The 144179-nt window shown below is 40.8% G+C and overlaps 2 long non-coding RNA genes across 2 annotated transcripts; one reads left to right on the forward strand and one right to left on the reverse strand.

Moving 5' to 3' along the window:
- Positions 1–5796: 5796 nt before the first annotated feature.
- On the reverse strand, positions 5797–15452 carry LOC309349174. The gene is made up of 3 exons (XR_014159796.1): positions 14644–15452; positions 8132–8301; positions 5797–6654 (listed from the first exon to the last, which is right to left on the reverse strand). It is a non-coding gene; the product is annotated as an uncharacterized lncRNA (long non-coding RNA).
- Positions 15453–29757: 14305 nt separating this feature from the next.
- LOC309348231 lies at positions 29758–120791 on the forward strand. Its single transcript, XR_014159302.1, has 4 exons — positions 29758–29837; positions 43597–43748; positions 116399–116458; positions 119952–120791. It is a non-coding gene; the product is annotated as an uncharacterized lncRNA (long non-coding RNA).
- Positions 120792–144179: the final 23388 nt, after the last annotated feature.

Consider the following 144179-nt stretch of genomic DNA (forward strand, 5'->3'; position numbering starts at 1 on the left):
TGGCTTATTTGAACTTACAGGACGTTGCTTTTCAGTGTTGAATTCTGGCTTGGTGCGTTGGTCTATTTGCATTATGTTACATCTCTGTGGGACGCTGAAAAGTGTTAAGAATTAACGGCTGAAGTAATATCTCATCTATTATCCTTACGCCTAATTATTTTTAAAGATGTGTCCTGTAGTGGGCACTAATGAATGGAATTCTCCTCGAATCCTGGTGCACACAGAGCAAACAAACAATGCATATCCATTTCACTTGTCGGTGAAGGCAGTGGTGCTATTAAGCCAATGTAGCTGTCAGCAATCTCAGGAGCTTGCCATTCAGAATTTCTCTCTCCAAATAAGCTAATTCTTTTGAATATGACCAAAGTGGACCCGAGCTTCTGGAAGCTTTGTGCCACAGTGCATTTGGAAGCCTTTAAATCCTCCCTGTTGCTTTTGCTGGTCCTTTTGGTGGTTGGATGGTGGATCTGATAAGATAATTGTGTGTATCTTTTGGACCCTGATGATGCCCTTCTATATTAAGGTATACAAAGGTATACGCATCCGTACTACTAAAGAGGAAACAATCTCTTTCCTGACTTCATTATCTAGGAAGGCTAATGCCCACGCGGAGTCTCTTTTGGGGCATAAGAACATGAGAAGAGCCGGCTGGATCCAGCCAGTGGTCCATCTAATGCAGCCTTCTGTTCTCATAGTGACCTGCAAGTTAGCCATGAGCGCAACAGCACTCCGACTCCCTGTGATTCCCAGCAACTGCTCTTCAGAGGCATAATGTCTCTGGCCATGGTGGGAGAACATAGCCATTGTGACTAGTAAAGGTAAAGGGACCCCTGACCATTAGGTCCAGTCGTGACCGACTCTGGGGTTGGCCAAGGAAGCCAGTGTACAGCTTCCAGGTAATGTGGCCCGCATGACTAAGCCGCTTCTGGCAAACCAGAGCAGCGCACGGAAACCCCATTTACCTTCCCGCTGGAGCGGTACCTATTTATCTACTTGCATTTTGACGTGTTTTTGAACTGCTAGGTTGGCAGGAGCAGGGACCGAGCAACGGGAGCTCACCCCGTTACGGGGGTTCGAACCGCGACCTTCTGATCAGTAAGTCCTAGGCTCTGTGGTTTAACCCACAGCGCCACCCTCGTCCCATTGTGACTAGTAGCCATTGTCAAAGTGTCCTCATTGCACAAAGAAAGTTTGAGCTTTGCCTTTCAAGTGTGTATGACCTGATGAAAAATGTTGCAGACCTTACTCCCACTCCACATCCTCAGGGACTGTTTGAGCGGGTCTGCAAAAGTGCTCTCTTCTAGAACCATCTTCTAGAACTAGCATGAGAGCTGCATCCAGCATCCATGGTGCCTTCTACTCCCTGTGCCCTGTCCCTGGAAATAGCCCAGTGGAAGCAATGCTACATGGGGATGGATAGCCCAAAGACTCTCCTGTAGGATCTTCTGTGGGTTTAATAGTTTTAGGGAAGTCAATCTGTGCATTAGATTATGACATTTGCCAAATCTGAAACTGATTTCCATGGTAAAATTATGTTCACTTGCTCTTTGCGAGGTAGAGGATCTGCATTGCTGCACTTAGTAAATAAGATCTCTAACAATTGATCTCAGAGCTAAAAAAACAAACAAACCCTGGGATTGGGTGCTCTGCCATGCTCAGCAATGTGTTATGGCATAGAACTGCAACAGTTCTCTATATTACTCACTGTATATGGCAATTTCTTCCAGTGCTCATATAGAGAGGCAATGGGAATCCACTGCTGCCATTCCATTGTAAGTGCAAGATTAATAAAAATATGTGTTTCACTAAAATCAGGTTTACAACAAAACAGCCTCTCTCTCTCCCCGTGTGTGTGTGTGTGTGTGTGTGAGAGAGAGAGAGAGAGAGAGAGAGAACTCTTGGCATGTTGCTGCAATGTATATAATAAAGACCTTGTTGCTCCACCATTACTCAGTTTAAACCTCAATGTAATATGTAGCAAGGTAGATATGTAAAAGTAACTTACAAGTTTCTGTGAATATATGCTAAACTTAGGCACGCTTAGATATCCAACATACTAAAATGCAATTAAAGTAGCCTTGGAAATGAACTAAACAATCTAGGGATAGCGTCTGTGCTGTTAAAAAGCTGTAGGCCATATGGCTGGTAAAAAATAATCGGCCATATGGCTCAGGACATACTTTGACTTTTTTGTGTAAAAATACGCTTGAAACTTATTCCGTCTGTTGGTTGTTTTGTTAAGATTTATTCTCTGGCTATATGAAAGTTCTGATCCTGTAACAAAACCTTGTGGTGCTAGTTCTCTGAATAAAGGATCCTGAACGCTTCCTTGCCATCATTAGTTATTAGTCCTTATTAAATAGTGGACATTTCATATTAGAGACTTAGAGCAGATCCACACCATACAATTAAAGCACATGTCTTTCCCCCAAAGAATCCTGGGAATGGTAGTTTGTTAACGGTGCTGGGAATTGTAGTTCTGTGATGGGAAAGTACAGTTCCCTGGGTTCTTTGGGGAAAGTCATGTGCTTTGAATATACTTTAATTGTATGGTGTGTTCTGCTTTTAGGTTTCGCTCTTAGCACAACTTCAGGGATGCCCTTTCTTTCCACTGAACAATGTGGAATGTTGGTTGAGAGGAGATTACATCAATTCTTTCCTTCCCAAGAAGACTCACATACTCCTTACCACTTTGTGTCCACATAGACTCTTTTAGTGCAAATGCATTCTTCTTTTGCGTGGCCTAAATTTCTACTTTATGTCCCACCCATCCCTTTCCTCTCCTTGCTTTTAAATTAAGCTCAGGTCAGTGTCGTGCACTTCGCACAAGACTTCCTGTTTTATTTTTAATCACAGAGAATACCAAGGCTTGGATTTTATTTTTTTTCCAATTCTGTCATGTACAATCAAGAAGAAAAAATGCACAAAATGAAGAATTGTTAAGTCTTCTTATGCATTTTTCAAATTTTGCATCTTAGCAAATATAAAGACTGAATTCATGCCAGATATGATCAAGACATTGCCAGCAATTCCTGTTTACATGGATTTGCAAAATTTCCATCCAAGAAAGACAGGAAGCAGAGCAATTGACTGTTCTTCAGAATACTGCAGTTGCCTACATGATAAAATAGCACCTAAATGAAGAGGGCCTATTTTGGTTGCTTCTGCATTAGTACCCTTTATCACAGCCATAGCAATGCTTTTCCACCATCAGGAAAGTTTCACCCAATGGTATAGCATTATATTGTTCATCATTGTCTACTCAGAGGTAAATTTGTTCAGCAAAGGTAGTTTCTAATGTTCTCGTGGGAGTCTGTACCACTGTTGAACAGCTCTTACTGTCATAAAGTTCTTCCTGATGTTTAGTCAGAATCTCTTTTCCTGTATACTGAAGCCATTGGTTCGGGTCCTAGCTGCTGCAGCAGGAGAAAACAGGCTTGCTCCATTCTCTATGTGACAGACTTTTAGATATTTGAAGATGCTTATCCTATCTCCTCTCAGTCTTCTCGTTACTGGCTAAACATACCCAGTTCCCTCAACCTTTCCTCATTAGGATTGGTTTACAGACCCTTGATAATCTTGCTCACCCTCCTCTGCACACGTTCCAGCTGGTCAATATCCTTAAATTGTCGTGCCCAAAACTGGACACAGTACTCCAAGTGCAGTCTGACCAAGACAGAATAAAATAGTGCTATTACTTCCCTTGATTGGGACACTATACTTCTGTTGATGGAGCCTACAATAGCCTTAGCTTTTGTTGCTGCTGCATCAGACTGCTGACTCATGTTCAGCTTGTGGTCTACTAAGACCCCTACATCCTTTTCCCATGTACTGCTTGCATGTGAGGTGTCTCCCATGTTCTATTGGTACAGCTGGTTCTTCCTGCCTAAGTGTAGAACCCTTACATTTGTCCCTATTGAAATTTAGTTTGTTGGTTTTGGCCCAGTTCGCTCCAATCTGTTGAAGTCAACTTGAATTCCGGTTGGTGTCATCTACAAATCTGATGTCAGGGACTGGCTGGACACTGAAGAACAGTGGCTGAATTCTGATGGGTGGGCACCGGGAGTAGCAGTGTTGGAGACTGGATTGGATGAAGGGATTATTGAACTGTGGGAACCTGTAATAGTCAGGAGACACGAGTAAGAGTCAAAAGAAGCTGCAGGACTGAAGAGTGAACAACAGGTGCAGGAGAAGGGAGAGATTGGTGAGGTTGATGTAGAGTCAAGGGCTTCCACACTTCCTCTTCCTCTTGACCCCACCTCTCCTGCTCCACTGTCTCCCAGGACCAGAAGAGGATTGAAGAGGGAGGAGCAGAAGGTTGCATGTAGGTGGAGTCTGCACCTGCTCACACGCAGCTCAGGTGGGGGAGATACGTAAGCTGAGCTCGGGAGAGGAGCCCCTCTGTTGCAGCAACTGCCTCATCAAGTGCACACATTGGAGTAGCTGAGATATGTAGGACTGATGGACATACCTTTCCCTAACTTGTAAGTGTATTTTTGACAAGTCAATTTCTCCCTCTGGACATTCCTTGCCTGATAGCGCCTTGATACTTGATGAGCATCCCCTCAATACCTTCATCCAAGTCGTTTATAAAGATGTTGAACAATGACGGGCCCAGGTCAAAACGCTGTAGTACCCCACTCTTCCCTTTTTTCCAGGATGATAAGGAACTGCTAGTGGGTTCAGTAAGTCAACCAGCTACAAGCCACCTAACAGTTATCTCACCCTGTCCACATTTTACCAGCTTCTCCACAAGAATATCATGGACGGCATTGTCAAAAGCCTTAGTGAAATCAAGGTACACTATGACCAGGCATTCCCCTGATCCACCAAGCTTTATCTATATAAAAAAGAGATTTGTCTGGCATGAAGGAAAGAAAGAGAGAGAGAGAGAGAAATAAAATAAAAATCACCCCACTGCCCCCTCTTGGCAACAAAAAGAAACTTTCATTTTGAAGGAACAATTACCCCCAAAAGCTTCCATTGCATTTGGCCTGTCCACATTGTAGAGACTAGTATTGCAAATATGTTTTAAGAAAAAAGCTACAGATCAGATCTGAATGAACATGAGGACAAAGCAAGGTAGCAGTGGAAAAGTATGATTTGACAGTAACAGCATGTAGACTCCTCATTTAAACAATTAACATATGATGTCAATTCCAGAGGAAAGGGTAGTGTTAGGAGTATGTGCAGGCGCCAAGATACGTATTGTATCTGTATGTTTGTGGTTTTAAAAAATTCAGTCAGTTTCTGATTCACTCTATGCTGTCACCACAACTGTCTGTACTTTTGGTTCAGAGCCATTCTGTATGAAACAAGGCTGCGCTCAACATTTACTACAATGGGGAGTCTAAAAATGGCTATAACAGGTTTTTTTTGCTAAAGTGTATGAAATTTACAGGCACAAGAGCCCCTCCAGAGAGGATTAAGTCTGCCAAATTGCAGACCAATAGGTCCAGGGGCTTTTTGTGGGGGAAAATAAAAGTGATTCACTTTTCCATAATCCCTTGCAAGAGTTTGGCTCTTGCTCTTTCATACTTTATAATAAGTAAGAAAGGGGGCCAAGTGGTGTGCATTTTTCCTTGTACTTTTTGCAAAAAAATAAATAAATTGCAGCTTCACACTATAATTTTCTTTCTGGTTCTATTTTTCCTTTATTTCAATAGTTCTAAAGTTCTGAAGAGCTCTGATGAGAGAGAGAGAGAGAGAGAGAGAGAGAGAGAGAGAGAGAGTGTTAAAGGAGAGCAACATAGGATTTAAAACAAATAAAGCCTTTAACTTTTTTTTTTTAAATCCTCTGCTGCACTTTAACAAAAACAACCCAGAATTCTTCAGTGTTCCACAGGCCACAAGTGGTCAGCATAACTTCTTGCAAAGCTGTTAGACCTAGGGAAACATAGATCTATAGAAAATCATAGACCTCTAAGTTTCAGAAAAGCACAGAAAAAACATTACGACATGAAGCTTTGTGGTGACCCTGATCTGACTGGGGTGGGGACTATGTATATTAAGCTTGGACTCGTAATTGAGGAAAGACCCCTGAATCACCTTGATTTGCCTCGTGATTCAGCCCCTAAGTAAAGCCGATGCACACTCTGATGATACATTGCTGAAATGTACAGGTAAATGCCTCAAAAGAAGAAACTCGTTGAAGTCATGAATGGAACACCTGAAGCAATATCATTGTTTTAGCAAACAAGGTGTAGACCTAGCCAGTCTCTGGTTTTGAAGCCATTGGGAGCTTCTGTAAGCTTAGCTACATTGAGCCTAGCAAAGTAAGATCAGGAAAAACTAATTAGTCAACAGTTTGTCAGCATCTCTGTAAGCTGAACAACCTTAAATTGTTGTCCACCTTGTTTTGTGTGTGTTTGTTGTTTGAAATGTATTGCTTAGTGTACATCTCCCGAAAGTTCTTTCTGCTTCTTCTTTCAGCATGTTGTAAATGTCAGTTCGCACATCACCTACCTACCGGCTTCCTCACTTCTTTTCCAGCAAGAGGAGAAACTGCTGTAAACATTTCCGTTGTTGTCTTAGTTGCATTTGCTGGGCAAAGGTCATCATGCTCTGATTTAGTGTTTTCAAATAAGTGTGCCCTTTGGTGCCGCATTCTATTGAGAGACAACACAGCCCAGGCAGGAGAGTTCAGCATGGCCACTAATAAAACACAAGTGCCGCTTTGTCAGGCCATGAGCGATTACTTGAACAAGTGCCAACCAAGAAACCAAACATTAGAGCACAGCTCTTCAGACCCTCAAGACAAAGGACCAATTGACTTTCCTCATTAGTCGGTGTGCCAAACATGCAGACACAGTTCCCCCTCTGTCTTTGATGCTCAAACCATGCCAGCTTGTTAACATCTTGGGTGGCACCGTGGTTTACGAGCCTGTAATGATTATTATGTGGGGCAATTATTTGGCCCTAATTGAAATGATAGACCAGTCCTTTAAATGCCTCCACGGAGCATCTTTCAGACAGTTTATAAATTCTGACTTTCCTCTTATAGACTTTGGCTGCACGGCATGCATGAAAACCCCTCCCCTCCCCGCTCCGCTTAACCTTTAAACTCCCAGCTTGTGAATGCAGCCCGGGACGAAGGTTGTGCTAATGTAGGTGGCCGCCGCCAAATGACTTTGGCAATGCAAACATAAATCCTGATGCTTAACAGAAAAGGTCGTTGTTTAAAGTTTCTCCATTTTTTCCAGTTTGGCTTGCCACCCTGTAATTGTGAATCATAACTAAAATATGCACTATAATGATTTCAATATGCAAAATATTTTCAGACAAGTCAAAAGGTATTCTAGCAGATTTCAGTTTCTTTTAGTTTTCTTTTGCACATTTATTTTGTATGAATCTCATTGATGAAGTAAAATCACAATTATACAAATCTACTACTTGCTCCAATGGAGTTGGGCAGGATAATTGACACAAAATTTGTTTTATAGTCTTTCTTCCCCCCTGCAAATCTACATAATTAGAAAATAAGGATTCTTTACCCATTGTTTCCAACCTCTATCATACATCATTATGGATCAAAGAGGTATAATCTCACCCAGCTACACTTTACACTTACAAAACACAAAGTCTACAGACATGTTCCCATTCACTTCAATGGACAAAACACTTCTCTAGACACATTCCTTTGCATGTGCAGAACTACACCTCCCAATGCCTGTGGAGAAGGTCTTTGGCTTTATGGAAGAATGAATGCCTTGAATATGGCAGAGATCTGATATCCCCAAGAGCTTTTGCCGGTTACTGAGTGAGATGGACTGACTGTCTGACTCATTATAAAGCAGCATTCAATGTTTCCTATGTGATGTGAACTTGGGCAAATCACTCTTTCTTAATTCTAAGCTTCCTATCTGTAAAACTGAACTTAAATTACCTTACCTCACAGGGATGCTGTCAAAATAAATTATAGTATTAAAGCCAATAACATAATTGAAAATGCTTTGTAAGTTGTATTAAAAAAATCAAGCGTAAAATATTTATTTTAGCAATAATTTATATAGCAGTTTCTGTAAGTCTTTTCAAAGAGAACACAGATTTACGTACATTTTCATTAGCTAATGTTAGGTATAGATGCAAATTCAGAAATTATTACTGTAATTTAAATGGAAATACATCTTACCAAACTAGGGAAGATGTGACCAGGTGGCATGTGTTTCTGCTCAGTTTGCTGTCCAGCTGCTAAGTGTTGGTGGTCATCCAAGACTGGATTTGGATCAGACAGCCCTCCAAACAGAGGACTCCCTCAGACAGAGGACTGACCTCTAACAACTCTTCAAACAGGACAGATCTCTGTAAAGTAGGATACACGGTCATCCTAATATTTATTTATTTATTTATTTATTTATTTATTTATTTATTTATTTATTTATTTATATACCCCGCCCTCCCCAGCCAAGGCCGGGCTCAGAGCGGCTTACAAACAATAATAAAAACAAGAAGAATGATTACAACTTAAAAACAAAAATAAAATACAACATTAAAATAATGGAACATTAAAATATTAAAATGTAGCCTCATCACAGGAGGAGAAGGAAAAGAAAAAAGAGAGAGAGAGAGAGAGAGAGAGGGAATCAAATTGGCTCCAAACCAAAGGCCAGGCAGAACAACTCTGTCTTACAGGCCCTGCAGAAAGAAATCAGATCCTGCAGGGCCCTGGTCTCATGAGGCAGAGCGTTCCACCAGGCCGGAGCCAGAGTTGAAAAGGCCCTGGCTCTGGTTGAAGCCAATCTAACTTCCTTAGGGCCTGGGACCACTAGGGTGTTGCTATTTATGGACCTTGAGGCTCTCCATGGGGCATACCGGGAGAGGCGGTCCCGTAGGTACGAGGGTCCTAGGCCGTGAAGGGCTTTAAAGGTCAAAAGCAGCACCTTAAATCTGACCCTGTACTCCACCGGGAGCCAGTGCAGCTTGAAAAGCACTGGGTGAATATGCTCCCATGGCAGAGACCCCATGAGGAGCCTCGCTGCAGCATTCTGTACCCGCTGGAGTTTCTGGGACAGCTTCAAGGGCAGCCCTGCATAGAGCGAATTACAGTAGTCAAGCCTGGAGATGACCGTCGCATGGATCACTGTGGCCAAGTCAGGGCGGGAAAGGTAAGGGACCAACTGCTTGATGCAGCGAAGGTGGAAAAATGTCGCCTTGGCTGTTGCTGTAACCTGCGCCTCCATGGAAAGGGAGGCGTCAAGGATTACACCCAAACTCTTAACGGAAGGCAATGGCACTAATTGAGCCCCCGCAAGAGAAGGGAGTTGGTCCCTCATCCCCATGCCATCCCGACCTAGCCATAGGACCTCTGTCTTTGAAGGATTTAGTTTCAATCGGCTCCCACGAAACCATCTAGCCACAGCTTCCAAGCATCTGGTCAGTGTGTTCAGGGTCGAGTCGGTGTGGCCATCCATCAGCAGATAGAGCTGAGTGTCATCAGCATATTGGTGACAGCCCAGCCCAAAGCTCCGGATAATCTGGGCAAGGGGGCGCATAAAGATGTTAAAAAGCATCGGGGAGAGAATTGCGCCCTGCGGCACTCCACATACCAAGGAGTGGCGCGATGACATTTCCCTCCCTAGTGCCACCCTCTGTCCCCGACCAGAGATAAAAGAGCACAACCAGTTACGGGCTATGCCCTGTATCCCCACGTCTGCGAGGCAGTGGTCCAGAAGATCATGATCGACCATGTCAAAGGCTGCTGACAAATCTAAAAGGATCAGCAGTCCTGACCCGCCTCGATCCAGTTGTCTACGGAGATCATCTGTTAGGGCAACCAGAGCCGTCTCTGTCCCAAAACCAGGACGGAAACCGGACTGAAATGGATCTAATGCCGATGTTTCCTCCAGAAACCTACCAAGCTGTTCAGCAACCATTCTCTCAATTACCTTACCCAGGTATGGAAGATTTGAAACTGGGCGGTAATTGGATAGGTCTAAGGGATCTAATGAAGTTTTTTTTAAGAGTGGACACACCACTGCTTCCTTCAGTTCCCCTGGGAATGTCCCCGTGTCAAGGGACAAATTGATAATTTCAACCAGGGGGGTCCACACAACATCTGGACACTCCCTAATCAGCCAAGACGGGCACGGATCGAGGAGGCAGGTGGTGGGCCTACCAACTTGGAGGAATCTATCCACATCAGTAGGGAGTATCCGATCAAAATGGTCCAACACTGGACCTGAAGTCAGTCGAGGGTCAGTCACTGTATCTAAATTGGCAGGGAGGTCACGGCGGAGCAACAGGACTTTCTCCGCAAAAAAACTCGTGAATGCCTCACAGCTGTGGGTCGAATTTGTGCTTAAATCTGGTTGTCCTCCTAAGGACGTTATTGACCTAATTATTCTAAAAAGTTGTGCCCGGCGAGAGCTAGCGGATGCAATGGAAGCATAACAATGGGCAACAATTTTTTACTTTTTGAATGTTGTCTAGATTTCTACAGCTGATTTAGGGTATTTTTGCACTGCTGAATCAGGAAATGGCATCCGTTTCTCTCCATCAGGTCAGGTTTTTGTGCTATGTTGATTTGAAAAAAAAAATCAGATTTTGTGACAAAATCGATTACATTTTTGTGGCATTATCAGCTGATTTTTGTCAACACATATCATCCTAAATATGTTTTTAAGAGAAAAAAATGTTTTTCCAACAACATATATTGATTACCTGATAGAAACATTGATTACTGTAAACTGAATGGTGGGCATTGATAAAGGTAAGTACACGTAAATTGCATGTTGCATGTTGCTTCACCATTTTTCAAACTTTTCAGGGCTTGAACTTCCATTTCTTGGAACTCCTGGAATGCTCAGCGGCAGGGAGGTCTCTCTTCAGAGTCCAACAGTAGTCAGCCATCATGACTGTGTCCCAGTGACCCTGATACCTGGTCTCCATCTCTTTCATGTCCTGATGGAATCTCTCCCCCTGCTCGTCACTCATTGAACCCAGGTTCTCAGGAAACCGGTCCAGATGTGAAAATAGGTAGTGCATCTTGACACTCATCTTGCAGCCCAGGTTTCTGAAAGCAATCAGCATGTTGTTGACAAGTTCTGCGTAGTTTCTGGCCTTATTGTTGCCAAGAAAGTTCTTCACTACCAGAACAAATGCCTTCCATGCTTCCAGTTCCACTTCATTCATTGAGTTTCCGAACTCTGGATCTCTGATGAGCTGACGGATCTGAGGACCGTCAAAGATGCCAGCTTTCAACTTCTCCATGGTCAATCCTGGAAAAGCCTGGCACAAGTAAGTGAAGCAGTCACCTTCCTTGTCCAGAGCCTTGGTGAACTGCTTGATTAAGCTGAGCATGATGTGCAGCGGTGGGAAGAGTATTCTGTCTCTGTCCACCAGAGGGTCGTTGATGACATTCCTTTTTCTGCAAGGCACCAATTCCTCCCGCACAGGCCAGTCCTTCTTCGTGTAATGCTGAGCACGGTCCCTACTATCCCACATGCACAGAAAACATGGGTACTTGGTGAAGCCAGACTATTGTCCCAACAAAAAGTTCACCATCTTCAGGTCAACACAAATAAACCACTTATGCTGATCATAACCAATTTTCTCCAGCACATATTTCACCGCTTCATAGTTCTCCTTCAGTGTACTCGAGTGAGCCAGGGGTATAGAGGCAAACTGGTTGCCATTGTGTAGCAGAACACATTTCAGTGATTGCTTGCTGCTGTCATTGAACAGTCTCCAATCTTTGGGTTCGTACTGTAGCACTCCAAGCTTGAGCAGAAGCTGCGCGATATCTGCACAGTACACCAAGTCCTTTCCTTCCGAGAAAAAACGGAGGTACTCTTGATGCCTGTTGCGGAAGAAGCTGATGCGAGCACTGTCAAAGAGGAGGTTTTTTTCCTTCAATCTGGATGCCAACAGTTCGGCAGAGTCCTTTGACAAGCTGAGGTCGCGAACTAGATCATTCAACTCCTTTTGGGAAAATGGATGTGGAGCATCATCTTCAAGAACCACTTCTTCTTCCTCATGTCCTTCAACACTGGAGGCATATTTGTCACTAATGTCAGGAAGTTCTCCAAAGATAGGCACTAGAATTTCATCACAATGAGCTATAGGACGACGTGCTGATTGAAGATCAGGATACTTGAGGCTGCTCCGGTTCTTTCTGTTGATCCCAGTCACATCAACAGCGCAGAAGTAGCAGTCAGTGACATGGTTTGTTGGCTCCCTCCAAACCATGGGAATTCCAAAGTTCAGACTCCTCTTGCCATTGGTCCACCCACGTAGAGTCTCGGTGCATGCCTTGCACACCATGTGTGGCGCCCAAGCTTTATCCTGGTCACCAAGTTTAATACCAAAATAACTTTATGCTTTGCCGCACCAATTTATGGAAGATTTTGAGGTTTCATGACTTCAAACTGATCCCTTTTCGACATAATAACCCAGAACTATCGGACCTGAATACTTCTTGTCATTAAAATAATCAATTCCAATCAAAACAATTATTCAACATGGCATTTTACCCCCACCAACTTCTTCTAAAATGCTCCACACAAGTGCACATGTGAACAAAAATGTAAGAAAATGACATGTGGCCATAACTCAAAAACTTGACCTGACTGAGCAAAACCAATCTGATTTTTGGATTCAGCGCATCAGATTCATCCTAAATCATCTGAAAAAATGCAGACAACAAATTTGTTGTTTACCAGTGTAATTAACAAAGGACAAAATTGATACCTAACAGCAACAACACAGCATCACTTCACCTGAAGGAAGTTATTTTATAGATGCATACTATCAAGTCTGTTAGTATAGCAGCTATACAACCAGCCTTATTCCAGACAAACTGAGCTCTTCCTAATAAGGTTTAGAAATGTGCCAAAATGACACAGCAGCAGTAGCAAAAAAATGATATAATCAAATTATACATTATCCTCCTTATTCCGCTTTCAACACATCACTATGGAAAACAAATTGTAAGTATAAAAATCACCTTTTGCCAGTTTTGGCATTATGGAAGAAAACAACTTTTTAAAAATCCCTTCTCAAATGTAGATGATTATGTCAGCATGCAGGCAAAATGAAGGTTGAAGTTATAATATTTTTGTCACTTGATCTCGCTTGAATTATTCATGAGCTTTTGGCAAATTAGCTACCAATTCAATACAAATCCACTCTCCTAGTTTGATCAAGTTGTACTCTTATTTTCTATTGCCAGGTAGAGCAAATGAGCATTTTGGCTGGGTTTTATTTTGTTGTTATTGTAGCAGAGAAAGCATACTGTGAAGTGTGAGACTTTCTTTTGAGAGATTCCACTTCAGTCAGCTGAAATTTTCTGCAGCAAAACAGTTGGTGGCAAGTTAAATTTAGAAGCCCTGTTAAAAAGAATAGAAATCTGTCCTTAGACTGTGGCTGAGAAGATACATAATGTTGTTATCACAGGCACAACAGCAGTCCAACGGCCTTGATCAGAGCACACTCTGCTCCCAAAGAGCTACATCAGATCAACGAGAGAGAAATCTCAAGGCTGGTTCTTTCCCCTCAGTAGTCCACCACTTCATTTTATTTACTTATTTTGGAATGAACTTCTGCTTCATCAATGCTGCCTGAAGGTGTTTCTCATTGCCTGTCAGATTTCTTCTTTATAGGGCTAAAATGTATAGAGGCTAGTCAACACATCAGTTAAATCAGGGTAGACGATATGGCATCCTCCAGATGATGGACTCCTAGTATCCATGACCATTTGCCATGCCAATTGGGGCAAATGGGAGCTGTATTTCACAACATCTGGAGGCACCACATTGCCTACCCTGGGTTAGATTGTTCCAAATTCCCTTTTAAGATGAGGAGGAGGAGGAGGAGGAGGAGGAGGAGGAGGAGGAGGAGGAGGAGGAGTTTGGACTTGATATCCTGCCTTTCACTCCCCTAAGGAGTCTCAAAGCGGCTAACAATCTCCTTTCCCTTCCTCTCCAACAACAAACCCTCTGTGAGGTGAGTGAGGCTGAGAGACTTCAGAGAAGTGTGACCAGCCCAAGGTCACCCAGCAGCTGCATGTGGAGGAGCGGGGAAGCGAACCCGGTTCACCAGATTACGAGTCCACCGCTCTTAACCACTACACCACGCTGGCGATCCTATACCTACTCACCTGTTAACCCCATTTGAACTTAGTGGGAAGTAAAGGTAAAAGTAAAGGGACCCCTGACCATTAGGTCCAGTCATGACCGACTCTGGGGTTGCGGCGCTCATCTCGCTTTACTGGCCGAGGGAGCCGGCGTACAGCTTCCGGGTCATGTGGCCAGCATGACTAAGCCACTTCTGGCGAACCAGAGCAGCGCACGGAAATGCTGTTTACCTTCCTGCTGGAGCGGTACCTATTTATCTGCTTTCGAACTGCTAGGTTGGCAGGAGCAGGGACCGAGCAACGGGAGCTCACCGCATCGCAGGGATTCAAACTGGCAAGCTTCTGATCAGCAAGTCCTGGCCTCTGTGAGTAAAGATGTATAGGATTGCACTATCAGTTGATTTAAAAGGTGTAGCTTGTGTGTGTGCGTGCACACACAGAGACTGTATCCCTACTTGCTTCATCCACAGCCCCCCATTCACAACCCCTCCCCTATCCCTCTGCCTCTGGTCAACCCTCTCCCCCACCCACAAAATACTGAAAGAAAGTGAAGTGATTTCTGTTTTACCCACCTCAAAATTGTAAAATCTGCCCTTGCAGGAGGATGGTTGCACCTGTTGTTCTGAAAGTTGGCCGACTTCATCCCCTCAGAAGGGGCAACCATGTCTGTGAATTGCATCCCACTCTGGCAGATTTTTTTTTTTTTAAGTTAGCATTTTTTTCTTTAAAGAGTCAAACGAAAATATTTCATGTTTCCCTGACTGAAATTGTGGTTCTACCTACAATTTAGCAGCCTAAATTAAGCTGGGTTATTTTTATTTCCTTTACATCGTGCTATTTCTCCAATTTCTGTAGGGTGTTTCCCCATTTTATACATATCCAAATTTAAAAATCCCACCTCATGCCCATGGCTGGTAGTAGAGAAGTATAAGATTTTAAACAAACAGATGTCCATTTGGGAAAACCTTGCCTCTCCCCTTCCATTCCAATGGTTTCATGGGCCCTCTTTTTACCAAGCTTTTCAGACAAAGCATTTTTAATATGTGATCCATCTGTACTTGCCTATATTTCGTAGATTTCCCAGACAGAAAAACAAAAGGCAGTAAAAGTTGTCCCCCACCCTGCAGTTCATTAAATTAAACGGAAGCTAGTATCAGTGGCCCTGAACCCGAAGATGGTATTTACGGACGATTCCTTCTAGCTGGATGCAATTTATTGTGGGATCTTGCCCACTGAGTTACTGGCCTTTACACTATGGCTCTGGTCCAAAGGAATAGATAAATTAATCTTGTAGCAAGTATACTCATGTACTATTGATTGGAAAGGAAACAGGTGACAGATTCATAGGAAAGCAGTGCTTGCACCAAATGGAAGAGATGGGAAACAACCCCCCCAAAAATAGGTCTTGAAAAGCAACTGTAAATTAAGTGTGAGGATGAAATGGACAAAAGGCCTGCTTGCCTCGACTGCCACCCTAAATTATTGTGACACCCTCAACATCATAAATTACCACTGGATCTTTATCTGGGCTTATTGAGAGACTTTTATATCAAGTACAGAGAAGCAATAATTTTGTTAGAATGTAGAAATCAGCACTTTCCTGTAATTATTGTTTCGATATATAGTTAATGTGTGTTTAATGTCAACAGGAAATAGTATTTATTTGTCCATCTGCCCCCACCCCCACCCCACCCTCGATCCTTAGTATGCCATTTATTTCTGGCCAAAACAAATATGTAGAATTGAGCACAAAACACTTAATATCATTAATATATACTATTGTAGGTTTTGCAGGTCTTCTACAATGTAACAAGATTCTTCATACCAGAAGACTGCCATGAGCAGAGTGAAGGAAGGGTTTAGTGGAAAATGTGTCCAAGACATGGATGATAATGACAGAATTTGCTTCAGGGAATTCTGGAAGCATCCACCTCCCCCTGTGAGAGCAAGATTCATGGTTTACGTGGACTTTTGTACTGATCCAACGGGACTCTTCTTATTTCCTTCTGTTTATAAAACACTCCTCAGTGGTCAAGTTCACAAAGTGAGCCACAGGCGTCAGTGAAGAAGCAAACCTTCAGCACAATGACTTGGTCAACTTTTGAGGAAATGGCTATATTCCCAGTATTGTTTATTTCTTTCCCTTTATGAATCGCTAGATGATCTGCCAACTCTACAATTCCGTGATTCTGTGATTCACCACTAAAAGCACCAATAACTTTTAAAACAACAGCATAGAAAACAATTTCATAGATGAAATTTCAAATCTAGTACAGATACAAACTAGAATAAAAATTCTACACTTAAAAGACTTGCTGAAAGAGGGAGGTCTTCCATAGGCACCAAAAAGCTAATAGAAATGATTCCTGTCTGATATGCTATGGAGGGGCGTTCCAAATGGCAAGTATCACTTAGATGAAGACCCAATTCCTATATTGTACAAAACAGATACCTTGGTGAGATGGTATTGGTGGAATGCCTTCTACTGAAAAGAGCAGTTATCAGTTGGGTATATAAGGAGTGAGATGATCTTTTAGCATTACTACTAGTGCTAGTAGTGTTAGCTTTGCTGCTAATGTTAGTGCTAGCATTACTTGCCATACATATTTATCACCAGCACTGTGCAAGATTGTAGTGTTTAGGAGGCAAGCACAAATAACATTTCTAGGTGCTAGGCACTAAAGGCACTTTTACGATTGATGCTTATTGTCTGTAACACTTCTAAAAAATCTTGTGAAGATACTTGATGTGGCGTATAATGTAGGAAACAGCCATTTTAAAAATTCAAATAAGAGTCCCTGGAAATGTGGTTGCTTAATTTAAATGATCTGTTGGAAGCATGTTTTTTCTGTTCCAGTGAACAGACGCAATCTTAGAGGCATGCATTCTCAGTCACTGATCACAATTTTTTTGCTAGGATACATCACTTTGGAGATTTCATCTCCCCCTAACTAGGAAGAATGCTTCCCTTCCTGCACTAGAAAATTATGGTGATAATATTTCTAACAGAAAAATGCTAATATTTGGATGCACATATGAGTAGCTGTCCAATATCATTGCACAGATGCAGGGCTTTAAAAAAAAAGCAGGTGTTTCCTGTGAAAGTTGAGTAGTTCTTTCTTGATCTTAGATGCAGTGATCATTACTCTCTGTGTCCACAGATTGCTATTTTTTTTGTTGATTTCAGACACCATGATCACTTCCCTGTGTTTACAATCCAAGCCAGTTTGCTAATTTATATTGTATTTTTTTATTCAATGACTCAAACTCAAACTTTTGGCACATGCCATTCAGTAATGTGATCCAAACCTAAACACAAAGGGATTTGCAATTGTTTTAGTTAGTGCTGTGCTGAAATCTGCTCTCCGGTTTCTCAAAATTACCTCCTGTCCCTGAAATCTCATTCTCGGGGCACTTTTTAAGGGAAAGGCAATGCTCAGGGAATTTCTTTAGAATTTTGGTGTGCACTAATTTACTTTTTTTCTGCTAAGGGGCCAAAGGTGGTGTGTATGTGCTTTTCTTCCCTGTGAACATTTCTCTAGCACCCTGCAGCCTCCCTGGCTGCCCAGGCTTCTTCATCTGAAAAAGCCTCATGAGAGGAGTTCTCTTATGGTGTCTTTTCTTGGGCTTTAACTAAAGCACAGCCACTTGGAGAGGCTGCAGAGTACACCCCACTAGTGAGATGAATTGTAGAATGAAAGAAATGACATTCACAAGCAGCCTTCATCCACCTCAAAAGTAAATGTAACAGAAACCCTCTGCTCCACCTATGAGGATTTTACTTAAATTTTCTCTCCCATTTGATCGTTTTAAATTTCAGTTTCTTTCATTGTTTGTTTCTTTTTTCATTAATTGCTAGGAAATGCAGGAGAAATGTTTAGCACAGCACTAGTTTGAATCTTTAGGTTGCTGTGCATAGCTGTCAACTTTTCCCTTTTCTTGCGAGGAATCCTATTTGGAATAAGGGAATTTCCCTTATAAGAAGAGAAACATTGACAGCTATGTTGCTGTGGCGTTGCAAACAATTAAGTTATTTTATTGCTTACCCAGGTAAGTTTATCAAAACATGTAATTTCCTCTTGCTCTAGAATCTTTCTTTTTTCATTTAGGAATTCCAAACACCAGTTTTGAAAGTTAGTCTAGATAGTTATTGCCTTTAGTTTAAAACTGTGTAAAACTGTATTCTGATGATCAGCGCATTTGCTTTTATGGAGGGTGAAAACAAGGGTGTAATATTTTGAACTTTTTGAAGCCATATGCAGAATTCCCATCGATCACAACTGAGCCAATATGCAAATGTTGGCTGCATAACAAAAATAAAGAAAGTGTAACCATAAAATTCCATGTGTACTCTTTTAAAGATGGTGTTGAGAAAGATTTCAAGTGGAATTATGATCAGCTCTGCCTTTTTTAGTGTAGTATGATTTAATTGTGTTGCATATTAATGCATTTGTTGCCTATTAATTTTATCTTTCCACATCTGTTTACATAGGGACTCTTTCATTTTTGCAGTGAAGCTAGGTTTCCTACCTTTAGTCTTCAAACACACACACACACACACACACAAAATATCCTCTAATTTGTATTATATGGGATCATTAATTTCTGCATTTTACACTTGAGCCAACAGCATTCTGATTATCTGCTACAATGAAAAATAAGCAGTACTGCTCTTGTAGACTTAATTACTTACAGCAGGGCCCGTCTCTTTCTTGTTATGGCATGCAGTCTGCCAATGGGGTGAAAAGCATTGTTGAAAATAAAATTACTGGATGGGTAAAGAAAATAGGCAGCACTGGTCCAGCAGGCATCACTGCCATTTGAGTGAAGCCATCCTTCACATTGAATCAGATCAGAAAGCTAAGAAAAGCCAGGCACCCTCAACCTGGGGCAGATTTTCAAAAATGGTCTGAGCCATTCTTGGTGTTTCAACTCCTTGCATATATTGATGATACCTTACATGCTCTGCTGTTGGGTAACAGGATACAAAATCAGGATTCACATGAAACTTCTTTGCTCTGATGCATTGCCTTTTCAGTCTTGCATACTCTGCATCGGGGGTTGAGAACCTGTAGCCCTCCAGATGTTGTTTGATTCCAACTTCCATCAGCCCCAGCCAATGGTCAAGGATGATGGGAGTTGTAGCCCATCAACATCAGAAACTGGGCATGACTAACTTACCTGCTTCGTTAATTCCAGTTGGTAATTCCAGTTGGATATCACCCACTCATACTAGAATTTATATTATAGTGACAAAGTGGCTCTTTGGTAATATCCACTTAAAACATGCCATACACACACACCTTTAACTTATTAAATGTTATCCCCATTTGTTCCATTTCTGCCCTTTTGTTCTCTTTGCTTGATATTATAGGAATATCACTAGATAATGGAGACTCTGGGACTGCTTTTCCTCTTGCTTCCTAGATAGTGCTTACTGGATGTAACTTTCACCTTTCCCTCAAGCATCACAGCAATCCATTATAGCAAGCCTTTTACTATAACGCTCCCAATTTACTCTAATAACTCCAGTTTATCATTGACCAGAAAATTAAAATTTGGCCTGTTCTGGATGGAATTACAATCTTCCTAAAGAATCAGATTTGGAGTTTGTGAGTGTTTTTCAGTTCAGCTTTGTAGATGGATGATCAGGTGTTTGTTCATTTGTTTTGTTGTTGTTGTTCATCACTTATAGCACATTTAACCAGTGTTGGTTGGTCAGCTGCAACTTTACTTGGAAAAAAACAAGATTTGGCCATATTCGTCCATGTGCTGATAGTGTTCACACTAGCTTGCCACAATGTGCTTTACTTGGTGCTGCCTGTTCAGAAATTTCAGTTAGGAACCCGCCACTGCCTATTCATTCATTGGCCTGGGAAAACCTGAGTACCTCAAGGACTTTCTTTTCCCTTGTGAACCTATCTAACTTTCAGATCTTCAAATGAGCACTCCCAAACTAGAGGTGAGAGTGCCATTCCATCTCTGAAAGCCACAAAAGAGCCTCCCTTCTGTGCCTTAAAATCTCTTGAGGTAAAAACTACATTCCATTTCATAAAGTTTCAAATCAGCGTACAGAGATAGATAGTTTTCGCTCATCCAAGCAAACTGTTCCATTTTGCCTGTCTCCCTAATTCCTCCCTGCATAGGAATAAGATGATTCACAGCTTTTCTTTTTCTATTTTTTTCTGCAGTTACCTTAATTAAGTGCCATTTAAAAAAATCCAAACCCATAACTTTCTAGAGAAGTTATACATTTATTGTGTCTAGACCTCCTCTTCTCCCAGCCTCTCCCCCCTCAGCCCAGTCCTTACAAGCCTAGAAAAATTCATCTCCCTTCATGTTTTGCTGGCTGCCTGCCAATTCCTGCCTAGGAATTCTTGTTATAGATTCATTCCTTTTGTGCAGATGAAATTAGTTTGACTGTTCACAGTTATTGAACACACTGGCCATGCGCCATAGACATTCGTTCCCTCAAGGTCCTGAGTCTCCTAGGCATGGGAGTCACGGGTCCTGCAAAAGTCTGTTAAGTGCCTCATAGTTTGTTTCTTGACTGACCTAAGTCAAAGTATACCAAGGAGACTAAAGCCAAATTAGTAGGGAGCAGGACAGGCAGGTCAACCTGCAAATGAATAAGGCTGAAGTCTTAGCAGCGCTTAGGACAATAAAGTCATTCCAACTTGATCTCGGTAGTTTGGCTCAACTGGACTGTGGACCCAGCATTCAACAGTCCCAATCTAAATTACTTTATTTGAAAAGACTCTCTGTGTTTTCTAAATTTATTAATCTGTTTCTTTATTGCCCACCTTTTTCTCCAAGGTTCCCCTTCTCCTGGTTTAATCCCCACAACAACCCTGTGAGGTAGCTTAGCCTGAGATACAGTGACTCGCCCAAGGTCAGCTAGCAAGCTTCATGGCTGAGTGAAGCTTTGAACCCTGGTCTCTCCCAAGTCTGGCAATCTACCCACCACATCACACTGCCCCTCAATGCATAGTTGTTCCACTGTTGACCTTGGCTCACCACACTGTATAAGAGTGTGTTTCCTGGTAACAACTGAACCACAAATTTTGGGTTCTTATGGAAGTTCAGCAATGGAAAAGCATTGGAGCATGCATGAAAACTGTGTGTGCCTCATTGCATAGATAGTTCAACTACTTGGACCGCATCCTGCACACCCAGACAGCACTGGGAGCTTTAGCAGAGTCTGCGAACCTCTTGGTGAGAGTTGGCGGTCTGAATCCAGACATCACTTTCTCCCTTAACATACGATGTATGCCAGTGATTGCCAAACTTGGTCCTCCAGCTGTTTTGGGACTACTAACACCCCAGAGGACAGGATCACACTTCAAAACGACCTTGACAGATTAGAGAACTGGGCCAAAACAAACAAGATGAATTTTAACAGGGAGAAGAAATGGTAAAATCAGCTATGATAAAATGGGCACAAGATATAGGATATAATATTATGTTTGCTGACTGGGAGAAGTTATGGACCACCGGGATTAAATTTACGGCATGTAATGCCTTAAGAGAGAATATTATGAAAATGATGTATAGGTGGTACATGACCCTGGTCAAGCTTGCAAAAATTTATCATTTGCCCGATAACAAATGTTGGAAATGTAAAGAAACTGAAGGTACATTCTTTCATCTTTGGTGGACGTGCCCAAGGATTAAGGCTTTCTGGGAGATGATATATAATGAACTAAAAAAGGTACTTAAGTACACTTTCCCTAAGAAACCGGAGGCTTTTCTCCTGGGCATAGTCGGCCAATTGGTGTTAAAAAAGGATAGAACCTTTTTTATGTACGCAACGGCAGCAGCAAGAATTCTCATCGCCAAACATTGGAAGACACAAGATATACCCACGCTGGAAGATTGGCAGATGCAACTGATGGAATATATGGAAATGGCGGAAATGACTGACAGAATCCGGGATCAGGGAGAAGAGTCGGTGGAGGAAGACTGGAAGAAATTTAAGATGTATTTACAGAAACATTGCAAAATTTTTGAATGCGTATGATGTTGGAATGAATCTAGCAATATGATTAGAAGTTAAAATTCGTGAGGATAATTAACTAAGGGTAAAATTAAGAAGATATAAATTTGCTGTCTAAACTTTTAAATGGGATACAAAAAAAGGGAGATGTGAGGAAGTCAGGAAAATAAGTTAATGAATGTTATGATATTTGAAAAAGGGATTTTTCTTTGTTTAAATTTTCTTTTTAAGTTTTGGTTTCGCTTTTTCTTTTTTATGTGTGTATATGTATTTTCATTTTTGTTTTGTTTTTTGTGAACCTTTTTTCTGTAAAACTCAATAAATATTATTATAAAAAAAAAAGAATTTTAACAGGGAGAAATGTAAAGTATTGCACTTGGGCAAAAAAATGAGAGGCACAAATACAAGATGGGTGACACCTGGCTTGAGAGCAGTACATGTGAAAAGGATCTAGGAGTCTTGGTTGACCACAAACTTGACATGAGCCAACAGTGTGACGCGGCAGCTAAAAAAGCCAATGCAATTCTGGGCTGCATCAATAGGAGTATAGCATCTAGATCAAGGGAAGTAATAGTGCCACTGTATTCTGCTCTGGTCAGACCTCACCTGGAGTACTGTGTCCAGTTCTGGGCACCACAGTTCAAGAAGGACACTGACAAACTGGAACGTGTCCAGAGGAGGGCAACCAAAATGGTCAAAGGCCTGGAAACGATGCCTTATGAGGAACGGCTAAGGGAGCTGGGCATGTTTAGCCTGGAGAAGAGGAGGTTAAGGGGTGATATGATAGCCATGTTCAAATATATAAAAGGATGTCACATAGAGGAGGGAGAAAGGTTGTTTTCTGCTGCTCCAGAGAAGCGGACATGGAGCAATGGATCCAAACTACAAGAAAGAACATTCCACCTAAACATTAGGAAGAACTTCCTGACAGTGAGAGCTGTTCGACAGTGGAATTTGCTGCCAAGGAGTGTGGTGGAGTCTCTTCTTTGGAGGTCTATAAGCAGAGGCTTGACAACCATATGTCAGGAGTGCTCTGATGGTGTTTCCTGCTTGGCAGGGGGTTGGACTCGATGGCCCTTGTGGTCTCTTCCAACTCTATGATTCTATGATTCTATGAATTCCCATCATCCCTGACCACTGGTTCTGTTAGCTAGGGATGATGGGAGTTGTAGTCCCAAAACAGCTGGAGGGCCAAGTTTGGCCATCACTGATGTATGCTGTCAAAGCTGATGGTGCCAATCTGTGGTTTGGAGAGAGGTGCACATGGGAACTTGCATGCAGCCTGTTGCTCTTAATGTGGCTCATTGTCATATGAATAGAAAATTTACTCATACTTTATTTGTAGACTATCGCCATAAATTATATAATGCAGGTTTTTTTGGGGGGGTACTGAGACTGTTTCTAAAAGAAGTTATTCCTAAAAGAGGTATTTCAGATTAAAAAGAAAGACAACCCTAGTTGTTTTAATGCAGCATAACATATATATTAATTAAATTGTATTTCTTAAAAGATTGTGGAAGTTGATTAAAATGTATTGTAGAAAACTCTTTGATGATTACAGTAATCTTTAGAATTGCTCTTAAAATATTTTGGTTTCCTTTTCTTTTTTTAAAAAAATCACATTATGTTTGCATGCCCAGTTATATAAAAACTATATATATATATATATATATATATATATACTTTCAAATTTGTTCTGTGATGTTTGAAATACAAATCTTTATACAATATTGTATTGACTATCTCCAGTGTGTATGCCCACTGTATCTGAAATGTTTGTCTGAAATGATAGATATTAAGTGAAGCTATATTGAGCATTATAAATGTATATATTGCCATTCCACTAAGGATATATGCTTGAGCTTCCTTAAATCAAACTGCTACCAAATCATCTTTTTCTGTTGCCTTTATAAATGCAAAACCTCATATTATATGTGCCTCCTCTTTAAAATGAACCACTAAATGAAATGTCCATAGACCACTAGAAAGCAAATGGAAGAAACTACTGATAAAGACAAAACCATGCATGTCAACAACAGCGTTAAAAACCAAATGTATTTAATTAAAAGAGTGAAGTCAATTAAAATCAAAATAGTGCAGCCTGTGCAAATGCTGAAGTAATCATTAGGCCTTGCTGAATAATGGAAGAGTATAGAATTTTTTAAAAGAGAAACAGCAGGGGTGATACATTACACAAAGCAACAATCTACACCAATATGACAATTGAATTACTTCAGCCCCATTAGGCAGGTGCAGAAGAATAATTATCATGAATTTCTACAATGGAAAGAGGAAAAGAACAAACTTTTTGTTTGAGACAAACTGCTGGGTGTCCCCCCTCCTCCTAAATGACGAGGAAATGAAATAGCACAGAGTGAATAACAACATTGTGGTTGTTTTTTTTGGGGGGGGATCTTTTTAAAAGCTTAGTTAATGGTAAGATAAAATATGCTGGCAATGAATTCTGAGACTAGGGTTAGTAAAAATAAGCAATGATAGTGTACATGTCCATTTTAATGCATCATGGAAGAGTCTTTGATCAGATTGAAAAGAAAATCAGAAAAGATGTTCTGTAGCTGAATTCAAACATTCTCTCATCTCCTTCTTGGACTTTATGTGGTATCTGGTTTCCTAGTTTAGATTCAGAGCAAACTGTGACCTCCAGTTTAGATCCAAGTGAGCAAGCATTCCCTGAAATAGTAGAAAGGGTAAAGGAGTATTGATTTGCAAAATGCAAGGAGGTTCAAATGCTGCCACTGATGCCAAATATAGTTTTCGTATTCTAAAGTTCTCCGATTAAGAAGTAATCTCTGTCCCCTAAGACTACAAAAGCAGGTTAGAAGAGGAAGTGAAGAAGCTTCAATGAACAGTTGTCTTGGACAGGAGCCAGTTCTGCTACTGCAATCCACCAACAAGTGGGTAGAAAAGCAAGAAGTCATAAAGAATTCAAAAGATTAGATGCTGGGTGCTGGAAGACAAGGTGTGCTTATACACTTTAAAGCAAGGGTGACTAACCTCAAGGCCAAGTCCCCAACTAAATTTTTCTTACCCCAAAACTACACCAGGTTTTACAGTGGCAGAAATAAAATTAAAAATAGACGCACCTCACTCATGGCCCTTTCCTCCAGGAAACACAAATTCCAGCTCCTGACACCCATGCTACATGCCAGCCCAGTCTCTGAGCTCTGTGCAAGATTACAGGGCTCCAGAGTTCATGTTTCCTTTGGAAATTAGGCATGGTGTAGACTGTGGTGTCTTTATGATATACGGTTTATTTACACATATATACAACCTGAGACTACAACAGAGGAGTTCAAAGCACTGACACTCCAAAAGGTTCTTGCTTCTCCCATAGCTGTAGCTTTGGATCCAAACAGACCACAGCCATGGCTCTGACTCTCCACAGCTTGCTGCATTTAACTGACTGCAACCTCTAGGTCCCTAGGTCATATCACCACCACTATAATCCTAATCGCTACTCTGCTAACTATCTCAGAGCTCATGGTGGGGCCTCACCCATATGCTTTTGGCACAGAGTCCCTGCTTTTTTAATGGCTTATTACCTTACCTTTGTTAAGTTAGCAATTATCAGGCTGGCCTGTCTTTTCTAGCACTTGAATCGCTGCTAGATTTAGGGATTCAGGGCACTTGATTAAATTCTAACCCTTTACTGCTTCTAGGAATTTAAGGGAGGCTGCCCTCCCCACAAACTACAACAGTATCCAAAACATATAACTAAGATTTTTTTACATAAAACCAAATAATCCTGACTGCTGTCAGACAGTGATAGAAATTCTGTCTTTCAGTCTGCTTGACTGTTCTAAATTTAGTGTGGTTTATACCTCTATGAAATTGTAAGTGTGCAGTTTGCATAGAATGGACACAGCGTGCTGATAAAATCTGACACAGGCAACAATCAACATCATTTTTCAGGAAAGGCAACCTGTTTGAAGGAGGACCTGCCAAAAGAAACATTACAGTAATTAACTCTGATTGACAGAATGCAGTGCACTCTTACATCCTTTAGCAGCTAAAACATCCAGATAAATAAATAAAAGAGAGCTTGATATGCTGCATCGCTTTGGGACCCTGAAGTTGTAGCCAACATCCACAGTCCATAAAGATAATGGGCTGTTCACAACTGAGGTGAAAGGAAGACAACTGGAGCAGAAATTCTTGAGAACATAGCAGGCCAAAAACAGAATTAGCTGCTTTCTTGTAAAGAACAACAATGCATCTTAAAAGAAAGCACATGGGCCTTCCATGCTGCACTGGAAAACAGGAGCTGATAGGGCTTTAACATAGTCAATCCCTGAACTTTAATACTCAGGTTACATTCTTCTGATTTAGCATAGTTACGGCTGGGGCAGGAGAGCAGCACAGTCCCACCAACTGCATCTGAAGATAAACATGTCTGGGCAGCCAAAGAATGGAGGGGTGGTGGGGTAAACAGATGGCTGGGTACACCAAGGCTATCATCCTGTGCACACATTTGTGGGAGTAAACACCATTGAACACAGTGGGCCCTACTTCCAAATAAATATGCATAGGCTTTTGCTGTAAGAATGCCAGCTATACCTGTGCAGCCTTTATATCATTGTCCTCCTCACTATATTTGCTATACTCCAAAACTATGCCTCTTGAATGGAGCAGCAAGAAGAGGTAGACCTTGCTTTGCCCAGGTGGTCCATTCCTCCAGTGACTACTTCAGCTGCCTGGCTGCAGGTCTCCTGGGCTTGTGGCCTTTCATAAATGGAATTTGTGCTGTCCATTTCTCATCAGCAGGGTCAGACAGAGCACGATGCTACAGTGCTGGCATTTAGGCACCTGCTTAAAACTGACCTTGTTCACCCAGGCTTCTCCCAATGGGGTGATCCAGTTTTGTCAATGTATTAAGCTGATCTACTGATCTATAACACATTTTGAACTTTTTTGTAATTTTATTGTTGGTTTTACGCCATTCATCACCATGTTCCCCGCCCCCTTAATGTTGGTGGTGCAGAAATGTTTGCAAATAAATAATTGAGCTCAATAAACGAATTCAGTTTGCCTCTCTTCTCCTTGGCACTGCTCTCCCTTTCCAACTTCTTTGTGCACCTGGATCTTTGGAACAATTGCATCTCCCTACTGACCCAGCAACTTCCAAGAATTCCTTATCCATGACTTCTCTTACCTGATGGCTCTTATGACTGCCTCCCTTTTGGACCCTGACAGTTCACCATTCCCCCACCACAGGGGAGGATGCTCAATCCCATGCATGTGTTATTATAGCCAATGCAATAAATAAATCCAACCGAATGCACACAGAGGCAGGTGACCAAAGGATCAATTGAGAAGTGACCTGAGGAAAGCATGGTGCCAGAAGTAATTGACAGAGTCATCAAATCAATATGAGGTAGTTCAGGCAGGCTAGCATTCAATCTCCTTTCCCATGCTACAAAACATTTGGTTTATCCACTTGTCATTTATCTGTATGCCAGGTGTGCATAATTTGCCAATATACGTAAGTAGACCAGCCGAGAGCTAAATTGTGTGTGTGTGTGTGTGTGTGTGAGAGAGAGAGAGAGAGAGAGAGAGAGAGAGAGAGATGTTTTTGTTTGCTAGCAGAGCACATAGAATTCCAAGTCAGAGCCTTTCATTAATATATGCTGCTTTTCCTGCCATTGGGTAGGCAGTTCTGGGATACGGCAGATCTGTGCATCGAGTAATTTTCTCCAAGTCTACACAAAATATGAACACAAATCTCTTCCTCACAAATGTGCCATCTAGTTTTAACAGGCTTTCTTAGCCATTGCAGCACTGTTGAATTCTTTTCCTACACTTCATAAAGATGTCTGTGCCTGGAATGGAAACCTTTTTTCAACTGGACTGGAATCCATGCATAATTTAAAATAATATTCAAATTGCCATAAATTTAAAAGCGAAATATAAAATGTGCTGTATGCTGATATGGGCACAGAAGAAAGATTGATGAATCTGTATTTTTTTCTTCTTTGGAAGTGACTCAGAGGTAGGCAACTTGGGGCACAATCCGTCACAAACATCTGCTGTGCATCCCCAGTAAAGTGATGGGTATTGCACAAGAAAAGAGTAGGGGGGAAATGTGCCTAGAATGATGAGTGTTTGCTTCTAGAGGAATAAGAAATATATTTTTAATTGGTTTCCTATAGGGTTGAGTCGTCAACTGGCTGGAGTCAGGGCTGGGCCATGGGCAGTCAATGGGGAGCCATTAGCAACTGATGAGCCTGAAGTCAGGACCAAAGAAAGGACCAGGAGACAGGAATGATTAGCAAGCCAGTAGTCAGGGCCAAAGGACAGTCAAAGAATACAGGACTGAAACAGAGCTCTGGATTACCTTGCTCAAGGAGGCATTGACTGGAACAGGAAGTTCTCATATACTGTTAAATTTCATGTGCTTTTTTGTGCAGATTTCAATATATGTATTTACAATTATAAGTACTTTGATTCATCATTATTATTAAGCCCTAAAATGTTATTTATAATTAAAAGTCACAATATTTCATAGAATCATAGAGTTGGAAGAGACCACAAGGGCCATCGAGTCCAACCCCCTGCCAAGCATTTCAATCCTTTTGAATATTCACATAAAATGATGAGTGGAGCCAGGTTTGAAGAAGGGTGTGGGCTTTTTATATTCAAAAGGTTGAGAAATCCTACCTCTTCTAACAGGTCTAAGGATACTGTCCCTAATGGAAAGTGCATTCAGTTCAGGACAAGACTTGAGTCTCCAGATGAAGCATTCTTACTTAGTGTCATGATTGCTAGTTACGTATGCCCAAAAGCAAGGGCAGTGGAAGGTTAAGATGTTTCCTTTTTTAAAAGGCTTGACAATAATTCAGTGCAAAAGAGAGAGAAATATTGAAAGCTAAATTCAGCACACAGGAATAAAGTAAATTTCTCATGCTGTCTTGGCACTGCTCTGTCATACTAGCCTAAGTCATGATGCCATAATAGCCTAAATCATGATGCTTAAGCTCAGTACTAGATTAAAGGATTAAACCCTCCAAGAGTTCCAATTTTGTCGTGGCAGTCCCTATTTTTGGCCAGGTGCCCCAGGGTTCTGTTTGGATTCAGGGTCCCCTACTTTTGGGCAGCGACAGCAGCATCGGAAGGAGGCATGAGGGCTCCTTCCCAAAACTTCATTATTGCTTAATAAGCTTTGTGACAGAGAAGGTTGGACTCTAGGACCCTGCAGAGACCTCAAGCTTTCTGCCCTAGAGGCTGGGAGGCCTCTCCTCTTCCCTCTCCCAAGGCCACAAATTAATAAGGTTAATTTCCTTTGATGACAAAGCCAACATAGCCACTTCACCTTGAGCCTTATTAGAAATGTGCTAGAATGAACTTTGGGGGAAGAGTGTGCTTCCTGGATTTTCTCATCCATAGCTTGAGATAGTTGATGGCATTTAATATATTTCCCATGAACCATAGATAAAATGGAAATCTGATCATTTTGTTTTGGATCACCAAAGGAAGCAAGGGAGGGGGGAAATCTGTAGATTGTATGACTCTCTGGTTTAGGACTCTCTGGTTGATTATAGGACTCTTTGAAGCCCCATGTGTTCCAGGCTGAGGATTGAAACTGGGTGGCAGTTAGTGTGGGAGTGAGAGGGCAAGATGGGGGAGGCAGTAACTGCTAGCTGGCTTGTTAAGCAGGAGAGAGAGCGATGTCCCCCATGGACAAGAGAAGGCAGTGAGGAGGAGGCACGAGTCAGCTGCCTCATGCTCGTCTCAAATTTGCTCAGTCTATCAGTATGATAGAGCACCATACTTACTTTAACCCATATGCTACACTGTGTTCCAGATATATATAGCCGTGCATAGGAACAACACCCATGCCATAATTTTGTTAATTCCAGAGCTCAAGGCCAGCCTATCTTAATTCATACTTTCATTTTATTATCTAGCTTTGTAGACTGCCCTTCATCACTCATAGTGATCCCAAGGCACTTTCCAAAATATAATAAAATAAACAGTAAATAAACAATCTTTTAAACTTTTTTTTAAAAAAAATGGAAGAGCGTAAAAATACTGAAAACAGGAATTTGGTACCATGTTGTTGCTCTATAAAATACTTAGCAGTGCATGGATTTCCCCCTGTCCCAGTGCAACTTTTGTTTTATCCTCTGCTGATCTTAATCATTCTAGTGGTCATCCCAACAAGGTACATGGACATTGAACTGCATAAATAAAGTATTTTTTAGTGTTGCAGGTGTATAAATATTTCAGGATGGATACTTTGTTATCAGGATTACTGAGAGATTTTAGTTTGCCACAGTTGGTACATATATTACAAATTCACACAGGGGAACTGTCCAACAGAAATATTGTCTGTGGTCTTATAGAGGCCTCAATTTGTCCTTATTTTGGCATGTACCAAAATACCTTGCAGATTTGGCACACATTTATATGCTAACATGGGAGCACTGTTGCATTTACGTATATTTTCTTACAGATACCAATATTTCTGGATAGTGGTCTTAATCTGTGATGTGCATCCATAAAAAGTGATGGGTTCAATCACCCTGTTGGTTTCATTATTCTGATGTTTAGATGTCAACAAAGTACCTCATCTAACTGATTAAGCTATATAAAATGCCTGTTTTTGTATCTTCATAAGGTATCCTCTTTCTTGTAGTGTAGTTGATGGCTACTGGAGCTGTAAAATGTGTATTTTAGAATCAGTACATCAATTTGCAAATGAAGGTTCAAATAAAAGCCCAAACTATAGTAGCCAATTCAATTAAATAAACATTCTTGTGTTTGAAGAAAGCCATTCTGAAAACAGAGTATGCTTCAAAACTCCAAGGGAAATTGAATGTGCTTGTTTACAGGGCTTCTACAATAACTTTGTCAATGGCAAGTCTAATGGGTTCAAGCCTGACAACCCCAACTCTAGACTATTAACTCTAATAGCCCCAACTCTAATAATACTAGTTCTGTCTATGTTTTCAATCTTAGTGTTTCAGTATATTGGCTACACTAAGCCTATTAATACTGGGCAAAAAAAGGGAATGGTTCAGAGTCAGGTACCCTAAAATAAACATATGTATGATATGAAATTTAAATGCTCACATTTTGCAAGGTCCTCATGTTGAAAATGGGGACCTTGCAAAATGAGTCCTCTATTGTTAGAGGGTAGCTATCACTGATTTTTGACCTTCCTATGAGAAGTATGCTGCACTTCCTCCATAGTTGCTAAGCTGATCCAATGAGTGAAACTGGGGAATAGTAAATTTTAAAAGACTTTTAATAAATCATTTAATTAGTTTTCATTTCTCTTACCTGTTCTCTATAAATGAACACATTAAACTGTGAAGGCTTGAGACGCTGAAAAGTCTTTGATGAATATTAGAATAATCTAACAAATTAACCTCAGGATTCACAAGCATGACACAGTTAGGGAAAATGAATTGGTGCTTATGATAAACGGAATTCCAGATCTTCTGGCCCCAAGGTATCAAGTGGTGAGTTGTGTTTCTTTATGCTGCTCTGCAGAGCAATGGACAGCTCCCCTTGATCTGTCTTTTGCTACAATTTATTCTTGGCGAGAGAGCAATTTGGTACACATATTTTTTTAATTAGTTTCCTACAGAATTTCTTTAAAAGGCAAAATTGTGGAAGGACCTTTGGTTTCCTTTCTTGCAATTCGCATAATATATTGTGTCGAGCGTGTGTCTGAAACTCTAACCCTTATGCCTGATTTTTAAAGAGCTTTGTTCAAAGTAGTTATTAAACACACATCACAGTGATGTGGCCACTGGGTCTAATTGTGAGGCCTCTCAAAATGTCCTATATAATGAGAGGAGAAATATCTTGCACTCTGCCAATATTATCTTTATTCTGCTCTAATGCTTTCTCTGACCTGAGCTCCGTGATAGTGTATAGCCCTTGCTTGCCAAAGTACACATATTCCCTATCATTGCCACTTAAAGGCTCTCATGTACCAAGGCTGGAAAAGTTATCCTGTTGAGACATGATGGTCAGAACCGACACTTTTAGACTAGAAAGACTAATGGCCTGACTCAGTATACATATAAAGGCAGCTTCATCTACATTTACACCTATGCCTTTTTATATATATATATATATATATATATATATATATATATATATATATATACAAACAGATGCACTTTATTCCACTCAAATATCTAATAATGATATACCAGTCCAAGCTACTCATGTCATTCGACAGAAAAAAATGGCATCTGTCTACTTTCTTCCCTCCCATAGGCACATTTGTTCTTAGTTGCATGTCATGCCAAACTCTATGCATGTCATGAGTACAATAACACTGTAAATTAATGGAGCGAATGTAAGGATTGTATAACACCATGAATAGTATTGCTATTTGAACTACATGGCTCTTATAGAGACATGACTGTGAAAATTCTGGCCTTTTCTTGAAAACACCCTTGCAAGGATATTCTGCTACTAGACCAAACAAGACTATCTTAAAACTACTTTCCAACCCATTGCTTCTTTCCTGATCTGATCCTGAATTGACCATGGTTGTCTCTTCTCTTTCTGGCATCTCTGTAATAATTAAATTTTGCCAACATGACTGTCCTAAATCTTCCTTTAGCATTTCTGCTACAGCAGATTTTCCTGGATCTTTCTACTTCCACTCTGAATTCCATTTCAGTTTATCAACACACTTCATATGAGTGTGATATACAACACTGAACATGGTACTCTCAAGTAAGGTCATGTTAGTAAGTGCTACTATTATTTCTTGAAGATTTGATATGATGTTTCCATTTATAGAGTTGAATAGGAATATCTGCTGATCTCATAACTGCTAAATCTGCCAGGGCTGCTGCTTTGCTAATTGTTTCTCATCCTTTAAGTGGGTTTGTGGGTTTTTTATTAAACAAAAATATTTGTAACACTTCTGTCCTTTTTAAATGTCATTTTTAATCAGCCCATTATTCCAATTTATTAAGGTAAATCTGTCTCTTTATCCTGTCTTCTATTAGCTAACCTTCCCAGTTTTGTCTTATTGTGAGTTTAGTAAGTGTGGTACATTTATCCAAGTTAGTAATGAAAACACTATTCCAGGATGACCTCAGTGGGATCATTTTTAATACCTCCTTACAAGCTGATGTTGAGTAATTCATTATTACACTATGTAAAAACACACACACACACACAAATTTTGTCGATTCACATTTTGATAGTTAATTCAGAACAGTTTTGTCTCTTGCTTTATCCATAATTGTCTACACTTCTTGCCCCAGGTTCCCCAGTACTGGTCACTGACCATAATAAAGAGACTGAATGGTTATACCAGGGAGAATGCAGCTCTTGACAGAAAAAAAAGGTTGTCCATCTTTGTTTTATGATCCCGAACATCATGTATCATACCGAACATTTTTTATGTATGCAACAATGGCAGCAAGGATACTCATCGCTAAGAACTGGAAAACTCAAGATCTACCCACACTGGAAGAGTGGCAGATGCAGCTGATGGACTATATGCAATTGGCCGAGATGACTGGCAGAATCCAAGACCTGGGAGAAGAGAGGGTTGAAGAAGACTGGAAGAAATTTAAGATTTATCTACAAAAATATTGTAATTTGGTTGAATGTTAAGAAGGATGCTAGATCATAAATAACTGTCCACCACTGAATTAGATTTGAATTTGACGATAAGTGAGATTAGAGGGTTGAAGAAGACTGGAAGAAATTTAAGATTTATCTACAAAAATATTGTAATTTGGTTGAATGTTAAGAAGGATGCTAGATCATAAATAACTGTCCACCACTGAATTAGATTTGAATTTGACGATAAGTGAGATTAAGGAAAATATAAATTTTTTGGAGAACTGCTAGATTTTATTTAAATGAGCGGATATAAGGTTCTAAACAAGATGATAATTTGCTTGAAAAAATTTTATAACGATGTAAGTGGGAGCGGGAGACGTGAGGGAGTCCAAAGAAGTGATGAAACTATGTTATGATATAAGTAATGTTGTTTATTATTTATGTATTGTATTCAAAAACTTTAATAAATATTTATTTTTTAAAAAAAAAATTGATCCCACCCCAGGGCCAGAAATCATATCAACTGGTTTGTTGTTTATGGGGCTATTTTTGTTCACTTTTTGAAGCTTGACCCTGTAGCAATAATAAAGGACACCCTTTGGTGAAGTTCCTTTGAAACTGAAGCATATGCGTTATGGGTCTGTTTGCTCTTCACTATCTTCTGAAGCTATTGTGTTGCACCATGAATCTTTTAAATCTAATAGTGTGTATTTCAAAAATTTATCCAGCTGATTCCTCCAGGTGGAATATCATTAGGCCACAATGACTTGAATTTTCAAGTACTTTTTAATATGCTTCTTTGTTATCTTGATCTTAGTTCTCTTGTCTTTGTTGTTCTGGTAAATTGCTAGCTGTCATCTTAGCTTACCTTGACTGCTTACACACTTTGTATGACAAAAGCAAAATCCCAATGTCAAATAAATATTCCAGATTCACAGATAACAAAACATAATAAAATACAGAGACATTTTTGGCATCTCCCTTGAACATCTTGCAATGTTTAGCTCTGTCCCTGTAAATGCTACCCAAGTAATTTTCACCAAAGATAACTCCAGCTAGAGGATTTCTGCGATTGGACTCCCATTCTTTCCTAAAGCACAGTAGATCTAGGATAGAAATCCAAAGCTACCGTATACAAGGTCAAATTGCATATCTACAGATATCTTCCCTATTACCTTATACCAGATCATTTCAACTGGAGAGGTCAGTGACAGAGGCCCCATCTGCACGATACATTTAGAGCAGTAGCATAACACTTTTAACAGCCATGGCTTCCCCCAAAGTATTCTGGGTACTGTAGGTGCATGGAGAGTTGTTAAGAGACCCCTGTTTCTCTCCCTCCTACAATTCCCAGAGTCCCCTTGAAACAGAGAGTGCTTGTTAAACCACTCTGAGACTTGTAGCTGTGTGAGGGAAATAAAGGGCTCATTACAAAACAACTAGCTAAAGTTCCTTGGATTCTTTGAGGGGAAACCACGACTATTTAAAGCTGTATAATACTGCTCTAAATGTATGATGCAGATGGGGGTCTAAATCTGGGATCTTCTGCATGCAAACCATGGGTTGTAACACTGAGTTCTGGTCACTCCTTTTTCAATATTAACTCCCAGCTCAATATTAATATTTAGTTAGTATGCAACTTTTATTTTTTTATTTTTAAATAGTCAGGAAATTCAAGCTGTTTTTCAGTAAACACAGATTAATAACCAGGAACATTTATGTAGGGTTATACTAGAAATTGGAGGGACGCAGGTGGAGCTGTGGGTTAAACCACAGAGCCTAGGACTTGCCATTCAGAAGGTCAGTGGTTCGAATCCCCGCGACGGGGTGAGCTCCCGTTGCTTGGTCCCAGCTCCTGCCAACCTAGCAGTTCGAAAGCACGTCAAAGTGCAAGTAGATAAATAGGTACTGCTCCGGCGGTAAGGTAAACGGTGTTTCCGTGCGCTGCTCTGGTTTGCCAGAAGTGGCTTAGTCATGCTGGCCACATGACCCAGAAGCTGTACGCCGGCTCCCTCGGCCAATAAAGTGAGATGAGTGCTGCAACCCCAGAGTCGGTCACGACTGGACCTAATGGTCAGGGGTCCCTTTACCTTTATACTAGAAATATCTGGTGCTGTTTGCACATTATGTGTATATGTGTACAGTTGTTTGTGCAAATGACTACACACTTGTTGAATTTAAATGTCAGCACCAAGAACTGACTCCTTAGAAATATGCAGTACAGCTTTTTGTAGATATTAATATTGTGCAGTGACTGGATGTGTAAAAACTGTCTCCTTTTTGAATGAAGCATTGTCTAGACCCATTAGATATGGTTCAAAACTTTACTTGCAGAACATTCTTCAAAACAGAACAAAAACATCAAAGATACATTCAAATAATTTCATACAAGATCTTGTGCGAGTCCAGCACAGGCTCAGCATCTTAGAAATAAAATAAACTTTGAGCTGACAAACATAGCTCTATCTCTCACAGGCTCTATTGCCTGCATTCCGGCCCCTAAGGCTTTGTAGCTCTTAGAGAAGCCTGAGAACAAAGACTTGAGGCAACTCCCTATCAAAATACCTTTGTCACTTGATCTAAGGTTAGACACTCACAGGTTAACTACTAGAGAACAACAACAGTTAATTATCAATCCATCAAGTTGTTCAGAGATCCCTTTTTGCTCTTCTTTAGCTTTCATGGAATCTTCCAGCAATACACAGGCATTCCCATTTCAGTGTCAATTAAACAATTATACTTAACACAACTTGGGTGTACCGCTATACTAATGCTGAATGTATTCATGTGTTATTGTGTTCAGTTTTCTTATTTTAAGGACACTTTCTGCATAGGGGGACATTATCAATGGCCTTCATCAATCTATTTACCCTATTGTTATATGTGATGACATGCCCTGTAATCAATATGAAGAATGCTCCACCATCCACTAAATAAAGTTTAATAATTTATTTGCAGCCCACCTAAAGCAGCATAACCTTGATTAATATTTGAAAGGGACCGAACTCTCTAAGGCAAGTGAGAAAGTTGCAAAGAGCTTTTGCTTGCTGTTTTCCACTTTTCATTCCATTGATATTTCATGAGTTTTGGGATGGTATAGTTTCAAAATAAAAATTGAGACATGGCTCGATATTGGAGAGTTTGGGGAAAATGTAATGGCTTGGGTTAGCCCTACAGATCCGCTATAGCAAGAAAGTTGCATATATTAAGATGTATGTGAAGAAAAGAAAATGCTTCCTGCTAGCATCTTAAGGCATTGAGTAAGCAGTCATATGTGTCATCATGTCCCATCAATCAGAGCCTGACACAGAAGAAAGATATTTAGAGGAGGAAACTGATTTACTAGGGATGCCAGTACCTTGCAGTCGCTGCTGTAGATGTAGATGCCGGAAGGAACTGACACTACTTGGTAGGTACTCGGCAGCAGGTGGGGGAGTTAGGAAATCAATCAGAAGTTCTCTTACTGTAATATATAGTTTGGCCCTGGCTGTCCAGCTGTTTTTTTGAAGCCCCACTTGAAAATGTGACAGTGAGTAGAGCTAAATATGGCACCATATCCTCCTTAGTAGAAGAGATAAGGTAGTTCCATACTTCCTTTTTTTCACTCCTTAATTGGATGAAAAGTGGAGAGCTAAAATTCAGTAGGGGATAATGACTTTTTTTAAAGCTCGGCTGATCCTCAGACTTCCAACTAGTGAATGTTTCCTTAATTCTTGTTGTTTCCAATGTAGTGGAACAAAAATGAGCAGCATAAAAAAACACGAATAACCAATTGATTATTCAAAAGTGACATTTCTTTGGCTAAATACTGGTTGGACTCCAACATACTGCTCAATCTTTCATTTCACCAGCTCAATGATTTCTACTTGTGCAATGGTACATTCTACCCCTCCCTCATGTGACCCCTAAATCTGCCCCAAACTTCTCCAGCAGATTTGGGGATGGCATGTAGGGGAGGGCAGTCCCACTGTACAAGCTGAAATCCTTGTGCTGATGGGGCACAGTAGTTGAATACTGCCCACAATTCTCCTCTTTATGAATGTTCTGGGTGTGTAATTGCAACATTCATTCGTTCAGCAATACAGTGGTACCTCAGGTTAAGAACTTAATTCGTTCTGGAGGTCCGTTCTTAACCTAAAACTGTTCTTAACCTGAAGCACCACTTTCGCTAATGGGGCCTTCCGCTGCCACCGCGCCACCGCTGCGCGATTTCTGTTCTCATCCTGAAGCAAAGTTCTTAACCCAAGGTACTATTTCTGGGTTAGCAGAGTCTGTAACCTGAAGCATTTGTAACCCGAGGTACCACTGTACATTGAAGGCAAAAGGTTTTAAGGGCTTCTGGAACTAATGGAAAATGTATGAGTAGGATGTCATCTGGAGAATCCCACTAGTGGCAGGAGTGGCCTAGAGGATCTCAGTCTGAAATGGAAGCCATGATTATGATTCAAGGGGGGGGGGGATAGACTGGAATAGAAGTGAAGTGGAAGAATGGAAGGCAGAAGAAGAACTTGGCAGAGAGAGATAAGGAGGAAAGATACAAAGAGGAAAAGGAAAGATGTCTAGAAAATAATAATGAAAAGATGCAAGAAGATCAGCAGTACCAGACAAAAAGTCTGAGAGGCTGGAAAAAGAGGAGTTGTCTTTTCTACTTTCCACCAACCCCCCTTTGATGATGTCAGTACCTCCTTGACGGAAAGCTGAATCAGTCGCTCTCTACCCCTGAGAGTACCCTCAAATGGGAAAGACCCTTTTCTGCTGGGCTGCTGCTAATCAGAGCATGCTGGGCTAGCTGGGCTAAATAATCCGACAGGGTATAAGCCCTGAGCACAAGCAGCACCTTGTGTTGGTTCAGGTACTAAACTAGGGAGCTGTTCACCTCACAAGAGTCTAGAAATGTCAGAGACTGGCTGGATGAGAAGAAGTGGTGGGAGGCTGCAGCCGGAGAACCCCCTAGGGAAGCCTCAGAAGAGGAAGGATCAGAGCCAGGGGAGTGGTGGTGAGACACTAAAGAAGATCAGAGGATGAAGGGGGACAGAATGGTGCGGTGCTGAACAAGCAACAGGCTTGAGTGAGAGAGAGGAAGAAGAAGAGGCACAGATTGTCAGTTCTGGCAACTTCTTTACCAGGGTCGGTCTTGCCCATAAGTTTCTCTGTTTGTATTCTTTTTTATTGAATAAAGAATCAACTTCACTACTCGTCTCTGAGTCTCCATGTCCAGTGCTGACAAGAAGAGACTGAGAGGCTTAAATCCTCGTTTGGGGGAGGGCCCGAATAAAGTGATAGAGTCCTAGGTTCTGTCCTTGGCATCTCCAAGCAGAAATGGGGAATATTATTTTCTAAATGCAGAGCCACTGACAGTCAGTTTAGACAATAGACGGATCAATTGTCTGAATCAGCATATAGCAGCTTCCTGTGCTGACTCTGTCTCCCCCAGGTCTCAAAGCGTTGCTTACATTTGGTTGCTGCAGCTGCTGGAGTGTAGAAAGGCCAGGGGGTGTTATTTGTGATCTTGATGTGTTATGCTGGCATTTGTATACCGCCTTTCAGAGAAAGCCCATGGACAGCATGTTAAAACCATACAGTTCAACCCAAAGCTACAGTCTATAAATATTGCATCAGCTGCCATTTGAAACAATGCAAAAATAAAATAAAATCATATATTAAATCAATGTAGCTAAAAATAAGACATCAACATAGAAGCAATTTAAATATACAGAGCATGGACATGTTAGCTGAAAGCTGCTTGAAAGCAGGTTTTCATACCCCATTGACAAACAACAGTTATTTCTATACACACACACCATTAAATTTTATATTGCTTGTGTATTTGATTATATCATTTCACTGTACTATTGAATTTGACTTGTTGAATTTGTTCTGTTTGAATTAGTTTAAGTTTGTATTAAAAATGTGTGTGTTTTTCTGTATTTTGATATTTGATATCTATTGTCATCCACTTTGGGCACAGTCTACTGTGAAAAGGGGGTGTTTCAATTAAACTAAGCAGTAAAAAGCCCCCACTGTTTTAAAGATATCTTTAATAGTAGTCATTAATAGTGGGTGTAGGCCCACATTAGTCACAATCAGCACTGACCCACAGAAATCAATACATCCATTTCAAAAAGTTTACTTTGAGTATGACGTTGTTGGCTATCATCCATTATTTTTATATCTTAAAGTACTATTAAAGCATATAACATCTTTTTTACAGAGCAAATGCAAAGCTCAGTTGGTTAAAGCATGGTGCTGATAATGGCAAGGTTGCAGGTTTGATCCCCATATGGAAAAGCTGCATATTCCTGCATTGCAGTGGTTTGGATTAGATCAGTGTTTCCCAAACTTAGTTCTCCAGCTGGTTATGGACTACAACTCCCATCATCCTTAGCTAGCAAGACCAGTGGTCTGGGATTATGAGAACTGTAGTCTGAGAGCCAGGTTTGGGAAACACTGGGATCCTCAGGGTCCCTTCCAACTCTACAGTTCTATGATTCTTTTCATTTTGCACAGGGAATTCTGTAAAATGGAGACTGCTACTGAAAAGGCCCTTTGTCCAGTGCCCACTAATCTACCTGGTCTTAAAGCTGGGCCAGAGCACAAGGTCTCTAATGCCAATCTCAAAGGACAGGCAAGTTCATACCAATAAACTGGGTCCAAACATTTTAGGGCTTTAAAGGTAAAAAACCAGTACTTTGAAATGGGCCTGGAAATGCATGGGGGTCAATACAACTGTTGCAGCACCTGTTGTGACAAACTAGTCCCTTGAAGACCCTCATGGCCTCTTCGAAGATAGTTCCATGAAGTGTGAATTACAGCAGGCTACAGCATGCATGACTAAGGCTGGGCCAAGGCATATCGAGTGTTAGCGACATAGCATGTGCCATTTTCTAAAACACCCAGTGCTGAGATGTCACTACAAATTTCATCTCCCTGGGTTATGCCTCCTTTAAAGTTGTATATCTCCCTTTCAAAGGTTACAGTGACCACACCATGGGAATGCCCCAAACACATCTGCTAAGCAGCTGATGAAGAGACCCTAGGTCTGAGCGATACCTACATTTCCCTATCCAGTTACTGAATAAAAATAGATAAACATTTCAGCACACTCTAAAGAAGTTTTTGGATAAAGATTCAGTCTCTGAGAGAAGAGTTGAAATGTCCTTTTTGCAAGGAGAAGCTGCTTATCTTCAATTCATTTGAGAATTGTCCCCTATGATATTATCTAAAGTGCTACAGTTCGCCTACCTTGGCTGGGGGGGGGTGTATTTTCCCTTTAATCAGTAATTTCAAAGGAATGGGAAGATGCCTAAGCAGGGGTGCTGCTGAATACAACCTGGGTTATCTAGATACATATAAATGGATCAACAATTCCCTTTCTTCTAAGCAATTTAAGAGAGGGGAATCAAACAAACCAAAAGCCTTTCTGAATGGGCGCATTTCTTGAAATATAGAACATTACCAGAGAAAGTCATACCTCTGGGAACTGTATTCCCCCACCCTGTGCACAGGAAAAAAATTCTTTCAGACTTCAGTGAGCCAGATTTTTTTAATGATAAAGCCGGAGATTCACCTGTTTTTGATTTGCTTATTTTTTCATAATATATTTTCCAATGATCCCAGGATAGTGTCTGTGAGGAATATCCCATTTTATCTTCACAGTAATCCTGTGAAGTTGGTAGGCTAAGTTAAGGATGAAGTTCATTCTGTCATCTTCAAGACAAGGGAGGAGTTTGCACCCAGTTTTTCCTCAATCAGAATTTAGCATTATTTTAACCACTCTCCTGTCACGTCTCCCACAGCCTTGGTTTATCCCAAAGTGGACTTTTCAGATTATATCAGCATCAATGTATTTAGAGAAACTCAAAGGGCTATTTCTAAAGTGCTCCTACATTTTCTCAAAGACTCACAGTGGCAGTATGGGGAGTGGGGATCACCAGAAGGACAAAGCATTTTTCTGGGGAGATGAGCTTTATGGATTTATAAAAGGTAGTGGGCAAGTTGAGGGGGGTGTCATGGACTGGTTGGATACAAAGGTACGGTGGAACCATCAAGAGAAGAAGGCTCAGAGCCTGGGGAGTGGTAGTGGAACAATGATAAGTGGTCAGAGGGAGAAGATGGGGAAGAGGAAGTGTGAGAAGCTAAAGACGTAACAGGGCATGGTGAGCTGGCAGAGAGAAGTCATTCAGCCATTCAGTCTGTGATGTGTTTTTGCTAATAAAGAGTTAACTCTGAATGGTGTGATTTATTGCTGGCTTACTCTGTGGCTATCATTCCACATTGATGCTGCCTATACTGTCCAAATCCTGATAATTCTCTTTTACTTTCAAGTTAGTCAATTTCAATTTCACAAAGCCAATTTCATCTGGTAAATATTTCATTTAGTGGGCATTTTTGGTTAGGTTTGGGGGGGTTGTGCTGATTATTCTTTTGGGGGAGGAAAGGATGTTCTGTTGAGTTTTAACATAGATGATCACTTTTAATCTATATTATTGATTTTAATACATCATATGGCTTTTATTTGTATCAATTTTATTGTGTAACTTGCTTTGAGGCTGTCATTGTGGAAAGCAACTCAAAAATGAAATCAATCAAAACATATGGCAGGAGATGACATTTTTCTGATTCTTCAAGCTATAATAAATGAAGTGATAGACTGTGTGTATACTGGACATTTAAGGCACATGCCTCCACAAAGTATGCTTGGAACTGTGGTTTGCTAAGAACGTTGGGAATTATAGCTCTGTTAGGGTTGAACTATAGTTGCCAGGATATTTTGGGGTGCAGAATGTGCTTTAAGTGTTCTTTCACTGTTTGGTGTATACACAGCCAGAGATTCTGTTGTGTGACAAATTATAAGGATTGACAGCAACAGTGACAAGGTTTTTGATATAAGTGGAGAAAGAAAGTGACAAGATGGACAATTAGGAACAACATCTTCATCATAGAGATGCAACCAAAATTTTACCTAAAGCCAGGATGGAGTAGTGCTCATACTCATGTAAAGCATACAATGAGTTTTAAGTGAAGCTGGAAGCATTTTGACAGAAGCACGAAATCCCCAGAGTGTTCCATACAGCTCTAATTTGTCAATGGATTCACTAGAAAGCAAAAATCAAAGCAAATCTGGAGCTCACCTCAGCTCCTTAGTGTAATGGACTGGTAGGACAATGGTAGGAGGAAGAAGATCCCAGAGAGGGGTGTGGCTAGGACTGTGACAAGCAGGGGGTGGAAAAGTAAGTACCCACAGAGTGACCAAGGATGGTGAGGGGATGAAGGTCAGTGCATAGAAACCAGAGCAGCAATACCCATCACCAGAGCCAGAAGGGACCCTGATCCCACGAACATAGCAGGCAATGTGGCATAGGGAGAGGCAGGTGTGGCTGAGGCCAGCAAGGCCCACAGCCCAGCTCACTAGCTCTGGGAGGAGGAGTGTGATGTCTCAGCTGGAATAGGCTTAGAACAGGTGAGGGTCACATGCTTCATCAAGCCCAGATGTTGCAATCAGCAAGCAAAGTACAAAAAAGGAAGCAGAGCTGAGGTGCTGTATCTGTTCAACTGCCCATATTGATGGACCTTGACTCGGATGCTCCTGGACCTCCATGGGACTGTGCTTTGGGTTTGACTCTGGACTGTATTCTGACTGCTAAACTTCAGACTTGGCTACTTGCATTGACCTTGGACTGCATTTCCTTAGGACTATGGATTTTGAACTTTGCTTCTTGCTTGTGTAGTTTGACCCCTGGACTTGGACCTTGGACTTGACATACTGACTTGCTGCCAGGTAGACCAGGGGGTCAGGATACATAGGAATTTTGGTGAAAGAAATCAAGAGTTTCAAGTGATTTTTCTCACTTATCTATAAATTACTTTGTGATCAGTTTGAGATACTGGTGGGACATCTAGGAGGAAGCACGGGCAATCGATTTGTCTACTTACATACTGTATTTTTTACCTTTCTTTTCAGACAGTTATGATCTCCCACAATGAATCACAATAATAAAGAAAACGAACAACAGACTCAGCCATCATGCTTACAAACTAAAAATACAAGATACACAGGGGAAGGGATGCGGAAGGGAAAGGCAGAGAAGGAAGATCAGTTTTCCAAGGTCGGAAGTAAGTGGTAAACATTTATATCTAATTCAAGCCAGACTCATCTTGCCTTTCTTGTGCTCTTGCCTGTATAACTGTTGTCGGCTCTTGTTCCTTTGGCCAATCGGTGGGATGAAATGTCCTTTCCCCCATTGCTTTTGCAGTCATTGGCAGTTTGAGAACTGTCTTATCTGACAGGGTTGGTTCCTTGATGGGACCAGGATGGCCTTTTGCTTGCTATGACTTGGGAAGTGGGCTCTTGTGGCAGGGGAGAGGGTGTCCTGCCCTTCAGCTCTGCAGTCCAAGAGCTGCAGGTGCAGAACAAAACAGAAGTTGAATTCTTTGGGATCGATCAGTAGTTTTAGTCCTGAAATGACAACCAAAGTCATACGGAGGAAAGGGGAAGGCATGGTTCTTCTTTGGTGATCACTTGTAGCCAAGTAAGATTGTCTTCCATAAACATGGTTTTAACAATGAGTCTGTAAGTGACTGTGGAGGCCATTTCTGGATCCCCATGTCCTTCCACAGTGGGGACATTGGTTTCCGGGCAGGTGTGGTGTGGATTTGCCAAGCATGCCTTCCTCTGACCACGTTTCTCCCTTGCATCCTGAGTTCGAGTGTCTTCAGAATTCAGTGAAAGAGGGTAAAAGAAGAAAACAAAAGCGCTGACTGATTCTGTTTGGGAGCAGAAGAGATGAAGAGGAAATCACCCAAGAAAAGGATGGAATACTTTGTTTACTTCTTGCCTTTCAAAGTGAAAACAGTGCCACTGAGACCCAAGGAGAATGGGATTCAAATTGATTGACACAGAAAAGTCAAGAGACCTTTAGAGTTGAGGGGAAGGGAGCACTGAAATAATATTTTCTACTGTGAACTGGGAGAACACCAGGTTAGAGACGGTCAAAAAAGGAGTAAAAAAGGAGTAAAAATGAGGAAATGAGGAAATTCTAGGTCACTCATTCAAGAATCATAGATGTATGAAGAACACTGGACATAGAGAGGCTTAAAACAAATAAAACTATACTGCATTTCTGATTTTCATGAAGAAAGGTTCCAGCAGAAACTGAAAAGGGAAAGTGTTCAGCCATACTTCTGAATAATATTATTACCCTATCAATAATAGTTAAACTATATATCTATAGCGATCTCTATATCTTTATCTATCTATCTATCTATCTATGACTGAATATGTAATTTAGGATAAAAGCAACTCCTTTTTTAAAAAAACTTCCAAATCTTATATTTGTATTCATTGAACTGCAGGGTTAAATTTCAGGTAACAGCAGGATTCCTGCTTTGATCCATAGATTAGAAAAAGAACTATTCTTTTTTTATCTCTTGGTTCACGCACACAAATATTCTGTACAAACTCATTCACTGTATTTCTACGCAAATGTTCTACATCATTTGTAGATGATTGCAGGACGGAGGTAGAAAAATATCTCTTTGTTTGAAGCACCAGAATTAATTTTATTCCTTGTCTTTTGAAGTCTTTGAAAGGTACCTGATAATCTGTATTATCTGTAGCATAAAAAAGCAAATGGCTCTTGATGGGGGGGGGTGAGTATAAACTTTCTAAAAAATTATTTGAAGTAAAAAATAAACAAACACAGGAAGAAAGTGTTACATGGGGCATATTTATAATAAATTATGACCTGGAGTGAGGTTGATGGGAAGGCGCAACCATAAATCTATCCTTTACACGAGTGGCCTGCCTCTTGTGAAAGTCAAGGGGGTTAACACTAAAGAAGCCTAGTTTCAGTGAATATCAACATACTGCAGAAATTCTCCCTATCTATAGGTAGTCCACAGATATTGTACGTTCTCTTTAGTATAAGAGTATGTGAAATTGGTTTATTCAGAGTTTCAAAGGCAATGAGTAAATAGTTCACAATCCTCATTATTAATGCCTTAGGAAGTCACAAGACACCAGATTTTCTGTCAATAATATGGTAGCTATGTCCATATTACAGTTGGCTGTCGGTAAAGGATGACCACCCAAGGCATCTCACAATATGATAAAATGTAATACATACAATGATGTAAAAAAATCGAAACTAACACTGGGCCTGTGCAGCAGGGCTACTGCTATAGCTCAAGATCTTGCAGTGCAATCCTAACCATGCAGAATTCAGTTGGATGCACTGCCAAGTAATTGGGGTTAGGATTGCACCCTTCAACTCTAATGAGGCTGTTTCCCCATATGCTGCATTTCTGAATGCATCTTAACATTTATATAATTGTCTCATAAGAGCTGCCATTTACTTTTGTACCAGGCTTTGAAATAAAATTTTATATCTCTGATCTGATCTGATGTTTCTAAGATCTCCAACATAATTAAACTCTAGAATTATTTATGAGCCGATTGCTTTTGCACTATATTAAGTGGTCATTAGAGCAGGGGGGAAACATAGCAACTCTAAGCGAAGATACTCAACACTGGATCTGGCCCGTCATAGTAACAACATCTGAAATACTATTATATGGCATATAAATATGCAGTGCTTAAGCTAGCCAGCACAGACCTCGCTAATGGACCATTCTTTCCCAGATGGATCAATATGCTTTTGATACTGAAATGTAATTCCTACTCCTTCCCACATTTGGTCTCACTCAACAGTAATAGCACTCCATTTCACTCAGAGCTAGTCCAAACATTGCCACCTCCATGTGTGCACACAACTGAAACTAATTTTCTGCACCACACATACCCTGAAGCCCATGTATTCAGATGAAACAATGCTTGAGGTGATGCATGTGGTAAAAAGTTTTTAGAGATTCCTGCTTTCATGGGCTGCACTGCTATGGGAAGAACTTTTGGACAATGCTCACATGGGGTAGTGATGTTTGAGCTGGCCCTGGGCCAGCCTAGTGACAGTGCAGCTATGCACCGATTCTACCCACTGCTGCATCTGACTGTCATTTTATCTGAAGGGTGAAGAGACAGAGAAAAAATGGGAGGCATGAACTTAATCTGGACTGAATCCCTAGTGCTGGGATCCATATGTGGCATTCAGCTATTGCTGGCTTTGCAAGTTAATCCTCTGTAACCTAGACTAGCTTAATTTAGTAGGAGTACTAGTAAAAGGTGCAGGAGGAGACTCTTGAGAGTCCCATGGACTGCAAGAAGATCAAACCTATCCATTCTGAAGGAAATCAGCCCTGAGTGCTCACTGGAAGGAAAGATCCTGAAGCTGAGGCTCCAGGACTTTGGCCACCTCATGAGAAGAGAAGACTCCCTGGAAAAGACCCTGATGTTGGGAAAGCACAAGGAGAAGGGGACGACAGAGGACGAGATGGTTGGACAGTGTTCTCAAAGCTACCAGCATGAGTTTGACCAAACTGCGGGAGGCAGTGGAAGACAGGAGTGCCTGGCATGCTCGGGTCCATGGGGTCACGAAGAGTTGGACATGACTAAATGACTAAACAAAAGAACTAATAAAAGGTGCAGTAGTAAAGTAACATTTGCAATTCAGGTAATAGACTATGATTTTCAACTGAGTTAAAAGCATTTAAACATTTATTGTCTAACCCAGGGAAATTGTGACAAAATGTTGATGACAAAACAAATACTGCCTATGTTGACAAATGCGAATATTATTGATTTGCGAAATATGTTCATCCTTAAAAGTACCAAGCACCTCATACCTGGAATCAGAATGCACGTGGCAGAAAAAAAATGGATTTTGGGTAATCAGATTTTCAGGTAGATAAGGCAGGGAGTAGCACAGTGTATCCATTTATTGTCTGAGTCCTGAACAAGACAGGGTGTCCTGACCAGGAAGTAGCAGGGTATACAGAAGGAGTTCCAAATCCCCAGGAGTGAGGCACAACTTAAATTCAGTTTTGCACAATGGAATCTTGCTATAGTTACTTAGCTACAATTGCATACAGAGAACAAAGCCTTGGTTAGAGTTACATCTTGATCTGATCATTATCATATTGTGCTGATTGGTTCAAGAGACTGTGTTATAGGTCATTTGTGAAAGCCTTACATTTCAAAGATATTGGTAGGAAGGTGCCTAATTTGGCATCTCAAGTTGAGTAGGTCTAGATATTTTCTCCTAGGACAGGGTGTGCTTTTTAGTAATTAGTGTCAATTGGAAATGATAGGCTACAGCTGTCGTTCTATGGAGACTGATGGAAAATGTCCTCCAAGATGAAGACTGGTGTTCAAAATGGAACCTGAGAGACTTGAAAGATTGTGCTAGTGAGCCAGTGAGACTACTTACTGGGGTCCAATGATAGGGAATATGTGACTCCATACCGTATCTCAGAACTGTAGCACTGTGCAAATGTGATCCCCTTTTTTAAAAATCTGGACATGTGTAAATAATGATGATAAACATGAGCAAAATCAGCTTGAAATGTTGAAATATTTGCTAAAGCAGGTTTTAGAGTCAGGTCTTATTCTTGGTTACACTTTGTAAATTGGAGCATCATTTCCAATGACAGAGCCTATGCAAATTTACATCGTATAGCTGAGCTCTGAATCTAGCCAGTAGAGTTTTATTAAGAAATCAAAAAGCCCTTTCTTGTCTCTAATTCTGTCATTATGAAACTACGACTCTCTAGTAATGCTAGCTGAATTACTTCAAGTTGCCAGCTTAGAGAAAATGCAGCAGGAACATGAAGAGCAGACACTTAGAAGAGTGTTTTTCTTTTCATGTTCCTCCCCCAATTTGTAACACAAGATATGCAGATGCGATACGAAATGGGGTTTCTGCACATTTAATAGTCATACAGTAGAGGGAATTTCAGCAATCACGTTCATCAAAGCCAGGTTACAGTAGATAAAGCAAAGGTAATATTTGACAAAGTGAAATCTCAGCCTGGTCCAGTCTTTACTGGTAGCAAAGAATCAGGCAACCACTAGGCATAGCTGATCAGGACCTTGGACAGGTAACTGTTACTTCAGCTAGATGCATAGCGCTTTGAAGACCTTACAAATAATTGGCTGAAGCTTTCTCAACTGTAGCAAAGGAAGCTGTTGCTTCAGCAGGCTGCAAAGTCACTCGAAGACCTTATTAATGTTGGCAAGCCTGGTAGGCTTTGGGGAAACTATCTAGGATCTTAGGGAAGTGCTGTTGGGAAGCTACCTAAGTTCTTATAGTGTTGCTGCCTTATTCAACCGTAATTGGCCTTTCCATTGAGTGGCGATGGGAATTGCAGAGTCCTCTTGATCTGATTGTTTTCCTGGTCTCAGTAATTTTTCTGGTCTCAAAGGCCCTAGATGGGGGGGGCGGGTGTATGGAGACTCCTTATCCAGGGTCTCCTCCAAGTCTGGGTAGGGGTGAGATTGAAGGTATCAAATATAACAGCATGAGAGTGAGCAAAGAGCAGAGAATGCCTTCCAGACTCTGCAACCTTTGTTCTCTTCAAGTTACTTGTTTTAAAAAGCTGTCTTCAATACTTTAGAACTATATGGCTAGAAGAGTGGCTTGGCCAACTGCTAATTCTAAGGCAGAATAAAGAAAGAGGACTTTATTGCTTTATTCAAGAAGCTACCACATTTTGCCACCATAGACCAGAACCTCATGGAGAGGATTCTTGCTTTACAGCTGTAAGAGTGATGCACACCTGCTTGCTTTAAAAAGTTAGGTAGTTTTCAAGAGCGTAATCATCTTTGCCGTTGTCTCTTCTTATGTGACAGCCAGTTCACCTGCGCTTCAGCTAAACTTAAAATGTTTTTTTGTTTACACATCTGAAAACACTGAAAGATAATAATATTTAGAAATGAAGGAATGTGAAGTCTGTGTTCAGATAAATTATTTATATAATTATCACATAATTAAAGTAATTACAGATTATGGGGATAAGACTTCTCTTTATTTCTATCTTGAGGGGATGTAACTATGCTCACCACACACACAAAAAATGTGTAAAAAAGAAGTTGGAGATGCTGTCATCTGGAAAGAATATAAGTTTTATAGAGGAAACAAACATGGTTTTTTTTAAATTTTCACAGGAAACAAAAAGGCACTGCAAACACAGCTTGTTTGGGCTGCATTAATCTTAACATTAAATTAAGGAAGGTTTTGTTTTTTAAAAAATAATGTCCTTTAAACAATCTGAAGCACTATTTGGTGGTCTAATGTAGGTTTGAATGTATGGCTCCCACTTGCTTGGTAATGCAAGGGCTGCTAACCCTTTTGGATCAGTGAGCATATTTGGAATTCTGAGAAGGTTCCATGGACTCTAGTCAAAAAATGGCTGTTGTGGCGTGTGACATAAGTGGCTACCACATCTATAAAGAGCAGAAAAAGAGACTGGACCGCAAATTAGTGGGTACATACCCACTATCAGACTGCCCCCCATTAATGAAAAAGGCATCAACATCACTTGCTCATCATTGTCCAAAAGTGGTGATCAGCCCTTCAAATCATCCTAAGCTCACCTTTTTTCACATCCTGATTGCTGCCAAATCCTGCCACATAGCTGGCTCAATATATTACACAACAAACATGAGTACAACATTTATTTAGAATACTTATATGCCACTTTATAGCTATAAGAGTCTCTCAAAGCAGTGTACAAATTTTTCTCACACTAAAAATGATATCCCAGTCTGGCATCAGGGACAAACACATCTTTCTGGAGCCAGGAGGCACTTCCTGCCCTCAGTCTTAGTGTTTCTTGGAGTTGTCCTTTGAGGGAAGGGAGCTGGATTTCACGCATCCCATGTTGAAGGTAAATCTTCTCTTTCTGGTAATTAGCAATTGTTGGCCACTGTTTCCAGTGAGGTCTTCTTGGTGCAAGTGAGTGGGCCTTGGCAGCTGGACCTCACTCAGTCCATGATGGAAACAAGTCTTCCTTTGCTGGTATTTGTTGATTCCAGGCAACAACTCCTGCTGAAGTCCTCTGAAACAAGGGAGAGGGTTTGAACAGTTGGATCTCACTCGGTCAGTGACGAGGGCTTAAAATACCTGAATACACATATCAGGGAACCCTATTTGGACCAAAATTGTCATATGTATGTTCATGGGAGCTTCAAGATGCACAAATACAAGTGCATTCACAGTTTATGTGGAAACACTAGTATGATACTGGGATACATATGACAATGAGTGGAGGTGGTTTATTCTACATCTCAAAAATCTACTCTTTTCTCTCAGTGGCTATTGCTAAAACCCTCATATTTTCTCATCCACAATCTGCAATATCTTCTTCCTGACCTTCTCTCCCATGCCAGCCCCTTGCTTCAGTATGTTACCAGTGCCTTTTTCTAAAATTATCTGCCATCACTCCCATCACTATGATCATGTTTGCCCTTTCTTAAAGACCGTGCATTTCTGACACTTGCAGTGACTACATTTCTGTCACTTGCAGTGTCATCTTGAAGCACCTAATCCCCCTACATTTATGTCTTTCCAACTTTTCTCCCCTAACTAGGTCTTATCTCTTACTCCCCCTTTCTCCTTTTCTCATCTGATGTATTGTGGAGAAAGCTCAGTTTATACTGCATTTGATGATGTTCAGTTTATCTGCCTTTAAATGTTCTACAACATTTAAAATCCTAGAACTTTTATACCATTATTGATGGTGAGTGGAGTGGACCAGGGGTGAAGTTACTTTTTCCCAGGCCAAATTATTCTGTACTGACAGGTCAAAAGAAAAATCTAATGCTTGCACTATAAAGGTGGTGAATAAAGTAGAGGAAGTTCTGTCTAGACAACCAAGTAACAAGGAAAGGTTTCATTCTGACGACCAGTTTAGACTTGGATCTCAGTCTCATAGTCTGCTGAACCAATACAGAATCTTCCATATGAACGGTTGATAGATTCCCAATACAAGGCAAATTGGCAGCCAGTCAAACCACTGCATCTGCCAATGTCCCTCTGCTGTACTGCAGTAGAACACTAGCACCACTCATTGTAGCATAAGAAAGGGTGTGCATCACTTGTATTAGTAGAATGGTACAGGACAGGCCCTACTCAATATTACACTCATGTGTGAAACTCTATTACAACCTCAAGGCAGGCAGTTAGACCATAGTTTCCTGGAACCTGATCTGTTGTGTGACCCTCTTTGCAATTTGCAAAACTATATAGTTCCATTCAATTTCCTTCCATTGAGATGTTTGCTTTGTTGGTTTTCTTTGTTGATTAAAACATTTATATCCTGCCATTCTAAGGATAATCGTGTTTGACTAAACCTTTGGCTCTAGTGGTTTTCTGAATTTTTTCTGTCTAAGATGGGATTACCCAAACTCTACATGGTACGTCAAGTGGGGAATGCAAAAGATGAAGGCATTACAATACTTATCCCATCCCCTAATAATACCTAGCATGGAGTTTAGTGTATAATGGCATTATGATATTGGCTGGGAGAGGAACTTTTTCTGATTGGTGGTCCCAGTTCTTATTCTCTGGTGGGCCAACTTTGGTAGGTGGGTGGGACTTTGAAGTGTTTACAGAGCAGGGCTGGGAGGGAGAAGCTGTTTCCATGGAATCTACTTCTACGGCGGAGAATTGTTCTCCATTTTAACATGAGAAGAAGAAGAGGAGGAGGAAGAGGAAGAGGAAGAGGAAGAGGAAGAAGAAGAAGAAGAAGAAGAAGAAGAAGAAGAAGAAGAAGAATGTGTACCATCCTTTCTCCAAAGATCCCAGGGTGCTTCACAACAGAATACAAAATGAGAATACAAAATACATAATAAAAACAAAACAATACCCACATTTCACAAATACATTTAAAAGCCATGGAATGTTAATCACTCTCCTGGTTGAAGAGAAACGATTTTGCCTGTCACCTTAAGATATGAATTGAAGGCACCAGCCAAGCCTTCCTTGGGAGAGCATCCCACAAATGGGGAGCCACTGCAGAAATGCCCATTTTCATCTTGTCATGCTCCAGACCTCTCATGGAGGAGGCACACAAAGTAGGGCTTCAGGCTCCAGGTCAGTTCATATGGGGAGCAGCAGTCCTTGAGGCATTGCGGTCCCATTTAAAGCTTTATTGGTCAAAACCAGCCAGTGCAGTTGAGCCAGGATTGGTATAATATGCCTTGCCCCAGTGAGCAACCTGGGAACCAAATTCTGTACCAGCTGAAGTTTCTGAACCATCTTCAGAAGCAGCCCTACATATAATGTATTGCAGTAATCTAACCTAGAGTTTACCAGAGCATAAATGACAGAAACCATTTCCCCCTCCTTGCTCCAGCAAAGGAAAAATTTGGAGCTCACTTTAACCTTCCAATTGTTCCTTTGAAGGAACCTGATAGCATGCATGACATGAGAATGGGTGTGACTTGCACAGAATAGCAATTTTATTTTCAACCACTTTCCTAATGTTTCCTAAATTGGAATTTTACATCTGCTGAATATTGAGCCAACATCTTCATCAAGCTATTTACTACAGTTTCACAATCTCATTTTTGGTCAGGTACTGCCTCAGAGTCAACGTCAATGTTCAGTCAGGTTCACATGAGCAACAGCAATTCTTGAGATAACTGTGGGATGACGAACAACTGCAAGAAAAAAATAAATGTAATGGATTGGTAGGCTAAGGCTAACCATCAGGTGAAGAAAATAGTTTTTTAAATGTATGAACTGACACCAATGAAGGGTTTTATCCTCCCCTACCCCAGCAATTTTGTTTACTTAGTAACAAATGTGAATGTCTGTAAATAATTTTTGGAACTATATTTTGAAATGTAAAAATGTGGCTTGCCAAAACTGCATGTGATGGCAGCAGCTCCCCAGAATGCACAAGATATGCATTTGACAGTGTTTGAAGTTTATAACAGGTCAAAATTCTGACTGTCCTGGGATCTGAGAACACATCTGTCTTCTTTCTGCAGGCTGGGATTCTTAGGCTAGAACTCATTGTTAAACAGAGCACCTCAAATCAGACAGCTGTGTCAGACTGGCAAATTACACCTTTACAAAAGGATTTAGTCCAACTATTTTGTTTTGACACATTGCTTTTGTTTTCCTTCTTCATTCAGATTTATGGCACCATCCTTTTGTTTTAATCATGACAAACTGAGTGAGGTTTAAAGTGCACTCTCTCCACTGGCTTATTTTGCTGTTGTCACCTTGAGCATTTTAGAGCAGTAGCTTTTTAGACTGCAGACGTTCATTTTAAGTGAAGGATAAATTGTCTAAGGGTACATTTTGAACAATTTAAGCTGATGAACCCTTTCCCATGTCTCTCAGTGAGAGTCACATGTGTTTATTTAGTTTTATAACCAGCTTTTCCTGCAAGAGTTCACAGTGGGGAACAAACTGTATAAGACAAGTTTGACTACATAGAAATGTCATTGTGTGTTGTTGTTTTTTTTTTGGGGGGGGGAGTTATGCTTCTAAAATAATTCTTTGCTAAACCTGAGATGAAAAAGGCTTGTTCAAACAGGAAATTCTTATATTAGTCCTGGGAGATGCTCAGGATTGGGCTTTGGTGAACCTCAAGAGGAAGATGAGCATTTCAGCACTAGGGAGCAAAATGCATCGTCTATCTATCTATCTATCATCTATATATCTACTTTATATACTGCCCTATACTCGGAGGTCTCAGGGCAGTTTATAGAATAAAATCAAGATATAAAACCACAATTCTTATAGAACCATAGAACTGTAAAGTTGGAAGGGACCCCATCTAGTCCAGCCCCCAGAAATGCAGGAATCTCAGCACTCAAGTTACTTGTATACCGAATATGTGATGAGAGTAGTGGAATCTCACATGCTAGTCCTGCCTCCTTCATGCTGACACCTGTGCCAAACACCATCCTAGCAACAGTGTGTTCAAAGTTAAGTGTGTCACACATAGAGATGTACACATGTAGGGTTCTTTCCATGAAAACATGAATCCTGATTGGCCAGGGTCATTTGTGTGGAAGGTGACATACTTGACTACATGCATTGGCACAAATGCCCTTCGTCCCGACATGTTCCAAGTAGCATGGATAGCTAGCTTGCACAATCAAGCTATATTTGGTATCTATGCATATGGTAGCATGAATAAAGTTAAGTTCAGCTGTTTGACTTCAGCAATCAAATCTGGTGTAGAGGAGGCATGCCTCTATATGAGATAGGGCTTGTGGAGATGACATATAAGACACAGCTTGATTTGTTTAGTGGTCCTTCACTCTGTCCCTATCACCTGCCTTCCCAACATTCCCAGTTTCCTCTACATACTAACACTTCAGGAACACAAGTGCCTGGGCCTAATAACCACGTCCCTCATAAAGCCAAAGGCTTCGTTCCTTTTCATGTTTTGCATTCTTGGCTGATCAACACTGAAAGAGGGGCCTGAAAGAGAGATTAGAAAGTCTTTGCGGATACGAAATGCGATGTCATAAGTGTCAAGTCAACAGAGACATTCCCAACAAGATTGGTCCCTTTGCTTTTAGAATTAGTACCTGCCAGTCTGACCCCAACACGTTAGTGCTGGGAAAGTTTCTGTGTATTTGTCCTTAGCCTTTATTTGCCCTCAAAGTGGTAGATAATTTCAAATTCTCATTAAGTAAATGTTCTTTTGACCCCTCTTCCAGTCTTGCCCACTAATGAGGTAGTAGATGTGACATAGGTGCCTATGAATAATAAATCTTTGGATTAACCTGTCCAATGGGTCCAACATTCTGATTAGAATATGAGAATTTGGATGCTTCAAGAGAAGGAAAGTCAACTGGCTCCTTCTTATGACTACAGTGGTACCTCGGGTTAGGTTACAGACTCCGCTAACCCGGAAATAGTACCTCGGGTTAAGAACTTTGCGTCAGGATGAGAACAGAAATCACACAGCAGCGGCATGGCAGCAGTGGGAGGCCCCATTAGCTAAAGTGGTACCTCAGGTTAAGAACAGTTTTAGGTTAAGAACGGACCTCCAGAACGAATTAAGTTCTTAACCCGAGGTACCACTGTACTTGCTACATACTGTTGTGAGTTTGCGGGGAAGGTAGGTTTTATGCCTGAGTCCCTTCAATTTCCTGGATCCAGGAAGGATTCAAATTACTGGAATAGCCAGACAAGTTTCTTGGTAAAGGGCCTCTAGGTATGGGCTGTTAACAAAGGAAGTGGCTCTATGCCAGATGACAAATAGCTGCCCCTCCCTCCTTCAACTCACTGGTAGTTAGACAAAGGCAGAGTTAGTGTGAGGTAGAAGCTGGCTACAGGTGGCAGGCTGAAGCCTGTGAGACAGCGCCATGCCTAATTTCTGCTGGAATCCAAAGCTGTGGCTATGTGAGAAGCAAGACCCTCTTGGCGGGTTAATGCTGTGAGCTCCTTCATTGTGGGCTCAGCTTGTATATGTGCGTAGATAAACCACACATCTTAAAGACACAACAGTCTCCACTGCCCCTCATTCCAAGGAAACCAAACCCAGGGTTAGCACCTGGAACTCCTGGAATCTCACACCGCTCAGAGGTTGGCGTGGCGTGCAACAATATTACCTTCGTTCATAAGAGCACTTTTTAAGCAGCAGATCTTATAGTTGTTTATGCACTGTACAGTAGGGCTGCTAGCTCATCAACTAGTTTATTAAGTTTCATAGAATTCAATTTAGAATTCAATTAACACATACACACACACTTAAAACTTTTTAGTAACCTCACCTGTACTTGAATCATGGTATCATGGATGGTATAGAACTAAGCAAAGGGTGCAATGAACTGAGAGGGAAAGGGGCCAGGGTGAACCTGCTACACATACTTAAGCCTGCTCTTTGTAGCTATAATACCCAACACTCATTTTCCCTTTGCTCTGTCTGCTTCAGCTTTAGTTGATGCACAGCATTTCATTCCGCTGCAATGAATAACAGGTATCCAGGAGTGGAGCAAGCATTTTTTATTATTTGTTTATTCATTGAAAAGCATTTCTAAACAACAGTGGTACCTTGGGTTACAGACGCTTCAGGTTACATACACTTCAAGTTACAGACTCCTCTAACCCAGAAATAGTACCTCGTGTTAAGAAGTTTACCTCAGGATGAGAACAGAAATCGCGTGGCGGCAGCAGGAGGCCCCATTAGCGAAAGTGGTGCTTCAGGTTAAGAACAGTTTCAGGTTAAGAACGAACCTCAGGAACGAATTAAGTACTTAACCCAAGGTACCACTGTACTTGATATTCCCCCCCCCCCAAAAAAAAACCCTTATACAAAAAATAACATGAAACCAGTAAAGGAATTTCATCAAAAAAAAGTAAGACAGCAGAATAAATGAAAATAAACATAGGAGCTGGTAAAAACAAGAATTCAGAAACAACAGTAGCATAAGTCTGGACAAGAAAAGATGTGTTCAAAAAATGTCTGCAGCAAGTAATAGGTGATGCTTCACACATGGCAGAGGGAAGGGCCATTCCACAGGGCAGGGACAATTGCTCTCATGTCCTTCCTGTGGGCTCCTGTAGGCATCTGGCTGACCCCTGCAGGAAGCAGCATGCTGGACCACGTGGACTCTTTGGTGTGATCTAGCAGCTAATGCTCTTAGCCACAATTAATATTTTGCACACTCAGCATATGTACTGATGGTTGTTTTTTTAAATAAACATTGTCTTATTTATATTGCATTGTTGTTGCCAGCTCTATGACCCATCATCACTTTCTGTCAATTTTTCATGTTGCTGTTCTTTAAAAAAAATAATTCTTATTGAGGTAAGCACTTCATGTATTACATTTTTATTTTTATTTTTTTCAAGCAAGATTCTGGACAGTATTCAACTACCATTTCCCATCAGTGCAAGTATTTCTCCTTGTGTAATGGGAGCTTTCCACCCTCCCTTCCCCGGGTTCTCCCATGTGTGTACCATACCTTCCTCGAATCTGCCCCAGAGGATTGGAGGAATCTCTAGAATAGATTTAGGGGTTCATGGGTGGGAAGAGTGGAGGAAATATCCTATCGCATAATCCTAGTGCCAACAGAGTGTCCACATACTTTTACATTGGATGCAATTATCCAAATTTCCTTAACCATACATTAGGACATCTGTGAAGGGAATTCCACCAATACTACTGTGCAATTTCACCCTCCTCCCTAAAATACTGCTTGTCTTTTGCTCGTCTTATTTCTGGTAATTCCTACTATATTGTAATTTACCTTTGTGAAACTGAAATTGTTGCCAAGCAATGATGCCAAGATGTGCAACAATATTCACTTCTTCTTCTTTTGAAAACAATATTCACTTCTTGAATTCCTCACCACTGAACAAAATGCCAAATTTGTTGATGCCCAAATTTGTTGATTGTTTCCTGCTGTGGCCCAGTTAAAGTCTCAAAAGGAAATGAAACTGAAAACTGCTTGGGGTGACTTGCCACCTGTTTTTCTTTACCTTATCACTTCCAGCTCATCTGAAAAACTGTACAGAACATGAAGCATCTCAGGTTTAAGCCTCCAGCAATTACTTGATTCCCATAAGGAAACTGTTGCGTGTGGATCAACAAAACAGCTTTTGCCAACAAATAAATGCCTGAATTTCCATACTCTCCATCTTGATCTGAAAAAGGTAGCTCCAATGTCCTTTTATATAAGTAAAGGAGGTGGTGATTTACAACCCATCCTATGTTAGTCACAACCACCTCCATTTCTGAAACATATGCTATCTGGCTTGCAAAAAAGAAGATGATAACAAATACCACTCAAATTCACTGGTGCGATTTCCTTTCCTGACCTCATGTGAACATGCAAATGGTGGCCATTTCCTTTCCCGTTTCCAACGAATTCTCCAACATTCCTAACTGTGGCCTATTTTAATGGAAATAAATATGCAAATGGAGCACAGGGGGCCACTGCCTTGCACTTGAGGGGTGACCTTGGGTTGGTTATTCTTTATAAATGATTTGGATGAAGGAGTTGAGGGGATGCTCATCAAATTTGCAGATGGCACCAAACTGGGAGATGTAGCTACAATCCAGAGAGCCCCTTAAGTCAATGATTGGACAAATAAGGCTATCAATAGCCACTGGCCATCACTGTCTAATGCTTCTGAATGCCAGTTGCTGGAAACCATGGGAGGGGTTTTGCACTCAGGTCCTACTTGAGGATTTCCTATAGGCATCTACTTGGCCATTGTTAGAACAGGATGCTGGACTAGATGGTGCATTGGCCTCATCCAGCAGGGTGATTCTTATGCAGATGGGTTTTTGTAGGCCAACTGGTTCTTTCATCTCTCTGCTCTCCTGCCCCAATTCTGGTGTTGCATTGCAAACTGGCTTTGAAGCCAGCTCCAAGTTTCTAAAACACCAGCTTGTAATGTGGTACAGGTCATGGGGAATGAGGCAATATAACCCCTGCAGGGTATGTAGAACAAGTTATGTGGCTTTCTCAGTTCTCGCCATAGACTTGTTTGCTACTTCCACAGTTCACTTTTCCCATGAGGTTCTGAAGTTACAGCAGTGTCTACCATAGGCTCATTAAGGATGTCACAGTGTTAATAAGTTCTCCACTCCTACGCAACTTGCCTAGATCCAAGCCAGAAGATTAAAGATACTTGAAGCCACTTTGGATAATCTTCCTAAAAGCACCATTCTCAATCTCATGGGAATGCCCTGAAGGAAAAGATAGCTGAACCTATGTTAAACACCAGTCTGCATGGGAAGCCATATCGGAACTTCAAAAGCACTTTGTGATCTTGTGCAAGGTGGCTTCTGCCCCAAGGGGAAATGCTTAGAAGTTCCACTGAGCACACAGAAGCCCTCTAGGCTTGACTGGAGTAACTCCCTCGATTGTGATCAAGATTTGAAGGAGTTGTGAACATTTTAAGAAATATGTATTAAGAACTTTTTATATAAGCTCCTAAGCTTTGCTCCAAATGCTCCAAACTGAACGTTCTAAAACTTTGTCCAACAATGATTTTTTTTCCCAATCTAAAAAGAAATGGGGGGGGGGGATTCAGTCCAAGGTTAATTAAGTAGTGAAAGGTCCGTCACCATGGGACATTTCACTAGTTTTCCGCATGACACATGCTTCTGTTGTTTTGTTCTTGGCAAAGCATTGGTCACCTAATAATAACACAGAACCTCTGACCTGAAGTGTGGAGCTTCTTTTGCATCCTAATGCTTTTATTTTTGTGCCTTTTTCCCTTTTCTTTTTGGTATAATCTTTATAAACCTGGACTGCTTGAATTGCATCTCCTGAGCATTTCAATTATAGATAGTGAAATGTTTAAGTGAAGATGAAATAGAATAACAGCAAGCAAGGCCTCTGCTCTGATTTGACGCAGAGTCCAAAGACCAGCTCACATAGAAACTTTATTTTTAAAAGCTGCATGCTGGGGGAAGGGTAACTGGTGGTACTGGTCATCCATTGCTACTCCTAAACATCCACTTGATGAGAGTCTAGGCTTTTGAAACAAGCTTCAAGCATACAGCCTCAGCTTTGGGACCAGAAATTGCACACACTACACCAGTCTTTGCATGCATTCTCCTAGCAAACTATGCCTGCTTCTGTGCACATATACCTTATAAATGGATAAAGGCATGGATAAAGGAAGAGATAGCCAGCATGGCTTCTCCAGATGTAGTCTCATCATCCCTGACCACTGGCCATGTGATTGGGGCAGATGGGAGTTGTAGTACAGGAATATCTGGAGGACAACACATTGGCTATCCCTGGATTAAGGCTAACTTCCCTAAAGTGATACCTTCCAGATGCTACTTAAAGGACTAATTAAAGCAAAAAAAATGTCATTTTTAAAAAAATGAAAATTTGGGGGAGGATCTGGTGGGGTGCACAAAAATACCTCTTGGTCCATTAGTTACACACCCCAACTGCAGATAAAGTATTTACTTCTCCATGTACATCTTTTATTCTTACAAACTGGCTGAAAGCATTTCTACTTCAAGCAATGAGGATCTGAGATGAGCTGGGTCTGTGTGTGTATTTCCAGCTGTCCCATATTTTATAGAGGTGGCACTCCTAATCAAATTGTTCTCACACACTGTGAAGTGTTTGGGATTCATAGAGGGCCTGGAATACTTCCCCAGGGAGTAAGACTTGAGCTGACAGAAGTCCAGAAAAGCAGCCAGATGAAAGGGTCTGATGCACAAGTACAAGCTAAATTGGACTAGTTGTAGTTGGCCTTGACTGAGGGGTGCCAAACGGCCATATTATTAAAAAATAAGCCTTGCATACACACCTAAAACTTGCCAAGTAAAGGTAAAGCAGACTAGTAGGCACATTGCTAAAAATATTAATTTCCAGCATTAATTTCTTCAAAACTGTGTTATTTCTGGTGCTTTTTGGAGCGTTCCAACCACAGTTCCACAAATCTATATAACTGGTAGGGCATTTTGTTCATCAGTACTGATTTTCCAGTTCAGTATGTGACATGCTAGATCGAAGGATGGACATCTTGAAGACATCATTATGCTGTACCTAAAACTGCAGAACTTCTAGAGAGTCTTATATAACAAGGGTGTTTTGTGTGTGCTTTTAAAATCCTCATTCTGGGTTCTGCAATATTTTCAAACGTATCCAAGTGCTAATAATGCTTCCATCCTTCACACAATTACCAAGAGTTGCAGGCATTGCTGTGGATATAAATGACTGGCAAGCTTAACATCTCCTGTTTTCAGTTATGGGAAACTGTGAAGGTGAAAAGGTCACTCTCATTAGTGATGGATCTGAGATTGCACCTTGTGACTGACCAACTTTATATCCATTTAACCAGATATTAGCAATTCATCTGGGGGACATATCAAAATAGGTAATAAATATATTTAGGGTAAAAGGCAACTCATTGGGAACTTCTCTACTGAACAGTGAAATGAAATGAAGTTCGTAAACATGTTCAGGACACTGTTCTGTATGTTATATTCAAAAAAGCTTAGTTTTTGCATCTATTTTCAAAAGACTGGAGAAAATGCAACATTGTAATATACGCCCCTTGAAATTTGATATACCAAAATAAAAAGTGAGTTATTTTTCAGATGTTCTAAATTCATGCACATTATTCACGTATGGCACGGTGACATCACAGTGACAAGCTCCACACCCAATGTATGCGTGATGTCTGAGAATTCACTGAGCTTGATCTTAACATTTTCTCTTGGGAAATGCTCATAAATGGCCATTTAGCCATACTTGGCTTCTAGACACTGAAATTCATTGTTCCATGAATTTTCTAGATTATTATCCCCCCTCTATGTTAGCTATGGTTAAAACTATGGCCTTGCCCACCTATTGTCACCCAGAATTGAATGGGGAAAGAAAGAAAAACCAATTTAAGCAACGTGCTGTTCATGTTAACTGCTCTGAGCCATGATTCCAAAGCTGTCACTCCATGACCACCACTAATCAACCGGAGACTTCTTTGCAGTCTGTTGGGAGCTGATGGGTCCTGTGTTTCAAGTGCTGCTCCTCGCGTCCAGCTGCTAAATCTCATTAAAAACAGCTAAAAGATACATTAAATACTCCACTAAAATGATTTTCCATGAATGCAGTTCTGAGTGTGAATATTATTTCTTCCTCTGAAGCTGTTCTCTTCCAGAAGCTAAATAAATAATAATTAATAACTTATTTATAAAGCCCCACCATCACCAGCAAGGGGCTTACAGCACTGTACAACATCATCAAAACATGATCAAAACCTAATGAACAGAAGTTCACCTTCATTAAAATTCAAGCAACAGTATGATTACAGATGCAATAACATGGTTTTTTCCAATCGCTGTGTCTGTTCACACAACTGGGCTTACACACAGCGTTTTCACGACTGGAGTTGCTTTTCAAGAATGATCAGCTGCAGCCAAAATTTAAGTTATGTATGTGTAAAAGATGTAACAACACTTTCCCTCCTATTTCTCCTCCTGTGTTGAGTTTCATTGAGATTAACTACAGTACTTTGACAGTCTTGGATCCTAAAGCACAGCTCACGCTGAGAAAAATGTTGTGGTGAGCTGCTATCATCAGGACTGGGCAATGCTGAAAAACATGTATTTGAAATTTGTATTCAGTCCCAATTGCGCTGTCACACTAGGATTCTGCTCTAGCTGCAGGGGCATAACTCTCTGCTTGCACTGAGGCAGCTAAAATGGATTCATAAACAGATTATGGGACCATATCCTAAGATACATGTTGGGGGGACGGGACACTCCCAAACATCTCATCTATCACTGTATCTAGAGCTCAGCAGTACACTCTTTTTATAAGTTTTACCAAGAAGGAGAGGATGCAGTCTTGCTTAACTGAGTGCAACAATTTAATGACTAAAGCTATAGAAGATTGCTGCTAATGCTGCCATTTAGAACATGACTAGAGTAGCGAACTTTATTTTTTGACAGAGAGTTAGGTTAGGTGCATTGAATTTATTAATTGATTCCCAGGAACAACAAAATGCCCTGAAGTGATTTAAAACAAAAATAAAATATAACATTAAAAATGCATGGCATATAAAAAGGTCAGACTAAAAACATCCAATAATTGGTACTCCCACAGGAAAACACAAACTTCTTTGCCTGTACCAAAATGATAACAGAGTTGGCTCCAGGTGAGTCTCCTTAAGGAGAGCATCCCATAGATGGGAAAGGCCCTTTCTCTCATCACCAGTTGATGGTGAGTTTGAAATTAGAAAATCTGCCTATGTGTCTGCTCTGAAGAAGATCATTAAGCTTAGGGTAGGTACAGGGCCGGCCCACCATTGAGGCTATAGGGCAGCAAATCTCAATGTTGATTTTTCCCCCCCTTTGTTCCTGATGTCGGTCTTCACTCTCCTCTTTTTCCCTAGTGGGGAGTGGGGACACCATATTGTGGTTCCTCTCTAGTCCCAAAATATTATTGGGCCAGCTCTGGGTGGGTAGCTATGGGATCAGATGACCTGAAATACCGTATTTTTTGCTCTATAAGACTCACTTTTTCTCTCCCAAAAAGTAAGGGAAAATGTGTGTGTGTCTTATGGAGAGAATGCAGGCTGCACAGCTATCCCAGAAGCCAGAACAGCAAGAGGGATTGCTGCTTTCACTGTGCAGCGATCCCTCTTGCTGTTCTGGCTTCAGAGATTCAGAATATTTTTTTTCTTGTTTTCCTCCTCCAAAAACTGGGTGCGTCTTGTGGTCTGGTGCATTTTATAGAGCGAAAAATACGGTACCTCCTGCTCCCATAGCTACCCACCCAGAGCTGGCCCAATAATATTTTGGGACCAGAGAGGAACCACAATATGGTGTCCCCACTCCCCAGAACATAGAGAACTGTGACCAAGAACTGTTACCAGAACATAGAGAACTGTGACCAAGCTGGAGGTGAACATCCAAATAAATTGGCATAGGATGAATGCCGCCATGGCGCACAGTCCTTTTCATGAATACTCAGGAGAAAGTGCCCTTTTGTTGCGTGGGGTTCCCAATTTAGTATTTTTAGTTTAGTGGCCTTAGAAAGTACCCTAATTAAATCCTGTAATATGTGAAGTGTGTGCATTTATTTCATACTCAATATATCTCACAGGTTATATGCTACATGCTGATATGTATTAAAAATATATGGCTTTAAATACCTATGCCTTTAACAGGGGATAAGGGAATCTTACATTTACTGCATGGTTTTACTGTAATGATGATTGAAATACTAGCTGGTCCACAGTACTGTAATACATGTATTTATCAACCAAAAGCTACCACTGAAACATAAGCTTTTAAATAGCAGTGTTGGGTGAGCAGAACAAAAGAGAATTGTAAGACCCATCCCTATCCCTCCTCCTCCAAGCAACATCAAAACCTTCACCTCTTACAAATAGGTTAGACAAATGGAAAGAAAAAAGTACAGGGAGGAATAATGGAAATAATATAGCAATGTTAGGTTGCTATTAACAGCCAGCGTTCCTGATAAGATTCAGCTCCTGAACTACTGAAATGTAGGGGGGAGGGGAACCAGATTAAGAGGGTTGCTTTGATGCCTTAATACACTATCTGTTTAATTTAAGATTACATAGATCACCAAAGACACAAATCCCCAAATGTTTCAAAAAACCTTTTAAACAGACCTTCCAAAACATTGCAGAATAATGTGGAAAGTTTCTTCTCATTGTCTTGGCATTTTGGACAAACGCAAATACAATAGGCATCAGCATGTATGAGTAAAAGCACGGGGTGCTGTATTGGATTTGTTCTTTTAAGGCTATTTTATCCCATATTCTCTGTCTCATAAAATCAAATGAGCAAACCATCACTTAGGGGCACAGATAGCAGATGCTACACATTGTCACAAAAGTTTTATAAACCAGCAAGTTAGTTTGTCTCATGGAGACTTTGGTATAACCAGAGGTTCTGGGTTGGGATTGGGGTGTCATGGGGTTTTGTCATGGGCCCATTGTTGTTCAACATCTTTATAAACAACTTGGATGAAGGTATTGAGGAGATGCTTGTCAGATTTGCAGATGACACCAAACTGGGAGGGTAGCTAATGCAGCAGAAGACAGAATCAGGAATCAAGGTAACCTTAACTGATTGGAGAACTGGGCCCAAACTAACAACATGCATTTCAATAGGGACAAATGTAAGGTTCTGCACTTAGGCAGGAAGAGTCAGCTGCACAAATATAAAATGGGGGGCACCTGTCTTGCCAGTAGTGCATGAGTAGTGCAAGCTTAACATGAGTCAACAGTGTGATGCAGCAGCAAAAATGCTAATGCTATTTTAGGCTGCATCCACAGAAGTATAGTGTCCAGATCAAGAAAAGTAACAGTACCCTTGGTCAGACCACACCTAGATGAATGTGTCCAATTCTGGTCAACACAATTTAAGAAGGATTGGAGCGTGTGCAGTGGAGGGAGACCAACATGGTAAAAGATATGAGGAATGGTTGAGGGAAATCCTGTAGGATTTGTTGGGGATTTGTTACATAGCAAAGTGACTCTTTCTGTGAGTGAAAAAATGTAACCCACATTAATATATGAACTGATCTTCAATGATATGCAATGGAATTCTATACATATTTCTTCATAAACAGGTTCTATTGTCTTTAGTGGAGCTTACTCCAAATTTGTATAGGTTTACAGACTTTGCATATGTGAGTTGCATCCAACTGGTGCTCCTCCCCTGACAGAAGGCTCTCTGAGCCAGAGCAATTTCTTTTTCCACCAGCAGAATTGGGGAAAAGTAACGGCTGGCAATTCCTGCTTTCCTTTGCTTACCCCCAGTACCCCCCCCAACCACACAATCTTCTCTAGAAGGTTGGGAGGAGCCTTTGGAATAGTGTGGAAAGTGGTGGTGGAGGGCTTCTGTGGCAAAGAAGAATCACCCCCCAAAAAACCAAAAATCCTGATACCTGTTGTATTGTTGGAAGGTTCTGGGGGGAGGGCTGTAGCTCAGTGGTAAAGGATCCTTTTTACATGCAGAAAGTTCCTTCTCTGGCAGGTTGGACTTCCACCATCAGAACTTCTGGAGATCTACTGCCAGAAGTGTAGGCAATACTGAGATAAATGGACAAATGGCCTGCTTTGGCATGAGGCAGCTTATTATGTTCAGCTAGGTCAAACAGTTTTCCATTACACAAATAGATACACCACATGAGTGGCGTTGCGTCTTTTGTTGGTGCCTGAGATGTGCACACAACAGGTGGGACCAGGAGCTGTGTGCTGAGGTTGAACAAAACCTGCTGTGCCAGCCCAACTCTCACCACTTCCGCTGCCAGGCAAGTATGGGATAAGGAGGTTTCATTGGTCTGTGCTGCACCTGCTGCCCATGCAGGGGGGAGCCCAGCTGGTTGACATGGCCCTTGGGGGGCACATGCCCCCAACAATGGTCGGGCAGTCATTCAGTGAGGGGGCCAAGGGTGCAGCAGCAAGGCAAGGCTAGGCCCTAGGACTGGCAGGCAGGGTGGGGATCCCTGTGGGGGGGCACCTAGTTCAAGCCCCCTCAAATTATACACCTCGAGCTACATTCCCCAGGTTCTCCCCATGCTACACCCCTGCAACCCATAGTATATTCTTCAATGTAGTTTGATCCCATTCATGTTTATTCAGAACTCAACCCCACTTGACTCTCCAGGACTTCCTCCCACAGAAGTATGCAGAAGACTGCAACCTTAGCAAGTGAAACAGTTCCGTTTGCCAAGTACCCACAAAAAAAATGAATGCACAGCTTATCTGCAGGATTTACTGAATACTTTTAGCATGATTTAGATCACTGCATTTATCGGTGCAGCGAAGGTCCTCCTTGGAATAAAGGTGAAATATATTCATAAGTGAGAACGCTCACAATGCATTAGGAATTTAGAGAAGAGTGTACAGGTTCCAAAGCAATCTGAAGTAAGTGGGGAAATAAGTATATGGTATGTTAAGTATGTGAGGCTTTCCACAATGAGAAAAGAGGCTGTTGCATTGTGTTATGATTTTGTGGGAAGCTGCCAAGGCACATGCAGTAAATTACTATGGTCCAGAATAACTCGAACAAGCATCTGTGAAAGGTGTGTTTGATAGATTGTCACAATAACCAGATGATGGTAATATAACAATCGAACGTGGAGTCAAGCCATAGGACCTATCTGCGGGGCTGGGAACTGTAGATCATGTTGGGTAAATTCTCTCTTGTTTTGTGAAAAGGCCCAAGGCGTTGCTTTTCAGCTGAGATGCACATTTCCAGATGGCTCAGAGAATACAGAATGTGATCTTGTCTTGCGTTGTCAGTGTGCATTGTTTGTCTAATATTCTGGGAACCCAGCCTTTAATTGAAAGTTTTATGATAAATGTGATTGGAATCAAAAGCAAGTCACTGAATGGTGGAGTCAACTAGTTCAGAAACTAGAAGGAGGGACATGGAACAGAATAGAATAGAATAGAATAGAATAGAATAGAATAGAATAGAATAGTTGGACAGGACCCTGATGTTCATCCAGTCCAATCCCCTGCAATGCAGGAACATGCAACTGTCGCATACAGGGATCGAACCTGCAACTCTGCTGTTGTTAGCATCATGCTCTAACCAACTGAGCTATCTAGGACTATCAAACTCTAAAGTGTGATGTGAATCCCATATGTTCCAATTGACTCTGTTTTCCAAAGGTTCACAAGGCTACTTTTGCCTTGCCAAAAGGAGGAACCAGCATCACCAAAAAGAAAGGATGCAGATTTGTATAGAAGAAGACACAAATTTAGCAATAAATGCTAAAATTAAGGTAGACCTAAATTAAATCTCACTGTAGTTGGGAAGATTGTGACTGACAGATCTGTTCCATTTGCTGTCCAAGTGCTACTTGGTGACTGAGGGACAACTTCAAGCCCCCTGCTCTCCCTGCTTAGGGGTCTTTTTATCTTTAAACCAAACAGAAATCCAGAAGGGGCTGTAGCTCAGTGGGAGAGCATCTGCTTTTGCATGAAAATGGTCCCAGGTTCAATTCCCAACATTTCCAGGTATAGCCGGGAGAGAATCCTGCCTGGAACCCAGGTGAGCCATGGCTAGTCAGTGCAGACAATACTAAGCAAGATGGGCCAATGTCCTGTTATGAAGCAGCTTCCTACATCCCTAAAGGAGTGTCTTCTGGGAAATAAGGCAACAGGGTCACCCTACCAAGGACAGTCTCTATGTCTTGTTTCTTATCTCAGACAAAACACTCCCCCTGTTTTGCCTTTTCAGTTAGAAATTGGATAGCCTTTCTTTCAAAAAGTATTGTTTTGGTTGTTGTTTTAATCATTTTTATTTGATTTTACAAATGTAAAATCCTAACGATCCAAATACAACATCCATATATTGAGATTACTCTGAATCTCGCGACTTCCCCCACCCAACCACCTCTATGGGGTACTATTCTCAACATTTACAACTGCGTATTATTCCATACTCTACATTTTTGATCAGTCCATGTTATCCATGGTATTTGTTACATTACAAGTGGATTTAAAATCCTGCTAATGATTCCTTCTGCTTACAGTGGCCTCCTAAATAACTGACAATCCCGCCCCCCACCCCCATTCTTTAAAAAAGTTTTTGACCTCTTGGTTTCTGAGTTTTCCAGACAGCTTTGCCATTTCAGCAAAGTCCATCAGCTTAGCTTGCCATTCCTCTCAGGTAGGGACTGAAAAAATACTGTTAATCTGCACATACATGTTTAGGGTTCAGCCAGTTTTCCAGATCCCTGGAAGTTGTATCTTAGAGAAGGGGCATGTGATGTGACACCATATCTGCCTCTGTCCGCCACTTCTGTTGTCTGTTATTCGCTCTGCTGATTGAGGAGTGCTCAAGCTTCTGAAGGCTTCTGAAGCTGTGTACTGCTGTTTTGCTGCTGTTCCAAGGACCGGAGTTTGCCCAGCTGCCGGCCGGTGGGCTGGAGCCAGCTGGGGGCCTGTGAATTGCCCCCCGTTCTCTTGGACACATCCCAACAGACATCACATTGGTCTGTGATGATGTCACGATGGTGCAGTGCAGCATGCCCGCTGGGTACCCACAGTCTGGGGCCTAAGTTGGCGGCACTGGCCTTAGCCTCCATTGACTGCCTTTACTGCCTGCCCCCTTCACTTTTCAATGGCTTGAGCTGTTCCTGTTACACAGACTTTTCTATGATAGTCTCTCTCCAGGACAGGCATTGTTAGGCTGGTTTTTACTTACTTATTTATTTTGCTTCTATACAATCGTGCACCCTCCAATGCAAACCTTGAAGCAGCGTGAATTGTGATTGATGGCATGGAATACCAACAAATTAAAAAAAAATGAATCATTATTCTGTGCATTGCTCTTGTTAGCAGAGAAGAAAATTATGCTGTGAATTATACTGCAGGCATCTTAGTTTGAGCTCAGGGGAGCTAAATTTCAGCTCAGTAGTCCTTATACTTTTTAATTATTTTTTCCTTTGTACATCAGAATAAGTTTTAAATGGATTCATTGAGCAATATGGGGGCCACAAGGGGATGATTTAAATACCTGCAATTCCCATTGTTATTAATCAAAGGCTTTTTTAAAGGTTTCTAGATAAACATTTCCCCTTATGCTTAGAAGGATTGAAATAAGGATGAGATTTTTAAAAAGAAAACTTTCATTCTTCCAAGAAATATACAGTATAATGCATAGCTTGCCATTTAATATTTGTAAATATTATTGAATTGTATTTTAAATCTAATCATTTGATTTTGTGTTTTTAATGTATTATATATTTGGTGTTAGCAGTCCTGACCCCGTTCTTGGCCAGAGAGAGCGGGGTATCATCATCATCATCATCATCATCATCATTAATAATAAAATAGGTTTTTTAATAATCTGGAATTTTGCAGAAATCATTCTAAACATTTTCTAGGTGTAATTATTATTGTTGTTATTTATTTACCTGCCCTTTAGCTTAAGTTCCCAGGGTAGGTTACAACACAATATAAACAGTTTAGATCAATGCACAATTACAAAACTGAGGTGGGTCCTAAAAATATAAATATCAAGAATCAGAGTAAAGTAAAGTAAAGTAAAAAAAAAAAAAAGAGTAAAGAGGTGTATCTTCAGCATTTACCATAAGCGGTATAATGAAGGTGCTAAATCATCTCTTTCTACAAATCAAAATAATATATTGGGTCTATTGGCTTGTATCCAGTGTTGCACGAAGCAAATGTCCCATCAGTACAAGGATTTCCATTTTCAGAACAGGACTTCGAAAAAGATATTTTTATTTTTGTATTGTATTTATTTTTCACTTACTACTAAGATTGCCTCAGAGGAATTTGCACTTTTGAAAAACCATACAATACCAATATATCCAAATCTGTTCTGGAGAGTTGGGGAAACCCTCAGAGCAGATATAAGGGGTCACATGCAGGGGAAGAGAAAGGAAAAGTTCCATTGCACAAGTTTGAATCCTTTCGGTGATGAGATGCTTACATGGCTCCCCATAGGATACAAGTCAAGCTCTTCTCCTCCTCCGAAGTAAGGTAAGCAGGTATGTGGATGCCTCCAGACTATCACTCTTTTGCTGGAGGGATTCAAGTGCATACCACAAATTTAGTTTTGTGCAATTAAAGGGAAACAAAGCAATCTGTCATCTTGGTGCAACAAACCCACCTACCCATTCAAAACTTTTGGTGGTTCAACAATGTCTGGTGGGCCAAAGGTGTCATAAAGGTTTCTGTTTCAGAATGTTCCATGTGTCATTTGATCTGAAAGTGCAGTATAAATATCTTCAATAAGCATCTGATGTAGCTGAAGACTGGGAGATTCGGGACAGATAAAGGAAAGTACTTCTTCACACATAAACTATGGAACTTGCTCCCACAGGAGGTGGCAGTGGCCACCAATTTGCATTAAACAAATTCATGTAGAACAAGGAACAAGGCTATCAATGGCCAAGCGTGCCTTCCTCTTAGCACGTTTCTCCCTTGCATCCTGAGTTTGAGTGTCTTCAAAGCCCATGACACCTTTGGTAAAGGCTGTTCTCCAACTGGAGCGCTCACAGGCCAGTGTTTCCCAGTTGTCAGTGTTTATACTACTTTTTTTAGATTTGCCTTGAGACAGTCTTGAAACCTCTTTTGTTGACTACCAGCATTACGCTTTCCATTTTTAAGTTCGGAATAGAGTAGTTGCTTTGGAAGACGATCATCAGGCATCCACCCAACATGACTAGTCCAACAAAGTTGATGTTGAAGAGTCATTGCTTCAACACTGGTGATCTTTGCTTGTATGTTCTGCTTCCACGGACCTTATGCCTCTTATTACCACTTGCTGGTTGAACTCGTGTCCAGCTTGCAGACTTCCCATGGGCATCTGGTCTGCCACTGTGAGAACAGGATATTGGGCCACAGGCTTGATCCAACGGGCTTTTCTTATGTTCTTTTGTACTTATGATTAGATTTCTCCAGGAGTGATCTCTCTTTTCCAACACAACAGATTTTGCCTTTGGGCAAAGTTGTAATGAGTTGTTCATGAGCATTTTGTTATGCTTCCAACCTGTAATTAGCTCAGACAATGAAGACAATACAGAACTGAAAATACAAGAAGTCCAATCAACGGAATCTATTTATTGCAACAGTGCAAGGAATTCTTTTTGCTGAGGTCAGATACAATGGACTAACATGGCTATTGGCACTTCAGAAAACAAATGCAGCCCTTTTAGACAGTTCAAAAAATGAATGAAATGTTAAGGAAAGCCCAATCAAAATGTCTATTAAATGGACTTGCTTTTGAAGTGCCAAGGGATGATGAAATTACAGCGATAACTTCCAATGGGCGGGGGATGATGCTGGAAAACAAAGCAGTCAACAAAATTCCATTTCCTACAGTAATTACAAAGTTCTGTTGTATAAAAGTTTAACAGCCTTAGCAGAAGTGATTTGGAAAGTTTATTAGATTGTCATATCATAGTTTCTGCAACAGGGCAGCAGAGTTTGCATGCCTCAGCTTCTTAGGTTGTGGCAAATATTCATATCACAGCTGACAATTATTTTATTTATTTTGTATTGTGCTTTTCAGATCCAAAAATCCTCCTAAGTGGGTCACAAAGTGTGTGTGTGTGTGTGTGTGTGAGAGAGAGAGAGAGAGAGAGAGAGAGAGAGAGAGAGAATTAAAGCAGCCATATATCCTCTCCTGGTGCAACAGGACTTTCTCTTTGGTTTCTCTACCTGGGTCCCCCACATCTGCTCAGGAGGGTTGGGGGAAACCCAGGAGAAATTGGAGGTGTGGGAAGGTGTGGGAAGGTGTAGGAAGGTGGGGAGAGGTGTGGAGTGCCTCACCTGGATGCAATCCTAAATTTCAAAATGACTAATGCCAAAAATAAAGCAGAAATTTGCAATATGAGTAAGCTAGGACTAACAATTGATGGTGTAACTCTGAGTTTAAGACCTCCCTTGATTCTTACCAAAGATTTTAAAATATCTGAATAGTGACTGGAGAGTTCAGCTCTACTGAATGCTGCTTCACCAGTGCATTCCACGAGGGGAGCACTCTGGTAGAGCAGATCCCTGCAGCCAGCAGGAATTAAAGTGCTGTTCACCAGCTGCTGAGCAGAGGGTCCAATCATTCTCAGTCTAGCTACATGTGCATGTTCCCCTCCTGGAAACACTCACACACAGCCAAAGCAGAGTGCAGGTCTGTTTGACAGTCCTCTTGCAAGCAGCCCTACCTTGCTCTTTGCAGAGGCTGCTTGCCTCTCTTCCTTCAATGCCCCACCATATTTCTCCAGTTGGGCCAATCTGACCAGTGGCAATCCGGGGCTGTCTCAACCAAATTCAGCCAGTGCCCAGTTGGATCTGCTGAAATGCAATGCACAGCCCTACTAATTAAACACCAGGGCTGCCATATTGGTTTGGGGTCTGGATCTGGGTCAGGTTGTGCCCAAGTTTGGGCAGGTCCAGAATCCCAGATTGGATCCTAAATTAGATGTGGTTCCTATAAGATCTCCTATGCCGGAATTGGCCAGACATAGATCTGCTTAGCCTCAGTAAAATAGTAGCCCTACTTACAAGGGACAGAAAACCTGATGTTGAACTATTGCAGATATTATTATTGTGCAGCATGAAGCAACTGGATGCAGAAAAACGGACTCCTTTTGAGATGAAACATTGTCCAGACGACCCATTAGATATGATTCAAAGCTTTACTTGCAGAACTTTATTCAAAACAGAACAAAAAAAAACAGTAAATGATACATCCAAACAGTTCCATAAGATCATGTGCATGTCCAGCACAAGCTCAACTTCTTTGAAATAGAAGAACTTACCATCAGAGCTGACAACATAGCTCTCTTTCTCACACAGGCTCCATTAGCCTGCATTCCAGTCCCAAGGCTGTTGAGCTCCTGGAGTGAGTCATTTACACATCCTTCCCCCATGAAGCCTGGGAACAAAAGACCCAAGATGGCAATTTGCAATTCAGTTGCCTCCCATGTGCTAAACACCTCATGACAGACTAGGAGCTACAACAACAGTTAATTATCAGCCCAACTAAGTGCTTAGAGAGATCTTCTTGCTCTTCTTTAGCTTCAATGGAATCTTCCAGTTAAATCCTTTTGGCAATACACACAGGCATTCTCCATTTCACCGTGAATTAAACAATTATACTTAACATGAACTACAACTCCTATGACCCCTGTCTCTGCCTTTTCTGTTCAGAATATTGGCTCAGTGACTGGCAGTGGTTCCCCATGTTTCAGGCATGACTATTTCTAGCCCTGCTTGGAGATGACATGGACTGAACCTGGGGCCATTATGTGTTCAGAGCAAGCACTCTGTCAAAAAGCTACAGGAAAATTTGTCTCGATCTCTTTCTACAAACTGCAGTAACAGTCACATAAAACATCCTGCAATTTCTCTACTTTAAATCACTTTTCTACTTTTAATTTTTTTTATTGGTTCTGTGCCTTATACCTTCACTCCAAGGATTATATTACTCCATAATAAAAGTACATTTAATAAAGTTATAACTAAACTACAGGGATATTGGAGTAAAAGCCATAGAAGTGATTCTGTAGTTTATTAAAACTGCAGTAAATTGGTTCTAATAATAGTAAGAGTATAGTAATCGTGTTGAATAATGGCTGGAAGAATTCTTTTTATCTGTATGTTTACTGCCCTACTGCAAGAATTACTCTTCACCCTTCTTCTTCTTTTCATTAAATGCCTACATTTGCAATGACAATTTTATCCTAGGGTTCTTTTTCTTTCCTTTAGCATAACAGCAAACTTTAGATATGAGCTTTGATTTGTATATTTTAAAATATTTACCTTTTTACCTTTATTTTAAAAATACGATTTACCATTAGGCATAATATTAAAAAATAATAATAAATCTAAGGCCATAAAATGAATAAATTGAAGACTGTATTTTTAATTAGAAATGCAGGCTTTTGTTGTGATACACAAGATATTTCACCATATGCCAAAACAAATTAATTGGTGTATGAGAAAGGGCAAAGGCAAGACAATGTTAATATGTTTTTGTGTTTTAAGGCCATAAATAAGCTATTCTGAACATTCTTATGTTATGAATTAATAAAGTTTGATAGTGTAATTGTTAAAACAATTGCAATGGATTATAGGATATTTATAGTGAGATTTTATTGTGATTGTGTAGAATTAGTATTAGTAGCACTGTAAGTGGAGACCCTGTAATAAAATGCTCCTGTTCAAGATATTCCATTCTTTTCCCCTTTTGTCCTGCTTCTCATCCCCCTCACAGAATTTGTATTTCATTGCCACTCTTCATTGAGCTGTTTTTGACCTTACTCCATTTTAGAGGGCCTTCCATCTTTAAACCTTGTGATTCCCATAAACTTTCTGATGCCTCCATCTTGTGTCAATGGCACCAGTTTGGCTATGAAAGAATCTACAATGGAGAATTCTAATTTCTGTCATTACATGTAATTATTCTGTATGCCACATTCCATTCCACCACCCTAGTTTCTTTCAGTTGCTCAATAGCTGCTTATACTTTTGAAGACTATAATTTTCTGAGTGTCTTCTCCATTCTAATTTCTCACACCAACTAAAACTAAGTTGACTGGCAGACTAATTAATATCCCTGTTAATGTGAAACACATTAAAACAAATAGTCCTATTGGAATCTAAGGAATATCAAAATAGTTCATTTTTTGAGTTGTGCAGTGGGTAGAAATTCCATGTGCTTTATCAGCTTTAGTATTATTATTATTATTATTATTATTATTATTAATTTAATTGTTTTTTTAAAAAACTTTGCTGCTTCTAGATCCATCATCTCATATACACCTCAGCCTATGGTGCATATTCTGCAGATCTCTATTACAGCCCCAGCTCAAATGGCCAGAGGTCCTGGATAATTGACATTATAATGTAATGTAATCTGGAAGGTTACAAGTTTCCCATCCCTACATTGTAGGTTATCCCATACATAGAGAAATTCTGCCTGCCTGTTTGATAAAAGTACATCTGTCTTAGAAACACCCTGGACATATTGACACAGCTACACAGCTGATGATTTACAGTTAGTTTGTAGCTGTTTTATGAAATACAGTGAGCCAAACCCACCAGTCTAGTAGTTAGACACATGTATGTGCTGATGTGACCACTTTCTCAATTGAATTTCTTAAGTTAAACCACACAATGAGATATTACTTTCTCTTCTACTGTCACATCCCCAACCCCAACTTGAGTTGGTAATCAAGTTAACCAGGTATTAGAGGAATCAAGGAGTAGCTTGTCCAGGTAAATGTGTGCAGAAGCAAGACCAAAGCACATCTCTTAAAACATGGTCCACTTCCAAATAGGATTAGGTTCATGTGTGACCATTTGCCCTGCCCAACCCACACAAAGCAAATAAAAAAGATTGCTGCACTGTGGAGATCTATGAGGAAATGCCCTACAAAAGGTTGATATATATTTGACTATCAATTTCAGAAGAGGATTGTAGGAAGATATTATTCTCAGTGGTCTACATCAGGGATAGCCAACATGGTATCCTCCAGATGTTGTTAGATTACAATTCCCATCAGCCCCAGCCAACACAGTCAGCAATGGTCAGCAATGATGGGAGTTTTAGTGAATCAACATATAGGGGGCACATGTGCAAAGCACTTAGCCATACTGGATAGGTCCTCAATCAGTTGATTTGATTGATTTGGATGTCAGAATCCGTGGAGCTCTGCAATCAGCTTAACTGGTTGCTATAGCACCCAAGTGGAATCTTATCCAGTCATTGCACAAGGGATCAAAAAACAAACACAATTCCTGAGCTCATCTACTCCCTAGAAGGACTTCCTGCATTTCCTTGATGAGAGTAGCTCTGCATGCATATCCATCTGAATGCGTACAGCTACCATGCACACGTCACAAATATCTGAGTAGCTGAGGATCAGCCTGTAGAACTGCATGTGGTTTACTCAGTGTTTTTTTCTGGGGGGACGCAGGGATTCACATACCCCTAAACATTTTGTGAATCTTTGTACTTTTGTCCACTTACTGTATTTATTTCCCCCGATTTGAACTATAAAATAGTGATTTTCTTGAGTCAAAATGAGAGTACCCCTAAACATTTTTAGAAAAAAAGCACTGGGTTTACTCTAATAGATCCCACTGAAATCAGCACAATAATGTGCATGAATAAAGCCTGAGCTGCAGCTTTTGCCTTCTGAGTTTTGAGCATCTGAATATTTTTGCCCCAAACTATTCTGATCAATGTGAAATCTTAACATTATAACAATAAACTGAGGTCTAAAGATAGATGCTTGTTTAACACTCTGCAGATTCTACATCAGAATCATCAAAGGAAAGCAACATCGTGCTAAAGGGCAGGGGGGCTGCCCTCTTTGCCCATCTGTCCCAGACTTGCCTCCTGTGATTGACAGCAGTGATCCAGGGTCTTAGGCAGAGATCTTTCACTTCACCTGCTTCCTGATCCTTTTAACTGGAGATGGAGCTGGCATGCAAAGCAAGCACTCTGCTACTGAGCTGCAATCTTCCCTCTCCTGAAATCAAAAGGATACATTCTGCAACCATATGCTAAGTCACTAGATTGTTAAGCGATGAAAAGAGGAGGGGTGAAATCCTTGACAGAAGAAGATGTCTTCACTGCCTTTAATGCTGAGAAGGGTGTAGTTAAACCAGGAGTAAACATAATTGTTTAGAAAAGGGGAAACAGAACTGTATTCATTTTCCTCACAACCCTAAAGTAAATCTTTTGAACCCCACCAGGTCAGCCGTCACATCCCACATGCAATAATGCGTTGCAGTAAATTTTGATCTGCATCAGAATTAACAGTCACTCAGCCCACTTTTTTGAAATATTGTTGTTAGCACTACCACTAGCAAAACACAGTTTTATTTGCTCTTCCCATCCACACAGCATACCTATTAAAGCAATCTGGGAAATTAGTTTGAGATAAACTGTACTGCAATTTTATTCATAGCCTCCCTGTATCTCACACTGTTAATTTGCATCACCGCTCACTAAATAGTGCCTAATGTTTATTGCATTTAACTGAATGTATACGATTTTGAGGGTACGCCAGGGACCGATTATCATAATTATACATGTTTCTATGGAAACCCACAAGTCTATCAGTTTTGATTCATTATATTGTTATACCTTCTAGCACTTTCTAATTATTAGGTGCCCATTAAAAAAAAAAAGTCTAAGTCTTGTGGTTACTATAGAAATGAGCTATAGACAGGCCTCAAGTTTTAACCCTTAGAGAGTCAGAATACTGTTTTGCTTTTTTCTTCTTACAATCCAACATATTCAAACATACTCATTTAGCCTGAACTTTTCAGTTGTGTGAAATTATGCTTTCATTGAGCTTATTTAGGTTAAAGTAGCCTGAAGTTTCCATGAACATGCTCATTTAAAATACATTTTGGCAGAGAGTGAATAAAATAAATGTCGTTATTTGCAAAACTCTTTCCAAATATAGTGGTATCCATCTAGACATGCTCTGTTGTCCACTCTTTACAACAATGATGGAAGGCCAATAAACAGGTGTTACTAAGCTTCTGTTAACATCAACCTATTCCATTTTTTTGTATAATCTTTCTTTTGTATTAATATCATAGAATCATAAAATTGTAGGGTTGGAAGGGACCATGAGAGTTATCTAGTCCAACCCCCTGCAATGCAGAAATCTTGTCCAATGTGGCACTCAAACCCATGACAGTGAGATTAAGAGTTCCATGCTCTAACAACTGAGCTATCTCTGCCTAAATATTCTGTTCACTGATTTGGAGTCCTTTGGTCACAAAAGTGGTTTACAAATAAGCCACACCATAACATTTAGTTAAGAACATAAAAACAGCTTGCTGGGTCAAGTTAATAGCCCATCTAGTTTAGCATCCTATTCTCAAAGTGACCAACCAGATGCATGTAGGAAGATCACAAGCAGGACCAGAGTGCAAAAGCACTCTCCACTTCCACAGCTTCCAGCAACTGATGTTCAGAAGCATTCCTGCCTCTGATAGTGGAGGTAGAATATAGCCCTCATAGTTAGTAACCATTGATAGTCTTATCCTCTATGAATTTGTGCAATCCTATTTTAAGCCATTCAAGTTGATAGCCATCATTGCCTCATGTGGGAGCAGATTCCATAATTTAATTATGAACTGTGTAAAGAGGTGCTTTCTTTTGTCTTTCCTGAATCTCTCAACATTAGGCTTCATTCAAGTTCCCCAAGTTCTAGTTTTATGAAGAGGGAGGCAAACCATTCTCTGTCCACTTTCTCAACATCAAGTTTAATTTCATCCACCTCTGTCATGTCTCCTCTTACTCCCCTCTTCTCTAAACTAAAGGCCATTGAAATGCATTGAAATGAATCGTGTACAGTGGTACCTCAGGTTAAGTACTTAATTCGTTCCGGAGGTCCATTCTTAACCTGAAACTGTTCTTAACCTGAAGCACCACTTTAGTTAATGGGGCCTCCCACTGCTGCTGCGCCGCCGGAGCACGATTTCTGTTCTCATCCTGAAGCAAAGTTCTTAACCTGAGGTACTATTTCTGGGTTAGCGGAGTCTGTAACCTGAAGCGTATGTAACCCGAGGTACCACTGTACATTTCAGTGATAGCCCATAGCAAGATCAATGACATAGGTTTTAACGGAAGCTGAACTGTAGCAGAGCAGAAATAGTTCTGCTTGCAACAAACTAGGACAGGTCAAAAATTACTGCCTCCTATATTTAGCTGAGCAACACCATTGGAGACAACCCAAAGTGGTTCGATTTTCTCTGAACCCTGCCACTATTACCATTTTCAGTTAGAGGTGCCTTTTACTTTAGAACACTAAACCTTCCTCGAAGTGACAGCTCATCCTTCACACCACATGTCTATTTATTTTGGAAGTTAACACACTATTCAGTAGCTTGAGAAGAGGCCTGATTGCTATGCTAATAGTATTCAAAAATATGTTGACACCAATAAAAACTAGTAAACTAGGGCTAATTCATAGAGTGCATAATAAAAGGTAAGGAGGAATCACTTGGACTCCAGTTTCCACAACTGGAATCTTAGCCTGCAATTTTATTTTTATCCCTGTGATGAATAAATTTTGTTCAATAAGCATGGTGAAATTAGGTTAATTATAAGCTCTCTGTGTTGCAAATAATTTTGATTCTATAGAGTTATGGGGGGGGGGAATCAAGGACCCTATATATTATTACAGGAAGGAAGGAAGGAAGGAAGGAAGGAAGGAAGGAAGGAAGGAAGGGAGATCTGTAGTATCAAATTGTCAGACAACAACATAGGTTTTCCAGAATTTTAAAATGTAATAGCGGAATAAACTAGAATTCATGTGGTTTGCAAATTCCCGTGTGTACACCTCTGACAGCCTCTCAAAATCCCTCTGGGCTGCCTCCCACAAAACATTTCAGCTTTATTAGTGTACAAAGAACTACAAAAACCATGAAAACATGTCACAGGTCTATTACAATGTGTGCATTTGCGTCAGGTGCGCGTCATGGGAGCACCCTGCCAATCATGACTTCCCAAGGCAAGTCCTCCAGAAAGTAAAATACACAAATTGTAGTCTTCACCTTTAATGCTTGTGCATGATCTTTAAGCAAGAATCACAATGTACCATGGCAAAAACTAGGTTTTCTAGGAAGGGTTTTTTAGCAACAGGACAGTAAGTCACAATTTAGAATAAATGAGTATGTAGTTTATTACAAAAATAACCAGAAGAAATTAGGGGTCATTAAACCTCCTACCAGTAAGATGTTAAGTGATATCCCTTTCCAAGTTTGAGAGTGATGGCCAAAGTTTGGGTAGGAGTGAATGTCCCAAGAGTTTTGAAACCATTTTCTTCTTCTATTTTAACTTTCCTAAAAGTAAGTGAGATACCACCTCGTTTGAGAAGCTTCTCTCAAATGAGGTGGTACCCAACAAACTTGTTCCATTAGCAGAAGGATTTCTGCTTGCACAGTGCAACTTCCTCTTAGAGAAACTTTTCCCTTTAGGAAATTGAATGAGATGGAGGAAGAGAAGTTCAAAGGCCCTGAGGTCACTTTGTACTAGAAGCAACACCTCTCCCCTGAACATCAAATGACGTTTTCTCCTAAGCCCATGGGTGCCAAGAGAACAATAAAAGAGTAACAAAAATGGAGAACAGGGATGTGGGGAGGAGAGAGATCTGAGGAGACGGAAGCACCCCAAAAGAGGTCTGCAGGGTCCATTCAGCCCAGCAGCCTGTTCTCACAGTGGATAACTAGATGCCCATGAGAAGCTTGCAAACAGAACATGAGCACACAGCAGTCTTCCTGCTCATTATTTCCAACAACTGGTATTCAGGAACAGTCAAAAATAAAAGACTGAATGAATTAGATCCTCATCTCTAGCTGGGTATTTGTATTATCAGCCCATTCATATGAGGGAGGGGTTTCTCCTAAACTGAAGGAGGGCATTGATAGTGCTAGAGGGGTCTTCCATTTTCTGTAGTGGGTGATCAGCATGTGGCCTGTGCATCCTTTTGGCAGAGATCCCTAACCATTGTTCATGCTAATGGGTTCCTCAGTTATTTACACTATCATTTCCCAGTGCTTTCCCTCTCCAGGGCTCTGGAATGCCAAATTGGAATGCCAATAGGTCATGTGAGAGGGAATTTCATTAGAAATGATGTGGGGAGCAGGGTTTGTATGCATATTCCAGAGATCCCAGATCTGCTGAAGAGAAAGTGGAAACCCTCCTATGTTAATAGTTAGTGCACACATGTTCCTTTATTGCCTTGTGTGATGAAGTCACCACTTAGCATATCTGTCCCAGGCAAAATGGAGATTTGGAGCCAAAGTACTTAGAAAAAATACTTAAAATGGGGTGTGTGAGCATACTTTCCTGGTAGCAATATGTTTTGCCTATAGAAAAAAAAGTCATGTGTAAAGTCCCCACTCCAGTTGATTATCTCTGTTACCTGCAAAAAAAAAACAAAAAAAAAAAAACAAGTGTTATATTTCTGTATATTTATAGATGGTTAATTCCAAAACTTATACTCAGTTATTACCATTTAACCATTTTAATATTACTAGAGTGAAGCAGAGAGGTAATTTAATCAAATAATGCAAAATGTCACTAATGAGCAAATGAATATGCAAGATAAATTAGAATGCACATATGTTGATATTAAATAGACACAATTAGATTTTGGTTTTTTGTTTAAGTGTTTAACAGTTCCCCTGGATATTTATTGAAATAATAGTACTAAACACGTCTTAGTATATGCTGAACGGCATCCAAGGTTTTTGCTGGCCAGTGCCTCTAATAGCTGGGTTGAAACAAGAGTTTGATGCCACCCATAAGATCTCAAATAAATAAATAAATCCGTATTAAAATGCAAGTTATCAATTTGAAGAGTCAGTGTGGTGTAATGCTTAGAGTGTTGGACTAGGAGTGATGAAACAGAAATTCAAATCCTTGCTCAGCCATGACTGGATGACCTTGGGCCAATCAGACTCTTTCTGCCTAGCATACCTCAACAGGTATGGATACAATGAGAAAAGGCTTTCCCCCTCCATTGATTGGGGGGCTTGCCTGAACCACTTTGTGGCCCTGTCTCTTTGTTCTGCTCTTTGAGATCTAGCAGCTATTTTGTGTTATGCAACACATCTATCAGCCAATTTCTGACTGGGACTCAATGAACTTTCTTAAAATTCCAAATGTGCTCAGTGTTCCGAAAAGGTTGCTGACCCCATAACATCTCCTTTCTTTTGATGCAGTTCCCTTTTCCTGAGACAATATTTCATATTGGCAAGGGTGTCAGCTATTCTACTTCTCCAAAACCTACAACATAGTTGTGCCACTTCTCTTTCAGAGAATAAGTATTTTTATATCTTTCTCTGTCTCCCTCTCTCTTAAACAGATGGTTAATTGGCTCCAGAAAAGTCGTGCTATTATTGATCTTTTGGATTTATGACCTCACTGTAGCACCAGCGTTTTAATTTGTAAGCTGCCTCTGCAATCCGACTTTCCTTTTGGGTGAAGACAGGCAAAGTAGGTGTTGAGCAGTTCTGCCTTCTCTCTATCTCCCAATAGCATTTCTCCACGTAAGAGACCTACTACTTGCTTGCTCTTCCCCTTGCTTCAAACATAGCTTAGTAAACCTTTATGATTGTTTTTAACCTCTCTTGCAAGCACCAGCTGATTCTGAGCTTTGGCCCACCTGACCTTCTCCCTGCAACTGTTATCTACTCTTTCTTGTTGGAATTGTCTGCCTTTGAGCCTTTAATATTTCATCTTTAAGAAACTCCCATCCATCTTGGACTCCCTTCTCTTTGAGTATTTCTGGCCATGAGACTTCACCCAGTAGTTCCTTAAACTTTTTTGAAATCAGCCTTCTTAAAGTCCAGAGTACGTCTGACTACACACAGCTTTCCCTTGCCTGTGTATAATGAAACCCAAGAAGACATAATCACTTCCTCCAAGGCTCCCTGTACTTTCACTTCATCAATCAGCTCCTCCCTGTTGGTGAGAAGCAGGTCCAAGAGAGATGACTCCCTTGTTGCTTCTTCCACCTTCTGGGAAATGAAGTTGTCAACGAGGCAATTGAGGAATGTGTTGGACCTGACGTTCTCGGCAGAGTTTGAGTTCCAACAGATATTGGGGTAGTTGAAGTATCCCATGACTACAAAACTCTCCTTTTTTGATTTTTGGAAATCTGCTCCAGGAAATCGTCCAAGTCTTCAATTTGGCCTGGAAGTGTATAGCGTACACCCACAGTAAGGTCATTGTTGTTTCCCTTTTCCACAACTTTTACTCATATCTTCTCAATCTGCCTTTCATGCTCCAGGTCATGGATCTCTTCACAAGTGTACACATCTTTTATATATATTGCCGCTACTCCTCCCTTCCTGTTTGATCTACTTCTTTTGAGCAGATTGTACGCCTCAATTTCTACATTCCAGTCATGAGTCTCATCCCACCAGGTTTCAGTTGCTTTTCACTTCTGTATTGCAGAAATGATAAAAAGCCATACGCCACATCAATAAAATTGATAGTTAGAAATAGATGTGCGAGAGTGAAAAATGACCATTGTGGAATTCTGGAATTCATTAATTGCGTGAACGTAACCACTATATAACATTGTGCTAAACAAGTTTGAAATTATGTACTTCACACAACAGGCGATAATGGGCATATTGAAATTCTTGTATATCTACAAAGCAAAATTATTAGCCTGATATACTGCAGCCAAATTCTTGGTGTTTGCATGATGGGAGCAAGCATGAGGCTACCACACAAAGCCTCTTAAAGACTGGCAGGAAAGGGAGAGGGGTATAACGGGATTCAGTAACTGTAGCATAGACTAAAGTGATAAAAGTGTGTTTTTTATGTGACTTTTGTTTTTAACTGTCACCGCAATCCCATAACCCTTCCAATTTGAGGACTGCTCCATTTCTGCGTGGTCTGGAGTTCAGCAGCGTGCTATGCATGCCACAAACTATGAATCAAAACAAAGCTCTTTTGTCACTGACCATTTTGGACAACAACCAGATGAAGATTGTCCATATTCTTAGCATTTAGGACATTCTCTATGACATGTATAGTTTTTTATGCATTATTCTGGATGCATTTAGGTCATATACTATTAAAAATGCATCCTGTCATTTCTCTCCCAGTTTCTCAATCTTCATTTACCCATCTCCTGCCACTTACTAATCTCTTCCTCAGTGGTGCCTCATCCTCTCCCAGCTAGAAAAATAGTAAAACTATTAAATATAGCTACACAGGGAGAGATTATGTAATTATGTAAAACTGCAGCACGGTTCAAGTGAATACATTATTTTCATGGAATACTTTACAGAGGAGGTCAGTTCTTCAGAGCATAGCAAATGACCAAGCACTGTACAAACTTTACATCAGATAACACTTTTAGGGGATAGTCCTTTTGTATTTGCCTTCTCCCTTACTTCTTCCAGTTACAGAGCCTGCAACTATAAACAACTGAAGGTAGTATTTGAAATTATAATGACTTGTGCTGTATGGAATGGCATCAGTAGGCACTTTCAAATTATCCACCATCTCTGAGCAGTGCGGGATTCCAGGGGTCCAGGGTTTGTGTTTCCTTTAGAAATGAGGCACAGTGGAATCTGTGGTGTCTTTATGGTTTATTTACACTTATTTACAGCCTGAGCCTGTGATGGAAGGGCTCACAGCATTATACTCCAAGAGGTTCTTGGATGCCAGCAGAAATCAGCTGTAGCCCTCTGTCCCTCTGCCCAGCTTGCCTGCGTTTAACAGACTGCCACTTTTCTCTCCATCTCACATCCCAGCAAACTGCAATTCTAAAAACAGCTCCTCTCCTTCCAAGGCCCTTGCCTTTCTAACTAATACTGAGTTGAGGTCGGAGCCTCTCCCATTTGCCCTCTGGCACAAAGCCGTTCCTTTGGCCCCCTAGCAATTCATCTTTAGCAGGCCATTACCAGGATGGTTCCTGGCTTGAATTTTAACATGCTAAGTCCAGTGTCTGGCACCCAGGAATTGGAAGGGGAATCCAGGCACCCCACAAACTCATAACAATATTTACTAGTGAGAAAGCCACATTGAAACACAGTGATATTTTTCTTCTGTGCCAATATGGATAGCATTTATTGTCTTAAGATGCCATTTTGGACCAACAGAAATTGCCCAATGTCCTTTATGAAACAGTTACCATATGATATCTTTTCCTCCTTTCATTTCTGTTCACCCTGTTGCTAATTACTTTTCTTTTAAGAATTGTTTTTGAGAGAAGTCCGTCTCCCACTGCTTCCTTCATTCTGGTGTCTTGCCCATTTGGAAAAGATCACAATACTCACCACGAAGTAATAAAGATTAATAGTTTTCTCAAGGCCACAGGGATCCACCATGGGAATATTAGAATTAAAATGTCTGTATGCATCCAGCAGTTATTTCAGTCAAGGAAAGAGGAAAACAGAAGTAGAGTCATTAAATGACTTTTTATAATGTCAGGTTATGTAAACATGGAGCTCTGTAAGGTAAATGAAACAGGTTGTAACCAAGAATGCTCTAGGGAGGGGGCAAAGCTGCATTGGGAGCATTAAGGACCTGCTTAGCATCTGTCACAGAGGTATCCTTGAATGTGTGTCTCCCCCAAAATAGTAAAGGCTGCTCTTAATACCTAAAGGAAAAGGTTAAGCACTGTTTGGAGGCAACATTCATCATTGTCATCATGTTTATTTGTATGCCAGGCCACGTGCCCCACAAAATTGTGTCCAAAGCATCTCACAGCATATCAAATTAACAATAAGTATAACAATAAAAGAAATAAAGAAATAATCATAATGGATTGTTTCCAAAGTAGTACTGAGTAATGCATTCCATCAGTGCAATGATTTCTGCTTTCTCAATGGGACTTCCACCTCCCCTGCACCCCCTAAATCTGTTCTAGGGGGTCTCCCCTGACCCTGTGGAGCAGATTTGGGAAGGACAAGGGGCCCACACAGGGGAGGATGGGATGAAAGTTGAAACACTGGGTGGACACTATATAAGCTAACCTAATTTAACAGCTTAATACCAACCCCCAAAATAGAATACTGTAGTAACATGCAAAGCACCACCATGTTTCAGACAATAGACAGTCAATCTTAAAAAATCCAAGGTCTTCACCCCACCTCTCATATGGGGTGGTGCAACAACTCCCACCTTCATTGTTGCACAGAAGGGCCTTATGCCCACCATTATGTCAAGTTCTCACCAGAAATTGCAACTGATAAGCTTCCTTCCATACTCTCCTACCAAGCAGCAAACATTCCTCCAGGCTGGGGACTACAAACAAATTCTCAGGGGGTAGTGCCTTCACCCTTGTGGTAATGCCCAAAATGGCAACGTTGGGTCAAATGTTGATACTGCATGGTTGTCCAACTAGCACCATCAGGCACTGGAAGCTTATTCTTGGAAAGGGAAAGGAAATCTGGAATGTCAGACTAGGACTTTCCCTTTGCTACACTAATGACAGCATGCTCAGGAGAGGGCATAATAGAGGTGGGAGGTAATATTGAGAGAAATCCCACCAAATTAGATGAGATTTTGAAAATAGTTATTTATATTCATCTACCAAATGCTCTGTTGCTTCATTGCGATCTGGTTTTTTGCTCTCTTGTTAATGCAGGATAATTCTATACTTTCTTGACAAGAAATATAAACAGAATGGATATCTAACTCCTATGTATTATGCATCTCAGCATTTTATATTCAAATCCAGATACTTGGGTTCTGATTTTCCACTTTCTCTGAATAACTGGGTCATCAGGTTTTTCCATTAATAACGCTTTAACAGAACATTACAAGTTAAACTCTTTTAAATTTAGCCAAAGCATGATTAAACCCTTCCAATTTTAGGAACTTGTGCAACAACATTTCTTTCTACAAAAGATGAAATTAAAATCATTAAATATTTAAAAATATTTGAAACATTAAAGCATTCCTTATATAGAAACATTCTAATATAATTTAAAGATGAATAAAGCCCTATTTCCACAAGCTAGCCTAGATTCATTCTTTGAGTTTTGAAACAATGGAACATGCCCAAAGTTGTATTTTAGATACCAATACCTATGAGACATTTTCAGAGGGACAGGTAAGTTTCAACCCAGGACATGTCATAACAAAGCCCAATACAATATACAATCAGTGCCATAACTTAGCTGTTCAGGACTAAGTGGCTGAGAAAGTCAACTGAATTAATTAACCGAACTGTACATTTGGATTTAAGCCACATTAAAAGCTATTTCACAACTGACATTTTACCTACAATAGATGTAGTGAATGGGTCACATACACACCATACATTTAAATAACACTTAAAGCATGTGGCTTCTCCAAAAGAATCTTGGGAAAGGTGTTTTGTTAAGGAAGCTGGAAAGTTTGTTCCAGCCAAGATAATGGAGGGGACATCACTGTGTACTTGGCAGATGCCAAGTGGAATGACTCTGAAAATGTAATAAATGGGACACCTGACTCATAAGCACAAACAAAAACTTTGCTCCCCAGCACAAAGATGCACTTAGCAGCTAAGTGCAAAATTGCACACAAGATGAATGATTTGGGGCTAGTGTAAACGAAACAGCTATCTTTTGGAGAGGGGCAAATAACCTGGTGCACCTGACTGGCTTACTACATAGAGACATTCACCAGAAGGAACAATGTAAAGGAGCCTTGCCAAAGTCCATCTCATGCATAACTACATGATTTGGCCCTGAGCAATAAGACATTGGAACAAAACATGTGGCAGAATAATTTGCTTATCTGGGATAGAGCTATCTGGATCCAAAACAGATTGTTTCTAAATGCAACAGATACAAGGAGAATCTTGCAGTTGCTAAAGTATACAGAGAGAGAGAGAGAATGAACACATGCACACACACATAAATAGAAAAAGATAACAAAAGTTTATACTTGAATAACTCTAATTATATTCATCTACCAAATTAAAGGTTGTTTTCTGCTGCTCCAGAGAAGCGGACACGGAGCAATGGATCCAAACTACAAGAAAGAAGATTCCACCTAAACATTAGGAAGAACTTCCTGACAGTAAGAGCTGTTCGACAGTGGAATTTGCTGCCTAGGAGTGTGGTGGAGTCTCCTTCTTTGGAGGTCTTTAAGCAGAGGCTTGACAACCATATGTCAGGAGTGCTCTGATGGTGTTTCCTGCTTGGCAGGGGGTTGGACTCGATGGCCCTTGTGGTCTCTTCCAACTCTATGATTCTATGATTCTATGATTCTATGATTCTATGATTCTAATTGTCTTTGCAATATTCAATGAATGACTACTTAATAAATTAATTCCAGCTAACTTGAACTTTTTCCCCTTTGCCATTTCTCCTCAGTTCTTATGTAATGAGTTAATTTGGCCAATAATTTGGCCCAATTCCACGTGCTGTCTTTACTCTTTTAATCACAGCACGTGTGCATGTGTCTACACACATCCTGCATTATTTATATTTGATTATGGCATGTAAATGTGATATGTTGAACACAGAGCTTTAAATACAGCATTAGATCCAATCATTGTTTTGCCAAAGGCTTTGAAATGCATTGTTCTGTTTTCTTCTTTCCTGTGCGAGGAACATGGGGACCTTACAGCAGGAGTTCTTTTTGACTTCAAGCAAGTGCCTAATTTGTCCATGGGAAGGTGCTGTAAAAGTCAGGCACGGATGCCCCAGGTACACAATTATTTCAGCCTGGAATGCCACAGAATAATGAACTCTCTTTTCTCTCCCCTATGTCAAAGCAGTGCAATACTAGCTCTGGCCAGGCAACTGGAACAGTGACGATGCAAGGCTGCCTTCATCCAAAGTAATCTGAAGGCAGCCTCAACTACGAATATAATGCTTCTTCCAGGAAAGCCATAGTACATTTTGTTTTGTTTCATTTTTATATTTTTAAAAAAATCATATTTACTGCAACAAATATTTCTATACCACAAAGTTATGTAAGGGGAAATAGCTTGGCATCAGCAAAGAGCAAACACAACTTTATGCTGGATTTCACTCAATGAAAACCATCAGCTGTGCGTCAATGGGGATTGGAGTAGGGCAGGTCAAAGAGAAGATGTGTTTCCTTCTCATGACTTTTCCCCATAAGTCAGCATAAAGACATCGGTTCTCTTGGTGAGAAGGTAAAGACTATGTTTTCATAGCAATAATTGCTTTACTAATTCATTGCAAAGATTTGAGAGCATCCGTTCTAACACAAATAAATAGGTCAGCCTTCTGCTGAGAGAAGGTTCAACGTAACTACTAACAAAGGCATTGCCTTAAAGTCTGCGTTAAGGTCTCAGAAACCCTGAAAGGGCAGAAAACTGTTTGGAAACAGTTTATGTCCCCCACGACCCCACCCACCATGTATTCAATATGCATCTATTGTTTTGCCTTCTGCTCTGTCAAAAACAATATTTAAAACATCGTGCCGGAAACTAAACCATTGTGGGTTGTTTTATCCTTCTTGATGCCATGAATTATTCATATTATTTGATTTAATGTAATCACTTTCTTTCCTGTATTAAGTTTCTGTGAATGGTCTCCTATGCAGCTACAGTTTAAAGGAACTTTATAGACAGTACTAGTGGGGGGAAGCAACTGGCATTAACTGACAGTGAATTAGGCTTAGTGTCACTTTGGGTGGGTGGGGACACAAACTTCGTAATTTAATACTTAATCATATGTATATCCTGATTCCAATGGATGTCTCATGGTGTGTGCATGTCAGGGGTGAGTTGACATTGAAAACAACAGAAGACATAGGTAAATGAAAGTCAGACAGAGTTATGGAATGCACTGAGGATGATGCAAGCACTCAACTGCAGAATAGTATTCGGTCCTATGATCATTCAGCACCAGGACTTATTTTGAACGTTCATTAGCCTTTTCTTTCTTTCTTTCTTTCTTTCTTTCTTTCTTTCTTTCTTTCTTTCTTTGGAAGAATCAAGAAGTTAGGAAAGGGGGGAGGTCTTGCTAATTGCACCAATTTTGTGCAAATTCACCCTTTTAGGAGAAACAATAATTTAACCTGCTCTAAGTCATTTGCGACTGGGCTTAATTGTCAGGGGTCCCTTTACCTTTAAAGCTTAGTAAAGGACACTGGTTTCTGGTTTTAAAAGATTTGTACCTGTGATATTTCAGCTAGCAGAACTCACAAGAATTAATGTTTTGGATATGTAGTTATTTATTTGTTATACCCCACCCATCCTCCCAAAGGGAGCCCAGGATAGCAGGGCCAGCCCAGGACATTTTGTTGCTTGGGGCAAAATGTGCTATCCCTCGCCATTCCTACCCTCCTGCAGACCCAGGCCCACACCCTGTGGTGTGCCTGTGGCAGACGGAGTACAGTGGCAGCCCAAGAGCAGAGAAAGTCGAGGAGGCTGGGAGCGGTGTGCCCCTCAAGCCCAGATCTGTCCCCTGAGGTGGGGGCCTCAGCTCACCTCATAGCTGGGCTGGGCCTGCAGAACACAGAAAAATACAGCACAATAAATTGTATCACAAAAGACAATGAAAGCAATGGTCAAGACAGCACAGATTAAAATGACAGGAGTTCATATCTCTACTATTGTTTACCAAGTGCATCAATGAAGGATATTTATTTGTTGTGTTTATATCACACCTTTGTCTCCATGGAGCTAAAGGTGGTATCCATGGTTCTCCCCCTCCTCGTCGATTCCCTACAATAACCCTGAGAGGTAAGTTAGGCTGAGAAGTAGTGACTGGCCCAAAGTCAACCAATGGCCAAGTGGGGATATGAACTCTGGTTTCTCATTCAAGGGACGCGGGTCTAAACCACTGAGCCTTGGGCTTGCCGATTGGAAGGTCGGCGGTTTGAATCCCCGTGATGGGGTGAGCTCCCATTGTTCGGTCCCAGCTCCTGCCCACCTAGCAGTTTGAAAGTGCATCAAAGTGCCAATAGATAAATAGGTATCGCTCCGGCGGGAAGGTAAACGGCGTTTCCGTGCACTGTTCTGGTTTCGCCAGAAGCAGCTCAGTCATGCTGGACACATGACCTGGAAAAACTGCCTGTGGACAAACGTCAGCTCCTTCGGCCAGTAAAGCGAGATGAGTGCCACAACCCCAGAGTCATTCGCGACTGGACTTAATGGTCAGGGGTCCTTTACCTTTTTTCAGTGTGACATTCTAACCACTTCACTGCATTTTAAAAGTTAAAATGTACATATGAATATGGTTCTATTATGAAACACAAACTTGCATGAAAGGTCATTCAGGTTCCAAAAGTCAAATGTAGCCTAGTCCAAAAATATGAGGTTGAAAGCAGCGTTATTCTCAAGGATGTGACCACCATTTGCTGTTTCAGTACTACATTATGCAAATAGTCTTCTCCGTCCCACAGTGTGCTATTTTAGATACACATGGAATCCGAAGGTAGACTATCCAGCTTACCTGCTGACCCCGTTTGCAACTGTGCAATAAAATGCCCAAAACAAACATTTATTTGGGGCTGATCTGCCAAGGACATATTCTAGCTTCCTTCCCCTTTATCCCAGGTGGCCGTGCTCCTTCTCCATCTCTCCCTCCCACCCCACCCGGCCACGACCCCCTGCCACGACAAACATCCTATGAAAGCACCGGTTTGCCCCCATCACAATAATTATGCATTTTTATTTATTAATCGCATCTGCTATGCATTTGAACTCCCCTCTCTCTCATCAAAATTGTGAACTGGGCCAGAAGATGTGGCAGCCATGTCACTTTGTATCAGCTGCCTCTTATTTATTCCGGGACCACTTTGACCTTCAGCTATAGTGTCATGTGCTTCTCTAATGGCTCTCGCCGCTTTCTTCCTCCAGCAGCCATTGCTCCCTAGAGATTATCTGCATGGGAAGATAACTTTAGGAGCCTCTGGGGATCTGCTTTCTGTTGGCTCCCACACTGACTTTTTTTTTTTTTAAAAAAAAAGGAGGAAAAAGCAGTGAGGGGGGGGGGAATCCATTTGTTCAAATCCAGAACATTTTTGTGCTTTATTTAAAGAAATCTGTGTGTCTATGGGGGGATATGGGGAAGGGGGAGAAAAACCACCCATCTCTGCAAAGCTACCACCTAATTACTGCCTGCTGAGTAGCACGGTTAAACACAGTCAGTCAGAGAGCCTTAAAGATACAATATCCTCTCTCGTGAACTGTCTGCTTGTCAATTCAGAGTCACCCTCCTGCTTTAAATCAACCAACCACAGAGCTGTTATGAACAGCAACTGATTTCCCATGCAGTGCTGCAAAACAAAACAAAAAATCACACCATATCCTGTTTTTAATGGGCGCAGTTTTTCAACTGCGTAACAAGAGGGAGGTGGCACTGCTGAGCCGAGCCATATCAGGAGAAGAAGAATGGGTTCAAGGAGGAATCAGGTGGAGGCCTTGAAGTGTTACGATCGCAGTCCCAATTACACAAGCATTGTGATGCTTGGCCCCAATTACAGACAAATAACAGTGGAGTATGTTCTCTTCATCACTGCTTGTAGACATTGATGGCCCTTATTATTTTTGCATGGCAGAATACAATAAACTAGTTTGAGCTCTCACTAATATTGTTTTGTTAATGCAGTGTATGTTTATGCTCTGAAACATTTCTAAAAGGGATCACCAAAGAAGAGCTTTCTTCAGCAAGCTCACTTAAGCACATGGGTGTGATGAATATGTTGTAGGAGCTTATATTTAGATCTCCTCTTGCAATTTTGCAACGGCAGAAAATATGATATATATGGGAAAGTGGTGGGAGGGGGAGAGAGAGAGAGAGATCCTACAATCTTGTGTGGAAGTGGGGGGGGAGAGAAAGGAGTTATTATTTCAAAATAGAAAATTTAGACTAAAAAAGGTGACCTCTATGAAAGGTTTCATTCAAATGTGGCTACGTAGGGGAAACACTGAATGTGGATAATCAGGAGATTCAAATCACAAAAGGATAAATATAGCAGGCCTACTGTATACATAATATTTTATATCCATTGAAATTAGAGAAGTACTGAAGCATTTTATGCAATGAACTGAAAAGAGGTATTTAGAATAGTGAGGTCTATTTTATTCTGTTTTTAGCTTATTAGCGATTTTAATTTTTTTAATGTTTAAATGGGGTTGTTGTTGTTTTTACCAGTAATTGTTTTATTCTCTTTGTAAACTGCTTGTTTTTTTTACCAGTAATTGTTTTATTCTCTTTGTAAACTGCTTGTTGGTTTTTTACCAGTAATTGTTTTATTCTCTTTGTAAACTGCTTGGAGTTTTTAAAAATAATCAGGTGGGGTATACTTTTAAATTAATTAATTTATTGCAAGATGGTGCTAATTACAGGACATCTCTTAGTTTATGTTCCACTAACGTGCCATTGTTCTTGTGGCCTGCCTTTCCTGAATGAAGCAAACACTTATGCCATAGTGGCCAAATGGTGTAGCTAATACGCATCTCATATTGATGTGAAATGGTCTCCTGGACATTATACCTATTTTAAAGCATCTTCTCTAGCTGCATGATTATACTTGGAACTGTTTCAGCATGTGTTCATAGCAGGAAAGGGAGGAAGCGTCTCTTTGGATCTGCCAGCTTGCACATCAAAAACAAGAGAGTGCTCGAAAAGTTTTGGCACAGTCCTGCCGTTCTTTCTAGCCACTTACATTCATTGTGTTGTATAAAATGGTGTTCATCTACTGACAGAAGGCAGGGAGAGGCAATGAATGAGAATCTCCTTCCTTCCCATTCCACAGACAGAAGTCATCACTGGATCCACTAGTCTCTCACCAGTCCATGCACAGCCAGCCTCACCTCTCTACCAATCTTTTACATGTCCTATTAATCCCCCTCAGGTCCCCTTTCCAAACAAACAATGTGTGACTGCACCAACTTATCAGCAGACCAACATAGGTAATCAGCTGAAAATTCCAGGTAGCCAGGAGACTGAACACTTTCCCCTTGAGCAAGCCAGTGTCGTTGCTGGCCAGGTGAACAAATAACAACATGGGCAGCAGCATGCCCTGGTTCTTGATCCTGCTACCCAGCCCCTGTACTGTAGCCCCCTGTCTCGGGCCCACCTGGCAGCTCAGACATGTATGTGCTTCTCAGTGGCTGTAGCTGCAGATGACAATGTGAAACTGCTCCAGCTGGAGACAGACACCTGCTAAGACAAAAATATAGGTGAAAACAAGCCTTCAGCTATCCCTCCCCCTCACTTCCTCTCACAGGAGCCAGCTGACTCGCATGAGAGCTCAGCACCAAAAATGGGACATCCAGTCAGAAGTCAGGGTGGCTACTGTAATTCTGGGATGTCCCAGTAAAATCAGGACTATTGAGGGATATGTTACTGCTATTAAGTAATTAACACTTGCACTGTCATAATGATGATGATGATGATGATGATGATGATGATGATAATAATAATAATAATAATAATAGGTTGAGTACAGTTTGTTGCTTCCATCAAGATAAATATACACAACAAAGAATCCAACCTATATTCCAATGTCTCTATCACTGTCATTATTCCTGCTAACCATTTGCAATGTACATGAGATTAGAATCATCAAAAGCATAATAACTGGTAGCTATTTCTGGCTGTTTCTTGGAATTAATGAGTAAATAACATTTTATTTACTTACATTCACAGTTTAATGAATAGGTCTATAGGTGTTTGTTTTATCTAATTATGCAGAATCGGCATTTCATAAATATAACTTGAACATTCATTCATTGCTTCTAGGTGCACAGTTTAAGTATGGCAGTAGCTACTTGATCGACTGGGGTATTACTTGCTTTGGAAACTCAGTTTGATGTTCTTTTATGCAAGTTGTGAGTTTTTACATGGGTGGAAGATAAAATTGCAGAGGTTAACATGAACATGCCATCACCAAAGAAGACCTTAGATCTCAAGTGTTGGCAGGCATTAGGTGTTTCTCTTTAGGGTTAAGTTAACATAATGGAAATGAAAATTTCAACTCATTTGATTTATTCAATTAGAGGCCTCCATGTAAATGGACATTTGCCCAGCTTTTTTTTTTTTTTTTTTTTGTAAAACAAGTGTTATATTCTGCAATTTTCTATTGGATAGGAAATGACAGCTTAACTCATTTTCAAAACCAGTTGAACAGGGAGCTTTCCACTTTCCTAACCTTTCCATTTATCATGCAGTCCTCTTAGTTTCACAGGCTATTAGGTGGCAGCCAAACACCTCTTTTAAGCAAGTGAAAACTACCATCATTGCATTACTATATGCAACAAAAACAGAGAAACGATGGCTTGCTTGCTGTTAATTCTGCAAAAGCTACGTGGAAGAAATTGGGCAAAGAATTGCAATTTGATCCATTCATTTATTTTATTATGTACATTTAAATACCACTCCATAACAAGGCAGTCTCTAACCACAGTGCAAAGGGCATTATCAGTCCTGTGCTCAGCACTTTGGGAAGCCCTGAGCACAGGACTGGCAAAGGGCTTCTTTCTTCTCTCTCCATCATGTCAAATTGGAGAAAGAAGTTTGCCTTTTGCAAGCTTTGGCCTCAAGCAAGACTTTTCCCACTTGCAGACAATGCTTGCAAATAAATAAATAAAAAGGGTGCTTCCTTTGGTTTTGTGCACCTGTTCCCAGTAGGGAAGAGGCACACACAGCCAAAGTGAGCAGTACTTAACCTTCCACTTGTCAGCTGACAGACAGGTAGGTTAAGTCCTTTTGCTTTGACTGTGAGTACCTGTTCACTGCTGAGAACAGACCCTTGTAGCTGAGGCAGAACTGAACCCCACTCTTCCATCCATTGGCTGGTGCCACAAGTGACACAAGCTGATTGAGAGGTTGGTATGGATTGAGGGAAATGGCCTCATGGTCCAGATTGGACCTCCAAGATTACTCACATGCCACAGATGCCTCATCCATGGTTTACCATAGAATTATAAAAACAAAATAAAATCCAACACAGATGAGCCAGGATCCCAGGCTAGAGATTTAAAATATGCTCTTATCAATTCCACATTCCCCCACCCTTAGAGACTAAAAACCTGAGGAGACAATGAAAAATAGTAAAAACGAAGTAAAATTAAAAATGCTTACCCAAACGACAAGAATTAAGGCTGATGTCACTACAATCTTACCAGATGGAGAAGAGGTAGTTGCAGTTGGACATACAGAGGTAATAAACAGATTTTGTATCGACCGATGGATTGTTAGGGGGCAGGAGAGGCTTTTTGATGAAAAATTATCACACTTATTCTGGTATGTTTGCATGTTCTTATACTGAAATTCAGTAAAATAATTAAACGGAAATAGTATTGCAGTACAAGACATGAGGTAAAACAAATCAGTAGACATGACACAAAAATGTAAATACAGAAGTGTGGCCCTGGGAAATCTTTGGCACAGAGACATCCTATTTGCAAAATCTAATGAAGAAGGTGAGCTGCTTGCTTCTTTTTTGAAATTTTATTATTTTGCTGTACAGATCAATTGTATCACTTTATCTCTTTGTGAGCCCTGCTTATTTATCACATTATGAGAAAATCTGACTAATCATTCTTACCAGCCTGATAGGCAGAAGAAAGAAGACTCTGATATGGAAAAAAGGGAAAGTGAGCATGTAGACATGGAAGTTCTTGATGCAGTTAAAATTGATCCAGAGGAGATTTAGTAAGGTCATTGCTATCTGATGGCTGTTGCGAGTTCTCCGTGAAAATTAATTTAATGGATTTGTTCTGCTTATTAGTGGACATGTATTTCAAGGCCCAACTTCCCATTACATGAAGCACATGTAACAGAACCCTGAAAACATCTCTTTCTCTTTAACAAAGAAAAGGAGAGATGGTAGAAGCAGTCTGATGGTGGCTGACTGTTCCCGTGCAGCCACAATGTATTGTCCAAGTCCCTCTTCCTTAAGAAACAGGCCAGAGAAGATCCAGATCAGGGGTGTCCAATCATGTTTCACCACCTGAGGTAATATGGGAAGGTGCCTCCCTTGTCTCCCCTATGCCTGCCTATGCTGAAGTCTTGTTTACTGGGGTCACAGGAAGCTGCTGCCATTCAACCCTGGCAGTGCTGGCAGAGGCGAGTGGGACACCTATGCCAAAAGCAGCTGCTTCAGTCTGTCTCGTGAGTGGACAGGCCTTGATCCAAATGCATTGGATAGGAAGGGAAATTAAGGTTTTTATTCTTTGTGGAATAGGGAGAACAGCTGGCTTAATTGAAGAGAAATTGATTTTGAGGATTTGGATAAGTTGAGGAAGACTTCATTTTGGCTAGCATCTTAGCAGGTAATATGACACACAGTTGCCTTCTCCTCAGTTTAATAGGCATGTTACTACTATTCAGAATTCTAGGTTGCTTGTTGTTAAATGGTGGTGTGGGGCAATGACAAACGTGGCATCCAAAGGAATGGCTCTGAAAAGAGAAGCGTGGAATTGCATGGAAGGAACCAAATTTGTCTTTTCACACTTGAGTGTCCACCACTGCCTGAGGTGGGGACAGCAACCACCACTGCCTGAGGTGGGAACAGCAACCACCACTGCCTGAGGTGGGGACAGCAACCACCTCAGGCAGCAGGATCCACAGGGACAGCAGATTCCAACATAGATCCCTTGTTCCTGGATATACATCTTCACTCACCCTTTCTTTCCTCATTGGAGGGACATTTTGTGGTTCGACTCAGATACCAAAAAGTCTCAGGTCACCCACCTAAGTAGGGATAATTTCTTGTCCTACTCAAAAGATATTACGAAGTACAGTCCTTATTTACTAAGTAAAGCAAGATGATTGTGGGTGGTCATTAGCTTTGAAAGCTGTTCATGATCTCAGATATTGGTGGCATCAGTCATGAGCTTGTGGGGTGGGAGTGGGTTAATGACACAGTTTATTATATGTCCACATCAGTAGTCACCAAACTTGTATGTTCCTCTGAATTCTTGACTTTTGCAGTTATATTGCTCGTACTAACATGAATGATTTTTTAAAAAAGATCACTTTCTGCAGAAGAGGTGAGGAACCTGTGGCCTTCCAGATGTTGTTGGGTTCCAACTCCCATCAGCCCTAGCCAGCATGGCCAATGATCAGCATGGCCAACAGGAGTTGGAGTCCAACAACAGCTGGAGGGCCACAGGTTCCTCATGCCTGTGACTTGGATCCATGACCACAAACACAGTTCCACCAGTGCAAGGCACTAATTCTCCTAATTTCCCTGTCCTGTTGCCCTTTAAGATACATCATCATACACCATTCCAGAGAGTTCCTCTATGCTCAGGAGCCAGTTTTGAGAGGTTGTAGGAGGCTGGGGAGCCAGCAAAGCTCATGAGTAGTGTTCTCATCTATCTCTGAGTCCCATTGTGCTTTTCTCAAAAAAATATGAACTTAGTCAAAGTGAAGAAATTTGATGCTCTTTCTGTATGTGGTCCAATAAATGCTCCTTGTCAAAATCTTCTTAGCTTTTCTGTAGGTATGGCATTGAAATTGGCACAATCCACAGGGGGGAAAATCCCTGTGAAAGGACTCATTAATTTCATGGATTGCACCCAGTAGCAGAGCTGGAATCCATAGCTATGTCACATCACAGACACATTATGGGTCTTAGTTGGCACCATTTAGATAACTTGGTTATGTATAACCACTGAATCTGAGATAAAACATTTTTAACATTAAGGATCTGTGGTACGATAGTTCACTTTACATCATCTCAGTGGTTGATTATGGTGATAATTTTCAAATTAATGCAAAATACTTGTTTAAATTCGGTGAGTTCCAGACAGTATTCAAAGAGTGAATCACGGGATATTAATAGAAGAATGCCTTGGGAGAAACTAGTCAACCTGTCTAAATCTATTCAATGAGTCATATTTTAGTCTCAAATCCTGACTGCTCACACATATAATCTCAGTAAACCCATTTTTACAAGTAACTTCCAGAACAAACTTTAGAATATTACGTACTTACTTAAATGAGAAACATTATACCTTCAGTGTACTGTTGCCACATACAGCAGTAGGTGTGGGGAACTGGATTTGGCCCGGGGGCCAGATCCTTATCTCTACACATCCCTGAGAGTTTTGTATGGCACATGAATGGGGCCATTTCTCAGTCCCCTAATCTCACAATGAGGTCTTCACCAGTGCCAGCAATCGGCTGCTTGTTGGCACTGGTGAAGCCCTGCATGCAGCACTACTCAAGTCTTGAAAGTCTTGAAAAATCAGTTGATTGTCTTTGCTTGGGAAACCTTGTTCACAAGTGCTGGCAATCAGATGGCAGTTGGCTCTTGGGACACGCTGCACAAGAGACTTTTCAGTACCGCCAATCAACTGAATGAGAAATTGCTTCCAAAACTGCATAAAAAAAAAAAAGTGTATTAAGAAGCTGGTGAATTTTCATGCGGATTTCTCCTTTTTTTAGAAAATTGCTGTGGAAATATGGAGAATGGAATTTAAGATATGGAAAAATGAGAAACTGAAAGAAACTAAAACTGATGCTTCAGTCTATTCCTGCAAAAGGCAGGGTGTTTTTGGTAGCGTCGCCCTGCTTTTCAAACTCCTTTCCAGGCGGTATTTGATATTTAAACACCAGTTGGAAATGTTTTTGTTTATCGAGGCATTTAATCTGTGGTTAGTTTTACATCAGGAGGGCCTCCCATCTGCTTAGGTATTTATTGTTGCTGCCCTGCTGTATTTTTAGTGTCAGGCCATGATTTTATCATTTTAATGATTTACTACGTGAAGCTGCCCTGTGCTGCAGATTGGAAATGACCTAAAGAATAAGTGAATAAATAAATGTGCCACTTATCTGACATATTTCACAAGGGTGATGTGGCCACAAGATCAAATACACCACCCCATTCTCAGTATCAGCAGATTCCTTCGTCTTTTTTGACCGAGTATTAGAAATTGATCTACCTGCAAGTGGGGAGCTGGGTAGGGAGGGCAACACTTTCACATGTAGCAGATGGTGCTACCATTGCTATACACTCTGAGGAAGAGTCTCTCCAAGATCCTGGCTGCCCGCCCATGCTCCACCACATATGTATGTGAAGAGGAACATGTCCTAGTTTCCTTTGCCTTGCTGACTGCAGTTTTCAAATAAGGTGAAGTGGGTGAAGTATAGAGCAGGGAGTGAAAGAGGAGAGTGGGGAAGAGGGAGGTAATGTATACGAAGAACTCAGAGCATATCACTGAGTCAGAGCCAGCATGGCCAATGCTCAGGGATGATGTGAGTTGTAGTCCAAATGATGATGATGACTATACATTGGGCAAGTCAGGGATGGATGGATGGATGGATAGATAGATAGATAGATAGATAGATAAGAGTACATCCCCCAAAATGGTCTCTTGGTGTTTGTTTTTAATTTCTTTTTGCTTTTATTTTTTATTTTTTATAAATATTTATTAAGGTTTTTTTATAAAAGAAATGCACAGATAATAGACAACATTAGTTATGTCATAACAAAATCTCATAACTTCTTTGGACTTCCTCACGTCTCCTGCTCCCACTTACATCGTTGAATAATTTTTTCAAGCAAATTATCATCTTATTTACCATCTTATTTCCACTCATTTAAAAATAGTCTAACAATTCTCCAGAAGGTTTATATTTTCCTTAATCTCAATTATCGTCAAATTCCGGTCTAATTTAGTGGTGGCCAATTATTTTATGATCAAGCATCCTTCTTAACATTCAACCAAATTACAATATTTTTGTAGATAAATCTTAAATTTCTTCCAATCCTCTTCAATCCTTTCTTCTCCCAGGTCTCGGATTCTGCCAGTCATCTCCGCCAGTTGCATATAGTCCATCAGCTGCATCTGCCACTCTTCCAGTGTGGGTAGATCTTGAGTTTTCCAGTTCTTAGCGATGAGTATCCTTGCTGCCGTTGTTGCATACATAAAAAATGTTCGGTCCTTCTTTAACACCTTCTGGTCGACAATACCCAGGAGGAAGGCTTCTGGTTTCTTAGTGAAGGTATACTTAAATACCTTTTTCAGCTCATTATATATCATTTCCCAGAAGGCCTTCACTTTAGGGCAGCTCCACCAGAGGTGAAAGAATGTTCCTTCATTTTCTCTACATTTCCAACATTTATTATCAGGCAAATGGTATATTTTGGCAAGTTTAACTGGGGTCATGTACCATCTGTATATCATTTTCATTACATTTTCCTTCAAAGCATTACATGCAGTGAAGTTCAGCCCATTGGTCCACAACCTTTCCCAGTCCTCAAACATAATGTTATGCCCAATGTCCTGTGCCCACTTTATCATAGCCGATTTAACCATTTCGTCTTGTGTGTTCCATTTTAACAGCAAATTATACATTCTAGATAATACCTTAGTCTTTGGTTCTAACAATTCTGTTTCCAACTTCGATTTTTCCACCTGGAACCCTAACTTTTTATCATTTTTAAAAACTTCTTTAATCTGAGCGTAATGTAACCAGTCTCGCACTTTATCCTTCATTTTCTCCAAACTCTGCAATTTCCAATTGTCTCCATCTTTATCTAATATTTCCCAATATTTTGGCCATTTGGCCTCCATATTGGGTCTTTTTCGGGCCTTAGCTTCCAGAGGGGAAAGCCACCTCAGAGTTTTGTTTTCCAATAAGTCTTTGTATTTTGTCCAGACATTAAATACTGCTTTCCTGACAATATGGTTTTTAAAGGCCTTGTTGATCTTGACTTTGTCATACCATAGGTATGCGTGCCAACCGAAAGCATTGTTAAAACCTTCCAGATCCAATACATCAGTGTCTTCGAGAAGTAGCCAGTCTTTTAGCCAGCAGAAAGCTGCGGCTTCATAGTACAACTTTAAGTCTGGCAGGGCAAAGCCCCCTCTTTCTTTCGCGTCAGTTAATATCTTAAACTTAATTCTGGGCTTTTTGCCCTGCCAGACAAATTTAGAAATATCTCTCTGCCACTTCCGGAAGCACTCCGTCTTGTCCACAATTTGCAATGTTTGAAACAAAAACAACATCTTTGGCAATACATTCATCTTAATAGCCGCAATTCGGCCTAACAAAGAAAGCTTCAATCTGGTCCAACTGTCCAAGTCTCTCTTAATTTCAGACCAACATTTTTCATAATTATCCTTAAATAGACTCAGATTTTTTGCTGTCATGTTTAGCCCTAGGTACTTTACTTTTTTTACCATAGCTAATTCTGTTTCTCTCTGAAACCGTTCTGACTCTGTGTCTGTCAGATTTTTTCCCAGCACCTTAGTTTTCTGTTTATTTAGTTTAAATCCTGCCACCCGACCAAAGTCTTGAATCAATTGCAATACTCTTTTCGTACTAGGTTCTGGCTCCTGCAGGGTCAAAACTAGGTCATCTGCAAAAGCTTTAAGTTTGTATTGTTTCGCTCCGACCTGAATCCCTTGCACCAACCGGTCCCCTCTTATCAAATTCAGGAGCACCTCCAGAACCGAAATAAATAACAGAGGGGAAATCGGGCAGCCTTGTCTTGTTCCTTTTTCAATTTTAAACTCTTCTGTAACCACATTATTAACTATCAATTTTGCCTTTTGTTCTGAATATATTGCATCAATTCCGTTCTCAAAACCCCGTCCCACTCCCATTTCTTTTAAATTTCCCTTCATAAATTTCCACGAAATATTATCAAAGGCCTTCTCCGCATCTATAAAAATTAACACTGCTTTTGTATTTATGTCTGTTTGCAAAAGTTCTAAAATGTCAATAATGTTCCTTGTGTTAGCAGACATGTGTCTACCTGGGAGAAAGCCTGCCTGATCATTATGAATTACTTCATTTAAAACTCTTTTAAGTCTACTTGCCAAAACATCAGCAAATATTTTGTAATCCACATTTAAGAGGGAGATGGGACGGTAGTTCTTGAGTTGTGTCTTTTCCGTTTCTGATTTTGGTATCAAAGTAATAAAAGCTTCTTTCCACGATTCCGGCGCCTTCTTTCCCTCCATAATTTCATTACTGACCTCCATCAATGGTTGTATCAAATAGTCTCTTAGTGTCTTATAATACTTGGAGGTCAGGCCATCTGGCCCTGGAGATTTGCCCAATTTCATGTTCTGAATGGCTTGTTCGATCTCTTGTCGTGTTATTTTACTGTTCAGGAGTGATCTATTTTCTTGTGACAGTTTTTTAAGTCCATTTTTTTCCAAAAATTGTTTAATCTCAGCCTCATCCTGTGGCCCTTGGGTGTATAATTTTTTGAAATATTTCTGGAAAGACTTTCTAATCTCCACGGGGTTCTGGATGTTTCTTCCTTCAATTTCCAGGTTTGTGACTATATTTAACTTTTGTCTCTTCTTCAACTGCCAAGCCAGCAGTTTCCCACATTTATTTGCCGATTCAAAAGTTTTTTGTTTCATTAATTCAATCTTCCACTCTATTTCCTGGTTTATCAGTTTAGAATATTGTGCCTGATGGAGTTTAATTTCTCTCAGAATCGGCTGTGACTTCGGATTTGATCTTAACTTCTTCTCTAACTCTTTAATTTTCTCCAAAATCTTATCTTTCCTCTCATTTTGTGTTCTTTTCTTTACAGCATTCTGTTGTATCAAGAACCCCCTCATCACGGCTTTGCTTGCGTCCCAGATGATTCTTTTTTCCACCATGGTGTTCATGTTTATCTCAAAGTAGTCCTTCAAAACTTTTTGGGCCTTCTTAGTAATCTCCTGATCTCTGAACAAATTGTCATTCATCTTCCATCTAAAGGAACCGGTTGGTAATAATGTCATGTCCATTTTCAGTGCATTATGGTCGGAGCAGGTCTTTGGGCAGATTTCCACTTTCCTGACCTTGGGTGCCAGACCTCTAGTTATCCATATTTGGTCGATTCTTGTCCAAGTCAGCTGGGCTTCAGAGAAAAATGTACCTTCTTTTCCCAAGGGGTTCTTCATTCTCCAGATGTCAATCCAATCCATATTGTCTGTCATTTCAAAAAAGGTCTTTGGTAGTCTGCCATCTTTCGTAACATTTTGACTTTGTGACTTATCCATGTTAGTTGATACGACCCCATTCATATCTCCCATCATAATGATGTTGTCATAGTCCAGATAATCCAGCATTGTCTCATGCAACTTCTTATAAAATTCCGATTTCCCTTCATTTGGTGCATAGATTCCTAATAGCAAAATCTTCTCTCCTTGGTGTTGTATTTCGATTGCCAAAATTCTTCCATGTTCATCTTTGAATAAAAATTTTGGTGACAGGCTCTCTTTTGCATAAATCACCACGCCTCTCTTCTTTACTGTGTCTGAAGATATAAATTCCTGACCAAGTCTTTTGTTTATTAACACTTTTCTATGGAGCCTAGTCACATGTGTTTCTTGTAAACAAATAATGTCAATTGTTCCTTTTTTAATATGTAAAAAAATTTCCTCCTTTTTTCCGGGATGTTACAGCCATTTATATTCCAGCTCAAGAGTTGCAGAGACATCCTGAATAGATCTGGTTATTTTTCTGGGGGTAGTACTTTGTTCTCCAGGTCTTTAGGGTCCGAGGGTGCAGGTACCCCTGGTGGTTCAGGCCCCGAGGGTAATTCAAGTCCTTTATGAAGGTCCTCTCCGTATGCAGTCAGAAACTTATCTTTGTCTTCCGATGTTCTAATTTTAATCTTCTTCCCTCTAAAAGTGAAAGATAATCCTTGGGGAAAATCCCACCTGAAGATGATTGAGTTGCTCCTCAACAGTCTTGCTAGTTCCAAATACTCAGATCTAAGATCCAAAAGTTGTTTAGGAATATCCTTGTAAATTTCAATTCTTTTGTCCAAGATGTCCAGTGACTTTCCGTAGTGCAGGCCCAAAATCTTGTCCCTTTCCTCCTTTGATCTCAATGTTATCAAACAGTCTCTGGGTTTGTCTTTCTTTATAAGTCTTCCAAGCCTGAAAGCTGATACGATTTTAAAGTCTTTTTCCTCTAGGTTCCAGGACTTGGAAAATATTTTGGTCAGAAACTCAGCTAAGTTGTCTTCTTCCACTTCTGGTACCGACCTTATCCTTAAGTTAGTCTCCCTGTTCCGCAGTTCAATCATAGAGAGGTAGGTCTGGTGTTCACCTACTTGTTTACTGAGTGGTTTTACCTCTTTCTCTAACTTTCCAAGTCTTTGGCTGGTATCTTCAGCCAGTTTCCGATTTTCACCTGCAGCCTCCTTCAATTCTCCAATTGCTTGTGCATTCTGTGCCACTTGTCCAGTTAATCTATTTAAAGATTCTGTGTTTTGGTCGATTTTAAATGTTTGCTCATCGGCTTTTTTATCCAAAGATTCTACTCTTTTGTCCAAAGATTCCAATTTTTCATAGATTTTCTCTAAAATAGAGGCAGTTGTTCCTGAGGCCATATCTTCCAATTGTAATTCCTCAGTTTCTCCTTCCCCTGCCCGTGGCAGAGAAACAGCTTCTTCCTCAGAAAGCAAAATAGGCACAGACGATCTACGTGACTGTAAGGCTGAGGCTAAGGTTGTTTGTCTGGTTCTTACTCTAGGTTCCTTTTCCTTAGACTCCTTTTTTCTTGCACCACTCATTCCAAAGTTATCTAAAAGTCAAGGTCAAGCTGAGTTATTCCCATGAGAAAGAAACGGCCCAGATGGTGACAGTCAGGCAGGAGGCCGGGAAAGAGAAAGTAAAACAATGTCACTGCTGTAAATCCCAAGACCTCTAGGGGGAGCTTTAAATGTCTTTCGGGAAGAGATCAATTCCAGTAAAGTTTATAAAATCAAAATTAATGTCCAGAAACCTTCAAATAAAAAGTTTGGCAGAGTTGGTATTCAAAGAACTCAATGTCTCAAACAGTGCTTGCTGGTATTCCAAATGGTGCCTCACAGTAGCAAATCCAAACCCCTCAGATTGTTTCCAAGTTTAAATTCAAAGTATCCAGATCTGCAGACTGACTGCTACAGTTACTCAGGCAGTTCCAGCACCTGGGTTTCTTACTAATTTCTTTTTGCTTTTAACTTGCTTTTAACTTTTTATTATTTTATTATTTGGCTTTATGTTTTCATATTGTTGCATACCGTTGTGATATATGATACAGTAGTATACAAATATTTTTTCTCGATCAATGAATAATAGTTTAACAGCACCTGGAAAGCTACAGATTCTCCACCCCTGGCCTATACTAAATAAGAGAAAAACCTTAAAAACACTGCATGTTTGTGCATGCCTGTATCATATCATTTGCACTATTGTTTTCTGATGGCTTCTAGTTGAGTTGTGGCAATTCAGTCAGCAAGGTGCACAGCTGTCTTCTGCTTCATATTTGCTGAACTTCAACTGTGCCAGAGGTGCTGGGTTTAAACCTGGAACCTCTTACATGCAAAATCTCTACTAGAAAGCCACTAATCTCCCATTTTTGTGAGCATACAAACTTAAAGATAGCCACATTTGCACTGAGAACAATGAACGCACATTCAGATCAGCCTCATTGCTCTGAAGTATCTAAGCATATCTTCACCCTTTGGTTTCATCTCAAGGGTACCTTGGAGGAATCAAACAGCACCTGGAGTCTTCACTTGAACAGGAGAAATCTGGCATATCCCACTGCTTTTGAAATCTCTGACTGAAACAAGTAAATGCCTTGCTGTCATTGTTTCCATCTGGGTTAGTAATTTTAGCTTGTATATTTTCTTGCCCCTGGTATTACATCTGAAGGCTTCATTTCATTCATTTTTTTCTGAAGTAATGGTTTTAATTGTGATGTTAGCCATTCATCCCTCCAGTACCATCTCATAAGTGGCTTCAAGATTACTGTCTGGATGGAAGGCAAGGCTTCAAGAACAGAAGCAATTAGGAAGGTAAAAAAAAAAAAATCTTGTTAAAAACAACAACCCAGAACCCCAAATAAATTAGCATTGTTCTGGAAAATAAACAGTGGAGAGGGAGAAGCCCAAAAGATTGCTTTACAGCTGGGATCCAAATAATTTAAGGTTCCTTTGTAGGAGGACTTTAAGATTCCCTTCTTTCTGTTCTGGAGCAAGATTTTGCTCCTATCTTTATTCTGGGCCATACCATATTAATAGAATCATAGAAATGTAGAGTTGGAAGGGATCCTGAGAGTCGTTAGTCCAACCCCTGCAATACAAGAATTTAAATGAAACATCCCTGACAGATGACCTTTATAACCTCCAAGGAACGAGGGTCTGCCATCTTCTGAAGGAGTCCATTCCATCGCCGAACAGCTCTTACTGTCAGAAAGTTCTTCCTAATGTTTAGTCGGAATTTCCTTTCTTGTAAGTTGTGGCACCCAGAACTGGACACAGTACTCCATGTATGGTCTGACCAAGGCAGAATGGAGTGGTACTATTACTTCCCTTGATTAGGACAAGCCCATGCAAGGATTCCTGATAGCAGAAGAGGAATTTCCCCTCTCTCTCTTCCCCCTACATACCCTCTCCAAATCTGTTCTGGAGGCTTAGGAGAACCCTAGAGCAGAGGGAAGATCATTTTGTCAGGCAAGCAGAAATGCTTCTGCTGATAGAATTCTCCTTAGCACTACACTGAATCTGTGCTTCTCTTGAATTTTCAGAAAATAACATTCTTTCCCTTTTTCTTTCCCAAGTCCAGGTTGCTTTCATCTTCTTTCAGATGCAAGCACAGCCTTGCATGTTGTTATTAAAATATACACCTCCTGGACTGCCATCCCAACTCACATCCTCATATCCACCAGCCCACTCCCCTCTAGTACCTGCTATGGTGTGCACAAAATGTCTCAGTAAATACTGTCTCAAAAATCCACAATGTACCAGAAAGTGCTTGCTCTTCCTGTTTAGATCCTGTTTGCACTGGTTCAGTCTCTCCTACAATGAACAACCTCCCTCAAACATCCTCACATTTCATTGGATGCTAAGATTGGATACCCACCCTCCTATCGGTTCTGAACAGAGGAAAGGTGAGGTGTATGTCCTTTTTCATAATGATGGAGGTCGCTTGGATGCAAAGGATCCAATAGCAAGCTATTTTACACTTAAACACACTTGCTTACACTTACACACTTTTACACACAGAGAGAGGGAGGGAGGGAGGGAGAGAGAGAGAGAGAGACTCTATACCAGCATATGATATATTTTAAAATGTAATTGTCAGCTGGCAACAAGCAATATATTTTATATTAAGGCAAATGATCACAGCGCCATGTTACATCATGTGAACCCCATTAGCTAAAATTACTTATTATTGTTTCATTATTAAAATAATCTGATACTGAAAAGGAACTCAAAACAGGTAATAAAAACCAAGCATCTAGCAGTCATGAGGCATCACAGCTGCAGCTTCTTCCTTTCCAAACAGAACATCTACCACTTGACATGTGACTAATGTGCGTGAGCTAATTTACACTCAGTTTTTATTACAGAAGGATTACTTTAGGAAGAAATCGCTAACTCTTACTTAAAGAGGGGAATGTATTTTGCTATTGCTAGCATTTTCAAAATGGTGGAAGACTTGAAATTAAATTACATCAGATTCCTTTATATTATTCTGCATTAGCTTCTCTTTTATTTACTGTCATCTTGCCAGCGTGATATCATCCTGGCTGAAGAGGAATGGCGATGCTATTTATATTGTGCTGCACTGTCCTTTAATTGACCTTGTTTCTGCAGCGGAATGGTGGCTTTTCCTGAAGCTGCCAGGCTCTTTTTATTGCTGCATTTTGACCATGCACTAGTGGTTCTTTGTGCTGCCGCTAAGTTCAGGAATCAATACTGCATTCCCCGCAGCCAATAAAGGAAAGCTGACAGCATGAATTAACTGAATGTAGCCAGTTGCATGGAGGGCCATTGTCTTTAACGAAAATTGGGACGATTACCAGCTTCCATCACTTAGTGGAGGCTTTAATGCAAAGCGCGAGGTTGCGGTAATTTAATTTTGGCCCGCTGCTCTGACACACTCCCCTTTGCTACCGCTTTGTGGAGGCCAAGCTATTAATGGCTGCAAACCAAAACACGTAGGAGACAAAGGCAGAGAGACACAGGCACACAGAGGCAGCAGCTACTTCTGATTTAACAGAAGTTGTCTGGTAGTGTTTACAGATATTGGCAGGCACCATTCTTTCCCCAAAGAGTGCTCACCACTGAAGTAATCCACAGGACATGAGCCAAAGCAATCTGGCCTGAACCCCTCCACAGACTGCAGGGGCAGCTATGAAGAGGGAAGGAAGCAAGTTGGGGAGAGGCCATATTGCTGCTTATCTCTTGCGCTTCCCAGTTTGGTTGAGATGTTTTACATCCGGAGATGCGCTGGAAGGATACAGGCCTGGCTAATTAAATGCAAACTTCATAGTTTTTGCTTGCTGCTGTTGCTGGTGGTGATGCTGAGAGGACAAATGAAATGGCATTTCGCAAAAAAGTAATGGGTTTTACTCCAGGTGCAATGAAATTGAAAACTGTAGTTCCATCTGACAGGTAATATTGCTCATTCGAATGGTTTTAAGCTCAGTTATTTAAAGGGGCAGTGTATTAGTCACAAACCATTTAACACAAGCTTTTAACTTGTTTTCACATTTGACAGTGGTAGGGGAGTCTGTCTGAGAAGTAACATTTTGAAAGCAATCACGCTCTAAAGTTTTTATCTCCTCTTTGTTTGCTGTGAAGTAGTAAGGCAGGTAATGGTGTTGTTGCCTGCTTGCCCCCCTGTGTGAGGCAAAACTGGGAAAGGAGGCCTCATTTGTGAGAACTGGAGAGCTGCTCTGTCCGAAGGATGACCAAGGCCAAGCCATGTCGATTGGCACTAGGATGCTTCACACATCCTTGGGGAATCAAAGGGGAAAGGTTGTGCTGCCTTGCTTTGAACAGAACAATTACTTTAAGGTGTCTCTTATAGTGGTGATAATGAGAAGAGGATGTTTTATTATCAAACCACTTTTATCCACTGATCATGAAGAACACCAACTGATTTGGTCACCACACTCCAAACACAATATAAAGGTTTAACATACCAACACTTTGAAGCCAAAATCTGGGATGCCATCTTCTCATTTTTAACTAGCGAGCATGAAGGTCATTTGGGTTGCTGTGATCTCACACAATGCCCCCTCCCCGCAATAAAAAATAATTTTGGGGGCACAGTGCCTTATAGGCATAGGATTCAATAAACAATGTTTAAAAACCAGGTTTCCATAACTTAACTCAAATATAAGGTAAATATATCAGCATTCATAGCAATAAGCACCTTCTTCCTTCAGTGGAAATACTGAAGTTTGACAGATGGACTGAGTAGAGATGTTGTAAGGACCCCAGAAAACATATTAAACACCACTTTGGTTTGGTGGTGAGTTTCGATGTTGGAGATCTAGCATTAAATACCTGCTCAGTAATGGAAGTCGTGGAGTTGTTTTGCGAAAAGCATTTCTCAGCAGCTTGATTCATCACAGAGCTGCTGAAAAGATCAATGAGACAAGAGAATATGAAGGTACTTTTATACACCAAAAAGTGCTATAGAAATTATTACAAATACAGTGTGCAGATGTAGGGCTGTTTATGAGTCAATGAGATCTGACCTTATATGTTACTGCTCTGATGGACATCAATAAAAAATTATTAGGGATTTCAGCATGAACAACCATTATCTCTATGAGACACAAGTTCCACAGTGTCTCTCAGAGTGCCATTTAAGCATCAAGACGAACACATCAAGGGAAATGTTTTACAAAAGTTCTCAGTACTTAACTCAGTGTGGCCCTCATAGAAGATTCCATAACAAGACACAGAAGCTTCAGGGACACAGCTCTGGCCCCTTCCTGAGGTTGCATGATATTGCTGGCCTCATCCTTGATGACCCCATTTTATGCACAGAGAAAGCCTACACATATAGACCTTTATGCACATAGGCTTTCCTGGCATTCTGGACTGTTGCATGATCAAGGTCCCAGAAGATGGAGAAAGCCTGCATGTAGCTACCACATGACCTCACATGTAGGGTCAGAGGTGCACCCCCACTGTCCTGTCTGTGCTGCACATGTAAGGGGGCTAGAGTTTTCATTTGAAAGAAGGATCCAGCCTTAGGGCTGCTGAAAATATCAGTCAGGTCACAAAAATGTTATAATTCTAATGCAGTGTGCTATGCCTCCCTAACACAAATGAAAATATGTTTTGTACAACATGAAAACACTGACAGCTAGGGAGTTTGGCAATCTGAAAAATGACTTTTCAGAAAGAAAACAAGGACAATACACATTCAGCTTTGCTTTGAACGTAATGAATTATTTGGATTAAAAAGAGAAAATGATGGGGAAACAAAAATAATACTAATTAACATTTCTTCAGTTGAAAAGGAATGTTGCTTTGATAAGTAGCGTTGTATATTTACAGTACACACAAGTCCTCCTGGGAATGAATGTTTATTAAAATTCAGTTACCAATTTCCATTACACACATTATTTCTCAAGCCCAACTTTCCGTGAGGAAGCTATAATGCTCCATATACTGTCACTTGATACAGTCATCTTGATTCTGAACACTAAATGTGGAAGATTCATTAATTTCTACAGAACATTCAAAGGTGCTGTGAAGGCAACGTTTCTGGTCTACACATTCTCATTTTGTGGTGCAATGAAATCTGGAGCAGCGGAGGTGTGATGGATAGATGGCGTGGTCATGGACCACTGAGTTAAACTACATGTCATTTTAATCCCTCCCCCCTCTAAGAGCTCATCCACACTTCTGTTTATGACGTGATTTCTAGGTCTGTGACTTGCAGATGCAGATCTGAGCAGATTGTTTTTTCCCTGCCTGCCATATTCCCTGGGAAAACCTGCTGTCTATTGCTGAATTGGAACAAACGTCAATCCGCTGAAAACCCAAATGTTTGTTCTGATTCAGGGGAAGTGGCAGGATTTTTGTTTGTTTGTTTGTTTTCTGTTTTTTTAAAAAAAACATCTCTGGTCTGTGTCTGGAAATCATGGATCTGTGCCTAGAAATTATGCCACAAACAGAAGTATGAATGAGCCCAAAGTCCATTTAAAGCAGTACCATACTGCTTTACTTCTCAGACTGCCTTTACAATAAATTCCTCTTCCCAGGGAGCTCTGGGAATTGTAGTTCTGTGAGGGAAATAGGGGTCTCCTAACAACTCACAGTACCTTCAGCGAACTGTAATTCCCAGGCCTCTTTGGGGGAAGCCATGATTGTTTATAGTGTCATTATGCAGCATTAAATGTGTAGTGCAGATGTGGCCTTGGATGAAACACCAAAATATGAAAGCTGCAGTCCTTTCTGAAGAGTACATTCTCATCTTAAATCATTTGGACTTACACTTGCACAACTTCTTCTATTGTATTTAAAACATTTATTGCACTAACACTCTTCATTGTGTTTAGCTTGCATTTAAATACAAACACTCTTGTGTAACTAGAATATCAAAGAAGTGCTTTTCACCCTCTAGAAAATGGCATCTGTTCTGTAATTTTCATGCAAACAACTGCAAACATCCCAAGATGCCTGCAGGAGCAATGATGCTCTGAATGAAATACAGAGACCTTGTCAATACATTCTAACATATTTAAGCAAGGCTAAAACAGAATCTTTTTCTCTTTTTGAAGAGATTTTCTTCAGTAGTACTATTTATACAATTTCTACGGAAGGATATGTATGTATACAAAAACTTCAGAAGCATCCATCAGTTACTATGGGTGGAGAAAAGATATCTGTATGCATTGAAGGCTCTGTCTACATGTTTTTCATTGCAACATTTCACAATGACAGTGGCTTCTATGCCAAATTATGATGACCTACATTAGCAACTCAGCTCCCAGAACATATTGAAAGCCAACACACAAGCCAAATTTTACAAGGCAAATGTAAAATATACTACTGGAGAAGCCTGATTGTCTCTATTATTTCAATTTTGGTTTTGTATGTTTAGCTATGTTCAATAGTGAAATCAGAAAATGGTCTGATGGAGATTTAAATTAAGGTAAACAGCTGCCTTAGCTAGAGTTGGCAACTTTATCATCTGAAGGTTCAACTCCCAGGTTTTGATTATTTTTTTCATTGATCTATGATTATTTCTGCTTTATTTCTCAACACATTTGTTGCATTTTATCTGTTCCATCTGTTTTATTGTGTTTTTTAACATTGCAATGACCTATGGTTTCAAGCAATACGTTTGAACTGTTTTTTGGAATATCATAGAATCATAGAATTGTGGATTTATAAGTGACACAAAGGATCATCTAGTCCAACTTCCTGCAATGCAGAATCACAGCCATTTTGATGAATATTTTGATGTTATAGCATAGAGTATTTGGAAACACTTTTACTGTAATGATGAAATATAAGTAGGGTTGCTTGAAAAATTCATTTTTTGCAAATCCATATGAACTGACCTAATCTGCACCTTCCATATCACTGAGTAAATAAAAATGCCTTCATTTTGTTGATTTCTCACTTCTCTGAATCTTGTGGTGCCATTCTGAGCTCAAAAGCATAAAAAATGCATATACTTTAAATATATTTATTTTATGATAGAATACTTTTCAAAATGCATACTTTGATGGAACATAGTTCAGAAATGTACATTTTGTGAGAAAGTACATCCATATATAGTTAAACATGACTGTGTGGTGTGTGTCTTTTAAAAAAATAACAGTTTAATGTTGAAACAGGACTGCAAATTACTTGATAAACTCAGCTGCTGCAAATGTCTATAAGCATCTAATGATACATACATTCCTGACAATGCCAAACTGGAAACAACCTCAAAAACTGAGTATATAAAAAGTAATCCTACACTAGGGGAAGTTAATTCATTCATCATTATTATTATTTTTAAAAGGTTTATTCTAAAACTATTCTACAGAATTTTAATTCGTACATGACCTAATTTATTTCTAATTAAATCTAATGAATAGGCAATGGTCAATGTTGCTGTTTATTTGTGTTGGAATTTAATGAAATGTTGTAGTTTACTTTTCCATCTTGCTCTGCTCCAATGGAATTAGAATCTGAAAAGCTCCCTAACTGTGAGCTGTAGCCAAGGAGTGGAGAGGAGCAAAGCAGCTGCAAGCTCTTCTATGAGAGCCCACACATTGAGGTGGCCCACTAAACCATCGTTTGGCTTACCATGCTGGGTTTCAGGAATGTTGCCCCCCCCCCCAGGGTGCAGTGGAAGAGTCGGCCTCAAAAATCAAGATAAGCAAGCAAGGGGCTGACTCTGCAGATGAATGGCGTGTCAGAGTCTAGAAAAGGAAGACACTGTTAGCTCCCAAGGAGAGGGAGAGATGGAAGGTGGCCAAAGCGTTGCCAGGCAACCAGCAGATAAGCCAGAGTCTGAGGCTGTGTCTTCTGAGGAGGCAGGCCAGGCATTCAGTCCCTGTACTAGGAGACTGGTGAAGCTCAGAGAACAACGAAAGGGAAGGAGAAGAAAGGCGGGATTTTGGCATCCTTCCTGTTGAGGGGAGGGACTGATCAACTACTGTTAATGTGAGCAGGCAGAAAGACGTTCTTTGGATGTGTTTTTCTTGTAAATAAACATACATAAAACTGACAGAGAGTCATTGCTGCTTATCAGGCTGCTTGTCTGCCAGAGATCATTAGACTGAGTAAACCAAGTCCTTCCCCTTACCATGCTAAAGTTATTGTGGGGAGGGGTCCCATTTATTTATGATAGTAAATTTGTCAGGAGGTTTAGAGAAGAGCAAAAGAAGAGAATAATCTGAAGAGATTGCCTGCCTGCCCCCAATAACTTTAAGGTTTCTGAGACTTAACATACATAAGTCAGTTTATTTAAAAAGCAGTATCTACCAGAAAGCAGGACAACTAGAAAATTCAAAATGCCATATCTTTTTAATGGTTCTTAATTTCCCCCTCTCTTTCAACATCAGTGCTATAGAATGAAGCACTAGCAAATCCCATTATGTACTGGGCAAAGCTCACATGCTTGTTCAAAGGTGATAGTGATCTGTGCCTTTATCAATCACACACTTTTCATGCTTAAGCAGCCTTTTCAAAATCCCTCTTTTAGCTACAATGATTGTTAAATATAGCTGGTTGCAGAAAAGAGGTGAGGATAACTTTAAATGATCTTAATTTGTTTACCCTTTCAGTTTTCTTCAACCCACAGAAACCTGTCATACTTAGATTCACAATATCTTGACAAAGATTCTTTTTACCCCTAGATAACATGAGAGGTCTAAGTACACAGAGCGAACCTGAGCACCTCACTTCCACACGAGATTACTGGGGAAGGGGCATAGTCCACATTCCCATCCTAGCATCTGTCTCCTGAGGTGGTCATCTCACTCCGCCTAGTGACAGGGTTGGCTCAGTCAGAAAATAAGGCAAGCGGATTAGACTTGGCCTGGAACAAATTACTGAATGATGCCATAGTTGTTGGGCATGCTTTGCTTACATAAATAATATTTGTTTTGACTTTATTTGTGGCTTAAGTGCACGACACAACGCCACCACAGAAAATTAAAACAGAAGTTATATTTAAACATGAACAGACAAGAAGATACAGCTCTAGCAATCAGTGTCAGAGTTAGAGTTACAGCCAACTCCTGCTGGTCTACCTTTTTGTTTCTTGACTCATGTAAGAAATCTTATAAATAAAATAAAATAAAGTGAGTAATCGCATACTCCAGAAGGGGAGGGAGTATGGAAGGTGATCTACCTACATTCTTGCAAATCATTTTAAATTCCTAAGAGTGGACAAGAAGCTAATGGAAATTCATGAGTGATGCTTATTAGTATAGTAATTTTTAAACTAAACTTTACAGGTGGAAATGGGATAGAAAAGTCAACTTTGCTTTAACCTTCTAGACTAAATTTCTCTTCCTTGTTGTAAAAATGATACCAGAAGATTTGTCAAAGTTTGTCCGATGTTCCATGACACCAGATTGAAAGTGCCATTCTGCCATTGCTTGATAGCAGCCAGTGCAAAGTAATCATTAAGCAGACAGTATTATTTTCCTAATTAGTAAAAAAATAATAATAAAATGGATTTCCTGGGGCTCCTTCCCGCTGAGCAATCATTTGATTTTGTTTATGTTGACAAACATGCAAGTTGCAGACTCTTTCTTTAATCATTTGACAAAGGCAAGTGTTTGCCCGTCTTACGCATGGGTTAAAGAAAACAATGGCACCCCCTTGCTTCCGGGTCTTCCTTTCTTGTGCAATTGTCACAGTGAGAAAACTGTACCAACTGCAATATTCTGCAGCTGTGTTTTACTGTCACAGTTGTAAATATGCATCTTCAGATAGGACTGAGAGAATCCCCTGTCTGAAACCCTGTTGAGCTGCTACCTGCCAGTGTAGACAACACTTAGCCAAGGTGTCAGTGGTCTGACAGAGTGTGAGGCAGCTTCCTATGATCCTAAGAAAGCTTTAGATTTTCAGACAATAATGAGCATTCAGGATCCCATTGTCACATTTTTTCCCTAGATGAAGATTAATATCCACATTAGTTGAGGGGGTGGGGAGGACAATTTATGAGGTGGCCTTTAACCTCAGAGAAACAGGATGACAATTCCAACATTTCTAATATATGGTTGCTCTTCTCGCATTCCTAGGGTCACCACTTCTGCACCTCCCAAAAGCAGGAAATTAATCACCAAACAAGAAGACTAAAGGTTTGTGAACATATACCACTTTATGAGTCTGCCCTAGTTTTGAGATCTTCAGTGGGGCCTTTCCCTTGTTCCCCCCCCCCCACCCTCACAGGCACATTTGGTAAGAAGATGAGAGAGCCTTCTCAGGAGTTGCTCCCAGATTGTAGAAGTCCCTTCTAGCCTGGTCCCCTCTCACCGACAGCCAAAGATAAACCTTTGACCACTAACTTTCTGTTGCAGCCAGGGTCTTTTATTGATGCTTGTTTCCTATTTTCTTCTCCTGTTGCGGTTTTAAATTGGTTTGATTCAAGGCTCTTTTTATTATTGTAACTTATCTGCCTGTGTTTATTTTAATATTTATAACAGATTGGTGTGTTTTTTAGCTGCATATACTTATAATTTGTGTTGTGAACTGCCTGGGGTCCTGCACTGCGAGAAAGGCAGGACATCAAACAAACAAACAAACAGAAACTTAGAAATGTTTGTTATAATTTAATCAGAAATATAATACATCTCACAGTGACCAAATGAGCTGTGTGCATACTCAGTCTGCTATCTGAGTGCAACTGAAGTGCAGTTTCAAGATCTCTTGCTCTCCTGTCTTAGTCTTCTTTGTCTTTAAACTGGACTGGAACTGGACAGCACTCCAAATATCCCACCAAAAGGTCAGCTTCTGAGGTCCAGCTGCCCTTTACCAAGGACCAAGCCTTTAGGAACATAGATAGCTGCCTTATATACCATGTCAGACCATTGCGGCATCTAGGCCCTCTACTCCTTCCGGAGGGGAGGTGTTGTGGGCGGGAGACAATTCCCGTGTCACGCTGGGGGCGTTACGCCCCCTACCCCATCCACATGGCTGGCGCACCACGCCCCCAGCTGAACACCCAATCAGGCGGCTTGGTGGGATGGGCAAGGTGTGGCCATCGTCTACCCCTTCAAATTTGAGTATTCCATTAAAGGAATCCGGCAGTGGTGAATCCTGTCCAATGCCTGTGTGGTGGGGGGCCATGGCACGACTCTCGGTGACATCAGGGGAGAGCTTATAGTTGTATTAGCATCAACAGGCTCCCCCTACTGGTGGTTAACCCCTCTTCAGACTCACCCCTCTTCGAGTGGGTGGAGTCAAAATCTTCCGTGGTCCAATGCCTAAGCCAATACCTTCTCACTTGCTGTAATCAATAAAGTTGTGGCCTTTTCTTGCCCATTAACCTTATATACTGTGTCCTCGTATCTTTATTCCTCCAAGCGGGGGTCGGGTACTCGAACCACAACTCATTATTGTCTACGCTGACTGGTAGGAGCTCTCCAAGGTTTCAGATGCAGAGGTGTCAGAACATTCCCAGCCCTACCTAGAGATGTCAAGGGTTGAACCTGGGACCTTCTGCATGTAAGATAGATGTTCTACACCCAAGTTTTCCCCCTTTAGTAGACCCTGCCCCGTGGAATGGCTTTCCAAGAGAGGTTCAGCATGAGTCATCCATTCTGTCTTCCAAGTGTCTTTGAAAAACCGTATCCTTCAGGCAGGCCTTTCAAATCTGAGATGCTTCACCAGCCAGCTTTTGCCAATGTGTTTGATGCTTCTGCATAGTCCAAAATGTTCTATTGATCAATTAATGATAAAACCAACTCCATGTTGTGTATATTTTCACACAGATGCCACATTCAAAGTTATAGTCAAACATGAGCTGAAGGGAAAACATTTTGAAAATAATTAACATTACCAGTTTTGGCAAGCAATGCAAATCTCCTGTAATTAAGGATTATGTAAAACTGGGATTTTAAGCACACATGGAATATTTTGCTATTATCCGTATTTTTCCTAGGAGATAATAGTGATAGCCTATCATACACAAACACCTTCCACTGCATCTTTTTTTAAATTGTGTGCTTAATGTTACAGGTTAATTGGTGGTGTTTGCAAGTATCTTGTTTTCACTGGCGCTTAAAATACACTGCTAGCAAATCCACCTACACCTCTCCTCAGTCAGCATCCGTACCTCCCTCGTAGTCTGCAGTTTAAATATATTAACAATGAGAGCAAATGAAATAAACCCAGGTAGCCTGGATGTGGGAGAAGAGGGAAAAGATGCCTACAAAATTTGTATTACTTGTTTCTCATACTTCCAAGTCAGAGAGATGAGGTGGGGAGATAACATTCCCCTTTAATAATTTTGTCAATAGTTCAGGAAGAACGCAAGACACTGTTATTGTTATTGTTATTGCTATTGTTATTAAATATATTTTATATTAAACAATTTTAGCAAAACAAATTATCAATTGAAATAATCAATTACATTTCCCCCCCCCCTTTTTTTTATTCTACCCCTTCCCTCACTCTCCCACCCCCTAAGGACTTCCCTCAGCTCCCCTCTCTGATTTGTTTGTACATATCATTCTCTACATGTTAAAAATGGTACATATCATTGCCTTATATGTCATCTATTCTACTAATAAATTTGTGGATGTTTATTCAAAACCTGGCAAGGAGTCCAAATCATTTTGTTGTTTTTTTAGATAGTTTGTAAAAAGTTCCCATTCTTCCTTAAAGTCACAATTGTCCTTCTCACATAATTTATGTGTCAACTTTGCCAACTCCGCATAACTCGTGAGTTTTTCTTGCCATTGTTCTTTCGTTGGGATTTCCTCATTCTTCCATCCTTGTGCTAACAAGACTCTTGCCACTGTTGTTGCATACATAAATAAGTTCTTTGTTTTTCTTGGCAGGTCTCGTCCTAAAATCCCTAACAAAAATGCTTCTGGCTTCTTTACAAATGTCATTTTAAACATTATTTTCAATTCATTATATATCATCTCCCCCCAAAATTAACTTCTCTACATTCCCAACACATATGGTACAAAGTACCTTCCTTTTCCTTACATTTCCAACATGTATTTGACCTGGTTTTGTACATTTTTGCCATTTGTACTGGTGTAATATACCATCTATACATCACTTTCATATAATTTTCTTTCAAGAGAAAACAATCTGTAAATTTCAAATCCACCTTCTACAATTTTTCCCAGTCCTCAAATTGTATATTATGTCCTATATCTTGTGCCCATTTGATCATAACTGATTTGACCTCCTCATCTTTTGTTTCCCATTCTAGCAGAATACTATACGCTTTCTTCAGCGGCTTCGCTTCTTCTTCTATAACCTCCTTCTGAAATCTAGAGATCGTGTAGCTAAACCCTTTTTTATTGTATTCCTTATACATCTCATATAATTGTCTATAATGCAGCAAGCTCTGAAAATGGTCTTTAATTTCCTCATAGTCTTAACACAAGACACAATTAAAGCTGAAAAATCAGGGGCATTACAGTCCTCCATTGCTTAGCCCTGCTACTCCTTTGCAGGTGGACTAATCCTCAGATGGCTTGAATCTCTCATTTTTAAAACAAAACAAAAACCCTTTTCTTTTTTAAAGAAGCATGCTTTTGAATTTGTCTATCAAACTGCTCAGAGAGAGGTAGAAGCTAATCGAGAATTTGCTTTCTTTTATTCTCTCCCCAGCAGCCAGAACTCCCTGAGAGACATCTTTCATTGGTTGTTTCCATCTCCTGTTTGCTGGCATCACAGAATCCTGCCTCCCTGCACCTATATCAACATCACATGTGTGAGGCTGATGGAATAAGTGATCTGAATCAGCCATCAGAACAAGCAGAGGCGTCAGTACATCAAGAGCAGTGAAGAAAAGGGGGTGGCAATTTAAAAAAAGGAAAAAAAACCTGCCAAGCATCAGCTGAGCCCTCTAAATCTTGATTTTGCACATCTGCAGAAGCATGGAGAGAAATCACTATGCATGAGAAGCACCCTATTTATAACACTCTCACCCTCTTTCCTATGCAGCGTGAAGCTGTACAGGGATAAGCTTTCTCACCAAAGGATGCTTTTACCGATTCACTGTATCACACTTGCTGAAGGCCAACCTGGAATCCTGATGCAAGCAGAAAATATTTTTGTTTCACAAAAGACCTCCACCTAAAATGGCAATAACAACATTTATATTCCAAAGACATATTTTCCTTGTTAAAATGCGTTATTGCAGAGGACGTGATCAAGTGATAACACTGAAAATATTACACAAAAATATCTTATATTTCACCCATTCCCTCATTCACTAGCAGCAAGAAAGTAGTGTTATTGAAGTACTTTCAAAAGACAGTTGCTAAATTGAATTTTTATGTTACATTGTACAAGATTTCATCAGTCAGTGCAATATTCCTTTTGCCATATATGCTTAAATGTGTACTCCTGTTTATGTATGCCACTATAGATAGATGTATGGGTCAATAGACACAGATACATATATGACTAGATATTAATATAACTGTTTTGTGAGAACTACAGTAGATTAAATAATTTTGCATGATTGCTTTTTATTCTCCTTCTATACACAAAGAGTCTTGTACTCACAAAAGGAAGCTCTACTAAATTATTCTGATTTCTCCATCCCTTAACCTTCAGGAGTGACCTCTAGGGACGGAGAGGGCTATTGTGTAGGCAGGTAGGGAAACCCTATTGCTCAGGCAGAATTCCTCTTGCTCTTTTCCTGATCCAGCCCAATGAATTCAAACTCAAGCTCACATATTATACTGAGTACAAGGTGTTTCCTGTACATACAAAAGCTTGTGTAAATGAGAATGTTTGTTTGAGAAACTGTCTAAAGAGACAAATGGCAGAGTGTGCCTTCGGGGGTGAAGTAATACTTATTGTATTTGTACATCTCAACTATTTACGTACACGGGTACATAGATTGTGCCCTCACTGGATATGAGCATGTCTTTGGGCACACCTCTTACATTCTACCACCCCAATTAAATTTCCATAGATGTGGAAGACGTAAGATCATTCTACTGTGCATCAAAGTATCCAGTAAAACGTTTAAACACACATTTGCATTACAAAGAACTATCATATATGTTTCAAATACAAATGCTTTACAGTGTAACCCTATAGATGTGTACTCAGAAGTAACCCTTGGTAAGTTCAGTGGGGCTTACTCCCAGGTAAGCAGGTGGCTATAGTCCTCTCTGTGAGCACACTTTCACAGTGACGCCTCTTTTCTCTGTTCATTACCCAAATTCCATAACGTGTTAAGTCAATTCCTGAGTCCATGCCTCCCAACATCAGTGCACTCAACACAAATGCCCCCAGCCGACACATGTTCAGCATTACTGTGAAAGAGCCCTATACCCATGCTGCTGATTGTTCATGTGTACCAATCTCTTACCTGTGTAACCCTGGCCAATTCATCTCACTGAAACGATACCATGGTAGAACTGTTCAGACCCCTTCCCTATAGATCTGTTCCTTTGGAGCAGACCAGTTGTTTATCCCTATTTTCAACCACCCCAGAGAATCCATGCATGGAACTAATGTCACAGCCGAGGAGCCAGATGGCAGCCTAACATGATCCCTGATTGGATTCTGTGGTCACCATCTGCACAAGGGTGAGGTGGGGGAGGATGACGCTGTTGCAGCATCTTATCCCATTCTACTTATTTTCAATCAGGTAGAAGATGCCTCATATCCCTTCTCTGAATCCTGCCTTGATTACGCATGAGTACAGCCCAAGTCTTCCTGCTTCTCTGGCTTCCTCCTTGGTTACTCAACTATCCATTTACAACAACCATTTTTTACTAAAAGATGTCACTTATTTGGTCATTTGTACAATGCCCTTTGGTAGCAGCAACACAATGAGTTGATTCAGATTTATCATGGGGTGCAGGAAACATATTGTAATCCCATTCTCCATAGTCCTTTTTTAGATGTTCCACAAACACAATGGGATTGTGGACCTAGCCCTGAAATATGCTGTCCAATGTCTCCTTCTGTTTACTTGTTTCTGGGCTTCCCATATCTTTTTAAACTTTTGTCTCCAATTCATGAGGACTGGTGGTCCTAGGTGGTTTTTAATTCATTCTGCTGTTTACTGGGTTAAAATTACCTTACTCACTTGACAAGTCATTTTCAGATATTTAAGCATGAACACAGAGGGGAGGAACTGGGATAATTCCCATGGTTCCTGATATCTACACATTAATCACCAAATAAGAAGACATGGGGATGCAGGTGGTGCTGTGGTCTACATCACTGAACCTCTTGGGCTTGCTGATCAGAAGGTCAGCAGTTTGAATCCATGTGATGGGGTGAGCTCCTGTTGCTCTGCCCCAGCTTCTGCCAACCTAGCAGTTCAAAAGCATGTCAGTGCTAGTAGATAAATAGCTACCATTGTGGCGGGAATGTAAATGGGATTTCCATGCGCTTTGGTTTTTGTCACGGTGTTCCATTGCACCAGAAGCGGTTTAGTCATGCTGGCCACAAGACCCGGAAAGCTGTCTGTGGACAAACACCGGCTCCCTCGGCCTTAAAGCAAGATGAGCGCTGCACCCCATAGTCACCTTTGACTGGACTTAACTGTCCAGGGGTCCTTTACCTTTACCTTTTACATGTATTTCCAAAACAATACATGAACTGAAACACAGCCATCTTTTGAAATCTGCACTTGTCTGAATTTTGAGATGCTGTTCTTCAGCCAAGTAATATGTACGAATATGCATATACTAAAGAGTGCATATACTGTAAATGCATATATCAGTAAAATCATATACAAAATGCATTATATTTTTTCAAAATCGCTTTGCAAGAATTATTATTATTTATCAAATGTGTATATTGCCCTTCATCCGAAGATCACAGGGCAGTTCACAACACAAAAATACAAAATGAGAACATAATAAAACAAAAACAAACCAATAACCCCCCTACCACAAAAATGTGTACATTAGGCAAAGGTGCACATAAGGATGTGTGCATTAGGATAAAGTCAAACTAAACTTCTTGTGAAGGGGGGGGGGGATTGCAAACTGATGTAGAAATGAATTTAAGGTTGAAAAAAAAGAGAAATGAGAGAAACCAAAACTGATAGATTTGCCCAAGTCTACCACTAAATTCCAGTTATTCTTTTTTAAAAAAAAATTCAAAAATAACACGTATTTGTGAAAGCTTTCAACCCCTCCCTCTCTTCAGTAATATTGATGATGATACCAGCCTTGCACAGTATAGCCAATGAGTAAAATAAAAAAATCCTGAGCTACTCCACATCACTGATTGTAGCGTCTCTCTGCAGTCCATTAATCTTCTGTGCTACCATTCCTTTCTTTCATTGAAAAGATGCCAGATCATCAGAAATTCTCTGAACTGACTCAGTGAAAAGTACAGTGCATTGCTTTCTCCAAGGGAATTATTGTTCTCACTCCTGCAGCCTGTCTCCTGGCTGTGAGGAGCTGCATTAGGTTTCCACTTCAGTGCAATACATCTCTTTTCCATTAAAAGTGCAATTTGTACAAACATCCTTTTATTACTTATCAATTGTTTCACCAGCAAAAACAAAAACAGAACACAAAAAAACTGCAGAGCTTGGTAGAAAAATCCACTGCAGAAGAAAAATCCCAGCAAGGTTCCAGGGTGTAAGGGATATAATCCAAGATGGTCCTGAATTTAATGAATGGCAAAATAGGACAATTTTGTTTGGCAACCCATATTAAGGGCTTTATTTCATTGGAAAAGGAATACAGATGTAGACAGGCTAATCAAATCTGTTATGTTGTTTAATCACAGAAAAGTCTACTAGTTTCCTGCAGGGCCATATAGCATATTCATTTTTCTTACTTGGGTCCATGTGTTCTAAGGATAAGAACCTCTTTGAGGACAAGATGGCAGGGAAAATTCTTGCCTCGATCTGAGCCATTTCACACAGCTCCAAGCGCATGCAAATCTGGCACAGGGTGCCTATGCAGTAGAGAAGTCTGCACTGCAGCTAGAGATGTGGCACGTGGCTTAGGAGAGGAAATTATCCCTTCCTTTTCTCTGATAATTACTATGCTTCTTGCGGGTGGGGAGGGAAATACTGGGATGTTGGCTATGGGAACTTCTGTCCAGTCTCCTTATGCATGATAGTGTGCTTGGGAAAAGTGCAGCTAACAGGCAGAGTGGAAACAATGCAACTGTCGGATTACAGAACAGTAAATACGTTTCAGAAGCCTTTGTCATGCTTATCATCAAAGCACATGTTTCATCAATACAGAAGCAAGGTATGCACAGCCCATAACTTGAAATGTCCGGTGCAAATTGTCATGCTCTGTTTTCATCTGCAGAGCCAACATGCATTTATATAGACCTTTCAGCATTGCAAACATGGCTTTGCTGTAATGGTTTGCATTTAGAAGGCTGGGTGCTGGAAATGGGTACAGCTACTCCCTTAAACGACAATTGGTCATGATCCAGTGAGGAAAATCCAGTAGCACACCATGCAGGGCTGGCCTGTCCCTGCCAACACAGCTGGAGAAGTAAGAATTCCATGAGATTTCACCGGAAGCCACTGCCACCATGTGACCCCAGTAAGTGAAGCTTCATCTGAGTGGGGTGGGGGACCTTCCCATTTTGATTCAGGCAGACAAACAGGGTGCCCCCCCCCCCGGGAATGTGTAATAGAATCACAAGCCACTGTGATAGCCAACACAAGTGGTTTGGTTACTCTTATCTGTTCCCTTCTGTTGTTCTCCTTTCAAAGCGAAGCCACTGTGTATCTCTAAAACAGTGGTTCCCAACCTTTTTTGGGCCATGCCCCACCTAAGCATCTCTAAAATCCTCATGCCCCCGCCCCCATGACATATAATTCTTATTATTCAAAAAGTGATCTCCTAATCACATGAAGGAAGCCTAAAAGGCCACTCAGTGTTAATAACTCATTCTCGAATTGCCCCCCTTAAAAATCAAATTGCCCCCCTGTGGGGCATGTGCCCAACATTGGGAACAATGGCTCTAGACCCTCTCTGGTTTGGCCTCCTCTGCAATACATTTTATACATGATTGCAGCATAATTTATGCACCCCAGTCCAACACTGACATCTACATGCATGCTATGTTTAATCGTTTTAGCATTCAGTTGTCAGTGGAGGATTATCACATCCTAAGTTGCTGCTAGCTTTATATGTTGAGATTTTTAGCTTAATCTTTTTCAAGAAAGTGCAATTGCACAAACATTTACAGCCTCTCCCTATGCATAGCCTCAGCCAAGCGATGGCAGACTAAATGGAAGAAGCATAACTCAATGGCAGAACACATGCTTTGCATCCAGAAGGTTTGAGGTTCATTCCCTGGCGACTCCACAGATAACTGGGAAACACTGTTTTCTGAAACCCCTGGAGGGCCACTGCCAGTCAGTGTAGACTAACTGGTGGGGAACCTGTAGCCCTCCAGATGTTGTCAGATTCCAGCTCCCATCAGCTCCAGCCAACATGGCCAGCAGTCAGGGATGATGTTATATTCCAGAAGCTTGTAGAGGACCACAGGTTCCTCATTGTTGGTACAGCCAATACTCAGCTAGATAGTCCAATGGACTGACTTGGTTTAAGACAACTTTGTATGTTCCATACAATTGGCACTTGCCACTTAATTCCCACCAAGATGATAGCTTCCCACAGCCTCACATTCTCCAGCAAATTAAGAAATGGTGTGCAACTTGATCCATGTTTTGCATCATGGGGCAAACTGCTTCACAAAGCTTTGCTGGACCATCTCATGCTTTCATGGAGAATAGATTTTATGAGCCACAATAGAACCTCCATGTTCACAGGCTGATGCTAGGAGACAAACAGGTGCAGATGGCCTATTTCTTTCATGCTGTGTTTGTGGACACCTGGCTGAGCTCTTTGTGCTATTTTGGTCAATGGTAAATTGGCCACAGATGTCAGCTAAGTCAAGGTGTTAGCTCTTCCTGATGGGCCTCTCATTGCTATTGCAGTGGATTTTATTTTCATCCCTGTGAAATGTAGCACACACCTCAGGTAAAGAAGATCCCACTGCTCTTTTTCCACAAATAAGTACAGTAAAGAAGTTATACACACCTGCTTAGAAAGTTATCATTTTTCTCCCTTCCTTTCTTATAATTTTAGCCTACTCTTCATCCAAGAAACCAAAGAGTGCGCGTGCGCTCTCTCTCTCTCTCTCTCTCTCTCTCTCTCACACACACACACACACACACATTTGAAGGGTGATTTGTAGTCTAATGCGCAATAAAAGTGCTATGTAAATATTTATCCTTGCTTTTTAGGATCCACCTTGTTTCTATTATTGTAAGTAGTTTAAAACTATTTTTAATATTGTATTGTAATTGTAACTCACTCAGGAACCTTATGATGAAAGATGGATAACAGCAACAACAACAACAATAGAAACAAAGCACTGTAAATACTAGGGATGTACAGTGGCTTCATGTGTGGTGTGAATAATGAGGTGAATTGAGGGGAGGGTGTATTTCCACATTCCTGAGTAGAAGTGTGCTGTCAACAACGTCCTCTCCAGTCAGACCTTAGCCTTCAAAAAGCCTTGGGTCACTCTGTTGTTCTGAATATATATATATATATATATAGAGAGAGAGAGAGAGAGAAAGAGAGAGAGAGAGAGATCTTCATGTTGTAAGGTATATCAGAGGCCTTTAAGACCTACCAGCAGACACAAGCAGAAAGAAAAGGCTGGTGTGAAGCTGCAATGGTTTTAAAAAATGGAAAAGCAAGAATAAACACCATTCATCCACTTCCCAGATGGGACAACCCCTCACTCACCCTTCCAATACAGAATTAAAGAGGAAAATGAATCTGTTTTAATTCCCCCCAAATAAAGCCCTGGGCCTATTTGTCTGAAGTTTGGTAGGATTAATTAACTCTGGATGGGTTCTTGTGCCTGTAAATTTTATCCACTTTGGCCAAATGAGACAAAAGTCATCACCATGTTTAGATTCCCTATTATAGTAAATAAGGACAGAGCTTCATTTTATACAGAGCAGCTTGGAATCCAAAACACATATTGAAGAGGAGAGAGCACAGAGAGACTCCAAAACAGGTCAGATTTCTATTTTTTATTTTTTAAAAAAGGGCAAGTACAAAGATACAAGGTGAATCTGGGGGCCCATGCACACCTTCAGTATATGCACATCCATCTTTTCTCGACACTGGGTCCCTTGATATAATGCCCACGCCACCTTAGCAAAAACAATTTGAGAGATTTCTACCTCAGAAGGCAAGCGGTGTGACGTCCCCTGCATATGGCCTCCCTTTTATGTTCCCGCTTCACACTCAGACTGACAAGAGGGGCTTGTGAAGCCTTTTCTTCATGGCTCCATCTTGACCTTGACCTCGGAGCTTTAGAGAAGGTGGCTTGCATTCGAAGCAGCCATTCTCCACCGTAACTCCTCTTTTCTTTTGATATTAAGGAGAGTGAAAGGTCATGCAATATGTTCCCCTTCTTAGGTTTAGCATTGGTGGGGGAGGGTGGCGGGAGTTCTGCTTATTCCTTTGCAACGTATTTTTGCTTTGAGTTTTTATTTTGCTCAGGTCAGGTACAGGCAGCATCGTTCATTTCTTTCCCTCACATCTTCCTTTTCTTCTTCCCATCCCAAACAGGGAGAGAGAGGGAGAGAGGGAGAAAACCAAATATATATGTGTCAGACATTCAGCGAGGGAAAGACAAAGGCACTGAGTTAATTACCCATCATTTACTGCTGCTGAGAAGAACAGATGGTAGCAAGCGATATGTGAATGGCATGGGGCAGTGAATTATTCGATCTTTTTCAGATTAATCGCCAATGGCAAAGTAGGTGATTACAAGCTGTGACCCTTATATAAATGCATAACATGTATACATGGGCTCTGAGAGGGGGAAGGGTTGTTTAGTTTGTTAAAGGAATTTAAAATCTTTGGAGGATGTCAGACACATGAAAATGGTTGACACAATAGTGAGGAATCACACTGTGTGATTCCCAGCAAATGACACTCCTCTTCAGGTAACTTTAGAAAGCCCCTCTGATTTGGGTCATTTTGCCTGGGCTCATGAATTGGATCACAATTAAACCCCAAAACAGAAATCCATATATTTTGAATGGTTTTCACGAAGGAGAAGGCTGTTCACTTGAAGAGTCACTGGGATGAAGCTGGTGCATGAAACAGTGAGTAGGACCATACCATTTTTTTAAAAAAATTAAAAAGCTAATAAAAATAAAGGTTGGAAAACCTGCATATATATATATATACACACACACACACACACACACACACACACACACAAACAACAACAACAACAACAATAACAACATCTTTCAGCACCTTTCAAGGTCAGGATGGTATAATTTCCTCTCCATCTTGCTAAAACACCCAACCTTTCTCCTTCCATATGGAAGGGGAAAAAGAAAGGTCTACTGCATTTTCAGTTGCATCAATAATTAATTGGTACATGAGAAAAACAGATGCTGTCTTTTGCAGATCATAGAAACTGCCCCATCATCAAAATGTCTCCAATCACCTAATTATTAAATCTATACAGCGCTAATATTACGGTGGAATGGGGGGGGGGAGAAGAAAGGGAGGAGAGGAAGCCAGTGAGCCACAAACACCGTTCCCTGAAAGCCTTCCAATTTACTGCCTTTTCTGACACTTCTTATCTTGTAGGAAAACCATCCCCCTGCAAACATCAGGGAGTGGGTGAGTTTCAGGGGGCTTGCTCCATTCTCCCTCCTTGAATATTCCTCTTAATCAAGCAAATGCAAAGCGCCGCCAATATTACTGCCTGATATCTTGTCCGTGTGTTGTTGACGGAAGATGCAAGGTGGTGGGAGGGGGCTGGAGGAAGCTGGGGGAATCGGGCTGGAATTGTATTAGTCAGCAGCACTGGGTAGTGCATTTAAAACTGCAATCCATTTAGCCTGAATATAGGATTGGGAAGAAAGTGCAGCCTGAGCCAATCTGCCCCAGAGAAAAGAGAAGCAGAAACCACTGCAGGAGACTAGAATTTCCAGTGTGCGGTTTCATTAAAAGCCAGCTTTATATAACACCATCAGTTTAGCTGGTGCCCCCACCCCACCCAGATCACTTTCTATATACCATTATGTGAAAAGATGCAAATAATGCAACAGCACAACACAAACAATGATATGGCTCATGGACTTATCTTACCTATATTAACATCACATTGACTCTGCAAGGAGAAGGCTTGCATCACTGAGGACGAAAACAGGTCTGCATACATTTCTCCTTGCTGCGGTTTTCAATTATGAATCTTTCCGGCATCATGGACGCTGCTTTATTTTTTTTCTTTTCTCCTGATGAACTTAAAAGTAAGACGGTGTTTAAGTCGCAGTGATAACCTGGTATGGGAAGGAAAGGGATGGCCCTGAGTTAGGGAGCTTGAAACAAAGAAATCATTTCCACTTTGTGAAATTATAGGGAAAGGAAAAATACCTGCCTCCAACATGGATAATTCAAGCAAGATTGGAAGCAAAATATCCAGTTGGGCTTTGATGAGCCTTCTGATCCTACCTAGATGAGATAAGGAGGTTCTACTAAAGGGCGCTGTAATGTTTATTTGAACACAAAGGATGGATAATTTATAGCATAGGGTATAACTGTACCTGTGGGTGCATATTTATAGCATTTCCTGAAATGTCACACAATCCTTGGCACATTCCAAAAAGCAGCAGCTCTGAAAAAATAAAGAACAATGACTGGGGAGCGACTATTAAAATGAATAAGAAATGGTTGGATCAGAACCCAGACAATCTATTTATATATGTTCTTCATGTGGTATATCAAATTCTGGGGGGAGGGGTGGAACTCATCTCCATGCATTTTATTTTATTTTATTTTATTTTGCAGCTTTTTGCTGCTCCAGAAATATTTATTAAGAAAGCTGCAGGTAGCCATTACTTATAGCCCTGTAGATCCTTTTTCTTGTTGTTCTTTTTGATGAAACAAAGATGAAATTGAAATTGATTTTTGGGGGAGACATTTATATTGAAAGGAGGATCATTTTATATTTTTCCCAAGGTGAAATCCTCATTCATTCCGAAGCATAAAAACTGCAGAGGGGCTAAAGGATTGTCATACAATGGCCATTTTTATTTCACAGGACGTTTTCCATCGCCAATGGAATTTGATATATTCTTCCCTTATAAGGTGACTGGCGTATGAATGCTAGGGTTTCGTAGTTGCACATGTGCAAATATATATGTATTCTGCTTTAAACAAATCTGGCACAAATTATTTTTATATCATTAGGCACATAGTAATTTGTTCCTTGGGATTTCTCTACTCCCTTGTTACACTGTTTGTCTTCAAAGAATGACACAAAATAAAATGTGTGCTTGTAGGTTGCAATCCTTTGCGCATTGAGGCTCTTTTAATCTCAATGAAGTTAATCTGAGTTAAGCAGCCTAACTGTGCACAGGATAGAACCACAGCATGCAATATTTAAGCAAGTGGATCAGCAAATGATATGGGAAGTGACAGTAAAGGAAAATCTTCTTACGGGTCCGGGCAAGATGGAAAACTTGAATTCTGGACAAATATGTTAGCATGGTTGTTCTTAACAAAAAAAAATAATATCAGTGATATCAATTGCTAAATTCCAGTATGTCACTAGGCACCTGTGCATCACAATGCAGTCCACATCTTCTCTCCTCAACCATTTTCATTGGGTTCACTATGCCAGCATGATGGCATTCACCCATTAGATGAAAACTGTAAGAAATTAGCATGCAGAAAAGTGACTCAGAGGTGGTAAAAGAGGCTATATTCAGCTGCGAAGCCAACAACTGAAAGTAGAATATAATTCACTGTTACTGTAATCAGTTTTATAGCACAACAAATGACATATTTTCTCATCTTCCCTCAATAACAATATTCATCTGCTTTATACTTCTTTTGCATTAATCTGACCATCCTAGCTGGAGGAAGGAAATAGAAACAAACGTTGCATATGCTTAAAAGCACACACACACACACACACACACACACACACACACACACATTTAAGCCTGTCTATACATATGTGTGTGCATAATTTGAAATATGTTGTATAGATCAGAAATCATCCTTCATGTAGCATTTATTCTGATATGTACCTCATGCTGTTCAGGGCCAACTAGACACATAGCTAGGAGATCTGCGATTAGACTTTCCATGGTTGGATGTTGGGTTATACTAATTTTCAGTCCCATGTGGTTGCTTTATTTTTTTATTATTCATATCATATATTTCCTTCCTCTTCATATTATCCTCTCAACAACCCTGTGAGGTGTGTTAGGTTGAGAGACTGTGACTGGCCCAAGGTCACTCAGCTAGCTTCACGGCTAGCTGGAGCTTCAAATCCTGTCTTCCAGTCCAACACATTAACCACTACACCACACTGGCTTGTATGCTTTGAAAATCAGGGAAACAGTGCTCTAGAAAAAGATGTTTTCTTCTCACCCTCTCCCAGATCTAACCCTTGCTACCTCCAGCTCCCTGAGAGGAGATAAAAGTGCACCCAAATAATGCTTAGTTTGACCCTTAGTAGACAACAGTTCCATTTGGGGAAGAGTCATCGCTCAGTGGTGGTAGAGCATCTACTTTGCCCAGGTCCCAGGTCCAATTCCCAACATCTCCATGTAGGCTGTTAATTCGCCCTTTCTGAAACCCTGGAGAGACTGTTAGTCAGTGTAGACAATCGTGAGGTAGAACAAGGTGCTCAATCCTTTCATATCAAGTGGGCCATAAGAGGACTTTGACATGAAACCCACAGGCCGCACACAGCCTTGTCACATGGGGGGGAATGAGGCCAAAATTGGACACCCCCACCCCAGTCAAGCCAGCTAAGCAAGGCACTGGGCTTTGGGAAGGAGGTGGGAGGACTTCTGTCAGAGCCTTCAAGCCTCCTTTGCAAAGCCCAGCACCTCACCTACCCAGCTTTGGGAAGGCAGTGTGAGGGCTTGGAGGGGGCATCATGCTGGGCCACATCTGGACCACTCTGATCTAGATGGACCAAATGGTCTGGTCTAGTGTAAGGAAACTTACTGTGTTCCTATGTTTACACAGGGATTCTAGCACCTTCAGTTTCTGAACTCAGGCAAAGGACTGCACAATCATTTGTTCCTGTTCATCTGCTAGATATGGTCAGATAACTAGTTTAGGTGTCAGATCACTAATGTACTGGGCACAATGCATCACCAATGCATCCACATTTGCATCTGTTGTACCTTGGGCACAGGAAAAGAGATCTGCAGATTTTTCAATACTAATCCACAAAGGGTTACTGCTGCACAAACACATAGCGGATTGCCCTATGGGTTTTTAATCTACAAACAGGAAAGCACTGTGGACCTTCACCAATATCAAGATCTCATAGTGGATTACATAAGCGAGGTAGTTCTTCTACATGTGCAATATTCTTCTGTGCATGGAAGACATTTAGAGCACCCAATGGTAAACATGCAACATCCCTCTTCACACGTTACTTGCATAAAAATTGCAGGGTTATGCTATTTTAGCCTCGTCCTTGAGATCATATGTTTCCCATGGGCAATTAAATAAATAAAAATATTTAACTAACTGACCAATTGTGTCACAAATAACTCAGTTCTGCCCCCCCCCCAACATAAAGCCTGCCCCCCTAAAGGCAATCCTGGCTATGCCCATGATGTTTTCCCCCTCCTGGCCCCTCACACATTGGGAGATAGCTTTTGATGAGGAGGACCTTGGTCATATAAAAATAAACCCTCCCAGGGTCAGAAATTATCCCTCATTCAGGAGGGGGAGTCATGTGACCTCAAGGACAGGGCTAAAATGTGTGGCCCTACAGCCCCTTTGCTCAGGTATGTTTCCCCTTTGTGTGAGAAAGAGGCATGTGGACAGGATTCCATTAGGGTTGTTGCACACACTGATATTCGTAATAGCTAAAAAGAACCCATCTTTTGAACTGTTTTCCCCAAGCACAAAGCACCCACTGCACTGCTGACTTTTGTTCAAAACCCCATTTAGAAAAGCTATGTACAATATGGTGGCTTCATCTTATAATGAACAATTAGGCAAAAGCATTCCTTTTCAGGAGTGAACCACCGTTACCATCGACCAGTCAAGGAAGCATCATCCTTATAGTACGGCTTTAAACAGCTCATTCACATCCCACAAAATCCGGGAGAGTCAAATCAGGAGATTTACTTTCACAATTAAACAACTAGTCCAGGACCCCTTTGCTTGCAGCTTAAATCAAAGCACTGGAGCCCTCTTTTGGTCAAATTGGAAACTGACACTGTTGGCTGGGTTGCTACAAGGACATAAAATGTTACTTTCCCCCAAACCTACTCCCATTGAAATCAATCACAATTCATTCTCTTTCTCACTTCAGCAGCAGCTGTAAAAGGCTTTTTATAGTGCCAGCCCTTGTTTCTAAAGGGATTATTTTTCCATTTATAAGACAGATCTCTGCACCACTGGCTTTGAAATTAAGTGTAACCCACCCACCCCTGCTGTTACACACAATAGACTTCTTTCCAGAAACGTCAATTCATGCAATAGTGTTTCTGGAAATGATGCAAAACATTTGCAGAAAATTGTTCAGTGCTTCAGCAGACACCCTAGGAACCAAGGTATCCAGATTTTATGGCTACAACACACACACACGGAGGGGGGGTGAGAGGCGGGTAGACATGCAACCACACTAGCCTAAACAACTCATTCACATCTTATGCTGCATTCAGGCATTCAGCCTCATCATGGGAGGGCTAAACATGAATGTGTGTGTGCCAGTCCCACCCTCAACGTCCTCTGGGCACCAGATCCACTCACTCCAAGTTTGTAACCTTCATGTATTGATTTCAAAGGTCTAAAATGTCTTCTTACCGCGTTCACCTAAAAGTGGGTAGAAGCCGCTTATGAAATGAAGCTTTTATGCTGAACATGCTCAGAAGCCCCCTTCAGACTTTCAAAAGTTGACTGAGAGGAGCCCACATGCCAGGGGGCATTGGGAGTGGGGCTTTTGTGCATACCCCTCCTCTATATGCACTTATAACCCTCACTTGTTCAGGAAAACACTCAGTTACGGTGAAACTGAAAGGCATCCGTGAAAACCTGGGACCACTTCATGTGTTACTCCTTTCTGATCTAGAAAGCATTTCAGTGTAGTAAGCACTGTGAAATTCACATAGACATTACAATTAAACAAATGTATTAAATATATGTATGATGGGTGCAGCAGTTGTACATCTCGGCATATAGAATTCAGACCAAAAGATGCAAAACAATCTAAATAAATTTGTTCATGTATTTTATTGGCTTACATTTGCATTTCACCTTTCTTCTGAGGTGGTGGGAACTGGTTCTCGTGTTTTGTCCTCACACCACAACCCTGTTAGGTAGGTTAGGTTGAGAGAGAGAGTAGCTGGCCCAAGGTCACATTATGAGCTCCATCCGCAACTGAGTGAAGATTTGAACCTGGGTCTCCTTGATCCTAGTCCACTAAACTAGGAATGCTACTCCACCTTGCATGAGACCACAAGGAGAACAAAGGAATGGAGTCATGCAATGCTGATCAGCTGCCTGATTCTGTTGCCAACTTACCTGCTGTCATAGCTCAGGCTTTTCCGATATCATCCTGAAGATGATTCAACCTGTTGCCAGCACCATTCAAGCACCAATAAAACCACTTCTCTGAAAGCATGCCACACAATTGCTCCACACGCCCCAGAGCATCAGGCTATAGCCCCGGTAACTTTGACGTGAGCTAATGTGGTTTCTTCATAATGTTGCAGTGACATTTCCAACAATTCTCCTCCAAGTTCCCTCCTGAAATTTGCAATGATGACAGTGGTTTATAAGCTCTTTCCTTTCAGGGGAAAACTTTCTATGTCATCCTGCTGGCCCATGAAACCCCATGTGATTGCAATGGAACTGCTGCATGTTGGAGAGTTTGCACATGGTGCTCTCTGTTCACATGGCACATGTATTGTCAACTAAGAGTGAGACCCCAAACATACCCAGTATTCATAGAATTATATTTTTTTAAAAAAAATAATTTTTATTAATTTTCATAAACAAAAACACACAAAGAAAAACATTCACAAACAACACATGACTTCCCCATACCTCCCCTTCACTGCACCCTTGTTTCCAATTTTTTAGCAATCCTTCATTCCATTTCTATATTTAACTTCCCTCAGGTTCTCTTAACTTAAACATTTACAGCTATAATTCTCTGTTTCTTACCCCTTGACATTTTATCAGTCTGAAATTTTACAGCAGTTCTTAAGATATATTTTAAATTTTTTCCAGTCCTCTTCCACTGTCTCTCTCCTCTGATCACGGATTCTGCCGGTCATCTCTGCCAGTTCCATAAATTCAGTCACCTTCGTCTGCCATTCTTCCAGAGTAGGTAATTCTTGCATCTTCCAATACTTTGCCAAGAGAATTCTTGCTGCTGTAGTTGCATACATGAAAAAAGTCCTATCTTTCTTTGGTACCAATTGGCCGACCATACCCAAGAGAAAAGCCTCCAGTTTCTTTGCAAATGTCCACTTAAGGATTTTCTTAATTTCATTATAGATCATTTCCCAGTAGGCCTTAATCTTTGGGCAGGTCCACCAAAGGTGGTAGAAAGTTCCTTCACATTCGTTACATTTCCAGCATTTGTTATCAGTATTCATAGAATTATAGAACTGCAGAATTAGAAGGGAACTGGAGGTCATCTAGTTCAACCCTTGCTCAATGCAAGATCTGTAATGAAAGATGAAATGACAACATCCCTGGCAGGTGGGTTCCCAGTTTCTGCTTCTCTGCAATTTCCATCCATTGGCTCTAGTTCCTTTCCTTTGGAGCAACAGGGAGCATCTCTCTGCCTGAAAACCCTCCAGACATTTGAAGGCAGCTATCATATATCCTCTTCAACTTCTATTCTCCAGGGTAGAAGTACCCAGTTCATAGAATCATAGAGTTGGAAGAGACCACAAGGGCCATCGAGTCCAACCCCCTGCCAAGCAGGAAACAGTTCTTTCAACAGTTCTGCATAGGGCTTGTTTTCCAAACTGCTCACCATCAGTAGCAGCCAGTGAGGTGGCACAACTGCTCACCTGGCTTCCCCACACCACACGGTGCTGCTGGTTACCAAGAGGAGAAGCAGCAAAGCAGCAGAGAGCTCAGGGTGGTGCAGGTACAGCAACAGAGCCAGATAAGCAATGCCACCTTGCCAGTCACTACTGCTCCCAATCCTGGCTGACCACCTCTGGAGACAATCCAGTGTGCCAGTGTCTTTCTTAAAATATGGTGCCCAGAGCAAAGAGGTTCTCCTGTGGCTGCGTATTGCAGAAGATAATCAGCAACGTGGTCTTTGAGAAAGCATCGCTATAGCCATTCTTCTCTTTGAGAACCCCTGATCAGCTTTCTAAGGGTCCAGATTTCTCCATAAGACAGTTTGAAAAAGTACTTGGGTGGAATTCAACATCACACTATTACAAATGTTCCATCTGCCTAAGCATTTCAGCTTGCTGGACAGGAATGATCCCCCTCAATGCAGTCCTGTAATACCAATATTTTGTGGTAACGCCACTGTGGGTTTAGGGTGGGAGGAAGACAGACAAAGCATTGGACCAATGACTGAAGTCTTGTTGTCCAGTGGGAGACCTCTCCACTTCAGGGCCCTACAAATACCCCTATGTGGGAGCATCAGATTAACATACTCTCCTTTCAACATGTTGAGTGTGCGAGCTTGCAGCCCCAAAAGACACGCTTTCTTCGGAGTGAGAGCACAGCTCCACAGAAAGCACACTTTGGGTTCCGTACTCTCACATGAAAAAACAGGATGTCCCAATTTTATTGGTACAATTGAGGGGTGGGCTAGCATGGTGGAGCAGGGCTGTGATACAATAGCACCACATTAGGCCATGAGCTTGTGATGGGGCCTAGCGATACTGCCATGACTTTGTGCTGCTTACTTGCTGCCTGGAAATATAGAGGAGGAGGAGGAGGAGGAGGAGGAGGAGGAGGAGGAGGAGGAGGAGGAGGAGAAGAAGAAGAAGAAGAAGAAGAAGAAGAAGAAGAAGAAGAAGAAGAAGAAGAAGGGGGGTTGGATTTGATATCCCGCTTTATCACTACCCGAAAGAGTCTCAAAGCGGCTAACATTCTCCTTTCCCTTCCTCCCCCACAACAAACACTCTATGAGGTGAGTGAGGCTGAGAGACTTCAGAGAGGTGTGACTAGCCCAAGGTCACCCAGCAGCTGCATGTGGAGGAGCGGAGACGCGAACCCGGTTCCCCAGATTACAAGTCTACCGCTCTTAACCACTACACCACACTGCAGAAGCACAGGATATTTTTATTTTATTTTATTTTATTAAATGATATTTATTGGAGTTTCAGATAATACAAAAAAGAAGAACAAAGAACAAAAGAGAAAAAACAGAGTTAAAAAAGAAAAAAAAAGCATTCAACATTTACAATCCTTATTTTCGATAACTTTTTTCTACGACTTCCCCTCACCTCCCCTTCTTGTATTCCGTGTCCAAATATTTGTTCAACAAGTTCTTATCCTTAATTTTTAACCCTAGTTTGTTATTATACTTAATTCAATTTATGTATCAAATTTTAACTTATATGCATTGATCATTATACTTAAAGACTTTTTCTAAGGTCGACCCAGTTTCCCTTACACGAATTCCCCATTTTTGTACTAATAGCAATACAAAAAAAAGAAACAATAGAAAGGATCAAAATATATTTGTACACCCTTCGGATTCCCAAACCCCACCCTCCCTTTCCCGGTTTCAATCCCCAAACCATTGTCCATTAGTCCATCTACTATCAGCCTGGATTCCTCACGTCAGAGGCTCTTAATTCTCTCTCAGTTCCTTTCTGCTGGTTTTTTTGATAGTCCTTTGTATTAGCCACCAAATCTCGGAAGGGCTCTGTCCCAAAATTGTCCATGTTCCATCCGGCTGGGCCTCCAAATTTAAAGGTGGAGCTCAAAACTTGTTTCTTAATCCTTTTAGGTCCAAATGTCCCAAAATCTTCAGATCTCCACAAAGGGAGATCTTTCCATTCCTCCTTCTTCAGTTCAAACCAAATTTTCATCATCCAATCCTTTTTTCCTTTTATATCCATCTTGACAGGCCTCCGGCTCTCTTTTGCCTTCTGCAACATTTCAGCCCCTCCTTCCTGGTGCTCCTGTTCAACAAATATCTCTTTCTCCACTTACTCCAGTTTCTCCAGTTTCTTTTCTTGTTCAGCTGCCTGGACTGTAGACAAAACATGACTCTGCTCTACCAGTTTTCTCACGAGAAAAGCAACCTCGTCAAGATCAGCTAGTATTTTTCGACCTATTTCCATTCTTGTAGTGTCCCTGAACCCCCTCTAGGGGGATTCTGGTTATTGAGTATTCCTTACACTTCCAGCCCAAAAGTCCAGTTAACTTGTTTCAATTCTTCTTTATTTTCAACAATTTATCACTATGTTGTAGCTAATGTAACCAGCAAAAACATCAGAAACAAAGTTCTCTATTTTTTCCCACTTTGACAGCTAATTTGACAGCTGTCAAAGTCTTCTATGTCTCCTCGGCAGGCTCCTCTCGCGGATCGCTCCCGGGTCTCGGGGGGGGGGCACTTTGGCTCTCAATGTTAGCTCTTATCCTCCAGCACAATTACTTATACTGCCAATCCGTGTAATTAATAGTTTTATCCAATAAAAAGGAGATATTCTCTCGACCTTAATTATTTAGTCCTTGCTTCAGGTTGTTTACAAGGCAGGGGAGACGGACTTCCTCTTTGCGTCTTCCCTGATCGTGCCAAATTCAGAAAAATTTTTTTTTTTATATAAGTCCAATTTCCGTATTACTCACGGGTTGTTGCTTTTAATCTGAATGTTCACAGGAAAAAGTCAGCGCTCTCCGTCCATGGCATGCGGCTTCACTCAGCAGGGGAAGCAGAGGACTCTCAGCACCACGCCGCTCCCCGTCCCCCGTTCCGCAGCCTTTAAAAAGGCTCCTTCGCAGGTCGGGGGCGCAAATGGTGCCCGCCAAGTCACCAGGTCCACAGGCTTCCGCGCCTGCGGTTTTTTAGGGTCCCCGCGTTGCCGCCGCGGCAGGACCCGACCCCTGCTGAGCCGATTCCCTCCGGAGCTCGGAGGGAATCCACCATTCGGCGATGACGCTAACCCAGAAGTCCCAGAAGCACAGGATAGAGGCAGCCTCTATGGTTGAACTACAAGCTGGTAACTGAAGAAAGTAAAGCAGGGTGGGGAACTTCAGTCACCTCTGCCTGTTTCCTGGAGCTCTCCTCAGGCCACCCCCCCCCACTGGCCCCACATTGCAGCTTCATTGTTTTTGCCTGGCTGTACTGTATCCTTGAGTTTTAGAAGACACGAGAGTACTGTACAAAAGTAGAATTTACACTTGTTGCTGTACCCACTTTTGTCTCTGTCCCTGCCCACCACAGATATATGGCCCCAGAAGGTTGCCAAGGGGTTGGGCTGCAAAATTTTCCCCACCTCTGCAGTAAAGTGTCTGACAGCTACTTAGGTCTCACCCAGACTTTTAAGCCAAGTTTCATTTAAAGGGCATTTCAGTGTATTTCCCAATCAATGAATATTTCCATTCAACTCAAAGTACAGGTGGAAATAAGTAAGGAGAAGATAAGAGGAGTTTGATTGATGTGCTTCACTGCATTTTCTCCCCACCTTGCTGGGGAAATGGCTCCCTCTCCTCTTTTACATGCTTTCGTTGCTTTTGTGCTCCATATTTATTTGACATATAAAAGTTGATTTGAAGGGGACTTCTGTCTTTTACAGTCCTGAGCACATTTTGTCAGAAACCAGTGTGGTGTATTGGTTAGCATACTGGATGAAAACCTGGGCAGCCAGGATCCAAATGCCCACTTGGCCATGAAGTTCAGCAGATGACCTTGGGGTCAGTCACTGTTTCTCAGCCTAACCTACTTCACAAGGTTTCTGTGTGTGTGTAAAATGGGGAGGGGAACCATCAGAACCATCTTCACCACCTGGAGCTCCTAGGAGGAAGGGTGGGATATAAATAGGGTAATAAAATGACTGTGCTAAGGTTGCAGCCTTTGTGCCTCAGAGATTGCACTGTTTCATTCCATGAAAAGAGGTCTCTTCTTAGGAGGATAGGGAATCATGATGTGTTCAACTTTGCAAAGCTGAAACAATACAATCCGATTTAACTTGAGAAAAGTCAGTGTGCTGCAAACAGCTTGTCTTACTCCCTAAAGTGTTTGGTACTATAAATAGATGGATTTGGCAGCTGTCTACAGCACATCCCCTTCAACAGTTCAGAGGCTCTACAATGCATAGCTGTAGCCAGAACTGGATTGCCAGGCTCACCTGGAAAGCCACCTTTGAAGTGTCCTTAAATGTGAGCTCTTGAGAAATGGCTTCCCATTGGCCTGTTGAAAGGAGTTCTTTCTCTTTTCCCCGTTTGTGCAGCATACTCACAGTCAAAGGTTTGTAGGGGCACAATATGAGTGCAATGAAAAATGCAATAAAAATAGTCTTAAAGGGAAATCAGAGAAAGAAATTTACAGTCGCCATATTTTGGAGAGAAGAAATAATAAAGATCAAAAATACATTAAGAATGTACATAATGAATATAATTCATTACGCCGTTTTTGAAAAAAGTGAACAAAGCCATCTAGACACAAAGCTAGACTGGTGACTGGGAGTAGCCGCTGAGACCACATAACACCAGTCTTGAAAGACCTACATTGCCTTCCAGTATGTTTCCAAGTACAATTCGAAGTGTTGGTGCTGACATTTAAAGCCCTAAACTGCCTCGGCCCAGTATACCTGAAGGAGCGTCTCCACCCCCACTGTTCTGCCCGGACACTGAGGTCCAGCACCAAGGGCTGGTATCTGGCACTAGCCCCACTCTCAATGCCCAGTCCATTAATTCAAAGGTGTGTTCTGAGTTTCTACGGAATAGAATATACACAACTTCATGAATGCAAATTGTATGTTGGAAAATATGTTCCACAAAACAACATTTTTAAAGTACGTCTATATTTTTTCTGTGCTTGACAAAGAGGAAGAAAAACACTAGCTTTATTCAGTAGATGTTAACTCACATTTCAACTATTGAAACTATATTTGGCAGGAGGAAGAACAAAAAGACAGTGAACTGGGAAGGTCTTCATCCGCCCAAAAATCAAAAGAAAAGGTCTAGCAATGATATTTAGCAATGACAAAGCACCTTGCTTGATAGGATATAGTTACAATTTAGTATGAAGGAAGCAGTGAGTTTCATACTTGGAACTTTGCAGAGTCCCAAAATATTGCCTTCATACTTGGGGCTTTGCAAATTTGTAGTGCTTCACTAGGGCAAATGCATTGTGACGACTCAATATGGTGTCATCCACATTCCACCGGCACCAATAGCAAATTTTCTATTGATTTTAGTGGTTACGGACCTAGTGAATGGGTTACCAGCGATCAAAGAGACTGCTGCATCATGTATCTTGCTCTTTAACGAATACTTCAATTTATGTCATGCATTGACACTAGGCTGCAGAAGGAATGTGCTCATTTGGTTATTTTACTACCACATTATGAACTCACCTTCCACTTAATGCAAAGTAAGCAGACATGTCAAATACCAAGAAAATGTACGTATACTAAGACCATTAGAACATAAGAAAAGTCTGCTGGAACAGGCCAATGGCCCATCTAGTCCAGCATCCTGTTCTGACAGTGGCAAACCAGAAGTTTGTGGGAAGCTTGCAAGCTGGACATGAGTGAAACATCACTGCCTACCTGCGATTCCCAGCAACTGGTATTCAGAAGCAAACTGTCTCTGTGGACGTAGAACATAGCCATCATGTTGCGTGGCTTTTGCTAACCTTTCCCTCCATGAATTTGTCTTTTAAAGCCTCCTGTGAGAGTGAGTTCCATAGTTGACCTATGCGCTGCTGGAAGGATGTGCACTGGACATCAGCTGCGACTCAACCAAATGCCAGTTTCAAGCGCACTGGTTGGATATTGTGGAACAGAGCCAGGAGCATCAGAAATGTTCCAGAATTTGCCTACATATAGTCCTCTGCCTGTCTAGAGGAATCTGGTTGGTTGGCTTCTGCTGTGAACAAACAGCTGAAATAATGGAATGTTCGGTTGAAATCAACATGGCAGCGGTGTTCTCTGTTATGTCCCCAAGTATTTTTAGGTATAGCCATGTGAACAACACAACAAGCTAATCTGTTAGTGACCCATGTTAGCCTTGTGGCCCAATGTGGTGGATAGTTCACAGTTATGCTGGGCATAAAATACCTATTTGAAGAGGAAGGGAGTCAGAGGCACAGGGCATGCAGCTCCAATGTCCCCAGTCTACATGTGCATTCCTAATCATCCCATGTTGAGTATAAAGGTCTTAAGTGGGCTCAACTGTGTTCAGTTGAATATGGACAGAAGGCTCTGTGAAATTGGGAGCCCTCTGTTATTCAGGTTCCTTATCACATGGAGGTTTCTAAGCATTTTCATCTGAGCATATTTAGAAGTCCTGCTTAGACCTTCCCTCTCAATGCAGGAAGATTAGGAATGTGCAAATGGGATAGGTAACACTGGAGTCAGGCTGATGTGCAAACCCCATGCACCATACTCACTGCCCCCTATATGTTGCTTGAATGGCCAAGTCCACAACTAGGGATAGGGGAGAAATTCAATTCAGTTCACATTTAAAGCCAATTTTATCAAATTCATCATTTCTGAAACAATGTGGGAGTGAGAAACACAGCCAGTCTTTGAAATTCGCGTTTATCTGAATTTTGCAATGCAGTTTTCCAACCAACCAAGGTTAACAAAAATTGCACATATTAGGTAAAAGTATGCATAGAGCTGAAAATGTTAATGGAAATGGCATATAAAAATGCATTATAGTAAGGAAATAATTTTTGATTGGTCAATAAATAAATTGCTCCCACAGTTGCTATTCATCAGGCAGTTGCTGCTTACTAAGGGCAGGTATTTTGTCTGTATGTGTTTCCTTCCACAGTTACTAATACCAGATTGGGGGGGGGGCATGATTTGCTAAGGGAATCTGCACAGTGTCAAAAATTTAGCCTCCTCTCCATATCATGGCCCCGATCCAAACTGAGGATTCTGAGGTTGTTTTTTGAAGAAAAAGTCACAGAAACCCCAAGTCACATGTAGGTTGGTCCTTAGATGCTGTGGGGCAATAGACTCTCCACTTTGCAATAACGGTGTGGTTACATGCACTGAATGATCCCAGATAGTGCAATTCTCAATCCCTTGCCTTCTTGTCTCTGCCAATGTCTCTAGGAGAACAATGGCAGCAAAACACCACTGAATTCCCAGGCCATTTTTATAGTTGCCTGTGGCTGAGATAGTTCTGAAGGAGTGTATATGTTCCTTAAAGGTCGATGCACATTGTATTTTTTTAAAAAAAAAAGAAATTCAATGCACATTTGTGCTCAACTGCATGTCATTTCTTTTCCAGCCCCCTGCCCAGAAAGTCAGGAAGAGATTTGTCTAGCTTCAGCAAGCTTCTTACAGGAGGCTTGTTTGCACTCTCCTGGGGCTGCCTTTGAAAAGTGTTCAGGAAACTTTGGCCGAAGAACACAGTGGCCCAACTCTGGAATGGGGCTGGTTATAGAGATAGTGTTAACCTACCCTTATAAATCCACACTAGTTAACAGCTGCTTTCTAGGCCCAATAATTTCTTGAATTGCTGGAGGGCCAGAAGGAGACTGACCTCCTAACCTTTGTGATGGCCCCTTCGCTATTGTTCTTTGAAGCCTGCAGCTGGGGATATGATTTGGCTTAAATAGGGGAGTATCAGGCAACAGGGCTTGCAGATTTAATTAAGGCCACCCCAGCTTTCCCTTATGAAATAAATTCAGCACTGAGCCCAGTTCAAATGTTCTTTC

The sequence above is a fragment of the Podarcis erhardii genome, assembly GCF_964252035.2.
Source record: "Podarcis erhardii genome assembly, chromosome: 8".
NCBI classification, from domain to species: Eukaryota; Metazoa; Chordata; class Lepidosauria; order Squamata; family Lacertidae; genus Podarcis; species Podarcis erhardii.